This window comes from Microtus pennsylvanicus, chromosome 11, assembly GCF_037038515.1.
Source record: "Microtus pennsylvanicus isolate mMicPen1 chromosome 11, mMicPen1.hap1, whole genome shotgun sequence".
Taxonomy (NCBI): domain Eukaryota; kingdom Metazoa; phylum Chordata; class Mammalia; order Rodentia; family Cricetidae; genus Microtus; species Microtus pennsylvanicus.
The window spans coordinates 21,511,215-21,620,378 of NC_134589.1; the positions used below are offsets into that span (position 1 = coordinate 21,511,215).

The 109,164-nt window shown below is 48.0% G+C and overlaps 2 protein-coding genes across 4 annotated transcripts; one reads left to right on the forward strand and one right to left on the reverse strand.

Moving 5' to 3' along the window:
* Positions 1-1,083: 1,083 nt before the first annotated feature.
* Stat5a (signal transducer and activator of transcription 5A) lies at positions 1,084-23,605 on the reverse strand. The gene is made up of 19 exons (XM_075990724.1): positions 23,455-23,605; positions 22,558-22,695; positions 22,130-22,286; positions 20,863-20,952; positions 18,285-18,459; positions 12,029-12,159; positions 11,658-11,809; positions 11,125-11,280; positions 10,548-10,727; positions 9,274-9,361; positions 9,059-9,181; positions 7,387-7,479; positions 6,620-6,826; positions 6,037-6,131; positions 5,812-5,942; positions 5,224-5,379; positions 4,588-4,639; positions 4,253-4,357; positions 1,084-2,452 (listed from the first exon to the last, which is right to left on the reverse strand). The coding sequence occupies exons 2-19, from the start codon at positions 22,683-22,685 to the stop codon at positions 2,302-2,304; spliced, it is 2,370 nt and encodes a 789-aa protein (XP_075846839.1). The 5' UTR covers positions 22,686-22,695; positions 23,455-23,605; the 3' UTR covers positions 1,084-2,301.
* A 10,041-nt stretch (positions 23,606-33,646) lies between these two features.
* Positions 33,647-103,022, forward strand: LOC142860024 (signal transducer and activator of transcription 5B). Of its 3 annotated transcripts, none has more exons than XM_075990725.1 (19): positions 33,647-33,843; positions 74,389-74,526; positions 78,328-78,484; positions 80,337-80,426; positions 81,247-81,421; positions 83,308-83,438; positions 83,657-83,808; positions 84,186-84,341; positions 84,739-84,918; positions 85,283-85,370; positions 85,447-85,569; positions 87,123-87,215; positions 91,793-91,999; positions 93,588-93,682; positions 93,869-93,999; positions 95,173-95,343; positions 99,734-99,785; positions 100,043-100,147; positions 100,611-103,022. In XM_075990725.1, exons 2-19 carry the CDS (start codon positions 74,399-74,401, stop codon positions 100,735-100,737), a joined length of 2,361 nt encoding a protein of 786 aa, XP_075846840.1. In that variant the 5' UTR covers positions 33,647-33,843; positions 74,389-74,398; the 3' UTR covers positions 100,738-103,022. The 3 variants fall into 3 exon arrangements, with proteins under 3 accessions (XP_075846840.1, XP_075846842.1, XP_075846841.1); XM_075990727.1 differs by having other exon boundaries at positions 33,681-33,843; positions 78,356-78,484; XM_075990726.1 differs by lacking the exon at positions 33,647-33,843 and adding an exon at positions 60,504-60,981.
* Positions 103,023-109,164: the final 6,142 nt, after the last annotated feature.

The following is a 109,164-nucleotide window of genomic DNA, read 5'->3' on the forward strand; positions in this document are numbered from 1 at the left end:
GGCCTCCTCCCTCTGCCTCCCAAAGCTTCTGTGTTTGTTTTGGAGTCAGATAAGCTGCCTAATGGAGGGTGGGAGGGTTAGGGTGTAGACCCAGGCCTCTCGTTCCACAGTTGGCCCATTATCGCTTTCTCTTCAGTTCCATCAGTGGGGACAACTTGCAGACACTTCCCTGGCTGGTGGCTGCAGGGCCCCTGGGCAGTCAGCAGTGATAACTCAGAGAAAGGCCACAGACACGGTGCCTGCTCTCAGCATCTCCCCACCTACTCCACTCACTGCGCCTCTGTACCTTGGAGCCCAGCCCACAGTGCCTCTGTGAGAGAAACCAGCACTCCCCTACAGAGATGGAAGCTGAGATTAGCGTGCGGTGCGGGGGCAGACCCTGCTTCCCACCCCCAGCCTCCCTGGGGCCCTGGGCCTCACCAGGGCAGGCTGTGAACTGAGCTCCTGCACCCTGCCTCGCTTTGAGCTCTGAGGTAACCTGTCGTACAGCTCCTTGTGCCCCAACTCTTAACCCAAAGGAGTGTGCTCCTGAGTCCAAGGCCCCAACCACGGGCTCTGGACTAATTTGTACATGGGTGCTGAGATCCAGTTAGGGCTGTCGTGGTCAGCGTCCTTTATGCTCAGGCCACCACAGCAGTTGGAGGGTGCCACCTGCTGGACTCTGGGAAGAGGCCAGGGGAGGATGGGCTATTGTCCAGGCTCTTTACTGCCCCTGGCCGCAGGAAAGTGGGCGATCTCTTTGGCACTGTCCTCAGTGATCCTTTAGTGGCATCCTGAACTGTAGCCCTGCTCTTCCCATGCCTCCCTCCTCTAGTTATTCTTGCACCTTCTTTCCCCAAGTCCTTGAGCCCGTTTTCCTGGCATGCTTCCCTGAAAACACGCACGCACACACGCATACACACACACACGCATACACACACGTGTGCACACACAGTTCTTTAGCTTTCTGACACCGTTCTAAGGCAGCAGCACCCTTGAGATCACAGCAAAGGGAGTAGAGGGTACTCCAGGCTAAACTGGGAATGGACCGACTTCAAAGTCCATCACTCCATCACCCACTAAAACAGGAGGCAGACTGGTGAATCTACCAAAACAACAACAACAAAAACTTTATTCAAAAACACTGTTTACATAAATGTGAGGCCTATGTACAAAGTATAAAAAGAATCGCTCTGCTCATCCTCCGCTTCTTTCAGAGAACCTGAAACCAGGCTCCTAGTCAGCCAGCCCTGACTGCCTTGTCAGAGCCTCAGAGGGAGGAGCTGGTGAGAGGCCTTCTTAGACCACAGCCCATGATGCAACAGTGCAGGGCCTGTTCCGGGTTCTGCCTCCCATCAGAGGTACCCACCGAGTGCGCTTCTGCCTGACCTCGCAGATTGTGCTGCCTGCAGTGCGCAGTTGCTCTCTTGCTTTTCTGGCGCCACAGGTTTTTTTCCCCAGGTCTGCTGGTCCTCAACATTTAATATTCCCCTCCTTTCTGATAATAAGCAAGGTTGCAAACAGGAAATGAAAGGCTGAAATGTGGTCTTGCATGCCTGTAATCCTTGTCATTCTAAAAGCGGAGGCAGGAGGATCATTTATGGCCAGTCTGGGCTACATAGGCAGACCCTATCTCATAAAACAAATAAAACAAAAACCAACAGTGAGAAATTTGAGTCTATATGGAAGAATGAGGATATTAGATGGGGAAGAAAGGGATGTTGGGGATATGGACAAGGCCATTGAAGCCCATGTTCACCCTGGCTCAAAGATAAAGAGACCAAGAACCAACCTACTTAGCTCGGTAGCCCTGACTCAACCCAGGGCCGCTGTTTCCATGGTTGCGGCCTAAGCACACTGAGGACTCACAAAGTCTGTGTTACTAAGAGTGAAGCCCAGTCTCCCTAGGGAGGGAGAGCATCGGTTAGGCTGGCACATGTGCATGCCAGTTCCATACCAATACGGGTGAGGTTTCTCGCTCAGGACTGAAACTCCAGCTCGGTTGCCTAAACCTGCCTGCCTTCCTTCCTTTTCTAGAATTGCTTCACTTCAATAGCCACTGAACTGGTGAAAGACACAGGAGAAAGGTTTGTCTGGAATGAGAGGTCCAGCTCTTGGGACCTTAAGGCCTGAATGAAAAGGCCACCACTTCTTAGCCACAGACCCAGACCTGTGTGGGTAACACGGCATTGCCACTGCTATTGCACCAACACACACGCATGCGTGCAACGCCGTCGGTATATACAGAGATACTACAGTCACACTGACGTGGGCTCTTCACATTGAAGGTGGTTTTCCAGGAGAAGTGTGGCGTTCCAGGGTTCAGGACAGGGAGCCTCTGGCAGAGGTGAAGAGTCCAGCGGGTGGGGAGAGGCGGGCGTCGAGACTGTCTATGGGCCGGCGTAAGAGTTCTTCCACATGCCTGGCTACATCCATGGACTCATCCAGGTCAAATTCTCCATCTTGGTCGGAGCTGGCAAAGAGAGGGATGTTGGGGAAACTGGCCGGTCTCATGGCTCCAAGCCCCCATAGAGAGTCCTCCATCTGCTCCTCACAAAGACCAGAATCTCATAGAGACAGGACCAGTGGCACTCTGCTGGGACTCCCACCAGGCTGGACAGTAGTCACTGGCTCCTGGGAGACAGTCTAGTGCCACTCATATCTCTTGATATCACTTCATTTCATGATCCCAAGGAGTTCATTTTCCCTCACCTGGATTCTTCTGTAAGCCAAGGTGATTGGCCAGAGGGTTCTACCACTCACTCTGGGGTGTCCTTCCCTTACATGTACTACCACACCGTCCACCAAGTCACTCTGGTAGCTTTTGGTCACTTAACACTAATCCTCAGACCACCTTAAGGTGAGAATTAGGAATAAGGACGTTTGTTCTGGGCCACCTGCAGCTAGAATCAGAGTCTAGGTCTTGGCTGAGGGTGGAGGTGCAGGCTTACTTGTAAGGCAGAGACAGGTGGATCTCTGTGAGTTCCAGCCTGGACTACAGAGTGAGTTCTGGGCTAGCCAGGGCTACACAAACCCTGTCTTAAAGAATCAGAGCCCAGCTCCTGAGTGCTGAGGCCATTAACAAGATCTCTTTGTGTAAGGACTTAGAAAGGAGGCTCGCTCAGACAGTTAACGGACTCTTCGCAAGTGTGAGGACCTGAGTTAAGATCTGCAGCGCCCACATAAAAAACTGGGTGTGGCAGTGCCTGTCTGTAAGCCCAGCTCTGGGAGGTGGAGCGGGCAGAGGCAAGAGGATCTTTGGAACTCATTGGCCAGCCAGCTTAGACAAATGGATGAGCATCAGGTTCACTACAAGACAGAATCAGAAAATAAGGTGGAAAGTAATTGAGATGTCGACCGCTGGCCTCCACATGCGTGCACTCACACAAGCACATACGTATAGAGCCACGAAACACAGATATATACCATACATAAATAATAATAGCAACAAAAAAATCCCAGAAGCTGGTGACATGGCTCAGTGACACTTGGCAACAACAAATCAATCCTGGTGATTTGAGTTCAGTCCCGGAACCCACATGGTGGAGGGAGAGAACTAAGTCACACAAGTTACCATCCCCTCCCCCCGCACAGATATTTTTAAAAATTAAAAATACAAGCAGTTCATAATCACCTGTCATTCCAGCTGCAGGAATTCTGATGCCCTGTTCCAGCCTTCACAGGTCCTCATTCGCGCGCGCATGTGCGCGCGCGCGCACACACACACACACACACACAGTTTAAAACTTTTTAAAAAGACTCTCTGTGATTCCACATGTGTGGAGGTGCAATGTGCTGCCTCCCCAGTTCCAGCCATCCAGCCTAGGCTACCTTAGCTTAGAAAGGACCCCCATTCCCTTCTGCTCCCACTAACAACAGGACACTGTCTCAAGCCCTTCTGACAACTTAATACATAAAAATTTTACCTCACCATCTCATTAGTGTTTCTCATGCCAAGTCTGTGGGGGCAGAAACGCCTGTCACCTCTAGTTTATATGTGAGGGAACCACGCATCCAAGAAAATTTTCTCAGGCTCACATAGACTAAACCAGGATGAGGACGGGATCCTGGTTGTCTAGCTTCAAAAAGCTCTGTGTATTTTCCTGGTCGACTTACTTTCTTTCACTTGGGCCGGACTAGACCCTGGGCCTAGGCTGGATGGAGTCAAATCCCAGCAACCTTGATATTCCTCTGTCCCTCAGTCCCCCAGGAGTCCAGCCTGAGGCCAAACCCCAGTTCCTCTCCATGGACCCCCCATGAAAACAGGACCTACTTTTGTGGGTACATGTTGTAATGAGCCTGGGGGCACACTACTGGAGACGGGGCCTGGTCCATGTAGGTGGCGCTGGCTCCAGCATCTGCAGATGCATTGATAAACCTATGAAAGGAAGCGGAATACAGCCTCAGTGGCCAGAGAGACCAGTGACGCCAGGAGAGGGGCTTCTGGTCAAAGGGTCCCCATTGGTCTCCGGGGGCTCAGGCTGCCTATGGAGTCCTGGGTACTCTTTCCTTCTCAGGAGCTAAGCCACATTTCCCAGTGTTGGAGGAAGAGCAAGCAGAGGCTCAAGAGGCAATAGAAGACCCACAACTGGGCTCTGGACAACTTACTCAGGGACTACTTGTCTGATCTGCGGCTTCACGTATCCATCCACTGCTTTTGCTGCGGAGGTGGGGCAGGGGGAACACAGTGAGAAGGACTTGTCATCGGCCCCCTGCCCACACCACCCTGGAGCTTCCCCAGGGATGAAAGTTCCCAAGGATTTCCAATAAACCCCCAATGATGGATCCAGGCAGAGGGCCTCTGAGACCCTTGGCTGCTATGCCCACTCCTGGTTTCTTTCCTAGCTGCTTGCACGCCTGCAAAGCAAACAGCATCAAGAAGATGCAAACTCCAGCAATGGACCGAGCAGATAGAAAAGGAGAGCGAGTCATTTTGCTCCTCTATTTAACTTGGGGTGGTCTTCGGGGGCGTGGGAAGTGGTGAGAGCTGCCGACTAGAGGGCAGGAAAGTAACTATTGGTGGGAACGACCTCCTGCTTCTCTCTGGACAGTTTTGCCTCTTCTCTGTGTGCGGATGTAGAATTGAGAACTTAGCTTTCTACTCAGCAGAGAAATAAACTGGGGGGGGGGGGGGACAAGGTTCGCTTTTCTCTCCGCAGGTGTGAACGCTGAAACCCTCCATGCTGAGATCCAAAGCCCACAGAGGAGATGCCCTTGCTCGGCCCTCCTGGCAGCTGGACGCACCAAGTATAGGAGTGTAGTACTTGGCAAAGACCTCATCCTTGGGTCGGTCTGGGAACACATAGATGAGGTAGCTCAGGTCCCCCAGTCGGTCAGCCAGGGATCGTATGGAGAAATCTCTCGTGGTGAATGGCTTCAGATTCCAGAGGTTTCGGTCCGCTGTAAGAGGGACAAGCCATTTCAAACTGCCCTCACAAAAGGATCATGGTTGTGGGGTTGTGGGAAGGATTGCTGAAAGAACAGAGCCTTTCCCAGCATGCACTGCAACCCTAGCCTTCCTGCTCTGGCATGGGGGGCGGGGAGGCAGAGGGAGGGAGCTCATCTGGAATGTTAAGACTCAGCCAACTGGGCATGGAAGAGGTGTGGATGGCAAGAAGTTGCCGGGACTCACCAGGTGTGGAGTCAGTGGTTTTAAAAGTATTGGGAAGAGGCACCATCTTCCTTCCCATGCCTCCCATACCTTGAGCTGAGTTCCTGCCTCTCCTGAAAGAGGGTGACTACTAAGGACAGGGGGGCTCATGGATACGGGAGTGCGGCAATATAAGACAGGGCTCGTGGGGTTAGGTGTGAGACGAGGAGACGGGAACTCACGAGAGTCAAACTTCCAGGCAATAGTGATGCCTCCAATTTCTGAGTCGCTAAAGCGCAATAGGAAGGTCCCATCGGGCTTGTTGATGAGCAGGTCGTGGGCCTGCTGCTTGTTCACAAAGCCTAAGATGGCCCTGGAGGTGTGGTACATTTGGTGTCACGGCTGGGTAAGCAGACACCATTCCCAGAGTCCTCCAACCACCTGTGCCCCAGGGCCCTGCTCCTCACCCGTCATTCCAGTGAGGCTTATGATGTTTCTTCAGCACCTCCATCACCCCATCAAACCACTGCCAGAAGGTGTAGTTCCAACCTGGCAAGTTCTCCTGTGAGCCCCAGGACATCCCCAGTCACAGCAGCCCGGGAGTCGGTGCCCTTAGCTCCCGCCATGCCCGCTCCCAACTCTCCTCCGAGGGTCGGGTTCTGGCACCCCCACCCACTCACATTCTCATGCTTCTATACAAGGGCTAGTCCTGTGAGAGGGACAGAGGCTATGAGGACTTGTGTGGGCTGGAAAGACCCACCAAGGTCAAGGTCATTCTCTCATTCTCCCCTCATTCTTTCAGTGAAGCACAGAGAAAGTGACACGCCCACCAGCGGTCCCTGCTCTGGGGTTCTCTCCTCCTACTGTGGCTCACATGATGACCATGATACCCATGGTCTCTGTAGTCTGAGAGCCAACTTATCCTGGTCACAGGGAGTGTGGCTGGGGTAGAGGGTCACCCTCCGAGGGTGGTAGCCTGACTTCACGCTAAGAGAAAGTGTGACAGGACCCTGATGGTGTCCAGCAGATGGTTGGCAGCCGGCCGCTCACCCGGTTGAACTGGGACCAGGACACGGACATGTTGTTGTAGTCATCGAGGTGGCTGCTGCTGCTGTTGAACAGTTTCTGAGCCAGGAACACCAGGTTCTCCTTGGTCAGGCCCCGGTTACTCTGCACTTCGGCCTTGAATTTCATGTTGAGCGCTTCACACAGCTGCGGCCACAACACCTTGTCAGGCACGGCAAATGGCACCCTGCCCTGAGAGGGCGAGAAGAAAGGAGACGAAAAGGCAGACTAAGGGAGCTGGAAATGTCCACACATGAACACACACACACTCACGCATGTGTGAGATATACAGACACTGAGAGACAGACAGGGCTGAGAATCATCCAGAAAGAACACACAAACACAGAGGGGAATTGTCGGGGACCAGCCCTGACATAAATCATCTTTTACACCAGAGTGGAGGTGTGGGAATGAAAACACAACTTCCACGGCTGTGTCGGGAGGGAGGTTTTAGGGATCCTCTATGTGATGGGGAACGGAAGACCAAAGGGAGGAGGGAGGGAGATAGTAGAGTCCAGCAGAAGCAAAGGCCCAGACCGGGGGCTGAGGACAGTGGTCAGGAACCCCAGCAGAGGCAGAAACCAGCCCCGTTCCTTGGAGACGCTAGTCAATTCTGAGTCCTGAAACCTAGCCAGGGCCTTAGGCCAGGCAAGCAGACAGGTACCCACCTCACGCTGCCCACCTCACGCTGCCCAATCTCAGCTCCGGGGCCTACAGAGTTGGGCCAAGGTGGAGGGCCCAAGAGAACTCACCGGTTCAGCAAAGGCGTTGTCCCACAGCACGGTGGCAGTAGCATTGTGGTCCTGGCTGCCATGAACGATGACAACCACAGGGAGGGACAGAGTCTATGGAAGCCATAGAGTAAGAATTGAAGGGTTTCAACACAGTCTGAATAAGCAAGACTCCAAACCCAATATCTCACGCGCACTATTCAGCCACAAGCCCTTCCCAACAGTCCCGAGCTAGGCTCGCTGGCTTGGCTGGCTCACGTTTGAGGCAGGACTGAGAAGTCAAGGCTAGTCTAGGCTATATAACAAGTCTGCTCTAAAACAAAAACAAGACCCCCGAGGATATATTTCTTCTTAGTCTATTGCCCAAGTAATATGGTGATGGACGCAGCAAACAGTTCCCTGTAGAATCCAAGTGGGTTCTCAGGGCATTGCAGGGTAACTGGGCTGAGGCAAGAGCCCTGTGATGCTTTGTATTGTGTTATATTAGACATGTTTTTTGTTGTTGTGTTGTTTTGTAAACAGGGTTTCATATATCCCAGGCTGGCCTTGAACTCTCTGTGTAGCTGAGAATGACCTTGAACTTCTGATCTTCCTGAGTATACTTTTGGGTTATAGGCAAGCACCACTATTACTGGTTTTATACAGTGCTGGGGACCAAACGCAGGGCTTCCTTCATGCTAGGCAGACATTTTACCAACTGAGATAGATTCCTAGCCTGCTTCCTAAACTATTATAAGTGTGTGTGTGTGTGTGTGAGAGAGAGAGAGAAAGAGAGAGAGAGAGAGAGAGAGAGAGAGAGAGAGAGAGAGAGAGAGAGAGAGAGTGCTATAGCATGCGTAGGAATATCAAAGGACAACTATTTCAGGAGTCTATTTTCCCCATCTACTGTGGGTTCCAGGGTTCAAATTCAGGATGTTAGGCTTGTAGAGCAATAACTTGCACCTGCTAGGCCTTCTTGCAAGCTCCACATTTTTCTTTGTGTTTAAAAGGTGGTTGTGTAAGCCAGGCGGTGGTGGCGCACGCCTTTAATCCCAGCACTTGGGAGGCAGAGGCAGGCGGATCTCTGTGAGTTCAAGGCCAGCCTGGTCTACAAGAGCTAGTTCCAGGACAGGAACCAAAAAAGCTTCGGAGAAACCCTGTCTCGAAAATCAAAAAAAAAAAAAAAAAAGGTGGTTGTGAGCCGTCCTGTGTGGGTATTGAGAACAGAACCTGGGTCCTCTGAAAAGACAACAAATGCTCTTAAGTGCTCCTGAAATATCCAGCTCCTTTTTAAAATACGATTTTCTGTGTAAGGGTGTTTTGTCTACACACGTGTATGTGCCCCAAGTTCATGCATTGCCCATAGAGGTCAGAAGAGGGCACTGGATGCCCCTGGAATTGGAGTCACAGATGGTTGTGAGCTGCCATGTATGTGCTGGAAATTGAACTCAGGTCCTCTGGATGGGCAGCCTGTGCTCTTAACCACTAGCCATCTCTCCAGTCCTCCAGTCCCTGCTATTTTGCTTTTTGAGACATTATTTCAGGCTGGCCCTGAACTTGTGCTCCTCCAGTTTAGCTCCCAACTCCCGGGATTACAGGTGTACACCATCACACCCAGCTCAGTCTGCAGCTTTCCCGCAGGAGCCAGGTCACTTTGGGCAGGTCCCTTCACTCAGCCAGGGGGGCTTCACGGATGGAGCAGCGGGAGCCTCACCTTCACCTGGAACACCAGCTCATTGCTGCCGACACTGAACTGGGACTCAAACAAGACCGTGAACTTCTCCTCTGTCACAGACTCCGCGCCACGCCTGTCGGCTCGCTTGATTCTTTTCAGGGACTGAAGAGCGGAGAAACCAGTATGACAGGGAAAAATGGCCACCAGGCCCCTGCCCTGGGCAGACCTCCCCTCCACGGCAGACCCGGCCTCACCATGTTCCTGAAGTGGGCGCTGAGGGTGCCCGTGGCCTGGTGGTACTCCATGACACAGCAGTTGTTCAGGATCTCGCCGCTGCACTCACTGCAAAGAGAGGGAGCCCGGCTCCACAGTGTGATGCCAGGGTCTGCACCAGGGCTTTGTGCACACTAGGAGGCAAGGGTCAATGACTGACATCTCTGGGCCCGGGAGACATGTTGCTAATGGACCATCAGTGATGAGACAAGCCTCTTGTGTATCCCCGCTCACGTCAGTGCATCTGTGCACTACGTGGATAGCTTTTCAGGACCCGTTTCTCAGGTCTCACTCAACATGTGGGCTCTTCCTGAAAAACAAACAACCCCTCTCTTTCCAACCCCAGCACTAGCAAATCCCTATCCAACGGCTTCTCTGATAGGACTCTTCAGGGACTTTTGTTTGTTTGTTTAATTTATTTATTTATTATGTATACAATATTCTTTCTGTCTGTGTGTATGCCCGCAGGCCAGAAAAGGGCACCAGACCCCATTACAGATGGTTGTGAGCCACCATTTGGTTGCTGGGAATTGAACTCAGAACCTTTGGAAGAGCAGGCAATGCTCTTAACCTCTGAGCCATCTCTCCAGTCCCGGGACTTTTGTTTATTTTTTCAGACAGAGTCTGACTGCTTAGCCCTGGTTTTTCTGAAACTATGTAGACCAGGCTAGTCTTAAACTTACAGAGATCCACTTGCCTCTGACTCCTGAGACTGGTATCAAAGTATGCACCACCATGTCTGGCTGACTTTGTTTGTCTGGTTTAGTTTTTTTTAACAGAGTCTCTAGCTGTCCAAGCAGGCATTCAACTGACTATGGAACTTAGGCTGACTTTGAACTCTTGATTCTCCTGCCTCTGCCTCCCAAGGACCGGAAATATAAGGATGTGTTAACCCACACACTCTCCAGGCTCAAGCTAGCAACCACCAGCATCATGAGCCCCTGTACGTGTGTGTGCCTTATGTCATACGGCTGTGCCAGCAATCGTAGATCATTGAACGCCATCTGCTCTGCAGGCCAGTGGTCCGGTCAAGAGAGCGGCGAGTTCTCTTTGGATCATAGTGGTGTGCCCACTGCTCAGCACAAATAGTCGGACCACACAGCAGTTCAGTGTTGGCTGCCCTAAGTATTTGACACAGCCAAGGCTGGGGCAGCGCTCAGAGGGGCACAAGAATGCCTGGAAAGCCCCCATACAGGCCCCACCTGAGCAAGAGAAACAGCACCCAAACCCAGTACAGAGGGATAGGCACACTCACTTGCGGGTGCTCTCGTTCTTCAGCAGGGACTTGGCCTGCTGCTCGCTGATGATGGTCGCCTTCACCTGCGGGGGGTTCATGTGCACATTCAGCTTCCCGCCCACCAGCAGGCGCACGGTGGCTGCAAACTTGGTCTGGGTCTTCAGGACCTGAGGAGGTTGCTTCTCAATGATGAAAGTGCTGCAGGGGACACAAGGGACCAGACAGTTGACTGGATGCTGGCTCAGGGGAGATGGCTGAGAGGTCAGCTAGGAGGGGAGGACCTTCCTGTGGGGCCTGCTGGGAGAAGGAAGACAGGCAGAGGAGGAGGGGCCTGGCCTCTGTTTCCTGGAGGACATGGGGGGTTGGAGACAGGTGTGAGGGAGGCTGGACCCCACGGTGCTTCCTGCAGTGTCCCCAACACACACTGGGCCAGGACAGTCCCAGCAGCAGAGGAACGAGGGCCACAGTGGGTGGGGGAAGGTGGAGGAGCAGGACTGGGGCAGAGCTCTGGGTTTGGACAGCTCCTGGGTCTCAACATGCCCACCCCCCGGGAACTGCCATGTCCCTCTGAGCATGACCAGGAGGCAGCAGTCACCTGGTGACCAGGGCTGAGATGATGTCTGTGATGGTGGCATTGACCTCGGCTAGCATCTCCTCCACGGGGCCTGGGATGGGCAGCTGCTGGCAGAGGTGCTCAGCCCTGCGGATCTGCTGCCGGTTCTGCCAGATGATCTCAGCCAGCTTCTCACACCTGCAAGGAGCCCAGGACCCCTCAGTGACCTCTGCTCCAGCACAGGCCCAGGAGGAGACCACATGACACTGTTCCCCACAACAAAACTCCCCTCATCACCCCAAGGTGCTAGCACTGGTCACCACTGCCCTGCACAGGCACAGAGGCCCCAACTTGGAACCAGCGAGCTCAAGAGTATCCCTGTCCATACCAAGGCACCGCTGTCCCTTGGGGGAGGTGGCACGGGTCTGAAGAGCCAAGTCCATCAGGAGCCCAGACACTGATAAAGTGAGAGCTGTCCCAGACAGTGGGAACCTGCTGCTCGGGCCAACAGGGACAGAAGGCAGCTGGCACCATTGCCCTAGCCCCTGCCCACCCTGGCCACCTCCCGCCCTCACCAGGACTGCAGCACGTCCAGGCTGCCCTCAGGGGGACCCCCATTCCCGGCCAGCTGCTGCCGCCGCTTCCACTGGATCAGCTCGTCGTCCAGGATGATGGTCTGTTGCTTCCGCAGCAGCTGCAGGGTTTTCTGGTGCTTTTCAGCCAGCTCCTGCGTGAGGACACAGCGGCCTTCTGGCTCTGGGGAGCAGCCCATAGAGCCTGGCCTAGAACCCAGGGCTTGGCCCTGCCCTCTCCACCTGCTCCACCTCACGTGTACCCCAGGAAAGAGGGGATCTGTTCTCATCTTGGCTCTGTGCCCTACCTGGCGCCCTGAATCTCAGGTGACAGAGCCCCCTCCCAGGGGCAGAGGGATGCAGGATGCACTAACCACACGGTACTGCTGCAGTGTCTGTGCCTCCCGCTGCAGCCAGGCCTCCAGGGACACTTGCTTTTGCTGGAGGGCTGTCTCCTGGCTCATGCGCTCCTGGGGGTTCAGCTGGGCCAGCTGGGCAAACTGAGCTGGAGGAGGGGACAGGACACCCACCACCATCATCTCTTGTGTCTATCGGGAACCCTAGAGGGTTCACATGCTCTGGAGGGCTTCCCAGAGTCGGGCATCCCATCGATGACAAGTCAGGCTTCCTACCAGGCATGCGTGCCCAGTGATGTTCCCTCAGAATTGCTCACAAGCCTCCTGAGTGAATCTCCCCTGGGCAACAGAAGTGGGTGTCCAGAATGAAGCAGAACAGGGTTGGCCCCATGTGGTGACCCTTGCCTGCCCCACATGCCTGTTGGCAGGCCCTCCCGACGGGAGATGGGTACGAGTGGCCCTGCTGTTTAAAAGCTAGGTGAAGATGGGAAAATACCTTGTTTTCCTGTGCCTCAGTTTCCCCATTTGTGAAAAGGGGAAAATACTGACACTAGCTCAGTGGGCTATTATGGAGATTTAAAAAATGACCAGACTTTTTTCCCCCCCGAGAACTGCCTGTTTTATGTAAGGTATTTGCAGTTTGGTCCTAATTGGTGGACAGACAGCAGTCTGAAATGAGGGGTCGCAGAGACAAGACCTCCTCAGCCCCATCCCTGACATGGGAGCCCCATCCAGAGGCCCTGGCTCTTTCATCTCGTCCATTCATCCCTTCAGCTCAGCAGTTTTCTCAGGAGCAATGAATCTGGCTGGGACTGCATGGTGCCCGTGATGCCTGACTAGGGTGGGTAGCCATGAACTCAGCTGAGCACTCAACTAAGAAGGAGAGAGAGACAGACAGACAGACAGACATGAGTTTTTCCAAGGTCCCCTGGAATACCACCAGCAAGATTGTCATAAGGAACAAGGTGAGAGGTGACAGTGACTGAGAGGTGACATTGGGAAGTCCGTGGATGGCAGGAACAGGTGGTGAGTGAGGCCTTAACATCCTTATCCATGTGTGTGCATCTGTGTAGTGTGTACGCGCTTGTGTGGTATATGTGTGTGTGCTTGTATGAGTTGTGTCGGGGGTGGGTGTTGACACAGATCATAAAGCTGAGGATGGCCTCAAACTCACTGCATAGCTGGGGATAAACACTGAACATTTATTCTCCTGACTCTACCTTTGAAAGTGCGGGGACCACAGCCGTAGGCCACCACATCCAGCAGTATGTGGTACATGGAACTGAGCGACTTCCTGCATGTTAGGCAAGCGCTCCCCCAGCCGAGCCGCATCTGCAACCTTCAGCCCAGCACCTTTCTAACATTTGAGAAGAAATCTTAAGGCATGAGTGCGTCAGAGTCATGCAGGGAACAAACTCAGCAGCTCGGCTCAGCTCAGCATCAAACGCATTCAGGGTTGAAGCTGCCTGTATGTGCCCACTGCTGGCCACCCTCCCCTGTCCCACAGTTAAAGACCCTGGATGCTGGCATTTATCCCTATCTTTAGTGGCCCTTGGGCCTCCCTGAATCCTTACTCCGGTCTAGTCAAGAAATTGTGCACACTGGCATGTCTTATTCAAGTTCCTGGCTGGCCTCTGAGAACCATGTCACACTGACCTGGTCCTTGCCCCAGGGACACACAAGCTGGAGCAGACAAAAGCAGCACTAGACAGCTAGGACAAGCCCACATGTAGAATCTAGGAATATGGTTCCCATCTTCCTGTAATGTGGTGGGCCGGACGCGCACTGCCCAGATTCAGAACATCCTGCTGAACACAGGAAGGTCAACACCCTGGCCCAGATTCCCCCTCAAGGTTCCATTTAGGTCTCTCCTGTCCAATTGCACAGGTTTCTGGGATGGAGGCCAAAAGATCCACACCAACTATTGGCTCCACTGGAGGAACTGGGTCTTCCCGTCTGCAAACAGATCAGTACTTCGTGTTTTGTGTAGCGCTGGAGATCAAATCCAGGGCTCCGTGCATGCCAGCCCCGTGTTCTTTTACTGAACGACATCTCCAACCTTCTGTGTTTACAGTATTGAGCGGGATAAACAAAAGGCAAACCGACACCACACACACATGGATGCGAACCTCACCCAAAATCCAAAGCTAGACCTGTGCACAAGCAATGGGAACAGCTCGATTTAAAATGGATTGTCAGTAGCTGGCAGTACGTGCTGTAATCCCAGCACTTGGGAGGTCGAGGCAGGAGAACTGGGAGTTCAAGGTCATTGTCAGTTAAATAGTGAGGCTGAGGCCTGCCTGAGTTTAAAAATAGGAAAAATACGAAGCAAAACTCAACAGCATGCTGTCTACATTATAAAACCTTTTTATGTTACAACTGGTCTTGATACAGTATAAATTTTTTAAAAGCATGGTCAAGGGGCCAGGGAAATAGCTCAGCGAGTCAAGCGTTTACTTGCAAACGTAAGGACTTGAGTTTGCATCCCCAGCATCCACATAATAAAAGCCCAGAATGAGGGTGCTCATCTGAAACCCCAGTTTCATTGTAGGGGTGGGGGGTGCGGGAGGCAGAGAAGGAGGATCTCCGAGGCGCAGAGCTCCAAAATTTCAGTTGAGAAAAACCGAGAACAACGCTAGATCTCAGCCTCTGGCCTCCACATGTAGAAACGCGCTTGGGCGCCAATGCTCACGTGCGTACATGCACACAAGAGGAAAAGATGGAAAGAAGTATAAAAAGGAAATCTAAGAATGAACATGAGAGGTGGTGCGTGTCTTTAATCCCAGCACTTGGTAGGCAGAGTCAGGTGAATCTCTGAGTTCAAGCCAGCCTGGTCTGCAGAGTGAGTTCCAGGATAGTCAAGACTATATAATGAGATCCTGGTTTGTTTTATTTTGTTTCTTTTTCTTTTTTTAAGAAAGGCATAATAATAGATGCTCAGCAATTAAGAGCTCCTATTTTTCTTTCAGAGGACCCCGGTTTGATTCTCAGAACTCATGTCGTATCTCACAACTGCCTATACTTTTAGCTCATAGAGTTACATATATACATAAATAAAAATCAAATAAATACAAAAAGAAAGAAAGAAGAAATGGGCATGACAAAGCACATCTGTAATCCAGGCACTTGGAAGGCTAAGACAGGAGGATCGTGAGTTCAAAGTCAACCTAGGCTATAGAGCATAATCCTGTCTCAAAAGCCTAAAAAAAGAAAAAAGAAAAACACTTCAGAAAAGTCAGAATGATTGGCAATTGGCTAGAAAACCACACTAATCATAAATGTGTCTACCTACACCTACTACTAACAACTTCAAAATTTATAAAGGAAATACTACAAAAAAGCATTATAGACGTTGTCAATACCCCAATAGAAGTAGGGTATTTTGATGCCTCTCTTTTAGGAGCTGATCAGCTTTTTAAAAAAATTCTTTTTAAATAAACGGAATGACAATAACAAAAAAAGGTCAGCCTGGTGAGGTGGACCAACGGGTAAAGGTGCTTTCTGACAAGCACTAGGACCGGGTTCAATCCCAAGGTTTGAATCCCAACATTAGAAAGAGGAGAGCCAGCTCCCACAACCGGCAGTGACAGGCCTGTGTTCACACACCTGTATACATGCATGCATGAACACACACAATTAATAAGTAAATGCAAGTTTTTCTTTAAAAAAACTAAAGACCAAGACCAATGGTTCTCAGAGTCATCTTAAGGAACTCCTGGCAAGTGTCTGAGACCCTCAGAAAAGATCCACAAAGGAAAACAACATTTTTCATAAAGCCATAAGACCTTAATTGCCTTGCCATAGCTTTTGTTTGAAATTTTTTTTAACTTGTCAAATTGCATAGTATACACTGAAGATAAAACAATACAGCAAAAAAAGAATTTGTTCACAAAATTTTTGAGTTTTCTTACTGTACATTATCAACGTTACATGCCCCAAGGGCAAAAATCATTGCAAATAAATAAATCTTGGATTTTAACTGGTAACTTTGTAATTGGGAGTAATAATAACTTTTTAATTGCCTTGTTTTAAAATAATCTTGATTTTCTCTCTGAGAATTTTACACATGTGTATAGTGTATTTTGTTCATATTTACCCTGTCATGTTTTTTGAGTGGGGGATGTGGTTTCACTATGTAGCCCGGGCTGGCTCTAAACTCCCCATCCTCTTGCCTCAAGCCCTTCTCTGACCCCAGTGCTGAGATTATAGGTATGCACCACTAAGCCTGAGTCTTCTATCTTTCTGTTTTTGGAAACAAGACGTGATTAAGCCCAGGCTGGCCCTGAACTTCCTATGAAGACGACCGTGAACTTCTGGTCCTTCTGTCTCTACCATCCAATTACTGGAATTACAGACATGAACCACCATGTTTAATTTATACAAATCGAACCCAGGACCTCATCATACTGGGCAAACCCTCCACCAACTGAGCTACATCCCCAGCCCTGAGTCTCCACTCTTGCTCGCTAACAAGTGTGCAGTGGAATTTTCCAGAGGTTACAGGCCATCACCACAGACTGAAAGCAACACACAGCTATCTTTTATCAAGGCAAACACGAAAGACATTTGCAAATAGAGTCATGAGTCGCGTAAGGATGTGGACGCATTCTGAGAAACGCATCATTGGGGGTTGTCACTGGGTGGCTATCAGAACACTTCACGAGCTAGACGTCATGGCTCACTACATACTTAGACCATGTGGGCTGTAACATCAAACCCGTGTCTCCCTGTGGGCCAGCACACTGTTATGCTGTCCATGGCCGCTTTGTTCTACTCGCTAAATTTGGCTTTGGAAAATATATTATAGGGTATTTTTTTCCTTTGTTTTTCCTTTCATGTTAATATTCTCAAATTTGCTGTGTCTGTTTGAGGAGACAATCAAAGAAGACGCGTTCTTTTCAAGTACACAAGATCTAGCCACCAAGACAGAGCATGTGCTGGGCCCTAAAGTCCCAATAAATTTGTAAGCTCTGAGAACATACGGAACCCTGTCCTGTAGTCACGGTCGAGTCCAATGAAAAGATAACATCAAAGCCAGTAAAAGCGCAATATCTAAACAGAGTAGACAGAGGGAAATCAAACAATGCATTGCTAAACAAAACACAGGTAATGGATTAATCCCTATCGAGATGAGAGCAATTTCAAAGTGAACAGAAGGAACACACAGCAGCTTCAGAAGCCTGGGGTCCTATAAAGCACTTTGTAGGGGAAGATTTATATCTTTGGAAAAATATGTATAGAGAAAGCATAAAATTGACTCTTCCCATGCTTCTAATCTCAGCATTCGGCAGGCAGCGTCAGGTGATTCTCCTTGCTTTCGAGTCCAGCCTGGTCTACAGAGTGAGTTCTAGGTCTGTCAGGGCTACAGAACAAGTCCTTGTCTCAACAAAACAAAAATCCCTCTTTCCTACAGCTTCTGGGAAAGATATTTTACAGAGATAAGTAGATAGAAACCTATGTTGTTGGGTTTTGATTGTACATTTATATATCTCAATACATGCGAAAGGACTAAAATCGATACCTAAGTCTCTAAGAAACAAGGATAAAGGCACAGGAAAAGGCAGTACGCCCCTGCCTGTCCTCGCTGGAACAGTGGAATCAGCCTATCTCTAACATTAATCTCCAGACAACTCAAATTGTACCTGGAGCTAACTCCTTTTGAGATCATTTTTCTTTGCCCACACCCTTATTGAGGCAGCCACTGACAGACTACAGAGCTGGGAGCTAGCAGAAGTTTTACAGTCACCTTGCCTCCAGGACCAGATTCCCTTAGAGTTTCAACTAGAGGCAAATCTGGTTTTCTAGCTCTCCTCAGCCCGCTCAACCAGTGGACGCCATGCTTCTGGGTGGAGCATACTTGGTCCATGCTTTTTTAAAGCACTCACAATTCACTGACTGCCTACATTAGGGACAGTCTCTTGGTTAGGAAGATACAGGGGTCTTATAACCTATCTCTAGCAACGCATTGATTCTGCAGCTCACAGGCAACCTAGGCCAAGTTATTTGTCCTCTTTAAACTTTCCTTGTAAACAGGGACACCAAGCTATGCCCTCTGCAGGCTCCTTCTGAGGTTGCTTTGTATTATGCATGCAAAGAGCTTAGCCTAGAACCTAGACTACAGCAAAGGTTCAAAGGAAGCCTGACGATTCTTACAAAGCTTTGGGCAAAGTGCCCAAGGGATGGCGAGCTTCCTTTCCTGCTGAAAATCACAGAATTCTCCTCCCTTCCATCCTCAAGATGCTCGTGGCATCCTGGACCGTGATGCGGGCCTCACCTTGGATCCGCAGACTCTCCTGATACTGGATGATGAAGTACTCTTGGGTCTGCTGCAGCTTCTTCAGCTCGTTCTCCGTGTCCTGTGTGATGAGGCGCAGCTCCTCAAACGTCTGGTTGATCTGAAGGTGCTTCTGGGACATGGCGTCGACCAGGACACCAGCAGGGGAGCTGCACTGGGGACAGAATAGATTGAGTCGCAGTGACAGGAGCAGTGTGCCAGGCAGAAAAGAGGGGAGGAAACCTGGTGCTCTGGGGAGCACCAACACTAGACACCCCAAACTTCAAATCCAGGCTTAGAAGGAGGGTCAGAGGATTGTCGATGCCAGAATTGGAGTAGAAAGGGAAAAGGGAAAGGAAATCAGTGGCCTGGTAAATAATGGAGACTTTGGGGCAGAAATTTCTGGTTCAGATCTGGTTTTACAGAGGAGAGTGTTGAATGAGCCCATCACGTTTCCTTTAGAGAAACTAGAACCGAACACTGGCCAGGTGTCACGCGGATGATCTTCCTCCTAAGGATGAGGCCTGCGCCTCCTCGTTCCACAGTTATCTACTGGCCCAATGCCACCGATTGTGCTAAGTGCTAGGGACCCAGTAGGAGACAGGGCCCATGGGCCCACATATGTCCTCACTCACACCTGGAGGGAGGGGGCATCCCAGAGATATAAAATAAAGCGACAGGAGAGACATCAAGAATGCCTCTTTGAGTCCTGCCATTCCTAGAACATCTGGTTGAGAGGGGACCATGTGGTTGGGGACTTTCCAAGTTAGTGTTCTTAAAATAAAATCCAAACTCCTTTATTCGGCTTGGCAGGTGGCCTCTGACAGCGTCCTCCCAGCCTCCCCAGGGGCCAAGGCACAGCAGGTCTGTGTGCTTTCGGCATCTGTCCCTACAACACAGCATGTGCCTGCCTCAGGCCCCTTGCTCTAGGGGGTCAGTCAACCTGGGAGCATTCTGGCAGCACTCCAACCCCATATTGGGGATGTATGTGTGTTTCTCAACCCAGCTAGAGTCTTTTGTGAGAGCAGTTTCAACAAGACAGGGATGCGGAACTGGGCTGGAAGATACAGCGCCTGGCTCCCGGTTCTTGCGCATTGGTCCTCTGCTCTCCACCTGCAGGTCTCCAACTAGAAGGCATCACCACACCTTCCCGCCCCAACATATGCTGCTGTTACTTTGGGAGGTGGACGTCCTCCCTCCTTCTTTCCCCTCTGCCCCCTTAGGACACACCCCTGCCAGCTGCCCAGTGTCTTCACACTCAGCTCATTCAGTCCAGTCCTTCTAGGTGGAAGCTGCTCTGCTTTAATCTTTTATTGTATTTTTAAATCCTTCCCTCCCTCCCTCCCTCCCTCCCTCCCTTCCTCCCTCCTTCCTTTCTTTCCTTTTTTTGTTTTTTTGAGACAGCGTTTCTCTGTGTAGCTTTGAAGCCTGTCCTGGAACTGGCTCTGTAGACCAGGCTGGCCTCGAACTCACAGAGATCCACCTGCCTCTGCCTCCCGAGTGCTGGGATTAAAGGCGTGCGCCACCACTGCCTAATGCTTTCTCCCTCCCTCTCTCTCTCTCTCTCATATATATATATATATATATATATATATATATATATATATATATATGAAACAAGGTTTTTGTAGCCCTGGCTCTCTTGGAACTCTGTAGACCAGGCTGGCCTTGAACTCACAGATCCACCTGCCTTTGCCTCCCAAGTGCTAGGATTAAAGGTATATGATACAACCCCCTGGTAAAAATTTTATTTTTGTTTTTGTTGCTGTTGTTTGTTTTCCGAGACAGGGTTTCACTATATAGCATTCCTAGCTGTCCTAGTACTAGCTCTGTAGACCTGACTGGCCTTGAATTTACAAAGATCCGCTTGCCTCTGCCTCCCGACTGCTGGTATTAAAGGTGGGCACCACTACTGCCTGGCCCAAAACTTTTATTTAAACAATTTATTTGCATGTGCATGTGTGTGTGTTTAAAACTTCCTCCTCTTATCTGTCCATTCTTAGCCTGCATATAATTTCATTTGACACTCGTGATGATCTTATATTGCAAGTGCTATTACTATCCTTAGTCTACAACGGTGGGAGCTGGGGATGTAGCTTGAGACCACTTGCTTAGCATGTTCAGTGCCCTGGGTTTCACCATTAGAAGCCAGGAAAATGAAAGGAAGAGAGACTGGAGAGATGGCTCAGCAGTGTGCACTGAGCACATATACTGTTCCTGCAGAGGACCCGGATTCGGTTCCCAGCACCCATATCAGACATTCACAACTGCCTATAGTTCCAGGGGATCTGATGCCTCTGGTTTCCATGAGGCACACTTGCACACACACAGTTAAAATAAGGTAAGTCTTATTTTTAAGAAAGGAAGAGAAAGGGAAGGAAATGAAAGGAAAGAAGAAATAGCGGCTTGGAGAGCCAGGGACTGGCCCCAGCCTGCCATATACCGCCTCTCACACTTGTCTCTGTGATTTCTTTCTTTTGTGCTCGCCTCATAGCCGTGTTACATAAACAGGGTAGGATCTAGAGAGGGATTCACGTGGATGGCTCTCCAGCTTCTCTCCATGCCTACAGACACTCACGTTGTTGGCTTCTCGGACCAGCCTCTGTTCGTTGTACAGAATGTGCCGGATACAGCGAACCAGCTCCATGGGGCAGCGGTCATAGGTGTTCTGAAAGACGACAACAGGAACCACCAGTGGCCACCTGGTTCTGACCCTACCACCTTCCTTACCGCGCCCATCCCTCAGCCTCAGCTCTTCCCGGGAAGCCCTAAGATTATCAGACACCTCTAACTCTCCTTTGCCCTTCTTCCCCCCTCCCCAGCTTCTTACTAGGTTTACAGTAACTTAGAAACTAACAATCTAAACACAAAGCACGCCCGGCCTCCCACCAGCTTTGACTCTCTGAAGCATGGAACTCCTATGACAGAAACTCAAACTGTTCTCATGTCATGGATGAGAAAAATGATGTTCAGATACGCTAGGCGTATGTCCTGAGACAAATGTGTGTGTTGTGTTGTGTGTGTGTGTGTGAGAGAGAGAGAGAGAGAGAGAGAGAGACAGACAGACAGACAGACAGACAGACAGACTTGGGGCATCTGATACCAACATCAAGGTACTTCCCACTAGGCACCTGGTCCTGGGTTCCTATTTTGTTTCCCTTCAGGTTTCTGATGTTTCTTCCTTTTTCTAGGATGAGCTTTTATCCCTGCCCCCCCCCCAGCCCTGCATCCCGCCGTTTGGATGTAAGAGGGGCTCTCTAAGAAATACAAGTGAATTCTGATAAATGCTTGACATGAACGCCACCCACACCTCTTTCCTGCTTCCATAAACTCGCTGCCCCTCCATAGAAAGGGGAGGCTACTTTCTCATTCTAAGCCTTTAATTCAAAGCCTTTTATCCCACTCTTGCTTCGGGGCAATTCTACCTCTCTTCAGCCTCTCTTGCCTCTAAATGAACCCCAAGGGGAATGGCTGCTTGCCTTACCCCTCATTTCTAGACTCTACCAGTCTTCCTTTCTCCAGCAAAGGCTCCACCTGACACGGTTTCTTTCCTTCTCTACTGCTTGATCTGTCCAGAGTGCTGCTTCGCTCCCCCCTCCCCCCTCCCCCCCTGCTGGAATCACCCCCCTCCTCCCTCCCCACACACTCCCACCTCTTGCTTTGTAATATGTTAAAGGAATCTGACTTAGAAAGAGGGGGTGGGGGAAATTGAAGAAAAGTTGCCAGTAAGCTTTTGGTCACATGGTGACTCAGTGGCCAAGCCAGTGAAACTCCCAGGGGTTCTGATGTTGGAAGAGAAAGCTTAGGAGAGAGCCTTCCTGCAGAAGGCAGGCATTTACACCCACCTGGAGCTGTGTGGCATAGTGCCCCAGCTTGATCTTCAGCAAAAACCCATCTTCCCCCACCTGGTGTTCTGCCTTCTTCTGCAGCTCCTGCACCAGGCCCTCCAGGAGCTGGGTGGCCTGGCTCCGGTCCTGGGGATTGTCCAAGTCAATGGCATCCCTTGGGACATAACAAGGAGAGAAAAACTGTACCAAGAGTGATTTAGGGCACTCCAGACCCACAAGACTTGCTCCTGGCGGCCGTGCATCAAAGTCTAGAAAAGTCTCCCTTCAGTAGCTCCCGTTTCCCTGTTCCCCTTTCCTGGGGACACCACCCCTTCCGCACAAGGACAGATAGAATCGGAGTCACACCAAACCACAAAGAGGAGACCCTTGGCCTAGATAGCAGGGACTCGCACTTAAGGTGAAGGTTTAGGGCCCAGGACACCTACCATGGCTGACTCTCGATCCACTGGGCCAGGTAGTGCCGGACCTCGATGGGGAAGTGCTGTCCGTACAAGACTTGCATTTGGCGCAGCGCATCTCCCTGGAGCTGCTGGGCCTGAATCCAGCCCGCCATGGCTGTTCACCTAGGGAAGAAAGTCAGTCAATTGTTCCGCAGAACTTTCTGGCCTGCCTGCGCCTTGCAGTGCCACCAAAGGACCTAAGGACTGCGGTGAGGTCAGGCTCCTCCCCTCACCCCAGGCACGCTTTCCTGTGCGGGAAAGATGGTCACCCTTCCCTTCCAACAAGGAACCCTCGAGGCTGGGGGTGGAGACTTAGACAAGCAGATGCCCTCCTCTCTTCAGGTCCCCTCGCTCCGCTCCATCGAGTCATCCCCAGACTAAAGGAAAGGGGGGGGGGGTCTACAAACCGAAAGAGAAACTTAAGAGACGGAGGCACACAGTCCCCCGACTAGAAACGACTGCAAAAATTCTTCCCATCCAGCCTCGGACCCAGACTCTCAATGTTTGAGAAAGGAACTGTTCCAGTCCAAAAGTTAGGGCAATGCAGCGACCGCCACTTGAGGTTCAAGTCTCCTCAGGCACGTGTCTGGCACTGTCAGGGAGAGGTCAACTGTCTCTGGAGCAGCCCTGGATTGCACCCCAGTGTCTGCCCGCTCCAGGTGGAGCCTGACAGTGTCACTGTCCCTTGTGCGCGTCCACTACTGTCTAACCCTTGCACAGGTTCCTTGTCCCTGATTCCTCTGAAGCTCCCATTCGAAGCCCAGACGGATGCTTGTCTCGTGTCAGGCCAGGGAGACTCTAGTGTGCTGGGTCCCAGGGACGCTGCTGCAGCCTAGATCCCTTATCCACGCGCCAAGGGCGACGCCACGCCAATCCACCCACCTGGTGCTGCGGAACGCCTGCGGCTGTCGCTCCCGGCTCGGGCTCCTGTTGGTTCCTGACGGCTCTTGACGGCGGCGGCGGCGGCGGCTGTTACTACAGGAAGGAGCAGAGAGCAGCGATTTCCTCCTCAAAGGTCAGCTGCCTCCGATAGACCAAACACAGCGCGCGAGCTCGCGCCAGCACCCCTCCCAGCGGCGGTCGCTCCCTCCTTGCCTCCGCCCTCGTTCGCCAGCTCTCCGGCGAGTGCGCTGCCCCTACCGGAGAACCGACGGACCACCCGGCTGGGCGGCGCTGTGCAGAGGACCGCCCCGACGGTGGAGGTCCCCCCGGGAGTCCCGGTCTGAGCTCCCCCGCGGTTCCGAGGGTGGGGGTGAGAGGGGAACGTCCTAGGACAGCTGAGTTGGAGCGACTGAGGGTTCTGGGAAGTTCCGAACTCTGGAAATCCCAAACCAGCGCCTCAGTTTTATCATCTGTTAACTAGAAGGAAAAAAAAAGCGTGCGAGGAGGAAGAAAAAAAAGCTACCTGTTGATGCCACCTCTGTCGTCACCCTTTCTGTCTGTAGATTTACAAAGTATGGTGTGTGTGTGTGTGCGCGCGCGCGCATTCGTGTGTGTGTGTGTGTGTGTGTGTGTGTGTGTGTGTGTGTGTGTATGGGCGCGCGCGTGCCCGCGCAGGCTAACAGATAGGGTGTGAATGACTTCTATGACCCTGCAGAGCCAAAACTTTAGAAAGACTGGGGATTCCAGAAGAGCAAGCCCACCACTAAGGTCTCCCCACCTCTCTCCTGGCATGACCCCCACCATGTGACCTTCCCTCTTAAAGCAGGACCAAGGAAGACCTTGGCAATCATATACTTCAACCTTCCACCCCCTTCCCGACCTTTGCAGGTAAGAAATGTCAGTCCAGAGAAGAGAAGGGGCCTGCCCAGGACCTCACTGTGGTCACATCAGCAGATGGTGACCCATAAACTATTCATTCCCTCTGTTTACCTAGAAGGCGCTCATCTGGGGCTGGACATCTATCTTCTAAAAAGGCCCAGGAAGGGGTGTTTTTGCATTTTTCAACCTCACATCTGCCTGCAGACTTTGTCATGGCCGCCCGCCGACCTGCTCCCTGGAGCTTTGCCTAGATCAGAGTCCCCATCCCTAAGAGTTCCCCCTCAAGGCCCAAGGGTTGGATAAGGCCGAGCTGGAAGCCTGCCATCCCCTTTGCCCAGCTTCCCTCTCCTCTGGGCCTCCTCTCTGCCTGGCAGCTGGCATGGGCAGTAGCAAAGGAGGGGCTAGACTGGCTGCCTACTCACAGCCCATCCCGGCCAGGCCCCAGTCGCCTGGGGGGATCTTTCTCATTGGCTTCCTCCTCACTAATTTCTTCTTGTGTCTTTTCTCTCCATTCCTAGTTCCTGATCTCTCTTTCTGACCCATAAGACCTCCCTCCCCAGTTTTATTCTTTTTACTTTGCGGGAGGGAGGGGAACCCTGAAGTTTTTCTGCAGAAGTTGAAATGTCTGGGCTCTCCCCGCCCTCTGTGTGTGGTCACAATGACTTTACTTGGCAGGATCACGAGGAAAGGAATTGAAAACTGGGAGGGGGTGTAAAGGAGATGGGGGGACCTTGCTTTTCAGATGCTCCACAGGGACCAGATGGGGTAAGGGGTTCTGGAGAAGGAAATGTGATCCTTTCTCCCTCTGTACAGTGGAGTTGGATGGGAGCCCATCAGACCCACAGCTCCAGATGAACATCAAGGAGCAATACTGGCAGTGGCCATGAAGGTGATTTTACCAATGCAAATAAAAGGCCAGATAGGGGAAGTGACTTGACCAGAGTCTTGAAGCTTGCCAGTGGGATATCCAACCCATAGCCCCATGATAAAGGACCCCACTTGGCACCTGTGCCCACCGATCTCACTGCAGCCAAGCGTGGAAGTAAGTGACAGCAGGTTCCTCAGATCCCAAGTTGGGTTTCCCAAGTTCTCTGAACTAACTCTACAGGTATAGAATCATGCCAACTGTGTCCTCCATCTGGATCCCTGGGAGCTGGTAGTACGGAGCTGCCCACCTGCTTCCAGGCATCAGCTCCTCCAGATCCCTCTCCCAGGACCCCCAGAAGTCTGCTGCTCCCACCAAACACCTGGCCGGGTTGTGCTTGGCTTGCTGGGAAGGTGGCCAGGCCTGTGTTCTAAAAAGTTAGGATGGAGGTGCCAGCAAACACCTGGAATGGAGTAGAAAGTCTTCAGAGCCCACTTATATCCCCAGACCTAACGTGGGCCCATGGGTCGCTCCCTGAGCCTCTTTTTAAAAAAAATATTTATTTATTATGTATACAATATTCTGTCGTAGTATGCCTACAGGCCAGAAGAGGACACCAGACCTCATTACAGATGGTTGTGAGACACTATGTGGTTGCTGGGAATTGAACTCAGGACCTTTGGAAGAGCAGGCAATGCTCTTAACCACTGAGCCATCTCTCTAGCCCTCCCTGAGCCTCTTAATTCTCCTATCTTTAAACTTCTTCTTCTTCTTCGTCTTCTTCTTCTTCGTCTTCTTCTTCTTCATCTCCTCCTCCTCCTCCTCTTCCTCCTCCTTCTTCTTCTTCATCATCTTTTGCTTTTTGAGATAGGGTTTCTCTGTGTAGTACTGGCTGTCCTGGAACTCTCTCTGTAGACCAGGCTTGCCTCAAACTCACAGGAATCACCTGCCTCTGTCTCCCAAGTGCTGGGCCTAAGGCATGCGCTATCACCACCTGGCTCTTTGCTTCTTTCTTTCTTTTTTTCAAATTTTTTTAAGCATTTATTTATTTATGTATGTATGTATTTATTTATTTATTATGTATACAATATTCTGTCTGTGTGTATGCCTGCAGGCCAGAAGAGGGCACCAGACCCCATTACAGATGGTTGTGAGCCACCATGTGGTTGCTGGGAATTGAACTCAGGACCTTTGGAAGAGCAGGCAATGCTCTTAACCACTGAACCATCTCTCCAGCCCCTCTTTGCTTCTTTCTTATCACTATTGTGTGCACACATGCTGTGGCACTTGTGTGGAGGTTAGGGGACAGCAACCATGGAATAATGGCTCTCTGTTAACCTTATATGGGTTGCCAAGCTTGCTTGGCAAGAGACTTTACACACTGAGACATTTTGCCAGTTCAGCTTGCGCCGTTCACTGCTGGATTCTGCCTTTTCGTATGCGTTGTTATGTCAGTGAGATACGATGGGCAGTGGGGTGCGGGGCAGCTCTAGAACTTTCCCAAGATGGGTGCCAAGGAGGGAAGAGTGTTGGGTTGGGTTGGGGGCAGAGGTGGCTGTGGTTATAACTCCAGATAACACAACTACCCAGAAGTGTCAAATTTGGTTTTTGTTTTCTTTTTCTTTTTTTCTGCCTTTAGTCCCTTGGTTTGGTCTCTGCTATTTCCCACCACAAAGCACCTTGGTGGTTTTAGGGGACCAAGCTCTAGGGGAGAAAACTGAGGGCTAGGGGAAGGGGGTTAGAAAGATCAGAGACTGCCTGATATCTGGATGGACTGGAAGTAGAGGCTGCCCTCTTGCCTCTGACTGTGTTTCATCCCCAATTCTGGCTTGCAGTATTCAGTGGAGTAAGGGGGATTAACAGATTAACACACACACACACACACATACGCACACACACACGCTCAGTGATGTGGTGACAGGTGAGTCCCTGGAGCTCACTGTCTAGCCATCATGGTCAACTATCCCAAGTGCCAGTGAGAGATCCTGTCTCAACAAGCAAGGTGGACAGCTCCTGAGGATGACACTTGAGGATGACCTCTGGCCTTCATGTATGTGTGTGCATGCATGCATGTGCACACAAACACACATATGTACCCGTACACACATATGTAGCCACACGCATGTGTATACTCATACGCACGTGTGTCCATGCACATGTGCACATCGTACATGCATGTGCACCTGTGCACACATGTGTAACCAACCATATACATATGTGTACCCATACACATGCACACACACACACACACACACACACACACATCCAAATCCGGCAGAAACAAATCCCCCTCCATGCCATCTTGACCTGAATCATGGTACATTTGTGCTAACATGTTAGGCAGCTCCACCGATCCTGCCAACAACCTTGGAAGGAAGGCAGGGCTGGACTCACTCCAGTGATTCACCCACGAAAGAGACCTATCTGAAGTCCTATGTCTGGTATTGTGTGTAGTTGCCATCACCAACAGCCTGTGGGTAGGGTCTCAGTGACCATTCGTAGGTGTGCCACCTCCAAGCCACTCTACACATGTAGAGTGAAGAGGTCTCCTCTGGCTGGCCTGGCGCTGATGGTTCTATGATATTAACTATAGCCCCTGCATTGCCCTAAGCAGAGACCTGCTGTGCAGAATGACCCGGTGTGACCATGTGTTGTAAGAAGGTGAGTTTGGTTTAACAGAGAAGGGAAAAATAATACCAAGTGCTTATTTTTGTCCTCAGAGCCCAGGGGTAGTCTTCCAGACTTTCAGGCCTGCAATGTGCCTGTTACGGAGACTAGACGGAGGTAGCGGTCTCCCTTGGCCTCACTGTGCCCAGGGTAATCAGGTAGAACAGAATCATCATTGTTTTTCTGTTCAGTCTCCTCTTCAAGGAGAGTTTCTGTTACTTGGGAGCCAGAGGGGTGTTCCCAAGAAAATTAGGGTGTCCCAGGAAGTCCTTGTGTCCTATAGCTGGAAGGGGTGACCAGACACCCCTGAGGCTCTTAAACATCCTCCTTCGCACCATCTGAGCTCTGCTTGGACTGTCTACAACCATTTCAGCCCCCAGCCTTGGCCACAGACCAGAGCTCAGCACCTACCCATCCCTGTAGAAATGCTGTTCTGTTAATGGCCATGAAGTCAGAGCGGGAGTTGGGGAGTGTGTGTGTGTGTGTGTGTATGTGTGTGTGTGTGTTTTCTCTGTGAATGCTGAAAGGGAGAAATGGCCTTAGTATTGGGGTGAAGCCCCTTTCTACCCCTCTTTCCCCTGGTCTCTAACACTCTTCAGAGAAGTCAGTTTACAGAGAACTCACCAAGAGAACACAGGGCTGCCCTGCCTGAGGCATGGTGACTGTCCTTTGTTTCTGGGAACAGAGGGAAGGAGGGAGGGTGTGGGACTAGTCCGGGTGCTGCGGTGGAGGGTAGGAATCTTGCTCCCTTTGCCCAGCTGCCATGCCCCCTACTCAGAGGAGATGGTGACAGGTCTGGTACTCCAGATACAGAGAAGAGGGTATAGATACCGTACTGGGTGCCCATCTCCTCTCTGGTCAGGTGGGCAGGAAGAAACCTGTGCTTTTCATAGCCTGCTCACAGCAGACATAGGCCAGGGACGTGGTGGGAGAGACTGGGATGGGCAGGAGTGGGCTTGGCCACGGTTCTGAGCAGCCCAGACCGGCCTGGCTTTGCTGTCCTCTGTCTGATGACTATCGGCCCCTCTTCCCGCTGAGCTAGTTTGCCCTCCTTCCAGCCCAACAAGAACTCTTTTGTGCCTTGACCAGCCTGTAGCCAACCTCAAGTCTTCTGGGGGTATGCAGGGGAGGGCTGCTTCCCTGCCACCCCCAATGCTCTGTTACTTTCCTTTGTTATGACTGGTGGAGGGATTCTTTCTGACTGTTTCTCATTGTTCCCTGGTGTCTTAAGTCTCCAACCCACCCACATCGTCCTTGCCTGCTCCCTGTGCTCCAAGCTCCAAACTGTGGCTCCACCGTCCTAGAAGCAAATGGAGACCATAGCATCAAAAGAAGGTTGAGCCCAAAGCCAAAGCCTCCTTGTACCGGTGAGCTCAGTCCCAAGCATGGGTTTCCTCTTCACCTTGGACTTCAGCCACCCTAGTCCCCTTGCGTCCCCTTTGGCCCTTAGCTGAAACCCTATTTGTGCACAGTCTTGGTGATCTAGAAGAAAACACAAAGTCTTCAGATTCACGCGGGCCTAATACGAACCTTGACTCTGCCATGTGATCTTGTGCAACCACGTCTACCTCTGAGCTGAACAGCCTCTTTCGCAAAAGGAGGACGGCAAGACCCATCCGTCAGGATTTCTGTTAAGACTCAGCCACAGGGCCGGGAATGGTAGCATCGGGGAGACTGAGACAGAATTGCTTGGGCTGCACGGTGAATTCCAGGACCACCTGGGTTGACCCTGTCTCAACAAACCAGCAAATCAACCAGTCCAAGTTTGGTCATAGCACCCGGCGCTACGCGTATCATGTGTCCCTTCTTCCAGCTCCAATCTGTTTTTTCGAGGACTGTGTCCTACTGCTTATTTAGCATAAGGGCTTTATACATTCTTACTGGATAAGAAGGTTCCTAAAACAGCTCAGGGCTTTCTGAAGTTCCAAGTTCAGGGCATTTCCCAGGTCACTCTTTCTAAGCCAGAGGTCCCCAAGGGCTCTGCTTTCACAGTCCTGGCCTATGCCTGCTCACATCTTACTGATCTGCTTTCCAGCCCGCGGCAATAGCAGCAGTAGCAGCAGCAGCAACAGGAGCAGCAGTAGCAGCATCTTTGCCTGCTGCTGGCCTGACTTTGGAGTTTCCAACCTGCCCTGCAAGCCAGCAAGAGACTGGCTGTGCTGGCACTGTTCTTTCCTCTGCATCAGCCACACCCTCCCTTGGTTAATGCACCATTGCCCCAGGACTCTGGGTGTAGAGGGCATGGTGACCCTGTCCCAGGAGACACGGGGGCCCCTGAGCTTTCCAGAGAGCCAGCCCTTAACTATTCCTGGAAGGGTGCCCAGATAGGTGAGGTACACAGGTGCCAGATAGGAGTGCGTGAGAATCTCCAGGTGGTGAGTCCTGCCTGGATCTGCACCTCCATCACTCCACCCCCTCCCTACTCCTCCCCTCCCCTCAGCAAAAATATGCTCCCTCCTGACCCAGCAAGCTGGCTGGGACTAAGTTGAGAGAATGAAAGAAAGCATGCTTTTTATTGCATGCCGTCCTTAAAGCAGGCAGCATGCTTAGTTGATTTTGTATGCATGTTCATCTCCTTCCTTCCTTCCTTCCTTCCTTCCTTCCTTTCTTTCTTCCTTCCTTCCGTCTGTTTTTTTTTTTTTTTTGCTGGGCTCCTCCAGGCCCGGCTTCTCAAGTTCTGGGATCTCAGCACACCCTTGCACATTCCCTACCTTCCCCTTTAAAAACAAACACATCCGTTTAACTAACGTTTCTCATGGAATAAGAGGCACAAGGATAGACAGAGAAGAACTAGTTCTCTTTCCCTGCTCTTTGTGTCCTTTCTGGAGGGACGCCCACTGCTTTAGGGTCTTGCATGTACCCTGAAAGACTGTATCCACCTCACCCCTCCCCACTATGACTTAACACATGAGAGGATACTGAGGCTCTCAGAGATGTTAGGCAGTTTGAGCAAGGACACATACATGGTCGATGAGTTGACAAAGCTGCATGAAGATCTAACTGTTAATTTTGAACAGAAGCAATCTGAATCCCAGCAGAGCCCCCTCCCAAAGCAATGACTGTGACAGCTTCTACAAACCCAAGAACACTGGGGTCTCTGGTGTCCTGTCCTGTTAAGTGTCTGGCCTCCTCTCTGGCTCTACAGGCCTATTCTGACTTCTTCCCATACCAAAGAAGGGAAATTCCCATGAGTGCCCTTCACTAATGGGTGGCAGGTGGTTCCCCGGGGCCAGACTGATTCCTGGGATCCAGAGAAGTCTTTAGAGGGAAGCCACATAAACATGGGCCACTGACTAAAGGGGAGCATGGTTGTGGTTTCAATTACGTTTCAAGAAAACGGTCTCATGATCTCCCTGTGGCTATGAAGGAAGGATGTGAAATGAAGGCAGCCACATGGTCATCCATGAGCATGAAGGAAGGTGGCTCCAGTTAGTCCTGGCAGAGAATCTCAAGCCACAGGCCTTGATGCTCTTCCATGGGGTCTCTTGGTCAGACTGGAGTGGACTGAGAGCTTCCCCAAGTGGGCATCTCTGCACCTCCAGGTGTCTTTCTGGAATCTTCCAGGGTCCTACTGTTCTATTCTATTTCCTCCCAGCACTTCTGTGCTCTAAGACTGATGCCCTCACAATTTAGAGAAGCATGGTCCAATGACCCAATGAAGAGGTACCCTGGCTCATCTGAATTGCCCAGCGGGGAGGGAGTTGTTGGACATCGCTTGCTGTCCCAGAATGACAGTCTACTATTTTGCTGAGGCAGCCACCACAGAAGATCCCATCCTAAGTGGCTACCTAGCGAGTGGTCAGAGATGCGTCGTGATTTCCACGAACAGCGCGGTAGCTGAGTTGGTTCCTAGACCTTGTTCAGTCTTAGGAAAAGGACTTTCAATCTTAGCCCTTATTAATAACAATAATAGTTAACAGAAATATCGTGCTTGGCAGTGTTTGAAGTATCTCACGTCTCGTTGCTCACTTGATTCTCAGGATGCCACGAAATAGGCAGTATTGATATTACTGTGTAGTGAAAACAGACACCAAGGCAGAAAAATGTTCACAATGGTTTCTGGACCTTGTGCTCCTGGTATGTGCTTAGTCCTTGTAGCTTCCTTTCCCAAGGTACAGCGTATTTACTGGGTGTCTACACAGGGCTGGGTGTGGGTGGGGGGATTTAAAGGTGAACAGGATATTGTGTCTGCCCTTGGAGGAGACACATGCTAACAAGCAATCATTCTTCAACACAAGAAGTATAGCGATAAGGCACGGCATGAAGTGTGTGGTGAGAAACCGGAGAATAATAGTCATACTGCCTAGACTCTAGGCCCTAGAGCAGCAACCTGTGTGGGTCATGACCCTTTCACAGGGGTCGTCTAAGACCATCAGAAAATACAGATATTTACATTACGATTCGTAACAGTAGCAAAATTGCACTTACGAAGTAGCAACAAAAATAATCTTATGGTTGGGGCTCCTGAGGAACTAACTGTATTAAAGCGTCCGAGCAAGCATCACACAGAAGGGTAGGCACCGAGAGGCCAGAAGTGTGTTCCTGGAAGAGGGGCAGCAGGCATGCAGGTATGGTAACTTGAAAGGAGAAATGTACCCTGAAGTTTTAACATCTCATAAGCAGGCTGCGGTGGTGGGTGGGGGCCATTACACGGGACCCACGGACGCAGCTTCCATCCAGTTTCCTGCTCCAGTTCTGAGCTCCCTGCCTCTATTTTGTGCTGAGCACTGCGTCAAGTGTTGCTCAGCCTGTGGGGCAGGAGCAGAAGGGTTTTGTGATCAGTTTCAGACCCAAAAACCTTTATGGCCGGTGTTATTCTTAAGGTGAAGGAAGGCTGCTGGGAAGAGGAATATGGGAGCGCTTACCTCTTGTTCATGCCTGGCTAGGGAAAATTTCAGTTGAACAAATTGTTGAGAATGGGTGTTCTGTGTGTTTGTGCGGGGCTGGGAAGGGGTCCTCCCTCTTTTGCCCCTGCAACTGGGTTTCTGTACCTCCGATGTGCCTTGCTTCCGGGCTGGCCCGGCTGGCCCTTGGAGGGTTGCCAGGGAAACCACTGGCCAGCTCCGGAGATGGAGCGCTGAAGAGTGGGTGACTCAGGTTGTCTTCTCTCACACACAGCAACGCCTCCCCAACATCGGGGAAAGGATCATGGAGACCCTCTACCCCTGGAGTGAACACAGACCAGACGGTCCTGGATAAACCTGTCACTCCCATAACATTTACTAGTGGTAGCCAGCAAAAATTCCCAGGGAGAAAGGCGTCTCCCCTGTGCCCAATAAATTCACCTAAGGGCAGTCCACCGATCCAGTCAACCCGGTCCTGCCTGTGCCCGTCGGGGTGGTGCGACAGGGGCCCTAGTTTAAGCCGCCCTCCGGGGAACAAGCCCGGGATAATTATTGATCGGGGTTACTATGGACTTCTGCCCTCGGCCTGAGAGGACCGGGAACGCGGGCCTGGTTCCTGACCGGAGGGAGGTGGGCGGGCCGCAGAGGGGGGTCCAATCACCAAGACCACAGCCGCCCGCGCCGTTAAGCGGTGGTCGCCCCCACCCAAACAAAGCAGCATGTGCCGGGCGCCTGGGCACAGGCTCGGCGTGCAGCGGGAGCGCGCGGCGCAGGCCCGGCTGAGCGCGCCCCCGCGCCCCGCTGCGCGCAGATGGTTCCGGGGCCCCGCAGGGCGGCCGCGCAGGGGGGCGCGAAGGGACCTCGGGGCTGGGGAGCGCGCGCTGGGAGGAACCAGGAAGCAAGGCGCGCTCGGGGCGACGGGCGGGCGCGCGTCCCCGGAGCCTGAGCGCGAGAGCGGCGCGCGCGCCCCCGTGGGCCCCGGGCGGGAGAAGAGTCGTCGGCCCAAGCCGTCACCCCGGGCGGGGATCAAGCGCCGGCGACGAAGCGCGGAGGTCCTGCACGGGGAGGGAGCGAGTGGACGCGAGAGAGCGTGCGGGCCGGAGGAACCGCTGGCTCCCGTGGGGGCAGACCGAGGTAGGAGCTGCGCCCAGCGTGCGGCCGGGGGCCGGGGAGCCCGGGTGGGGCCCCCGTGCTTTTACTGCCTTGAAGCTGGGCAGGGCCGAGCCGCCGCCATCGCTCCGGGGCCGTGGGGAGGCCGCGGGGGCCGTGCGCTGGGCGGCCTCGCAGCGGCCCAGGGCGCTGTTGGGGGGGGCGCGAGGGGGGCGCGCGGAGGCCGCGGCGGGGGGCGCCGTAGAAGCCGTGGAAAGTGTTGGCGCGTGTGTGTCATGATGGGTGTGTGAGGGACACCCCCAGAGCCGATCCCCTGGGAGCCAGGGGACTGCTGTCGGCCGCCTCACACCTTCCTGTTGCAATTCTGAAGAGTCTCTGCTCTCTCCCAGTTTTTCCTCTTTTTATTATTACCTCCCCCTGTAAAGTGGGGCGCCGGAGAGTCTGGGGAGATAGATGAGCCGGAGGTGCCCAGTGAGGTGAGGGGGTTATTAGCAAAGCTTTAAGAAAAAGCACCTTATAAGGAGTCAAGACAACAAATAGCAACATTTTGATAAGGCTCTGGGCTACGGGATTCCGCGTCAGGACCTGCCAGGCCTGAGCTTGTACGTGTGGTAGTGGGATGCGGGCTGTCTCTCTCTCTCTCTCTCTCTCTCTCTCTCTCTCTCTCTCTCTCTCTCTCTCTCTCTCTCTCTCTCTCTCTCTCCTCGCTCTCCCCCCCCCCCCCCCAGCCAGGGTTGAAGACTGGAAAAAAAAGTGCTCCCGGTGTCGGGGGTAGATATGGGGAGTCGGAAGGAGAGCTGTCTTATCACCGAAGCTGGTCTGAGGCTAAAGGAATCTGGCAAGATGGTCAGAGCGATCAAAGAAGAAAAAAAACTTGTCCGGAGCAGAAGGCGTTTGCAAACACTTGTAGCCAGCAGTGATGGAAAAGGCAAAGAAGAAAAACAAACGCCAGCGCTTAGCAAGCTGGGATTAATAAAAGCCACAAGGCTTTCAAAGGCAAAAAGAGATACCGATTCTCTTTCTCCAAGGACCTATGCCCACTTTTTGTGCTTGTCTTGCTGTGGGTCATAATTTGCAAGAATAAATAGTGGCAAACTGGGTTATAGAATCTTAGATTTGGGAAGCCTCCACTCCCCCGGGGGGGCATTATACCTCTTTCCTTTATTGTAAAACAAAAACAAAACAAACAAACAAAACTGAGATTCAGATAGGTGGAATTAGTTGCCAGCTCAGGTCACTGTTTATTATTAGTTTTGGGATTCACACTTACCCTTATGGACCCATCCCTTGCATCTTTGCCTTCTGTAGGCTGTCCCCTGGAGTATCCTCAGAGAGTAGCCCTTGAGAGGGCTAGTGTCACTGGGCTGAGGACTTTGTGCAGTCTTGTAGTAGTGGCATTGTATCATCTGCTTGTGTCTTGGGTTTCCAAATCGGTTGGCTGGCTGCCTGGGCCCTAATAAGTTTTCAGCTGTTGAGTCCGCATCATCTCGTACAATTTTGTTACCGTTCAATTAGGATATAGGACTTGGCCTCCTATCTCAGTGTTCTGCTATTGTTCATTTGTTTTTGTTGTCTGATGTTCACTGCCTATAGGATGTATTTCATTTAGGTACCATTTGTTTCCCGTGACCCTGAATTGGTTTCAAATCTTTGCAGTTGGGGAAGCCGCTGCTGGGTGGCCCCGGCTAATGTTTACATGTTTGTTTGGTAGCAGTTTTTCCCCCTTGGGAAAGAATACAGCTGTTCACATTGACAGTGCCAAATGAGAAAGGGGCTGGTGGTTTGAAGAAAAAAAAAATTCGCCATGCAGCCCTTGGTGGTATCTGTCTGTCCAGTTAAAACACCACCTGTCCTCGGGCGGAGCGTCACTGGAGGGTGGCCTGTTTTCTGTAGGTTCAAGCACTAAACTGAAATACAGCAAAGGAATGGGAAGGTCTCCCCATCTCTTCTTCTCCTTGCCCCCCCCATCAGAAACAAAACAAAAACAAGAGTTGATTTCTGTCACCAACAGTTTGGTGATTGCATAACTCAGAGCTAAATTCCTCCAGAAATCTTTGTTGTAGACCCAGTGACCTCACCTTCTCCCTAATCCTCACCTTCCCTGTGTTCTTGTTTCTGCCGAGAAGCTGTTAATATATGCTGTGTTGAGTGTAAGAGGGGTATGTTTCTTAAGTGTGTTCTTCATAATGTATATAGGAGGAGGAGGAGGAAAAGGTGCTATTGATGCCTGAAGTATTACAACATAAATATTTGGCCAACACTTCCTATTGGTTCTGACTTCTCATTTCACCTCCATTTTCTTAGTCTCAACTGATTTCTCCTCTTCCTCCTCCTTACACACAAAGACCACGTCAAGATGAAAAGGATCACTTATTGTGTTTTGGTAGATGTTTAATGATGCTATGGTTAGTCTGTTTTTGTGTCGGGCTTCTACAGACGAATCTGCTTGCTGTAGTTCCTTTGGCTTGTTTATTATGTAGGCAGGTGACACACGTGGCCTCGTAGTGAAAGGAAGGTGATTTAAAAGAGGTAAATAGCAGTTTAAATCTGATGTTAGTTGGAAGTTGCCTCAATGTTCTAGTGCCCTACATACAAGGTGTGTGTGTGTCCGCAAAGTCGTGCTCAGATGTGTGGACTCTGTTGTTGGTGACACCCTCCTGCCTTTCTTTTGGAGTGCAGTTACCATAGAATTCCCATAGGCACCCCCAGTTGTTCTGTTGTTGTTGTTTAAGCATTTGAAATTATTTTTTTAACTACCTGAGGATAATTCCAAGTCATCTCCAGTGACTTCTTCTGAAGAATATTCTTGTACTATGTAATGAAATTTCAACGTCCTCTGACTTGGGAACTTCTGTTTTCATCTCCTCTCCTCCCCCTTTTCCTCCATTCACCTCCTCTGGTTTTTGGTTTTGGTTTTTGCCCTAAAATCTGGCACAGTAGTGCGTGCTTATAATTTTGGCTGCTTGGGAAACTGAGACAGGAGGGTTCAGAATTTGAGGCTAGCCTAGGCTGATAACCAAAACTCTGTCTCAACATAAAAATAAAGAATTTGGGGGAGGGGCGGTGTAGATCAGGGTATGTATGTGGTTCTGTATCCTATCCCCAGCGACAACAGTCTCAAAATACCACTGTTCCCAATTGTCTATTTAAAGGAATAGGTTTTTTTTTGTTTTTTTTTTGTTTTTTTTTTTTTTTTTTGGTTTTTCGAGACAGGGTTTCTCTGTGGCTTTGGAGCCTGTCCTGGAACTAGCTCTGTAGACCAGGCTGGTCTCGAACTCACAGAGATCCGCCTGCCTCTGCCTCCCGAGAAGGAATAGGTTTTTTAATCTTTTTATTTTTTTGAGACAAAATCTTACTCTGTAGTCCAATCTGGCCTTGAATTTGTAACATCCTCCTGCCTCAGCCTCCCAAGTGTTGGGATTAGAGGCCTGAGTCAACAGGTCTACCTCCATCTTTTTTTTTCTTTTTAATTTGAATTTTGTGAATAAAACTGTTCTAAAACCAGAAGAGGCCTTTTCCTCTAGCGTGATGTGAACTCAACAGTTCTGTGCTTTTTTTCTGGGAATAAGAAAGTCAGATTTAACAATCTAGTTTCCATTGATTAGGCAGGGGTTTTTTTTGTACATTTAAATTATAATTCTATTTTTATTTATTTATTTATTTATTTTTGTTTTTCGAGACAGGGTTTCTCTGTGGTTTTGGAGCCTGTCTTGGAACTAGCTCTTGTAGACTAGGCTGGTCTCGAACTCACAGAGATCCGCCTGCCTCTGCCTCCCAAGTGCTGGGATTAAAGGTGTACGCCACCACTGCCAGGCTTACATTTAAATTATAAACACAAGGTGAAATTAAAAAATTTTAGTTTATCCCCAATTATAATGGCTTTATTTGAAGCAAAAAAGTGACAATGGATATTTTATTAAGGATAACCCTTTACTACTTAAAAAAACAAACAACAACAAAAGCCAAGACATGTTGGAAATGACTTGGCGTATCAAGATCGATGCTATTTTTACTCATCCAGAGAAACACTGTAGGTATCAGATCTTAGGTTGACAGCATGAGACCCTCACTCTAGTGGTTGCGGTGTCTTACACGACATGTTATTACTTTTGTTAGTTTGTCACAACCATGACTTCCTTAGAATTTATCTTTGAGGTTTGCTTTTCATTTTTTTCTTTTAAATGGTAATATTGGGGTGGGGGTGCTTTCTGTTTATATTTTCAAAATTAGGTCCACACGTTACCCTTCTCGTCAGGTCATGGTTTTACTTTAAACACACACAGGCAAGCATCAGATGTCATGCACTTTGTCTGACTCGTCCTGCCTCATGGAGCAGCATCCCTGAGCTCAGTCCAAGACCCAGTTGGGAACACAAAGCATTCTTGAATCTTTTCCCATCTCTCTTCAAGGCGGAGCACTTTTGGAAGGAGCCCTAAAGCAGCCACAACAACAGAGGCACAGTTCCTGGAGAAATGAGACTGTTGCCAGCTCTTCCCTCCCAGGTGCCTGGAAGTCAGGGCATGAATTTAGAGTAGACATTGGTGCTCTACTATAGACCACTGGGCAGCCGCTGTACACAGTATCATGGAGGATGAACTCAGAGCCAAGGGAAGTGCAGCTCTAGGAGGCGATCTCTGAGGAGTCACCCTCAACTTAGTTTAGAGCTCTTCATTGTTCCTCTGGGATGGGTGTCGCCCTGCCCCTCCCTCTGGGTCAGTGGTTCTCAACCTGTGTAGGGGTCGCGACCCCTTTGGGGCAAACAATCCTTTCTAAGGGGTTACATATCCGATATTTACACTACAATTTGTAACAGTAGCAAAATTACAGTTATGAAGTATCAATGAAATAATTTTATGATTGGGGGTCACCGCAACATGAAGAACTGTATTAAAGAGTTGAAGCATTAGGAATATTGAGAACCGTTGCTCTAGGGCCTTGTGAAGCCTAGCCTGGCCTTGAACTCTGTAAGTATCACAGGATGGCCTTGAACTTCTGGATCTCCCCCCCACCCCCACCAGCACTAGAATAACAAACTTACACCACCAGACCTGGTTTGACTGTGCTGGAGGCCTTGAGGAATACTAAGTGAACACGCTGCCTATCAGGCTGCATCCCCAGACCCCCTCCGTGGTCACAGTGACTCTAAATGCTGGAGAGTTCTGTGGAGCCGTGGGGAGAAGTGGGGAGAAGGACAACACAGTGTTGTTTCTGTTTCCCCCTCTTCACTAACTTTCTTCTAAATAGCGTAATGACTAAATAGACTCGGAACCAACTCGGCTGCTGCCGTGTTTGCGGTTTCAAGGTAGTTTCTCTCTTCTGTATTTTCTTTTGGATCACAATTCCAAAAGAAATAGCACCCTGGCATGGAGCAGGGCTCTGCAGAGTGAAATTTGCCACGGAGTTAAGCCTCGTACCTTGACCTCCTGTTCCCTCCATAACAGTGTCCAAAGAAGAAGAGGCTTAACTTTGTCTCGCGGGGCATTTTCTTCTTTGGGTTTTAATTACAGTAATTACTCCCATTTCCCCTTGCATTGTACCGTGAAGATGAAAAATCCAGGGCCTGGTTGAGGGGCTGGTTGCTTCTTCCCACGTCCTCTTGCCAACCCTACTAGTGCTTCCCTCTCCATCAATGCTTCCATTGCCTCTGGCGCTCTGAAGAGCCCTTTAAGAATTCTTTGCACATTTCTATTATGAAGAGAAATAGCTGCATATTCTCCGCACTCCTAGTTTTTTTGAAGTACTTGTACTGACTCATTTTAAAAATTATACTAAGATAGAGAGCATGGTTTGAGAGTAGTAATGAGATTCTCAGAAAATATGAAAACTTTCCTTTCTGACTGCTTATAGAAAGGTTGGGGAAGACAAGGGGAAATACATCAATGAGCCAATCAATTATTGTTATTTGTTGGGATCAATTTGGTGACTAATATTTTCAATGCCCATTGGCTAGTCGATATGAATTTGGCTTTACTCTGTAGTGATTATAGGACAGACCTCAGGGTTTCTGACAGTGCTTGTTTTTCCCTGCCAGGGGATTTCTTTGCATATGGGGAACCAGGCCAAGGTTGCCAGTCATAGCCGCTTGTGTGATTTGTATTAAAATAATTGTTTGATCCGGGCAGTGGTGGCGCACGCCTTTAATCCCAACAGAGGTTGGCGGATCTCTGTGAGTTCGCAGCCAGCCTGTTCTACAGAGCTAGTTCCAGGAAAGGCTCCAAAGCTACAGAGAAACCCCGTCTTTAAAAAAAAAAAACTGTTGAAGTCCAGGTGTAATGGCACATCTTTAATCCTAGTGTTAGGGAGACAGAGCAAGGGGAGTCTGTGAGTTTGAATTCAGCCTGGTATACACTGTGAGTTCCAAGCAGCCAGAGCTACATAGTGAGATCCAGTCTCAAATGCTGTTGATAATAATAATAAATATTATTATTATTTAATACTGTAGGTTACAGTACTTTATAACATAGTATAACAAGTAGATACACTAATTATATAGTAATTATTTTGCCATCCTTCAAGAAATAAACAGAAAATTAATTTAAAAGTACTTATGTCTAAACCCAGAGCTGAATTAAATGTTCCAGTGCTGTAAATTCAGAGAAAGATTATGAGAATAATACCTAATGGTTACTGTTCACATTCAGTGTGTCAGACTAACACTGTTGCAGGTGTGTGTGTGTGCGTGCATGTGTGCATGCGTGTGTGTGTGTGTGTGCGTGCATGTGTGCATGCGTGTGTGTGTGTGCGTGCATGTGTGCATGCGTGTGTGTGTGTGTGTGTGTGTGTAGGCTAGACATCAATTTCAGGTGTTAGTTTTTGAGACAGCCTCTCACTGGGACCTGGGGCTTACTGACTGGCTTTGGTTGTCTGACCAATGGTCCCCACGGGTGGGGTCATCCCTTCCCCGCCGTCCCGAGGCTGGGGTTACAGATGAACACCACCATGTCCGCTCTTTTATGTAGGTTCTAGGAATTGAACTCAAGACCTCATGCCTATGTAGCAAGTGCTTTATATACTGAGTCACCCCAGCTCCCTGGTGCCTGTGTTTTATGGTCCTCGGAGGAATGGATATTATCTTGAGATAAAAGTGAAGAAATGACCACAGAGAAGTTAAGTAACTCATCCAAGGTCACACTGCCAGTAACCGCAGGACTCGGGCTAAACCCTGACCCACCCTGAACCACTGCGCTCAGGGACAGCAGACACCTGCAGCTTTGGAATGAGCTGCCCTTCTGTCTCTGCATACAGACAGAAGGATGATTAATGCTATGCTTACGGTAGTTTATGTACGGTAACCCTCCTTACAGAGAACAGAGTTCTGGCTCAATTTATTTTCAATTTTATTTTGAAGGGACTTAAGCTTCTATTCTTGTTTCACCGAAGCTTTTTAGAGTTTTCGATTACAATTTTTTGAAATACAGCAATTTAAAAATGTTACTTCTATGGAGTAACTTCTTTTTTTTTTTAAAAAAAAAGGATGTATATCTGTGTCTGTATATGCAGGTGAGCACAGGTGCCAAGGCAGAGAGGCCTTGGCTTCCCTGAGTCTGGAGCTGTGAGCCACCTCGTGTGGGTGCTGGGAACTGAACTAGAGTCCTCTGCAAGAGCAGTGTGTGCTCTCATTGCTGAGCCGTCTCTCCAGCCTTTTGGGACATCGATTGAGGGAGATGAATGAATTAATGTGTATTCAGACCAAAGGAAAGGTTGTGAGAAGTTCCCCAAGCTAGGAGCTGGGTGTGACATTAAATCTTAGGGACAGATTTCCTGCCCCTAAAGGATGTGACATACACTAGGGAGCTCAAGCCACAGTGGAGGACATCTGAATTCCCTAGGAATGTGGCTGCTCCTCCTCAAACAAACAGAGGGTGTCAGCACCTGCGATTGCCACTGTCACCTTTGACCGGGGCTGAATTTTCTTTGAATGTTGACAAAAATTACATTGTCAGTGGAAAAACCTTATGTGAGACGTGTGTAAGTCAGAGTTTCCTCAGGCTCTCTGCAGTGAGAGCCTGCAGCTCAAGCTGTTCTCTCTGTGTGTTTTCCCCTTTGTCTGATATGTCTGTAGAGCCTTCAAGCGGGGTTTTCCAACATTTTAGGTGAGAGTAAATGAGAAAGGCTATGAAACCTTATTCATGTCTAAACGCAAAGCCTCTAGACGGTAGAGCATGGTTTGGGGAAGTGTAGGATTTTAAAAGCTCGACCTAGGCCTCATGTCTTAAATCAACTACACTCATAGAATTTATTGGAGTACAGCAACGTGGTTGGAACAGAAGGGATCTTCAGGACACTTAATCTGTTAATACTAAACATTGGACTTTATCAGTCCTAAAATATGTGCAGGACAGCTACAGTTTTAAATAGAAGTGTTCTCTCAGAATTTTCTTTGGCTGCTTTTATTGTTATTTTTTGAGGGAAAGCCTCACTCTGTAGTCCAGGCTGACCATACACTCTCAGTGTAGCCTAGGCTAGCCTCCAGCTTGTTGGAGGCTCAGCCCTCTACGTAAGCCACTACACTTCTCTTAGAGTCAAGCCAGTTATATATTTTGGTTTTGTTTAATATATTTGTGTGTGTGCTGCTAGAAATTAAATCCAGAGACTTGTGCACATTAGACAAATTAAGTACTCCAACATTGAGTTACAGCCTCGGGCCCAGGTCGTGTTTAAGAACTGAGAAATGTGGCAAAGTAGAGAGTGAGCGGAATACACAGTTCTAACAGAATGAAGCTGTTTACCTTGGGGAGGGGTAGTGTTTTAGGACCTGTTTACAGTGAAAATCGGGCAGCATGAAAGCTTTCCATACAGGCATACGATGCAAATGTCCCCTTATTTGATGTTTTCTGTGACTGTTCTTTTAGTCTGTAACTAATGTATTTGGAAAATCTGAATGTGCTTGTATTGTCGAGATGAATTGATCGTGCAGTGAGTTTGAATAGCAGGTACTAATACTCATTGTGCTGTAGCTCATTTCAGTTGCCCCTCCTTCTAACTCTTGAAGACATTAAAACAAAATAGAAAATATCTGGCTTCCTGGTTGACATGGCTGTAATTCACAAGCTGAGCTGGTGATGAAGTGAGACCCTCTGATTTCGCAATACCAGGGCTGAACACGTAATGTTAACGGGATGGGCACTTAAGTAAGATAACCTACCACCACAGGGCTTTGTGTTTTGCCACAACAGTGTGCCACTTGTGGTTTTAAGTTTTATTTTATTTTTTAATATTTTGTGTGTGTGGTACTGATAATTGAACCCGTGGTTTCATGTATATAAGGCAAGCATTCCAGCAACTGTATTCCCAGCAATCAATTTCGCATGTATGTTACCCAGAGATGAGACACTTGAAGAAGACAAATGTAGATTTTATGAAATAATTTATTTTTTTTTTAATATGAAATAATTTATAAAAGGAAAAAATAAAGACAAATAGTAAAACAAAACAAAGCATTTATACTCCAAGTGTCAGAAATAAAAATGACAGTATAAGAAAAAAATGATGCCTTCATTATAGGGTTATAGATTAATATTCATGATGTCTATATCATATAAATAATAAGAAAGAGAAGGACTCTAAAGAGGAAGTGGAGCGAAATGTGACACTCAAATAAAACATGAGCAGTGTGTTGGGGGAGGCACTGGGGGTCGGGGGAAGGACTGAGACAAGAGGCGGGAGGGGAACCGCAGTCAGGATGTAAATAATTAATTCATTAAATTTAAAAAAATAAACTTTTTTGAGTTAGATTTACAAGAACTAATAATATTGCAAAAATACAGTGTTTCGGGATGAGGGGACATGGCACCCTTGGTGTTTTGTGTCAGAGAATTAGTGACCTAAATGGTCCCTCGCATCTCTGTTTACACAATGTAATGTCACTTGGCTGTTTCAAACTATGTCATAAAGCAAATTTAATGACTAAATAAAGTTCATAATACATTATTAAGTGAAAAAATCAAAATATAAAACGATTTTATACATACAATTTTACTTAGAAAAAAAACCACAAAAGTCCTGAAAGTGATTTCTGGGTTGCAGGACTCCAGAGCTAGACAGGGCATTTTCGAGTCTCTCCCATCCCTCGGTAACAGGGGGATGATAACAGTGTTTTCGTGTTGCTTGTTTTTACAAATGGCTTTTCTGTGTTGACTCATCTTAGAATATACCACTTGTTTTTGTTTTCAGTTCTGAGGAGCAGCAAAGCGAGTAGTGATGCCTCTGCTAAATGTTTGCCGGCTGCGGTGTGCACGGCGTTTTGTTGTTGTTGCCGTTGAAAGGCTCTATTTAAATCATCTTCGTTGTATTCGTTATTTTCAGAATTACAAGAACATGAGCTTGAGGACAGAGTTTGCTGCTATTCTTGGTGAAATGACCTGCGTTTTTAGGTAGGGACTGATGAATCATACTGGTTTGTAAATATAATAAATGATAGTGTTTTCTCCGTGCACGTGTCTTCCCAAGCCCGCATTCACTTAGTGCCGAGGACGTGTGTTCGTAGTCTCGCGTGATATTCCCGTTGTTTTGTATTCGCCCTCCTAGCGCCCTCCTGTCAGGTGGCCAACTGCGCGACTCTTCCCACCCTCTTGGCCGTTTGGCATTGCCAGTACCTGAGGCTTGTGCGCTCCCTTAATTAAACCCACACTGATTTCTTTGTGACATTGTGTATGAAGACAGTTTTTAACGTTTTGAAAAATCACAGAAGAGAACTAAAAATATGTCGCAAGGTGACGTTGTCGCAAGGGTTCCGGAGCACGGCTGTGTCGGGCCGGTCACCATGGAGCCAATACAGTGGCAACTGTATGGAAATGCCTTCAAACCCAGCCGGTCTCTTGATGTCACTCACAGTGACTAGAAGACGGCCCTCCCTTGGGTTATGCTTTATAATCTACTCTAATGGAATTTGCTATACTAGAATTTTATTTTAATCCAATTTGGGCAATAATGAAATAAATCATATTCATTCCTTTTAGTGCTTTTCAAATCTAAACCTATGATAATTAAAATACATGAAAACAAATATCCTTATGTGTTGAAGACTAAGATTGCCTTTTTCTAAAGGTAGGATCTTTCTATATAGCCCTGGTTGGCCTGAAATTTGCTGTGTAGACTAGACTGGCCCCCAACTTCACAGAGACATTTTTAAAATTCATATAAATTTGGGCTCTTAAACTTGACATCACATATTTTACTGGTTTTAAAACGTCTCTCACATTGTGAGAAATGAATCTGATACCTAAAGGGGAAAATTTGTTACCAGTAAATTGTAGATTATAATTTAAAATTAAGATAAAAATGACGTGTCTCTTTTGCCACTTAGAGCCAACTACTTGATTGTGGTCTAGTATTTATTTTAAACTTAAATGGCAAGACTTCTCCCCAAGTCTGTACATTTAATCTCCAATAAAGGAGCTCAAATCCACATAAGATTCAAAAGACAGTTAAAAAACAAAACCACAAACCTTAATTTGGAGGCAGGTCATGGTGGCGCACGCTATTAATCCCAGCACACTGGAGACAGAGGCAGGAAGATCAGTGTGAGTCCAAGTCCAACCTGGTGTGCATAGTGCACCCCAGGCTGAGTAAGGCTACATAGTGAAATCCCGTCTCAAAAAGATGAGATGGGGTGGGGAGGAAGACGGCACTGAAGATCTGGCTCAGCAGTGACCAGCCCTGGCTGCTCTTCTAAAGGACCCAAGTTTGGTTCCCAGCACCCACATGGCAGCTCACAAACTGGTCTATAACCCCAGTTCCAAGGGATCTGTTGCCCTCTTCTGGTCTCTGTGGTAATTGCATGCACTTAGCGTGTAGACATACATGTAGACAAAACACCCATACACAAAAAAATTAACAAATATATATACAATTTCTAAAAAACAAAGCCTAGTTTGGGAAGGTAATGATAAAATTTTCTTTAGACGTCTTAGTCCACTTTTTGTCTCTTAGTTGCTATGGACCTTTTGAGGGGCTCTATGTCTGCATATGTGTGTACAGTGCTTATAAAGTATGTAAAGAAATTTATCCCTAAAGTTTCTGTTAATTGTGTTGTCAGGCAAAGTACGACATAGTTGGAACCAAGTTAATGTTTGTGACCAGCGAATGAATGGGCTGTGCAGTCACATTTGCTTTTCAAGGTCAAGGTAGACAAGTTGACCCATTAAACTACACAACCCAAAGGTTTCGGCTGTTTGAGAACCAGGGAGGGGTTTCAAGATTCTAATGAAACGCTTAATTGCCTGTTCCAGTAAAATATACAGAAAAATTTAGCCTGCGGTTTAACGGGTTCGTAGACTCAGGTTAGGATCTAACGGACAGCTAACAGAGCTAAGGGAGTATAAGAAGCAGTGATGGTGGCCCAAATGTATGCTTAAAATAAACCTCCATTTTGGTATTACTTAAGAGATGTGTGTCCCTGAAAAAGCCTACAAATATCAGTCTTCAGCATTTTAGAGGTTTGTATTCCGTCGTGTATCTCTATCATGTTAATGTTTAACCCACTAATAAATGACACAATAAATAATTAATAGCTTGTTATGTTGTTTCTAGTTTTTTAATTTGATGACCGCTGAGGTGGAGACTTAGCTTAAGTAGATTTTATTTCCATCTCCATGGACTATTCTCTTACTGAAAGTTCTAGAATGGAGCTGCTGAGTCGTTTGCATAAATAGTGACAAATTTCTCGAGAAACTAGCCCACTCCATTAGCTGATACATTGCCAAGGAGTCTCCATCTCCGTGACTGAGCTCCGGTGCCTCCAAGGCTCTGCCGGGCTTCCGTACTTGCTTGGATCTGTATTGTTTGGTTTCCGGCAAAGCTGGACCTCGCTTCCCAGAGTCCACTGCCCACATTTTTCCTTCTTTGTGGTTTTCCTTTTTGTACTATCATCTAATGAAACTATTCCCGGTGTTCTTTTTATTTTATACTTTATGTATATCTCTTTTTTTAAAGTATTTATTTATTTATTAATTATGTATACATTATTCTGTGTGTATGCCTGCAGGCCAGAAGAGGGCACCAGACCTCATTACAGATGGTTGTGAGCCACCATGTGGTTGCTGGGAATTGAACTCAGGACCTTTGGAAGAGCAGGCAGTGCTCTTAACCTCTGAGCCATCTCTCCAGCCCTATGTATATCTCTTACAGCTTTCTTTTTGGGCATTTAACTTTGTGTAAGATGCTAAAATATTATATAGTCTAGCTAAATTCTTCCAGCCTGGTTGTGAAGAAATACTTTTAAAATTCCCTGCCAAATATTATAAAACTTTATATTTGCATTAAAAATATTTGGAGGGGGTGAGATGTCAGGTAAAAGTGACTGTCACAAAATCCTGTATATCTGAGTTCCATCCCACGTGAAGGTAGAAAGAGGGAGTAGACTCCGAGGGCTGACTTCCACTCGCAGATGGTTGTGAGCCACCATGTGGTTGCTGGGAATTGAACTCAGGACCTTTGGAAGAGCAGGCACTGCTCTTAACCTCTGAGCCATCTCTCCAGCCCCCAACATATTCCTTCTTTATGAGGGTCTGGAGAGATCGTCGATGAACAGATGGGACTGCTCTTGCAGAGGACCTGAGTTCAGTTCCCAGCTCCAGCTCCCAGGGGACCACTGCCAGTTTGAAGCCAGCAAGCACAACAGAGTGAGATGGTTTCTCAAAACACACACACACACACACACACACACACACACACACACACACTAGTGTGTAACCAAAAAAATAAAAAAATGTTCAACATGTAATCAATATGAAAATTATTGTGAGATATTTTACATTCCACTTTTTGTACTTAGTTTAGAAATTGTGTTTTATCCTTAAACATCTCAATTAAGATATAAATTTTTTTGAGACAGGGTTTCTCTGTAGCTTTGGAGCCTGTTCTGGACCTAGCTCTGTAGACCAGGCTGGCCTCAAACTCACAGAGATCTGCCTACCTCTGCCTCCCAAGTGCTGGAATTAAAGGTGTGCACCACCACTACCCGGTCTGGGTTATTTATTTATTTATTAGTTTATTAGTTTATTGTGGTGGAAATGGGAGAATGTTACCCTAAGGTAGAACTCCCTATGTAGCTAAGGATGACTTTGAACTCTTGATCTTCTTACCTTTTGAGCAGTAGGATCACACACATAGTTTCCTAATTAAAATGAAATTTAAAAATTAGTTCCTCAGGTTTAAGTGCTCAGTGGGCACATGTGGCTCGGGACTGCCACCGTGGACAGGGCGGTTGTAAAGCCTGCTGAAGAAGTACAGCAGCCCCTTTGCCTGAGGTTCCACTCTCCTGAGGTTTCTGTTCCCCCAGTCACCTGTCGTCTATCTTCAGACATCTTGAACTTCACACCATCCTCAAGATCACGAGGTCTCACACCAGGCTGTTGTGTCCACCTGGACCTGACTCATCCTGCATCCAGAGTATCTATGGCAACATGCCACCTGCAGGCTAGTCACTGTTAACCAGTATCCACCATGAAATCAAGTCTGAAAGTATCTCATCTCCATGCTTGCATTTAGCAAGCCATTCACAGCAGCTTCATGTGTCTCCTGTGCCTACACTGGTCACATCATCTCGTCCCATGGGCGACCTTACATGAGATGGTGAGCACAGGAGCTCAGAGAGGACTCATCTAATTTTCATAACTGCATTGTTACAGTTATTCTAGCTCATTAGTTATTAATGGTTTCTATTGGCACGATAGAACCCCATGACCAGAAGCCCCTCGGCGAGGAAAGGATTTATTTTGGCTTATAGCTCTACATGGAGGCAGGAGCTGACGCAGAGGCTGTGGAGAACACTGCACACTGACTTGCTCTCCATGATTTACTCAACCTGCTTTCATACACAACCCAGGACCACCTGCCCAGGGGTGGCACCACCCACAGTGGGCAGGGCCCCCCACAGCAATCTCTAATTAAGAAATGCCCCCACAGGCTTGCCTACAAGCTTTTTTATTTTTTTATTTTTTGAGACCGGATTTCTTTGTGTAGCCCAAGCTGTAACTCACTTTGTAGACCAGGTTGGCCTTGATCTGAAAGAGATCCTCCTGCCTCTTCATCCTGTGTGTTGGTATTAAAGGCACGCACCTGGCTTGCGTACAAGCTATTATGGATGTAACTTGACCTTATGTCAGTTTGACAATAAACTAGTGAGGACAATTGATGATTTCTTATTGTGCCTAATATATAAATTAAATGTAGCCATAGGGGTGTGTGTATAGTGAAAATACCCAATAGGATGTGTGCATTGTAGGGTGTGGGCCTGAGAGCTTAGTCATCCCCTGGAGTCTTGGAGTGCATCTCCCAAGGATAAGGGATTTCTGACTGTAAGATGAAATACAGATTGCCTCCTGCCTCGTGGCATCTGGCTCACAAATAGTAGGTGCATAAAAGAACTCTTGCCCTTTGGGACTGGAGCATCAACTCTCACCCCAAAACACATGGACACCCCCAGCTAAACTCTGGTTTGGAAGCTGTTGTCCCCATTGCGTGGAAGCCCTGTGCCCATCCTTCAGGCTACTGCTATCAGCCCCCTTCTGCATATGTAGGTGAGCATACGTGTATGTGAGTGTGTGTGTGCATGTTTGTTAGTATGTGTGTGTGTATGTAGGTCAGAGTCAATGTCAGGTGTCCTCATTGCTCTCTGTCTTATTTTTTGAGACAGGGTCTCTCCTGAACCTGGAGCTCGCCGATCTTGTTGGACTGGCAGGCCAACGAACCCCAGTGATCCTCCTGCCTCTGCCTCTCCAGGGCAGGGACTGATGATAGGCATGTGCCTCCATGTCCAGCTTTTCCCGTGGATGCTGGGGACGGACCTCAGCTTCATGTGTCTGCACAGTGTTTCCCCAGCTCTGGGTCCCTCCCCTTTCTTAGGAGCAGAGAAGCTGAGTTAGTGTGGGGAAGGGGCACACACTGGTATGGGTGGTCCTCCCCTATTTCCAATATTCATGTCTACATGGCCTAGTGCCTCGTCCTCTAGAAGTAAAACTCTTGGGCATGATGGCACCCACCTCTTCTCCCGGCTCTGGGAGACAGACGAGAGAATCACGAGTTACGGCTAGCCACATGGGATAATGTGAGTTACGTGCGAAAGCCTGTCTATAAACAAACAAACAAGGGGCAGGCAAGAGGGCTCAGCAAGTAAGTCCATCACCATCAAGCCGGCCAAGCTGAGCTTGATGCCCAGAGCCCAATAGTGGAAGGAGTGAACCTAGTCCTAAAATTAACCACTGACCCCCACACACGTGCCATGGGACAGATGCAGCCCTTCCTGGAGAGATTTTTAAAATGTAAAATAAAATAAAAAGCGTCAAGGGTAAATGGGGCTTTGCCAGTTTGTGAGCAACGGCGGTTCACCGGGCTTTCCTCTAGGAATCCCCCGTCTTCTGTTTATAACATGTCGGTGGGGGAAACGCTCCGTGTTTCAGAGAGCATATGTGTGGATGAATGTGGAGTGTGGTTCCATCTGTAAGGAGACTGATGGGGGAGGGGAGCAGGGCAACACAGGGGACAGGTGATTCTATTGAAGTGCTGAGCAGGGTGTGTCTCTAGCCAGCTACAAGCCTTCACACACTCTTGAGACCGAAACAGCCATCCTGTTTCAGGTGTACCCCGATCTCAAATCGCCTTTAAGCAGCTGGGGTTTTGCTATTTTTGTTTCATTACAGGATGTGTATCGTACATTGTTTTGGTTTGGTTTCTTGCTTGTGTTTGTGAAACTGAGTTTGCCGAGAAAAACAACATCGTCTTCGTGTTTTGAACTCAGCTTCGATTCATGAGAGACACAAAGTTGATGCTTAAAGGGCTGGCGAGATGGCTCAGCCAGTAAAAGGCACTCGCTGATGAAGTGTGGAGACCCGAGTTCCATCCCTGAAACCCATGTGAAGGTGGAAGGAGAGGGCTAACTCCCACAGTTGTCCTCTGACGGCCACAAGTGTGCTGTGGCCCAAGCATCCTCACACCACCCATCACGTATATACCCAGTAAGAAAAACAATGCCGTAAAAGCTCATGTCTGAAACTTGACATCTAGTTACAGATGAAGAATTGCTTCTCTCTAGTTATCTCGCCCATGGTTGCTTTAGTCTGGGGAGCAGATAGTTGCTCTCTCCAGGCAGGTATGAGGACCCAATCAGAGAGCTTCAGGGCCCACTGCAGACATGCTGGTGCCCGAGCCCTGCCTTCTCCATCTCTCAGCCCCCCTCCTGCTTGGCATAGTTGTTTTAATTTTGATTTTGAGATTGAGTCTCACTATACAACTCAAGCTTACCCTGAACCTGTGAACTTTTTTTCTGCCTCTGTCTCCCAAGTCCTGGGGTTGCAGGCATGTGCCTCCAATCTGTACCTACGTTGTTTGTCCTAACTGGTTTTTTTTTTAGATTCCCTCAGTCTGAAAGGATCCTCTGAAGAAATGTATAGAACTTATGTGTCATTTGAATGAGGCCTCATATCTAAGCCAAATTTGTCGACCATTATAATGTCAAATAAAATTCTCATTAGCTTTTACTACAAGGTAAGATTTAAGCTGCTGTTTATTTTAATATGGTGCCAAATTAAGTCATCATAATATTGAAAATCTCTTGATGCAACGTAGTAAATGTGATTTATTTCTCCATAAGAAATGAGGGATGGGCAGGGTGGTGATGGAGCACTCCTTTAATCCCAGCACACGGGAGGCAGACGCAGGTGGATCTCTGAGTTTCAGGATAGCCAGGGCTACACAAAGAAACTCTATCTTGAAAAAAAAAAAGAAGAAAAAATGAGGGGTATAACTGGAGAGATGGCTCAGCTGGCAAAGGCGCCTGCTTCCAAGCTTCTCTCCCTGAGTTCAAGCCCCAGAACCCACATCAGGTAGAAAGGCAGCCAACTCTCTCTAGTTTTCTGCAGACTTCACATGGGTGCTGTGGCATGTACACTCCCCAGACACAAACAAAAGAATAAAATAGTACTAAATAACGAGGGATGATTTCCACAAATGGGAAAAGCACCTTCTAAAACTATCATCACAGCATAATGTAGATTGTAAACTTCCTGAAAGGTGGGAATGTAGAAGCCTGTGAAAGTTGTCATGGCCCGAGGCAGCGGTTTATTGTGGTGATTCCACAGCAGCACTGAATTAGGAAGCAAGTCGTTGTTTGCAAATAGCCCGAGTATTTTTGTTACATGCATGCTTTCATCGTGATGACGCTTGTGTGTTAGTGTACTAGCGTTTGACCTGCATCTTATTCTGTGAGGAGAAGAAACTGCCTGCCACCTTGTACTGATTCCATTGCGTGGAGGACCTTCAGTCCCGTGGGTTTAACTCCATGCTTAGTACTTCTGTGCTTTGTGGAGATTAACCCGAAGATCCTCTTTGAAAGAGGATTTGGTTTGATTGTGACAAATTCCCCCGTTAGGAAAACTGCATCATAGAAAAGGACTGGACACATTCTCCCCCGTGCTGTCCTTGCCTGACCCCATTTTGTTTGGCACAGAAAGATGATCATCTTTTGGCATTGGTGGGCAGATGTCCTGATTTTATCGGAAATTGCTTTCACACATTTGAGGCTTCCCAAAAGTCAGGAATCCCCATTGATCTGATGTTTATGACAGACTTTTGAAACTATTTTTCAAATATTGGTTTGGATACACACATTATATTGCTCACCTATAAAATTTTACAATCAGGTCATATATTCCCCCCCCCCATAGAAACAGAAGAAAATGGAAAACAAAACCAGTAAATATAGCAGAGGCACAATTGATGTATATGTAACAACTTCCAAGCATTTAATATGGGATTCTGGAGTCCAGGTTTGGGGAATGGCCATCACTGTGTTGGTATCTAGAACTGAGCCCACTGGCATGTCATGGGAGCCCAGCTAATGCTTGCTTTTCCTGTGAGAGGTTCGCTGCAGTCCTGATGGCATGCAGATGCTCTTCTGGGATGGGTCACCACTGATTGATGGTGGGACACCTTGATTCCCTTTATTCCCCGTTAATCTCAGCATAGCTGGGATATCCAGAGAGCATCAACTCTGAGGAAGACTCGCCCTTTTCTGTGGAAGAAAGGAAAGAGACAGAAATGCAACTTGGCTTACTTTATGTTTCAGTGTTAAAGCTGGGAGGAGTGTGTGTTTATTAAATAAACGTTGCCTTGATTTCAAAATTGTAAAAACACTTAATAAAACATGCTATTAATTTTTTTGGCCGACCCAAGGAGACTGCTCTGTACTGGGCACGGGACCCAAGGCCTCCCATGTGCGAGGCTAGCGGTCACCAAGCTTCCCCACCCCCACCCCTGACTTTAATCATTTTTCAAGTGTATAGTTCAGTGGCACTAAGGACACACACGTTGTGCAATCGCCCTGTCATCTAAAGCAAAAACTGTTCGTTAAAGAATAACTCTCCATCTGCCCCCACCCCCGCCGCCACCAGTCTACCGTCTGCATGAATTGGACTCTTGCGTGTACCTCACAGGAGTGGACTCAAACAGTAATTGTCTCTGTCACTGCCACCCTCTCCTCCCCTCTCTGGGGACCTGGCAGTCCTGTCCTCCCTGGGAATCTGCCCAGACCTAGGCAGTGATGCATACACAGTAAGGACCCAGAGACAAGTTAAGGCGACAGTTTGTGGTATACCACTAGGGGGGTATTAAGCCTTTGAAGATGGGATTCCTAATCAGGATGTCTGCAGGCTTATCTCCTTCAAGTCTTGCTGATAAGCCTGCACTGACAGTAATGTGGGAGATTAATCTTTCTCCATGTTTCATAAAACAAATTGTTCTTCTTTAAACTTGATTATGGACTGGAAAATTACTGGTACATTGATGTAATTGCTCATACAGATATTTAGACATTCTCCACACAGGGGGTCTCAGCCACAGGAGAGGCTTTGATGGCGGCTCCACTCTGAAGTCACATGGCTATGCTTGTTGTCTCCCCCATTTTTATCCTATGTTCCTTCCTCCCTTCCCTCCCCTTTTCTGTCCCTCTCTTTCCCTCCCTTCTTTCCTTTCCCTTTTCTTTCTCCATCATTCCCATTTTGAAGTAGTTGGTACAGAGACAATCTGACCCTATGGGTTCAAATAGAAATGAACTTGGTCATAGCTCTCTGCAGCCCACCTGAAAAGAGAGAGAAGTGGAGCATTCCGAACATGAAAACAAAGGCAGGAATATCTATAATGGTTTCAAAAGACAGGAAGTACTTGCTGAAATAAGAGATACGTATATTGACGTGGATGGTAGGAACACAGAGAGAAGGAGAGATGGCCTCAGAAAATGATCTGAAAAGCTAGCTGTGTGCCAAATATAACCCCTGCACTCAGGAATGGAGGTAGGAGGGTCAGGAGTTCAAGACCAGCCTTCAGTACATAGCACGTTATACGCCACCCTGTGCTACATGAGACCCTGACTCAGGAAAGAAAGAACAATAGCTTTCAGAGAGAATCTTGTTTTCTCTGGGAATGGAGCTCAGAGCCTTGTGCCTGATAGGCTGGTCCTCCACCACTGGGAATCAGAATCAGCTTCTGGTCCTGAACTCGTGTGTGTGTGTGTGCATACATGCTTATGTACAGGTGCATGTGTTTGGGTACAGGCGTGTGTGTGCTCTCGAGTGCATGTGTGGAGGTCAGAGGTCAATCGCAGCTGTTTCCTCGGGAGCTATCCACCTTTTTCCCTTCTTCCCGTGTTCCTGCATGTGTGTGCATGTGTATGTATGTGTATGCATTTATATATGTATGTTTATATTATGTGTATATAAGACCTGAGGTTAATGTCAAGAATCATCCTTGATTGTTCTTCCATCTTAACCACTGAGACAGGATCTCTCAGTTAAACCCAGAGCTTGCATATACAGCTTGTCTCGCTGACCAGCTCCCAGGGATAGAACGACAGGTGACTCTTATGCCCACTGGACTAAATGTGCTAAATACTAATTTATGTAGGTTCTGGGGATTTGAACTCAGGTTCTCACTGTTGTGTGGCAAACACTAACCACTGAGTCAGCTCCCAGTTCCCATCTTGTTTATTGAGACAGAGTCTCTTAGTGGCACCGATCAGGCTAGGCTGGCTGACCACAAAGCCTCAGGGGTCCACCTTTGTCCACTCGAGGTCCCGTGACTGGCATTCTAAGCATGGCTTTTTACATGGATGCTGGGAATCAAACTCGGGTCCTTGTGCTTGTGCAGTGAAGACTTTTGAGCAGGAAGCTATCTCCTCAGCCTGGGGCTCTGGACTCTTTTTCTTCAGATCTATTTAACTGTATGTGAACACATGGTTTTTACCCAAACATTTGTATGTGTACCTGGTGTCCATGGAGGTCAGAAGGGGGCATGGGATCCCTGGAACTGGAGTTAAGATGGTTGTGAGCCAGAATGTAGATGCTGAGAATTGAACCCAGGTCCTCTGCAAGAGCAATGAGTGCTCTGGACCCCTGGCTCTACAATCTTAAAGCGCTGAGCATTGGCTGTGCCCTGGTGCTTTCTTCCCCGTGCCCTTGGCTCATTTGCATCAGGTGGATCCCTACTGCTTCCCTTGACTCCTTTTCTCAACCTGTAAAACATGAGGTCAGCAGGTCAGCCCAGAGCCATCAATGTTTAAACTGAAGCCAATAGAATGTGAAAAGCACTTTTAGAATTCCATATTGATGGCGTGTACAGACACAGATGCTAATGTACCAGAGACGGAGAACCCATAGGTGAAGACTTACCCCGAGCTCAGGTCATCCTGGAAAGGTGACAGCAGTGCTGAGCTCAATGGTACCGGTACCCTGGGAGCATGCTCCCACCCTTCCTGCTTAAAGAGGAACTGGCATCGATAGCCGTTATTGCCCTACCCCCACTTCTCCCAGATTTAGATTGGCTGTGTGTATAAAGTTTACCAGCCACAGTAGGTTCTGTTTCCATCCTTGTTATGGGGCCTCCTTTCAGTTCAATATGCTTTTATTGGCACTTCCTTTGGTGTTCTTTACAGCAGCAGCTAATTGGTGACAGCTTTTGAGCAAGCAGCTTGTCATTTTTGGCAGGGACAGGGGACATCCATAGCTAAGTTTATCATGCTCCATGAAAATACATCTCACATTTGGAAAGCGTCTGTAGTCAAAGGTGGCTGTTTCTACTGAAATATCATCTTGAGCTGGCATTGTGTCCTACAGTTGAAGAACTCTGGGGAGATAAAGAGTAGCATAGGTTCTGTGTGTGTTGCTGACGTTGGGAGCCCTGAGTCACCCTCCGAACCTTACCCTGCCTTGGGGATGTCAGACCGCATCATGTTGTTCTGACATAGTGATAAATCTTTCTAGGTGGCATTTAGTGGCAAGCATGGCAGCTGAAGGAGTGCCCTGGTGCTGTTGGTGAGCGCTGTCCCTTCCATTTATGCTCAGCCTTCTTCCTGCAATGTCCTTCGCGTGGAAATGAAGGGTTTGTTTTTTTTGAACTTCAAGCTCAGATCAGGGTTGTCACAGCCCTTTGTCATTCTTCTCTTTGGAGTCACTGTAGTGAGGACCGAGCTCTATTTTACAAGCTTGTCACGATATTTATGGATGGCTCAGCTGTTGATTAACACCATCCATGAGTCAAAACCTCCGTCATGGTTTCTATAAAACGTGATTCACTCCTGTTACTCCTGTAATAAGGATTCGAATAATGTGTTAAAAATAACGCATTGACTGAAATAATTGGCCCACCATCTATTTCTCCCAATTTGGTTCCCTTTGTGACATGGAGATCCACTGAAATTATATGTAATACTTGATTACCAAATACCTACTGTGTACCAAGCAGAGCACAAGTTAAGTTGTAACTCTAGAGAGCTAATGCAGTCTGTCCTTTAATAACAAGATGATCGAACTGATGAAAGACACAGCACACAGGTATTGCCGTGTTTCTGTTTCTCACTAAGGTGTGAAAGTATAAAGGGGGCCTTCTTAGGAGCTTTGGGATTGCCAGGCGTCCTTGTCCTTGATGTCCCCCTTGACATGTCACGCATATGGTAAAATGGAAGTTCTCTTCCATTGCCTACTTCTTTGTAGCATAGCTTGGTGAACCCAGAGGATTCCTGGCACTCGACTAACATTTAAAGCACACTGATGTAGCAACACAGTTATTTCTGCATCTTCCAATTAGTATTTCCGAGCACAGGAACTTACTCACTCCAGTAAATGAATGCTGTTGTGACCAGCCTCCCTGGTGACACCCAACTTCAGCCTCCTCCACCAGCCCTCCTATTCTGCCCCCTGGGGTGGTTGATGGCTTGTTTTCCCATTGGCGTGAGTGACATTATTCCTTCAAAAAAGCCAAGTTTAGCACGACCATGATTAGTGTTGCTGCTGACGAAACAGCACAGCTGGCGTCCTAATTGCTTTGAATGATTGGCTGATTTTTATGTTTTGTCTGTATGTATATCTGTGTGACGGTGTCAAATCCCCTGGAATTGGAGTTACAGACAGTTGTGAGCTTCCATGTGGACTCTGGGAATTGAATCTGGCTTCTCTGGAAGAGCAGAAGCGCTCTTAACCGCTGAGCCATCTCTCCTGCCCCCCCTAATTGCTTCTCACAAGACACACCTCATTGGGCGGCGGTGGCGCACGCCTTTAATCCCAGCACTCGGGGGCAGAGGCAGGCGGGTCTGTGAGTTCGAGGCCAGCCTGGTCTATAAGAGCTAGTTCCAGGACAGGATCCAAAGCTACAGAAAAACCCTGTCTCGAATAACCAAAAAAAAAAGCACACCACACTGCCCATTCCAACCATGAGTGTCAGGATTGAGGCTCCAGCCTTAAAGGAAAGCGCCCACTCCCAGGATGGTTCTCCTCTTGCTCCTCTTTCCAACCTCAGGCTTTTAACTAACTTCTGATTGGTTCAGAATGATGAAGATAACCACCAAGCCCTCCTGTGGCTTCTTCTGCTTGTGCTTGAAGGCTTCCAGAAGGACTCTGATTTAAAGCTTTCTTTTAAGCCGTGAGGTGACAGAGGCAGGCAGATCCCTGAGTTCGAGGCCAGCCTGGTCTCCAGAGCGAGTTCCAGGACAGCCAGGACTACACAGAGAAACCCAGTATGAAGGAAAGGTGTAGGTGGGGGGATGGAGGGACCTTACTTTGGGGTTGTGTCTGTTTGGAAGTTGCACTCTGTAATGGTTTCTTCTGTAGCTTCTAGTCTAAGGCAGCCGCAGAACAGAGGTGTGCTTCAGAAAGAGCTACTTTGGCTAAATGAAGATTTTTAACTTAAAAAATCCTTTGTGTATGTGTGTCCATGCACAGCGTAGGTGTGAATGTCAAAGAACTCCCGCAAGAACAAACTGTTCCCTGTTCCCACCATTTGGGTGCCAGGAATCAAACTCAGGTTGTCAGGATTGACGGCGAGTGCCTTTACCCACCGACTCATCTCAGTGGTCATTAATTAAGCGAAGATTTTTAATAAGCAAGGTGGTATGGCTGGGCTCTTTGAAAATGAGAAGCCTCTTTGGGTCCTTGAGAGTCCCCAACTCTTAAGCCTGTTGCCTCATCTGTAACACAGTGACACCGCTAGAGAGACCCAGGTGTCCTTGTGAGACTTATCCAGGGCACATGCGGAGTGTGCAGGTGTGCATGGTGTGTGTGACAGCTTTGTTATCATTCCTTCTGCCTCTCCGACCACTGTTGCTCCTGGATCCCCTTCTCCACTGCCCGCCAGCCCCCGCTGTGAAGCAGACAAGGAGAGGAAATTAAGTAGCTTACTTTGTGTCAACATGAAATAGTTTCCAGCATGTAGCTTAATTTAGCCTATGTAACAAGTTTTTTACCCCAGGAGCCCTCAGTTGTCTTCATCTCCTGCCCGGTGTTCTGAGGCTTGGGTTGAGCTCGCTGGATCATCAAAGCCAGGCTTCTGTAGAAGAGCGCCTCCCACGAAGAGGCTGCTGTCTCTGTTGCCACCACAACCTGAAAGAGAGTAGTTAGAAACCACACGGAGCCGATGGTATGCTGTGAGCCTGTCAGAGGGACTCATCACGTCTTTTCTCTTTTCCTGTGTGTGTGTGTGTGTGTGTGTGTGTGTGTGTGTGTGTGTGTGTGTTTATGTGTGTGGAAGTCAGAAGACAGTTTCATGTGTCGTTCCTCAGACACCTTCCCTGTTTGTCAGGGTCTCTCACTGGCCTGAAATCAAAGTAGGCTATATTATCTGGCCAGCAACCCTGTGTCTGCCATCTTGCCATTGCAAGAATTAGAAACATTCACAACTGTGGGTTCTAGGAATTTGAACTCAGGTCTAGCCAAGTTCTTTACCAACTGAGCTATCTCCCCAGTCTAGCCCATCACATTTTCTCGGAAGACATATGTAGATAGTTAAGGGCAGGAACTGATCTGCTTGAGCAAACCTTTAAAACCTTCATTTTCTTCCTTCTCCTCTCTCGTACTTGAAAGGATGTCGTGTTGCAGCCTGGAGAGAACTGAGTGCAGATCTCCTGAAGTCTGGTGCTCTTGTTCCGTACAGAAGTCTGTGCCAGAATATAATGCAGTGCGGGGGGCTCTAAAATCTTCAGTGTCATTTTAAGCATTTGGAATTACAATCTGAAGAAGATTTTAAACCTCTCTTGCTCATCAGTTTCCTGGTCTTTTCTCCTTGTCTACTCTCAGAAGCGGTGTGTCATTCTCTGTGGCCTCTGGGCTTTTAGCATTGAGCGCATGCTGGGCATAGGGATGGCTGGATTTTTGTTTGTTTCATTTTAATTTTTAAATGGTTTATTATTTTTATTTTACATACATTGGTGTTTGCCTGCATCTGTGTCTGTATGAGGGTGTCAGACCTCCTGGAACTGGAGTTACAGGCTGTTATGAGCTGGGTGCTGGGAATTGAAACCAGGTCCTCTGGAAGGGCGACCAGTGCTGTTATCCACTGAGCCATCTCTCCAGTCCCACCACTGTTCTGACTTTAGTTTGAGAAAAGACTGACATTTTATTTTTGTTGTTGTTGTCGTTATTGTTGTTTTTGATTTGTTTTGTTTTTCGAGACAGGGTTTCTCTGTGTAGCCCTGAATGTCCTAGAACTCACTTTGTAGACCAGGCTGTCCTCGAACTCACTGGGAGCCACCTGCCTCTGCCTCCCTAGTGCTGGGATTAAAGACGTGTACCACAACCGCCCAGCCTTGACATTTTATTTTGGTTAATCAGTTAGAGAGCTTAAATGTCACTGTAACTCTTATCACCAGATTACTATCATATTTTTAGATAGAGACTTCTGGAATATTCATGTAAAATATGGGAATGAGGAGGCCAGCATGATGACTCAGTGGGTAAAGGCATTTGCCACCGAGCCTGAGGATCCAAGTCTGACTGCCAGGACCCAAATGGTGGATGGAGAGAACAGACTCTGCCCTCTGACTGCCACACATATGCCATGGCACGCATGTGCCACACATATAACGTACAAAATATACAAACAATTAAAATCTAAGATGGTTCCTGACCTTCCCCCACCTCCTCCCAAGTATGATCTCACTTTGAAGCTGGCGGTTCTTAACGGTTCCCTTGCTGTTTAGAAAGCACGGGGCCTCATGTTCTTCCTGCCTTTGACGCAGGCAGCCAAGACCCTTCAGTGGCAGAGATTCTGGGTCTCCAGTTGCTTGTTTTTCTTGGGAGCTTTACTGGAAACAAAATGTGATTGCGTACTAGCTTCAGAGGGGAAGTTGGCGAGAACTTACAGCTTTCTGTTTGGTCTGTCTGAAGCAGCTGACCTTTTGGAAGGAAATCGCTGCTCTTTGCTTCTTCCTGTACCATCGCACCCGGTGAGCAGTGAACAAGCGTAGACGGAGTTCTGCCTCCAGCCCGGCTGCCGAAGGCACAAGCCGTTAGGAGCAGGGGCCCCTGCACAGCCCTTGTTCACGGTGCTGAGCTATGTTTAGATGTGTTAGTCGCTGCATAGTGAGAGAAGATCTGTTTCCAGAAAAGTGGTTGTAGCAAAAGTGATTCCGTTCGGTGGCAGAGTCCCAACGCTAGCGAGGTAGTGAAAGTGGACAACTTACAATTTCAGCTCGGCTCATCATTCCGCGCCTGAGAGCGGCACTGAGTCTTCTACCTGGATAACCACTTTTTCCTGTAACCATTTGTTTCCTGGCAGGAAACATTTTAATTTTCTAAGCAAGACGCTCTAATTCAAATGTCATGTCTGTGACCCAGAATAAAAATGGATGATAATTCGTGTAAATGTGCGCAACACAGCAACCCGAACCTGCATTTGGCTCAGTAGGTAGGTGCGCTTTTCCAGTGTCTTCTCAGTCTGTTTCCTAGATGGACTGTTGGGGCCGAAATAATTGAGTGGGGTCAACATTGAAGTGGGGTGCACTCTTGCAATACTGACACTTAGGAGGCTGAGGCAGGGGGTTTGTTTCTGTCCAGGCTGGGCTACGTATAGGTTCCTGGTGCAAACCAAGTCGATGGCAGCCCAGCAGGCAGGTTTCTCCCAGTTCTGACAGCTTCTGGGGAGGCGCTAACAGCTGAGGTTTTCTTGCGCCTCATATCATCCCAGCAGCTTTCCAGGGGCCTCGAGTCGTTCCTCTGCACTATCCAGGGCCATCACACGGGGCAGCTGTGGGCAGGTGTGGGATTCACGTGATAGAAGGAATTTTGGTACGGTTGTGCATGGTTTTCTGCGGCTTTCGTTCTGGCTACAGTTGCTGTAAGTTTTTTGGTTATGCAAAGGTGAAAAGGGAGCCGACGGTACATATAAATAGACGTCAGTTTCACATTAATCTTAGCCATTAATAGTCTTGACCCACTGCTTGAAAACATATTAAGTTGCTAAGTATCTGAAAGTGATAGTATTGCATTCCTCTAAAGAAATATTCTATGACTAAAGTTCTACTGTTTCATGTCCTACTTAAATCAAGGCTATCTCATTTGTAAGACAGTGCCATAACCTGGACACTCACATGTCAGGAAATGTTCTCTTCCTATGTCTTTAAAAAAAACTAATTCATTAAGAGCCGGGGGTGGTGGTGCACGCCTCTAATCCCAGCACTCAAGTGGCAGGGGCAGGCGGATCTCTGTGAATTCGAGGCCAGCTTGGTCTACAAAGTGAGTTCCAGGAACAACCAGGGCTGTTACAAAGAAAAACGCTGTCTCAAAAAACCAAAAACCAACAAATAAAAACCCAAACAAACAATTAGCAAAAAGCTAATTAATTAATATGTGTGTATGCATATGTGTGTATGTACATAGTTTTATGTGCTTTTGTCAAGTTTGTTGCATGGGTACTGAGATCTGAGCTCCGGTCTCACTATTTCACAGAAGGCCCTTCTAACCACGGAACCCCTTTCTCTAGCCCCCTCCCTGTGTCTGTGTGTCTGTGTGTGTGTGTTTGTTTGTCATAGGGACCCACTGTGCAATTCAGGCTGGACTTGAAATTCCCACCTCAGACGTCCAAGGGCTGGTACCACTGCATGTGCTGTCCAGCCTGGCTGTCTTTGCTATCCCCACCTGACTTCCAAGGGCTGGTACCACTGTGTGTGCTGTCCAGCCTGGCCGTCTTTGCGTACCCTTTTAAATTTGGTTTCCATGGGATGGTCATTAGTGATTGTCTAATGTTACTAATTTTATATTTTACATGTTATATTTTGAAAACTCGTTTAGTTTGTGACATGGGGATGGGAATCAAACCTATGGCCTCTGTCATGGTAGAACACACTCCCAAGTTCTCACGTTTTAAACACCATGTAGTAACTACAGAAAAGGATGAGAACACCTTGCCTAAGAGTAAAGGCGTACATTCCTTGAGACCGTTCTCTAGTGGGTCTCAGCATACCTTCTGCACACACTTTTACCACGTTTTTGTCTCAATCCCCAGAGATGTGTTGACACGGTGCTTGTGTTTCAGCATGGTTGCCTGTATCCGTGGTTCAGATGAACGTGTGTCATTCCATCAGGCGAATGCGCTATGGCTTTCCCAGTCCCTCGGTCTGTGTTATTTCCAGTTTCTCCCGTCATAGCTTGTACTCTTTAACTCGTGGCTGTCCTCAAGAGCTGGCCTAGAACAAAACACTCTTCAAAGAAAGATTTTGCTAAGTGGAAACAGTACTGCAATTCTCAGTGGGAAGAGAGAGGCTATGAATTTTAATGTAGAAAATATTGGGAACATGTTTCTTATTTTCTGTAATGCAGATGTCATTATTTATGGGCTCCAGCAAATGCTTGCAGTCATCTGGAAAATGGTACAGTGGTAATTCTTCTATAATGGTAATTCTTTTATAATAACAAGTTGCTTGTTAGATTTTGGACTGGAGATAGTAATCCATAGGCAAGGATGCTGGCATCCTACCGCCCACAACACACAGCCTGAAAAGTCCAGACCTTCAGTACCGCTCAGGACCTGTGCCAGAGGAGACACCAGTTAGTAGACTATTGCTTTGTTTCTCTCTTGATTTTTTTTTGCCCTTAATTTTGATTTTGAAAGTATTTACAAAGTTACAGTCCTAGGATGTTGAAAAAACAGAACAGTGAGCAACAGCTGTGTCGGCACGCCTGTGTTTTTACCCCCCACACCACGCTTCCCTTCTCTGATGGCTAAGACACCGACTTCATGACCCCTTAGCCTTAGAGGCTGAAGAACATGCTACTGAGAACTAGGGCACCTTCTAGCACAACCTCAACACTGCGTCACTCTCAAAACATTTACCCCTGACTCAAAGGCCGGGATGTGCTCAGACAGTCAAGCACCTGCCTAGCATGACAAGACCCTAGGTTGGGTCCTCGCCAATGCATAAACCAGGTGTGGTGACCCATGCCTGTATTCCCAGCATTCAGGAGGCAGAGGTAAGAGAATCAGAAGTTCAAGGTTATCCTCTGCTGTACAGCCAAGGCCACACAAGACACAATAATATCCAATATATAGGCAGTATGTAACTTTCCGTAATTGTCTCAATAATGTCTTTTAAAGCCATGTTTCTGCTTAAAAAGCAAACAAACAAAAGCCTTACACCTGTACATCTAATCTATCTATCTGTCTGTGTGTGCGCGTGTGTATGTGTGTAAGGGAGTTCACATACAGAGATCAAAGAACAAACCTGCTGGAGTTGGTGCTTTTGCCGTGTGGGTCATGGGACTTGAACTCAGGTCATCAAGCTTGGCCATAAGCATGTTACCTGCTGGGCCATCTCTCCACCCTATGTCTGCTTTTAATGAGCTCTTGGCTGTCATGTCTCTAAAACCAATTCTGCTCTGTTGCTCCCCGCCCCCCCTTCCTTAGAGTTTACAGTTTGGATTTGGGGGGAATTTGTCTGGATCTTGATTGTGTATTTTTCCTTAAGGTGTATAGTTTAGTTGCGGTTACCATTCACATCTCTCCAGCAGAGCAGCCCCCAGTGCTGCACTCTGTTTCCCATCTGGGAAGTCCTGGGAAACACAGCCGTGCTTCCTGTGCGTTCTGTCATCTTTGTGCATGGGCCACGCCAGTCATCCCTGTTGGCCCAGTGTATGTGTCCAGCAGAGGCAAGCACTGTTGATTGTTTCTTCCAGATTCTTTTTAATTTAGGTTTTGTTTTCTTCTCAACGTGCCAAACCTGTCCATATATATATATCTCCAGATGTATAGTGCCATTTGGCCTGATAATTGTGATTGTTAGTGCACTATCCACCAGATTCACCTGCTGATTTTTTTTTTGTTTTGTTTTTTGGGTTTTGTTTGTTTGTTTTATTTATTTATTTTTTTGTAACTCTTTGTTTTTGGAAGTTCAGAAAATTGATTGCAGGGTTTTGTGAATTCTAGGCCAGAGTGCTCACTACCTAGCTGTGCTGTGTCTCCAGCTTCCTTTTCATTTTGTGAATAGTGAGAAGCATGCAACTGCGTGAACATCCTGTTTTCAGAGACTTGGCAGCACCCGTGGCCTAAGCAGCGACGATGCTCCTTGTCTGGGTCTGCCCTGTGTGTGCACATGGATGGTGGTCAGAGGTCAATGCTGGGTGTCTTCCTCAATTGCTCTCCAGTCTATCTTTTTGAGACAGGGAATCTCAGTGAACCAGAAGCTCACCAACTGGGCTAGACTAGCCAGCCAGCTCCAGAGACCCTACTAACCTTCTTCCCAGACCTGGGATTACAAGCACGGCCAAATTTTTTCTTGGTTCCTGGAGATTGAACTCACACCCTAGTGACAGCAAAGTAAGGGCTTTACCAACTGAGCCGTCTCCCCAGCCCAGCCCACTCTATTCTTGAGGTTATGCATGTTGCAATATAAACACAAGGTGTATCTAGGTGAGAAGTTTAAAGATAGAAGAACCCGCCTATGTGGGCTAACCTTCTGCCCTTAGCAAGTAGCTCCCTCCGCCTTTCCCTTCCTGTCCCTTCCCTGCACTACCTCTCTTCTTCCCAAAGTGACATGTGCTAACTGGGCTGCGATGTGAAGATTTGTGACTGGTTGTCTGCCCAGAATGTTATTATCTGTATTGCCTGGGTAAAGTATTTCTTGTTTCTTTGTGGGCCAAACACATTTACTCCTGTTCCCTTACCGTCTGCGTAATGATTTTTTTTTTCTAAAAGAGAATTACCTTTCTGGTTGCTTATAAACCAGCGTTTAGTTTTTGTTTTGTTTTTTAAAGGGCAGTGGGTCTGGTATTGACCTACTTTTGGATGTCATTTTACTCTAACTTTGCTTGATGTCAGGCCAGTATGAACACAATCTCAACCCTCTACCGCTGCATTTAATAATCTCTGTCTCTCATCACCACCTAACGCAGTAATAATGTTGATATTGACAGTGAGGTCATCAACGTGACCAGGGACCTGGCCCTTTATACTCCTCCAAGGGTCCCTCAGTTATCAGTGGGTGCTGGGAGGTTAGCAGTTTGCAATGCTGGCTTCTTGCCTTGAACTTTTCAGATCAGAAACAATGTTTATACACCTAGTTCATCTGCCAACTGGCCCTAGCCTTTGCCAAAATCAGTCTCCCGATATTAGGTTTCTCGTTCTGTTTTCTTCTTTCTCTTTAAATTTTGAAGTGTGACAACATGTGGAAAAGAACAAAAAGTAGCATGACCACTCACTACAGTCCTGAGGACACAGGCACTGTGGGGCCGTGGTGGCAGGACACATCTGTCCTACTTCTGTCTCTACTTTATTTTGTCTTTTAATAGAGTCTTATATGTAGCCCAGGCTGGCCTAGAGCTTGCTATGTAGATCAGGCTGGCCTCTAACTGAAAAAGATCTGCCTGCCTCTGCATCTTGGTGCTGGGATTAGAGGTGTGTGCCACCATGCCTGGTTTTTGCCTCTTTTTCAATAACAGCCTTATTGAAATAGAATACATATCATAAAATTCACCTTTTTTGTTTTATGTGTGTGATTGTGTGTGTATGTGTATTTGATATGTGTTTGTAAATGTGCATGTATGATGTGATGTTTTGTGAATGTTAATGTTTGTGTGTGTGTATTTGATGTGATGATGTGTGTGTGTGTATTTGTATGTGTGTGTGTGTGTGTGTGTGTGTGCTTGATGTGATGTGTTTGTGGACATGTCATGCCGTGGCATGCTTGTGGAGGTCAGAGGACAGCTTTTGGGTATTTGCTCTTCATCCTGCTATGGGTTCTAGGGGTCAGACTCAGGTCATCAGATTTGTATGACAATGCTCGTACCTGCAAGGCTTCTCACTTGCCCTATTGCCCTTCTAAGAGGCCCAGGATTCACTGTCCTGTAGGTGTTGTACCACCAGAACCAATGTCCAACCCTAATGCATTTCATCACTCCCAACAGTATGACCTTACTAGTTTCTGTCTCTTTGGGTTTGCCTACAGCAGACATTCCATGGAATCTGTGTGTGTGTGTGTGTGTGTGTGTGCATGTATGTGCACATAAGCCTTCTCATGTCACCTTTGTCCTCCATGGACAGAATCGTGTGTGTGTGTTTGTGTGTATGTGTGTGTGCGCGCATGCGTGCACTTAGGAATATCTATTCTTATGTCACCTTTGACCTCCGTGGATGGAATCGTGTGTGTGTGTTTGTGTGTGTGTGTGTATGTGTGTGTGTGTGTGTGTGTGTATGTGTGCGTGCGCGCATGCGTGCACTTAGGAATATCTATTCTTATGTCACCTTTGACCTCCGCAGTTTTCAGTGCTCTCCTCCAATTTGGAAGAACAAGATTCACAGTTCCTCTCCTCGGCCCTTCCAGAGGTTCTTGTCTGTAGAAGTCCTGTGTCAATGAAATTGACTAAGAAATCAAAGTATCAGGGCCAGCAAAATGGCTCAGTAAATAATGGTGAATGCCACCAAGCCTGACAACCTGAGTTCGATCCCCAGAACTCACATAGTAGGAGAAAAGAACAAACCCCTACAAGTTATTCTCTGATCTCCAAAGGCATGGTGAGGCATGTGCACACACACACACAAATGCAGTAAAAATTAAAACAAGAATACTTTATTTTTAATGGAAAGTAAATTTCATCCTCTGGAATATTGGTTACACAGTAGGACAGCACGGCTGGTCATCAGGCAGAGGATTGACTTTGGAATAGATGGAGGTGGGGAAGAAAGCTCTGTGTGTAAGTGCAGAAGAGTCATTGGCCCGTCCAGGGCTGGCCATACTCAGGCGCTGTGTTAAGTATTTACACACAATAATTCATGCTCGTTGCAACCTCCCTCCAAAGACCCGCGTGTTCTTCTCACTCAGTAAGTCTGAGGCACAGAGACATTAGAGGCAGATCTTCTAAAGCACTGTGAGTAGCCAAGTTTGGCATCATCTCGGGGAACATTAATCTCGCTTTAGAGGTTTTAGCTGGGTGGTGGAGCCCATCGGGATGGGACTGGTGTGGAAAGTAGAAACTATAGGATGCACGGGGTAATGGAGCTTCGTGGCAGAGAGCTCACTGCGTGCACGAGGCCCTAGGTTTGAGCTCTAGTCCCACACAAGAAGAAAAACTCAGTAATTACAAAATACTCCAAATTATAGAAGCTAGTCCAGCAAGCCAAGTCTCTCTACATGTGTTTTAAACCCTCATCTCTCTTCAACTTTTTTTTTTTTTTTTTTTTTTTTTTTTTTGGTTTTTCGAGACAGGGTTTCTCTGTGGCTTTGGAGCCTGTCCTGGAACTAGCTCTGTAGACCAGGCTGGTCTCGAACTCACAGAGATCCGCCTGCCTCTGCCTCCCGAGTGCTGGGATTAAAGGCGTGCGCCACCACCGCCCGGCCCTCATCTCTCTTCAAGCCAAGTCTCTCTACATGTGTTTTAAACCCTCATCTCTCTTTAAGCCAGGATCTCGTCAATCCATTGGCAAAGTTGCACCGGGAACTTCCAGCGGGAAAGCCTTCCTTCTGTCCCAGGTAGTTACAGCCAAACACAAGCCCAGTGTTCTGAGACCCTTCAAAGAGTCATGGTTTTCTTTGTAAAAGCTAAATTTTGAACTGGGAGTGTATTTCAGTTGGTAGAGTTCTTGTTTCATGGACACAAAGTCCTGTTTGATCCCCAGCACAGGAGTAAAAGAACACCTATAATTCCAGTATGCAGGAAGGGGAACAGGGTCTGGCATTAAACTACCTAGAGAGTTCAGTGGCAGAGGCAAGCCTGGAGCTGATCTATATATATATATATATTTGCTAAAGGGAGAAATTCTAATAGTGATAAAAGAATATTTATTGCCGGGTGGTAATGGCGGTGGAGGTGGTGGTAGCCTTTAATCCTAGCACTCAGGAGGCAGAAACAGGCGGATCTCTGTGAGTTAAAGGCCAGGTTTTTATAAACAGGCACCTCTGGCCTGTGTTTAACCTTCCCCACCCTTGGATGGGACCAGGTGTTGAGGCCCACACAGGTGCTGGGTGTGTCTACCGGGAGTAGCATTGTGTCCAGACTCTGGAAAGCTGTGAACACTTGTGGCTGCACAAGAGCTCGGCCAGTTGTCAACCCTGTCCTAAAAATACGATGGTGAATCCATTTCCCAGTGTTTAGAGTGGCCCCGTGATGACCCGCCAGAGATACAAACCACTTCCCTTGTCAGGATGTCACGCACCAAAGACTGAGCTGCCTGTCAGTAAGCAGAGGAGAGCATGCGAGTGGTGGGCTGTGTCCATGCAGGTGGGGTGGCAGCTGGTGCCTGGCTAGACAGCAGGTATGGGGGACAGGGCCCCTGCCTACACCTGTGCGCACGTTGCTTCCTAACGGGTGGGAAGTGTTCTGACAGACATGGGGAAAAGCACTCACCAGACTCTAGAACCTACGCATTTACAGCGGAGAGGGGCGGGAGCAGCGGTTTTTGTCTGCAGTGAGCGTTTAGCCTTTGGGAAGTGGAGGCAAGAGGGTCAGAGGCTATAATGGGAACATGATAATATCTGTAAGCCTCTCATAGTCCGTGTGGATAAAAGTCACAGCTTAAAAGTAAAATGAACATGACTGTACTATTTACTGTAGTTTTTATTTCATAATTTTTTTAACACTTTAACTGACACAAACTTTTCGTATTTGGAGAAGGACATGCTACGTCATACATACAATGTGTAATGACCGGATCATCTTAATTGTCAAATCTGTCTCTCAGCACCGACTTACCTGCCCTGGGAGCATTCAGGCTCCTTCCTACTGCCTGTACCCTTTACATCCTTGATGGGCAGTGAGCCGTCGTGCTCTGGGCCCCGCTTTCCATCCCCGTCAGAGCGCTTTTGTGTTGAGACACTATACTGCGTTTACCAAAACAAGGCAATTACTGCTTTGCATTTACCAGCTATTACCCTTCAAGTAGCATGCTATTAAAAATAATAACCAGCATGGCACGCTCAGAATTGGAATCGGAAAAATATTCTGACAAATTCTCAGAGCTCAGCGCTCTGTTCCTTAATAAAAACCAAGCACGGGTGTAAAACCTAAATATGTGTTGCTCGCGTGCAGCCCTGCTGTTACGTACGTATGTCTCCGCAGTACTGCTGTCTTTATGGGTTTGTTTTGCCTCTTTTTGAAGCTGGGCACACCTTTAATACCAACACTCGGGAGGCAGAGGTCGGTGGATCTCTGTGAATTTAAGGTTAGCTGGTCTGCGAGTTAAGTTCCAGACCACCAAGGGCTACATAGTGAGACTCTTTGAAAAAACATACAAAGGTGTTTGATTTTGTAAGAGACAAAGTATTTTATGTAAGCCCTGGATGGCCTTAAACTCACAGCCTCCTGCCTCAGTTTACCAAGTGCTGGGATTACAGGTGCATACCACCACACTGAGCCGTGTTTTTCTCTTAAAACAGTAATAGACTCCTGTTATATGTAATATGACTGGCTAACTGGACACGTGAAATATTTATGTATTTGTTAATTTAGCACAGTAGCCCTCAACCTGTGAGTCACTACCCCTTAGGGGTCAATTGACCCTTTACCAAGGGTCGCCTCAGAAAACGTCGGGAAACACAAATTTTACATTATGATTCATAACAGTAGCAAAATTTCAGTTATGAAATAGGAACAAAAATAATTTTGTGGTTGGGGTCACCACAGCATGGGGAACTGTATTAAAGGGTCGCAGCCTTGGAGAGGCTGAGAGCCACTGATTTAGCAATGCTTGCTCACCTCTTCTGCTGAGCCACCATACATATACTTTACGGAGAGGACAGTAAGACATGTAAAGAGGTTTACTTCTGTTGGAGTTCAGTGGGGCAAATACAAAACAAAGAAAACTAGACAGAAAAATGACAGGCACGTGTGACCGTCACCCACATAGATCTGTCAAGTATTCATTTGTAGTTGATGAGCTCAGTTGAGCTGTTCCTTTCGACACCTTAGAATTCCATGCTGATGTTATGTTCCATAATAACTTTTTAAAAAGCCTGGAGAGATAGCCCGGCTGTTGAGAGCACTGTCCGCCTTTCCAGAAGACCTGGGTTCAGTTCCCAGCACTCACATGGCGGCTCACAGCCACTGTAACTCCAGCTCCAGAGGACCTGAAACTTTCTTCTGGCATGTTAGGACACTGCACACATGTGATGCACAGACATACATGCAGGCAAAACACCCACACACATTAAACAAACAAACAAATAAGAAATGTATATCTTAAAAAAGAAAATAGCTGATATGGTCAGCTTTGTTTTTTGTACTTGTTTGTTTAAGCAACAAAAAAAGGAATGATACTTCTGTGCCGGCACTGTTTTAAATAAGTCCTTCTCCTTCGTTAGTGGATAGATATATGCTGCATGCCAGACAGTGGTAACTGACGGGAAGGAAAACGGAGAGGAGCAGAGAGTGAGCACGGTGCTGTTTGATTTGAGTGGACTGGGAAGAGGGCTTGGGCCTTCATACCACTTTCCTTCTTTTGTCTTGGGGCAGTTCAGCACGGGAATTTGCAAACACGAGATTTTTTTTATCTGTTGGAATCATTCACATGTTCATTAAGGAGCTACAGTGAGTTCCTACTTCTACCTCGTTCTAGGGGTGAGTGTATGGGTGTGCTTATGTGTGTCCAAGTGTGTGTGAGCACATGGACGTGTGTGTGTGTGTGTGTGTGTGTGTGTGTGTGTGTGTGTGTGTGGTGACACTCATGGAGGTTTGAAGTTAACCTCAGGAGGCTAGTCAGTCTTTCTTTCTTTCTTTCTTTCTTTCTTTCTTTCTTTCTTTCTTTCTTTCTTTCTTTCTTTCTTTCTGACAAGGTCTTACTATGTAGTCCTGGCTGGCCTGAAACTCTGAAACTTGCTATATAGACCAGGCTGGCCTCAAACTCACAGACATCCTCCTATCCTCATGCCTCTGCCTTGTGATCATGATGCCATGACCAGCCTCTTTTTTTTTAATTGTTTTATTATTTTATGTGTATTGGTATTTGGCCTGCACGACTGTCTGGATCCCCTGGAAGTGGAGTTACAGACAGTTGTGAGCTGGCATGTGGGTGCTGGGAATTGAACCTGGGTCCTCTAGAAAAATAGCTAGCACTATTAACCACTGATGCATCTCTCCAGCCCCGCCCCCTTTATAAGACATTTCTCATTGGTCTGAAGCTGGACAGTTAGGTCAGGCTGACTGGCCAGTGAGCCTTGGGTATCTTCCTGTCTCCCCCTCTCCAGCACTGAGATTGCAAATGTGCACCACGCCTGCCCAGATTTTCACCTGGATTCTCAGATTCAGTCTTGGGTCCTCATGTCTATAAGGCAAGCACTTTACTGGCTGAGCCATCTCCCTGGCCTGGTCCTTGTTTGTTTGTTTGTTGTGTTTTTTTAAAGATGTGTTTATATGTATGAGTGTTCTTTAAGTTTGAATGTTTGTGCACTACTTGTGTGCAGTGCCCTTGGAGGCCAGAAGAGGGCATCAGATACTTTAGAACTATAAGTACAGCTGGTTGTGAGTCATCGTGTGGGTGCCGAGACCCAAGCCCAGGTCCTCTGGAAGAGCAACGAGTGCTCTCAGCCACTTAGCCATTTCTCCAGCCTGGTCCTGTTCCTCTCTGAGAAAGATTGCTGCCCAAACCCTGCCCTTCACTCCTCTGTTTGGCTTCCATATGCGTACGGCATCCTTTCCCACCATCCCTTTGCCCTTCTTCCAAAATCATAAGCTGATATTGTTCTGATCGGGAGACAGTCCTAAAAAAAAAAATACACAGCTGTCATCCAGATGTTTGACAAGGAAGTAGAATTGCTCTTCTGTCCCAGTTTTCTTCTGGTAAACTCACACCCACTGAAATCTGTTGTCTTGGGAAATCTCACCATTGTCCCAGCACTAAAGGCCGAAAACCCCAAATTAAACCATGTGTCGTTCAAGTGTTCTATAGCAGCACACTCTAAAATAGATAACCAGCACCCACCCCACTCCTCATTGCTGGCTGACTGACTTGTCCCATAAATAGCTCAGTGTTACTTGACCAGACCGCCACTGATCTCAGAGAGGGATCCTTGTTTCCTGGCACATGTGTGCACTCTGGTAGTCAACAAAACCCAGGTCCAGAGCCCTGGGCCATGGCTGTAACGCAGTCCTGAGGAGAATTGTGAAAATCAGTAGCTAAACCGTTTTTAGGTGGGATTCAAGATGCCTGGTCCCACATTACCAAAAGCAGCATTAGAAGAAGATCTGGTTTTCATGTCTTCTTCATATAACGTAGCTTCTTCAGTCTGGGGAATCCCAGAAGGTCTCTGCCAAGTGTGTTCAGTCCTTCGGTTTGTCTGAAAAGGGTTCTAGTAGTTTCATAAATCCATTTCCTGAAGCTTATTTTCATTGGTGATATTTGTTCTGGTTTTGGTGTTGTTACTTTAAAACAGTCTCAGGAAGCCCAAGTTGGCCTTGAACTCTTGATCCTCCTGCCTTCACCTCCTAAATTCCAGGATTATACGCACGCGCCACCACAAGAACAAGTTTAAAACAAAAACTTACTATTGCTGAAACTAGTGGCAGGTGAAACTTGAGTTCGAGGCCAGCCTGGTCTATAATCCAGGACAGCCATGGCTGTTACACAGAGAAACCCCATCTCATAAAATCAAAAATAAAAAAGGAAGCTGTCAAGTTTAAGTCCTACCCCGACTACAGAGTGAGTACATAGTCAGCCTAGACAGTGGAGTGAGACACTGTCTCCAAATAAAGTACAAAGAGGTCTGGGCCGTAGATCAACTGTGGAGCACTTGCCTGGCGTGGTCAAGGTCTGAGCTTCAATCTCCACTGCAAAAGTAACGACAAACCCCACCAAAAGCCTACCTACTCCTCGCCAGTAGACTACAACAGTCCATTCTTACTGCTCTTAGTTGACGTATATTGTTTTTGTGTTGGACTGTACATGCTGTAATTTAACAGAACATTGTTCTACAAGTCCCATAGCAATAACTCCAAGGGTGAACGTTAGGGAGCTTGGCAAGATAAGCCTGTGCTCTGAGGGGCATGGCTGCAGAACTGACGGAGATAACACTCGGCCTCAGTCTACTGTCCATATTTCCCCCCTCTTCCAGCTCCTTTGCACGTGGTAGCCTCTTCTTCCATCTCATAAAGCCCAAATCGGAAGCCCCGTTTCTGATCACTCTGCTAATCATTCATGATAGCTGTGGGAACCCTCCCTAGCACCCGTGGCAGTTTCCAACAAAAGTAAAGACCGGGGCTAGGATATCAAAGCTGTTGGCCCCGCCGTGCCTAAAACTGATTTTACCGTGTTGTCTTTTGCGCCACAGAAGTCAACGTTTCGTAGACCCATCTAGGGCCCCTTCCCATGGCCGCGCTGAGTGAGTGGCTGCATTTTTACAACAGTATAAAGCTCAAAGTCAGTTAGAGAATATCGTCCTGGGCGGGTGAGACGATGGTTTAGTGGGAAAAGGCAATTGCTGAGCAACCTGGCAACCCAGATTTGATCCCCAGAACCCACACAGAGGTGCAAGGACAGAACCGTCTCCATGAAGTTGTCCTCTGGCCTCTGCACATTCACCCTGGCACGTGCGCACCCACGCATGTCCCAGACAGTGGTGCAGAAGACAGGTTTTTTTTTGGTTTTTCGAGACAGGGTTTCTCTGGAGCTTTGGTGCCCGTTTTGGAACTAGCTCTTGTAGACCAGGCTGGCCTCGAACTCCCAGAGATCCGCCTGCCTCTACCTCCCGAGTGCTGGGATTAAAGGCATGCGCCACCACCGCCCGGCTCAGAAGACAGTTTTAAAGGGAGAAAGAACCCTGTACATATTTACTCCATTGGCTTTAATTTGGGGGGGGGACTGGAAACAAACAAACAAATCAAGGTCTTTGTTTAACAGGTGGTGAACCATGGCGATGTGGATACAAGCTCAGCAGCTCCAGGGCGACGCCCTCCATCAGATGCAGGCCCTGTATGGCCAGCATTTCCCCATCGAGGTGCGGCACTATTTATCCCAGTGGATTGAAAGTCAAGCCTGGTAGGTGAACAGCGTTTCTACATCACGTTTCAAGCACAAGGATACTGAACTTTGGTTAGAAAAATGTTATAACTGACCGGTTATATGTGTAACGCGGGCTTAGTGGTCCACACCTGTAACCCCGTGATCCTAACACCTTGAAGACTAGGACAGAGGGATTGCAAGATTCAGGCAAGCCTGAATAGCAGAGTGAGACCCTATCTGTGTGTGTTGGGCTGCGTATGTAGCTCAGTGGTGGCAAGCATGCATGAGACTCTGGGTTCGGTCCTTGGACCCGTCTCCCAGAAAAATGGTTTGAAAACTGTTTATGTAACTCAAGGAAAGGTGTTTAGCCTTCTCTTAGGTTTAGGGAGATAAAATACCTCTTGAATTTTAATCTCGGTTGTGTTTTAATTCTGTGTATATTCATGTGTCTGTATGTGGGTATATGTACACTTGAGGGCAGGTACATGGAGAGGTCAGAAAACAGCGTCAGATCCCAGATAACCTGGGCTTACAGGTGATTGTGAGCCCCCCAGTGTGAGTTCTGGAGTCTGATCTCAGGTCTGCTGGAAAAACAAGAAGCCCTCTTAAGCACACAGCCATACAGTCATACAGCCATACAACCATCTCTCCAGCCCCTGAACTTGCTTTTTTTTTTTTTTTTTGGACGGGGAGGTACGTTGAGATAATGTTTCTCTAAGAAACCCGGCTGTTTTGGAACTCATTATGTAGTCCAGGCTGACCTGGAACTCTCACCTGCCTCTGCCTTCCAAGTGCTGGAACAAAAGACATGCACCATGCCAACTTTTTTCCCCCCAAGGTAAGTTTTCACTGTGTAGTTCTGGGTAGCCTGCATTCATTATATAGACCCAACTAATCTTAGGCTCAAGATCAGCCCACCCTGGCTTCCCACACGCTAAGATTTATTTACTATGTAGACCAGGCTCTGATGCGAACTCACAGCGATCCACCTGCCTCTGCCTCCTGAATTCTGGGATTATTAAAGGCATGTGTCACTATACCTGGCTTGAAACATTCATGCCTTTAATTTATATGTACATATACAGACAAAATATTCTAAAATATTAGCAATGGGGCAAGATGACTCAGTGAGTAAAGGAACTTGCCATCAAGCCTGCTGTCCTGAATTTCGTCCTTAGAACCCTCTGGAGAAGAAAACTGAGCCCTGAAAGTTGTCCCCTGACCCCCTTGCTATTCTGTGGCATGCATGTTGTCACACACACAGTTTAAAAAAAAATACAAACAATGATTACATTTCAGTGTTGACTTAGCCCACATTTTTATCTTTACTTCTCAAATCATGCACTGCGTACTTGAGTTTTAAACTTGTTAGCTCGGTGTAACACATTCAGGGGCAAGGCATCTTACTTTGCAGTCCTGAGGCCAAGCTTCCCGCACAGAAGACGGCCTGTCTACCACCGAGCTGCCCCTCTGCCCTGCAGTACCCTCACTAACAACATTGAACACTAGCAGCCAGCTGCGCCTGGCAGCGCTCAGGGCAGGGAGCTTGCTGGTTGGCCCCAGGCTGTCAGTCAGTCTGATGTGTTCATCAGGCTAGCTGGGCTTTCACCAGGGTGTGCTCCTCTTTGACAGCTCCTAGAAGAGACCAATCCTAGTGCTGGTGGGAGAAAGTTGTCCATACCCACCGGTGATGTTGCCTTAGAGTAATTGCAACAGCTTGTTAGCAGAGTTCCGTTCAGAAACAAGCGTGCTGAAGGAAAGCAGTTTTCTAGGCAATTAAAAAAAATCCCAGCTTCATGTAATTAAGAGGGAAAACCTGACTAAATATGAGAACAGCAAACACAAATAGGTTAGTGTTTTTCCTCTTCTTTTCTGTTGTAATGATTTGGAGGATTTAAGAAAACATTAGTAGGAAATTTCTGTTCCTTTAATATCTCATTTAGACCCTGGAGATGGGATGTAGGACAGTGGTAGAGCATTTGTCCAACAAACACCAGGACCTGACCCAACACGACAAGAAAACAAAACAAAGCTTTCATTTATTTGAGTACATAGTGCATGTCTGTAATCCCAGCCACTCAGGAGGCTGAGGCAGAGGAATTACTCAAGCCCAGAGAGTCCCAGCAGTCCTAGGCAAATCACTTCCCTCTAGCAGACCTCCCGGGTAGTCCTCTTACTGAGGAAGCTTTGAAAGGTTTGTGTTGTTGTTAAGGAAAACCTGGATTTTAGATAGTTTTTGTTTTTCATAAGAAAATGAAGATATGTTCCAGGCGGTGGTGGCACATACCTTAATCCCAGCACTCGGGAGGCAGAGGCAGGTGGATCTCTGTGAGTTCACAGCCAGCCTGGTCTACAGAGTGAATTCCAGGACAGCCAAGGCTACACAGAGAAACTCTGTCTTGAAAAACCAAAAAATAGCCGGGCGATGGTGGTGCATGCCTTTAATCCCAGCACTCGGGAGGCAGAGGCAGGTGGATCTCTGTGAGTTCGAGACCAGCCTGGTCTACAGAGCTAGTTCCAGAACAGGCTCCAAAGCCACAGAGAAACCCTGTCTCGAAAAAAAAAAAAAAGAAAGAAAGAAAGACCAAAAAATAAAAGAAAGATATCAATGAAGAGTTTCTACCTTTGCGTATTGAAGCTGTCGTGAAGTCTTGTCATAGGTCATAGGTTATAGGTCACAGTTGAGTTCAAATTGAGGGCCAGACTACTGAATTCTGCTCAGAGACTGGACCCTAGGTTTCCAGTCCAAACGGAAGTGTAAGACTGACCCTTCAATCCTTCTAGACTTTCATTTACTACCTGTCTTATTCAACACATAGAGCATACATATCTAAAATCGGCTTTTGTCACTGCCTCTCCAGACGGGTGGTCTCTGCTGACACTGTCTCAGGCTCCTGTGCACCCGTGCACAGCTCTGCCTGCCATCAGCCACTCATTAACTGCAGGGATTTGCGGGTGGCCGTCTCTTAGCTGCCACTGGCCCTCTTCCCTGGCTCTGGACCTGGTCAACAGTAATTAGATACTGTTTCAACGTGACAGCTGTTTGGTTTCTCAGGTGCTAAGTCACTTGAGTATTGCCCAGTAGCAATTGTTGCCTAACATGTAGACAAAAATTTTAAAAGGAAAAAAAAAACAGATAAGGAGGAAGTGAGCCCAGCCCTTGTCACCAGTTGAATAGCCAGGCGCTGGACTGGCTTCTCACCTTCGCTGGACGCGCTAGCATTGCTTCCGAGCCCCACGTGCGCTGCGATGACAGATATTTCTCATGGGTGCGAATGCTTGTAGGCACCTTCTGCCTTGATGCCTCCTTTCCAGAGTCCCTTACAGAGGGTGGTAATTAGGGGCCTGGAACCAGCTGAGGCTGGAAAGGACACGCAGACCCTGACCTTGTGCCCCTAACACCCCGGAGCTGGAACTATAAACCAGAAGTTAACAGACCCCTTATTCCCTTCAGAGTGCAGAAAGAAACCTTTCCCCTTCGTTCCTAGGAGGCAAGTGGGTTAATGCCAGAATGAAGGGAAGGAGAAAGGGGACTATTGGTTTTTTATTTGTTTATTAAAGGGAGGTCGTCAGAGTAGAGCAATGTAGACATGTAGCTAATGTGTCCTGGCATGTTTCTTAACACAGCTGAACAGTAGGAAGAAATCATGTTTCAGGCTCACGCCTATAGTTCCAGAACTCGGGAGGTTGAGGCAGGACACTTTTGAGTCCCTGGCCCAAAAGGAAAAAAAAAAGAAGAAGAAGCAGCCCCAGAAAACAAATGTAGTATGTAGAGACTGCATGTGTGCAGGCTCCTGTGCATGTATGTATACAGATTGTGTAATTTTTTTCCCCTAGGGACTCAATAGATCTTGATAATCCACAGGAGAACATTAAGGCCACCCAGCTCCTGGAGGGCCTGGTGCAGGAGCTGCAGAAGAAGGCAGAACACCAGGTGGGGGAAGATGGGTTTTTGCTGAAGATCAAGCTGGGGCACTATGCCACGCAGCTCCAGGTGGGTGCAAATGCCGACAACACTTGGGCCCTGTCCCTTTGAGGACTTCTCCCTTCCTTCTGTAGACATGTATGTTCTGATCTCCAACCCAGCACCATACAATTATGTGTTCCCTGCTTACGGTTCTGATTGGTTTTGTGGTCATGGCGTTACCTTCTGAGAAAGGAGTCTCACTGTGAGGCTGGAGAGTTGGTTCTGTGGTTAAGAGCACTTCCTGCCTGTCATAGGGTTATTATCGCTGTGATGAAACACGGTGAACGAAAGCAGTTTGGGGAGGAAAGGGTTTCTTTGGCTTACACTTCCACATCAGTGTTCATCATTGGAGGAAGTCTGGACAGGGATTCAAACAAGGCGGGAACCTGGAGGGGAGCTGATGCAGAGGCCATGGCAGAATGCTGCTTACTGACTTGCTCATCATGGCTGCTCAGCCTGCTGTCTTATAGCTCCCAGGACCCCCAGCCTAGGGATGGCCCCACCCACAATGGGCTGGGCCCTCGCACATCAATAACTAATTAAGAAAATGCCCTACAAACTTGCCTACAACCCAGGCCTATGGAGGCATTTTCTAAATTGAGGCTCACTCCTCTTTGATGACTCTAACTAGTGTCAAGTTGTCACAGAACCAGCCAGCACACTGCTCTTCCAGAAGATCTGAGTTCAGTTCTCAGCACCCACATCAGGGGACTCACAGTTACCTGTAACTCCAGCTCCAGGGGCTTAGATACCCTCTTCTGATGGCTTTAGAAGGTCATGCACCCACCAACATGTGACATACAGATACACATAAATAAAACAGAAAATAAAATCTTTATTTAAAAAAAAAAAGCCTCACTATTTAGCTCAAGTTGGCCACCAACTGGAATCTTCCTGCATCAGTCCTGGCTCCAGCCCCAGTGTGGGTTCCAGGTGTGTGCCACTCCCAGCCAGGAGTTTACTCCCTCCTTTAACTTTTTTTTAAAAATAATTTTGAATATACAAAAAGTTGCAGCAGTCGTACAAAGAGTCCTCTGCATAGATGAGCTCAGATGCACCTGTTGCCAGCATTTGCATTAACCATCTCTCTCTCTCACGTCCCTGTCTCTCTTCATTTCCCTCCCTCCCTCTCCCTCTCCCTCTCCCTCTCCCCTTCCCTCTCCCCCTCTCTCTATCTCTCACACACACACACTATTTTTAGTTGACAGTAAATTACATGCATTATGACCACTGCCCTGAGCATTTCAGTGTGTGTGTTCTAAGAACATGAACCTTCCCTTACATGGTCACCATGCAGCTTTAGTGTGTTTACCATTCTCATATACTTTGACTTAATATTCTGACTCTGTGTCCATTTTGTCAGCTGGCTCAGAAATGTCCTTTAGGGTATTTTCCACTCTGCCGTCCAGGACCCCGTCCAAGATCACATATTATACCTAGTTGTCACATCTATTTAAGGTTTTGTTTGGTTTGGTTGTGACTTGTTTTTGAGACAGGATCACCCATTGTAGTTCATGCTAGTCTTAAACTTGAAGCAACCCATCTTCCCCTCACTGTGATAGCAATTCTGATTATAACTGACAGGAAGTTTCAGTGTCCTGTCTCTTGTCTGCTGCAGCCTTTTAAAAACTTGCCCATTTCCAAGAACATCGCAGTAGTGCTTTAGGCATTAAGATTCGGAACATAAAACAGCCTTACCTTTTCTCTGTAATTGCATTTTCCATGATGTCTTTTTCTCATTCCTGCCCATATGGGAGGAACAGCAACTGCCATGGCTCCAGCGTCACCACATCTCCGTCATGAGTGCTCCCTGTCCTGAGTCGGGTTAACTCATAGCACAGAGTGGAACAAAGTGATGTCTGCTGTTGTCTTCTTTCAGAACACGTACGACCGCTGCCCCATGGAGCTGGTTCGCTGTATCCGGCACATTCTGTACAACGAACAGAGACTGGTTCGAGAAGCCAACAATGTGAGTTCCCATAGGTGTGGGGGCTGGGGAGCCCTTTTTGTTCCGTTCCCCTTTGGACCCCACTTAGTCGAGTTGACCCAGGGTGCACTCGTGTCTCTTTAGGGAGCTGATCTTAGATCTGTAATTCAATAAGAATACAGCCATAACTCAGGGTGAACCTGGTGCAAAATAATTTAACCCCAAGGAAATCATTTTTGTGTTGAAGCATGCTCACATTCAGGTGCAGATCCTTAGGAGAAATTTCTCCACTCCCTCTGGGCCAGCGGCTGAAGGGGTGGGTCATCCCTAGTCACTTACACAGCCAGATCCACAGAGGCCTTGTGAGCGCCTCCCCCATAACTTCATCTGAGGGGCTTCAGGGTACCTTTGAGAAGTGTGGCTTCATGCACGGTGGAAGCAAATGACCGCATCGCCAGCAAGTCCTGAAATAGACGCAGACCATGTGTTTTCATCTTAGCCACAGTCATGGCATTGAGTCAGTGAATGAATAAGGAATTAGGGGTCACAATCGCCAGTAAGAAGACCTGGGTGACGTGTGGAGTTCCAGTCTCTCAAGGAGTCAGGAGCATCCTGTGTGGGATGTATGTATGTATGTATGTATGTATGTATACTCCGGTGGAGGCCAAAGCTGAAGCATGTTTTTACCATGAAGGTATCTTGCAAGTCACCTGTCTCCCCACACTTTCCATTCGACCCCAGCTCTCACACATGGCATTTGTGATTTCTTCTGACCTCAGATTTAATTTTGGCAGTCTTAACCTCACCTAAGGATTAAGACCGAAGACTCCCTTACACCCTAAATCTCCCCATCTTTCCCTAGGGGAGCTCTCCAGCTGGAAGTCTTGCTGACGCCATGTCCCAGAAGCACCTTCAGATCAACCAGACGTTTGAGGAGCTGCGCCTCATCACACAGGACACGGAGAACGAGCTGAAGAAGCTGCAGCAGACCCAAGAGTACTTCATCATCCAGTATCAGGAGAGTCTGCGGATCCAAGGTGAGGCCCGCATCACAGTCCACATTGCTCTGGGGATGGGAGGGAGGTCTAGGAGCACGCTCTGAGGAAGCAGAAGAGAACCTGGTTCCATCCTGAGCCTTGCCTGTGTCTGAGTGAAATGGGGCCATTCACACAGAAGAACTGGAAGGGTGAGGTTTGAGGAGGGAGGGCACACGGCCCCTGACGGGGAGAGTGGGAGGTTTCACTCAGGCTTCCTGTACTCAGGAATTTGGGGTGGCCATAGAAGGTGTTTCCTTGGAAGAAGGCATTCACAGTTTAATAAATAGTATATAGAGGGCATAATGCATTGGAGGGGGTAAGCATTTTATAAATGCAGCCTTGCCGAGCCCCATTTAGGGGCTCAGAGTGCAGCTCAGCAATAGAGGGTTTGCCAAGCGTGTGTGCGGCCCTGACCTCCATCCCAACACTGAAGGAGCTCTATTTGGGGTGCCCACCGTGCAGTGTTCTCTGAGGTTCTTCAGGCCCTCCTGTGCCCCATATGCCCTACGGACAGTGTTCCCTAGCCTTTGTTCTGGGGCTAGCAGAAACTGAGAGTTCTCCTAGGGGTATGGAGTCTCTTCTTCTTGACCCCATAGGGAACATTAACACTTTCTTCTCCTTGCCTGAATGTGTGTTTCAGACTCTCAGAGGGGGCGGGAGTGATGGCTCATGTGGTTAAGAGCACTGCTGCTCTCACAGAGGACCAGGGTTTGATTCCCAGAATCCACTTGGTGTCTCAAAACCATCTGTAACTCTAGTTCCTCTGTGGGCACCAGATATGCACATGAGACACGGACTTACATGTAGGCCAAACATTAATACACATAAAATAAAATAAATCCAAGAACAATTTTGAAAAGTAAGAACCTCAGAAGACTTTTTGTCCCCATGCCGCCAGGCACATAGCCTGTGTCTCCTAAGGACGTGTGTGAGGACCACAGCATGTCACTGTGTTGACATTATTTACTGACTCCCAGGCTTTCCAGATTGTAGTCGTTGAGAAAGAACCACGTCTTTTAGTTCTGTACCCCGAGGCCAGCATAAATTATAGTTGTGGGTTTGCCCTAGCTGTCTAATGTTGCTTTTGTCCGTCCCAGCTTGTGTGTCCCTAGAGCAAGGACCAGGTCAGTGTGACATGGTTCTCAAAGGCCAACCAGGAACTTAAATGAGGCCTGTCAGTGTGTACAAATTCTTAGCAAGACCCGAGGAAGGATGCTGAGCTGCTCAAGGGTCAAAGGAGGAAACAGTAATGCCAGCATTCGGGGTCCTTTCTGGACATGGAGTGGGGAAAGGAAGGGTTGCGAGCAGTGGTAACCGGCCCTGGACAGACGCTCTTTCTGTGACTCTGTACCCTGCTGTGTCTCGGGATCTGTCCATATCTATTGAGAGGTGAGGATGTAGCTCAGTAGGGAGAGGGCTTGCCTGGCATTCGCCAAGTCCTGGGTTCGATCCCCAACATACATAAAAGAAGGCATGGGAGCATTAGTCTCACAGCAGCCCCTTGAGCTGTTGTCAGGGTTCTTCCTTTCTAGATGGGGGACGAGGGCACAGGAGAGAAAAGAATCAGCCTAAGTTCATGCAGCTGGTAAACCATGGGGCCACTCGAACACAACGCCCTGTGAGATGCCCTGTTTGTGGTGAACGGGAGGCAGGCACAACCGAGGACTTGCTTCCCTATCGAGCACCTGTTTCCAGCCCGGGCGAGGGTATCTGATCAGAGAGGCTAGAGACTGTCTTCTGAGAGAGCCCCTTCATCATGAGTCTCCCCAGGTTAATTGGAACGGACTTACTGTCATGGGGTGTCTGACCCTGAGCATGGGAAATCCTCCAGACTTCCCACCAGACACAAGAGATGATGGTGGTGGGTGTCCTGTCCCCTCCTCCAGCTCAGTTTGCCCAGCTGGCCCAGCTGAACCCCCAGGAGCGCATGAGCCGGGAGACAGCCCTCCAGCAGAAGCAAGTGTCCCTGGAGGCCTGGCTGCAGCGGGAGGCACAGACACTGCAGCAGTACCGTGTGGTTAGTGCATCCTGCATCCCTCTGCCCCCGGGAGGGAGCTCTGTCACCTGAGATTCAGGGTGCCTGGTAGGGCGCAGAGCCAAGATGAGAACAATCCCCTTTTTCCTGGGGTACACGTGAGGTGGAGCAGGTGGAGAGGGCAGGGTCAAGCCCTGGGTTCTAGGCCAGGCTCTATGGGCTGCTCCCCAGAGCCAGAAGGCCGCTGTGTCCTCACGCAGGAGCTGGCTGAAAAGCACCAGAAAACCCTGCAGCTGCTGCGGAAGCAACAGACCATCATCCTGGACGACGAGCTGATCCAGTGGAAGCGGCGGCAGCAGCTGGCCGGGAACGGGGGTCCCCCTGAGGGCAGCCTGGATGTGCTGCAGTCCTGGTGAGGGCGGGAGGTGGCCAGGGTGGGCAGGGGCTAGGGCAATGGTGCCAGCTGCCTTCTGTCCCTGTTGGCCCGAGCAGCAGGTTCCCACTGTCTGGGGCAGCTCTCACTTTATCAGTGTCTGGGCTCCTGATGGACTTGGCTCCTCAGACCTGTGCCACCTCCCCCAAGGGACAGCGCTGCCTTGGTATGGACAGGGCTACTCTTGAGCTCGCTGGTTCCAAGTTGGGGCCTCTGTGCCTGTGCAGGGCAGTGGTGACCAGTGCTAGCACCTTGGGGTGATGAGGGGAGTTTTGTTGTGGGGAACAGTGTCATGTGGTCTCCTCCTGGGCCTGTGCTGGAGCAGAGGTCACTGAGGGGTCCTGGGCTCCTTGCAGGTGTGAGAAGCTGGCTGAGATCATCTGGCAGAACCGGCAGCAGATCCGCAGGGCTGAGCACCTCTGCCAGCAGCTGCCCATCCCAGGCCCCGTGGAGGAGATGCTAGCCGAGGTCAATGCCACCATCACAGACATCATCTCAGCCCTTGTCACCAGGTGATTGCTGCCTCCTGGTCATGCTCAAAGGGACATGGCAGTTCCCAGGGGGTGGGCATGTTGAGACCCAGGAGCTGTCCAAACCCAGAGCTCTGCCCCAGTCCTGCTCCTCCACCTTCCCCCACCCACTGTGGCCCTCGTTCCTCTGCTGCTGTGACTGTCCTGGCCCAGTGTGTGTTGGGGACACTGCAGGAAGCACCGTGGGGTCCAGCCTCCCTCACACCTGTCTCCAATCTCCCATGTCCTCCAGGAAACAGAGGCCAGGCCCCTCCTCCTCTGCCTGTCTTCCTTCTCCCAGCAGGCCCCACAGGAAGGTCCTCCCCTCCTAGCTGACCTCCCAGCCATCTCCCCTGAGCCAGCATCCAGTCAACTGTCTGGTCCCTTGTGTCCCCTGCAGCACTTTCATCATCGAGAAGCAACCTCCTCAGGTCCTGAAGACCCAGACCAAGTTTGCAGCCACCGTGCGCCTGCTGGTGGGCGGGAAGCTGAATGTGCACATGAACCCCCCGCAGGTGAAGGCGACCATCATCAGCGAGCAGCAGGCCAAGTCCCTGCTCAAGAACGAGAGCACCCGCAAGTGAGTGTGCCTCAGTGTCCCCTCTTTGCACTCTACTCGGTCCTTGAGACGGAAGATAAAAATCTCCTTAATGTCTCATTCCTGTTTTCCCTCTTGCTCTTCTGTACCGTGTGTGTGTGAATATATATAATCTTATATGTGTGTTTTAATATATATATATATATATCATCTATATAATTAGATAGATGGATGGATGGTGTTGTTTCATTAGATAGGGACCTGTTGCTGAAAGTCACTTCCGTGCCTTGTTTCAGGAGCTCCGCTCCTCCTGCTGGCAGCTGCTCCTAGCAGCCCTCTTTGTTCCCAGCTCCAGCTTGCTCTCTGGACCTATGTCATCTGCAGCTTATTTTTATCTGATTTGCAGTGACTACAGCGGAGAGATCCTGAACAATTGCTGCGTCATGGAGTACCACCAAGCCACAGGCACCCTCAGCGCCCACTTCAGGAACATGGTGAGGACTTGAGAGAGGCACAGTGGACTGTCCCTCGGTGTCTTAGGCCTCTTCATCTCCTGCTTCTCCTTTGCAGTCCCTAAAACGAATCAAGAGGTCCGATCGCCGTGGCGCAGAGTCGGTGACAGAAGAGAAGTTCACAATCCTGTTTGACTCACAGTTTAGTGTCGGTGGAAATGAACTGGTCTTTCAAGTCAAGGTAAAGCCCTCTCTCCCTGTCAGCCTGTATGTGAGTGTGTGTGCAGTATGTATGCACTGCATGTAGTGTGTGTACACAGTATGCGTACATACGTACAACATCTGTGTGATGTGTATGTGCAGTGTGTATATAATGTGTATAGTATGTGAGTATACATAGTGTGTGTACAGTGTGTATATATATATATATCTTGTGCATGTTTATATAATGTGTATACAGTATTGTGCAATGTGTATATACCATGTATATATTCAATGTATGTACATGTATATATTGTGCATGTATATATAGTGTTTATAGCATATGCACAGTATATTGCAGTGTGTGTATGTACAGTGTACAATGTGTACAGTGTATGAGTATCCTATACACTGTGTTTTCATATAGTGTATGTTCACAATGTGCGCACATATTTGCAGGGTGGGTCTACAGTGTGTGTACCATGTGTGCAGTGTGTGAGATTGTATCTATGTATGCACTGTGTAGATTGTGTGCAGTGTGTGTATGCAGTATTTATGAGGTGTATATGTGCAATATGTGTGTGTATATAGTATATCTGTAGTGTGCAATGTGTGTTTGTGCAGTATATATACCACATATCTTTGCATGCTATTTATATGCCAAAAGAATTATGACCTCATAGTAGCTTCCTTTTTATTGTTGATAAGTGGGAAATGGAGAGACCCTTATCCTTAGAGCTATTATGTTCTCATTCTCTTTAGGCTCAAACAATATCAAACTATAATAGATAGGAAGACGCCTGAAAAATGATCACAGGAAACCACTCAGTGTGAATTTAAGAAAAGATCAGAGTTGGAGTTTTTGTGGTTGTAGTTTTATATTTGCTTATTTAGTGGGTTGGGTTTTGTTTGTTTGTTTGAAATATGGTCTTACTGTGTAGCTCAGACTAGCCTAAAACTTACCGGGTAGCCTAGGCTTGCCTCGAGCTTAAAGTCCTGCCTCAGTGTCCAGACCTGGAATTGCAAGTGTGTAGAAATATCTCCTTACCCTTTCTCTGTGAGTAAATTGTCCCGTCATTCAGAATATCTAAAAACTTCATTTATAAAATACCTACAATTCCAGCTAGGTACTGTGGTACATACTTGTAATCCTAGCCTTTGCCTGGCTAAGGCAGAATCAAGAGTTTAAAATCAAGCTGGGCAGTGGCAGATGCAGACAGATCTCTGTGAGTTCCAGGACAGCCAGAGCTATAGAGCAAGTTCCAGGACAGCCAGAGCTACACAGAGAAATTCTGTCTTGAAAAACTAAAGAAAAAAAAAGAGTTTGAAATCATAGCTGAGCACGGCAGCAGTATAGCCTGAGAGTTGAAGCCAGCCTGGCCTGTATGACTTGAAGGAGTCCGCTGGCGGGTTAGAGAGACAGATGACTAGATTAACTAGCTTAGCCTCTGAAACGTGGGCCCCAGCTGTGCTAGCACCGTTCCAGGGCTTCAGTGCAGCACTGAGACTTGAAGGAAGGCACTGATCATGAAACCAGATAGAACAGGACGGGGCGAAAGTGACCAATGATGTGCCCAATCCTCTGTCTTCCAGACCTTGTCGCTCCCAGTGGTGGTGATTGTTCACGGCAGCCAGGACAACAATGCGACAGCCACTGTCCTCTGGGACAACGCCTTTGCAGAGCCTGTGAGTGGGTTCCTTGGTCCGAGGGTCTTCAGGTTCTCTCTCTCCCTCTGTGTCTGGCGGGCGGGGCATTTTCCTCAGGAAACAGAACAGGAAATGTGGAATGAGGAAGGACTTGATGTCCAGTCAGAGTTTAAATTCAGGCTCAACCCCGTTCTGTAGTGACCAAGGGAAACTGATTTGGCCTAGAAAGGCTCAGCGGAGCTGCAGTTTGCATGCAGCTTGTACTTGCAGCTGCACCCCAGACTGCATTGTGCTCCACAGCGCTGTCTTAAGGCTAAGCTCAATAACACAGGCGATGCTTAGCAAATACTTCAGTCCTCAGAGCAAGCCTGGATGGTTTGGAGACCCCTAGGCCCTTCCTAGAGTTTACTTTAGCCGGGAACTTGTCTCAGTCATTTGCCGGTAAGTGAGGATGACATTCAACACTCCTCCCAGGTCTCATGTTCTATGTTCATCCCAGGTTTCATGAAGAACGACATGCTTTGTCTGAGGGACAGATTGCTGTGGACTTAAGCACCCCCAAAACACAGAATTTCACTAGCATGCTAACAAGGATTTGTGCTCTCTCTGTCTCCCCCTCCTTCCCCCACTGCCTTCCTCCCTCTCCCCTTCTCTCTCTCTCCCTCACCCCTCCTTTCTTTTTTTCTTGAGACTCTGTCTCATGTAGTATCCCAGGCTGGTGTTAAATTCACTATACAGCAAAGAACCCCTGACCTTGTCTCTTCCTGAGCCAGGATCACCCGCATTCACCAACCACACCCCCCCCTTTTTTTATGAAGTACTGGGAATAGAACCCAGAGCTTCGTGCTTGCAAGGCAAACACTATCAACTGAGCTATCCCTAGCCCATGATGAACATTTTCAAAACATTTCCATGAGCAGAGATCTGTATTGCATTTCTCCTGTAGAAGTGAATTTACAGAAGCATGATAAAAGGATTGTTGTTGCCGGGCGGTTGTGGCATACGCCTTTAATCCCAGCACTTGGGAGGCAGAGGCAGGCGTATCTCTGTGAGTTCGAGACCAGCCTGGACAGCTTCCAGGACAGGCTCCAAAGCTACAGAGAAGCCCTGTCTCGAAAAATAAAAATAAAAAAAATTTAAAAAAGGATTGGTGTTATTCCCCACATCAAAGTTTGTTCTTCTCCAGTGTGTTATGCGAGACTCTTGACTCTCCAGCTGTTGTCTTTAGAGAACCATGCTTTATTGCAATAGCAGGGTTTTTATGAGATTCTTCTCTGTGTGTGCTGCAAACCCAGAGTTTAGCCTCTTGAAAAAGGCCGCTGCACAGTGCCTTCATAAACCTTCTGGGTTAGATTGCTTCATTTCTGTCCCTGCTGTCCACAGAGCTCTCTGTAACCTTGACATGCCCTGCAGTGTGTTAGGGTATCTTGCCCAAATAATATGAATTTTTCCATTTCTAGTTAAAATAATGACTAAGGTATCTTAAAACTAGCTATTTAAAAATAAATGCTTAACGCTTGACATGGTGGTACACCTTTAATCTCAGCTTAGCACTTGGAAGGCAGAGGCCAGCCTGGTCTACGTAATGAGTCCCAGGCAATTCGGTTTACATAATGAGACCCTGTCTCAAAATAAATAATAATAAATAATGAATACAGAGATTTGAAGAATGGCTCAGTCAGGAAAGTGCTTGTTTCACAAGCATGAAAACTAAGTTCGTGTTTCCTAGAAGCTATGTAAAAACCCAGTGTGGCTGCTCTTGGTTGTAATCCCAACTCTGGGCAGGCAGGGACAGGAGGCTCTCTATAACTCACCGGCCAGATAGTCTCACCATATGATATCTGAGCTCCAGACTCCGAGAGAAATAAGGAAGGCACTGTATGCCAACCTCTGGCCTCCACGTAAATGTGTATGCACACACAGGAGCACCTACATACAATAAAATACATATGCTCTCCCAGGTGGTGGTGGCACACGCCTTTAATCCTAGCACTCAGGAGGCAGGGACAGGTGGATCTCTGTGAGTTCGAGGCCAGCCTGGATCTATAGAGCAAGTTCCAGAATAGGCTCCAAAGCTACAGAGAAACCCTGTCTCAAAAAAAACAAAAGCAAAAAAATACATATATGCTACTGGGATTTTATTCTGCACAAATATTATGGGTGTGTTATGTAACAAGAGCAGTATGGCCTTGTTTGTCATAGCTGAGGATGGGAGGCTGATAGATGCCCATCCGTGGGACTTGGCAAATATTGGTCTTCTCTGTTGAAGAATATTTAGCAACCATAGAAGAAAGTGAAGAATTTTCCAGGCAGTGGTGCATCCCTATATTCTCAGCACCTGGGAGGCCCAGATAGGAGGACAGATGAACTCCAGGCCTGCCTGGGATACATAGCAAGACCCTCTCTTCAAAAAGCAGGAAAAGGAAAGGAAGATAAAAGATTTCTTTTTAATGCTTAATTGTCACATTAAGACTGTACATATTGCCGGGCGGTGGTAGCACACGCCTTTAATCCCAGCACTCTGGAGGCAGAGGCAGGCAGATCTCTGTGAGTTCGAGGTCAGCCTGGTCTACAAGAGCTAGTTCCAGGACAGGAACCAAAAGCTACGGAGAAACTCTGTCTCAAAAATCCAAAAAAAAAAAAAAAGACTGTACATATTTATGGCATACACGGTTACATTTTGATTTACACATACATCGTGTAATAATCGGGGTAAATAGCATATCCATCTCCTGAACATATATCATTTTCCTGTGCTAAGAACGTTGAGGGGCTAGAGAGACAGCTCACATGTTAAGAACAGTTACTGCTCTTGCAGAGTACCAGAGTTCAGTTTCCAGTACCCATGTCAGGCGGCTCACAACCCTCTTTAACTCCAGCTCCAGAGACTCTGAAACCCTCTTCTGGCCTCCATGATCACCTACATACACATACATATACATGCGCACACACAGACAAAAAAGGAAAAAACATAAAAGAAAAAAGCATTGGCGGTCCCCTAACCGGGCGTGGTAACTCACTTCTGTAATCCTGAATCCAGAAGGATCCGAAGTTGAAGGTCACCCTCAGCTATATAATTAATATCAAGTTCAAAGGGGAACTGGGAGATGGCTTAGTAAAATGCTTGCCATGTAAGTTGGAGACTTGAGTTGTTATATTTTATATGTATGAGTGTTTTGTCTGCGTGTACATACGTGCACCATGTTGTGCCTATATGGAGGCCAGAAGAGGGCATCAGATCCCCTGGAATTACAGATGATTATGAGCTGCCATGTGGGTGCTAGGAATCAAACTCAGGTCCTCTGCAAGAACAGTCAGTGTTCTTAATCACTTGAGCTATCTCTCCAGCCCCAGTAATGAATTAAAAAAAAGAAAGTAGAAATCTCCTGAGGAATGTCACCTGAGACTGACCTCTGGCCTCCACATGTGTGCTCCACCCCCACTCCCTCAGAAAGGGAAAGTAGAGCCGGGCAGTGGTGGCCTTTAATCCCAGCACTCGGGAGGCAGAGGCAGGTGGATCTCTGTGAGTTTGAGACCAGCCTGGTCTACAAGAGCTAGTTCCAGGACAGGCACCAAAGATACAGAGAAACCCTGTTTCAAAAAACCAAAAAGAGAGAGAGAGACAGAGAGAGAGAGAGAGAGAGAGAGAGACAGAGAGAGAGAGAGAGAGAGAGAGAGAGAGGAAGAAGGAGGAGGAGGAGGAGGAGGAGGAGGAGGAGGAGGAGAGGAAGGCAAGAAGGAAAGAAAGGAAGGGAGGAAGGGAGGGAGGGAGGGAGGGAGGGAGGGAGGGAGGGAGGGAGGGAGGGAGGGAGGGAAAGAGAGTCCCCTCTTCTGACTTTTTAGAAACAGTAACTGCAGTCACGTGCTGTGTGACGTGAGCACCTGACCACATTCCTCAGGCCTAATTGCACCTTTGTAACCCATTGACCAGTTGACTGGCTGGAATGAGAAGCAATTTATTAAAAGTTCATATGCTAACCTATTTATCAATAAAGTTGCCAACTGGAAAATTTCCACTCTTCCATGCCAAGTTGCTTCACTTGGAGCTAGAGTTCTTGGCAGGTGTCAAGGGCAAGAGTTACCCTTGCAGCCATGCATGTTGTGTGTGCCCATTCCTTCTGTGCTCACTTAGAAAACCAGTCTTGTTCTGCTTCTTTCTCTTTCTTTCTTTTTTTTTTTTTTTGGTATGGTGTCTCATGTAGCCCAGGCTGACCTCAAACTCTGTGTAGCAGAAAATGACCTTGAGCTCCTGACCTTCCTGGGTGCTGGGATCACGGGCAAAAGCCACCACTACTGTTTTCAATATCTAAACTTCCCATGAATCTAGACCATGAGCCACAACTTGGCAATGCTTTGTTCTGACGATGCTCATTAGGATCAGAGTCAGACTGCAGGGCTGGCAGCTCGCAAGCCAGCCCACAACACGGGGTGGCCTCTAGCTGTGTTGTATATGAGGACAACAAAGCAGAACCTTGTGTGTCTCTCGGAACTGGACATCCCACAAAAGTCTGACTGTGCTCAGGTCTAAGTCTTTCCAGCCATTGCTGCCTTTCTCCTGCTGCTTGAGAGAATCCGTCATGCAACTGTTCTCTCATGCTGGCTTCTCGCCCTCTCAGGGCAGGGTGCCATTTGCCGTGCCTGACAAGGTGCTGTGGCCACAGCTGTGTGAAGCGCTCAACATGAAATTCAAGGCCGAAGTGCAGAGTAACCGGGGCCTGACCAAGGAGAACCTGGTGTTCCTGGCTCAGAAACTGTTCAACAGCAGCAGCAGCCACCTCGATGACTACAACAACATGTCCGTGTCCTGGTCCCAGTTCAACCGGGTGAGCGGCCGGCCGCCAGTTGCTCTTACTTTAATCTTTCCACATGTTGGCCTGCTGGAGTTTCCCTGCCCTGGGCCCCTGTTCTTCATACCTTCTCACAAACTTTACCCCGAGTCATAGATGCATCTGTGCAGATGGATAGTTTGAGAGGCAGTGGGGCTCACACAGAGTCACACCTTTTCATGGTATAAGCCAGACCTTCCTTTATGAAGGAAACGGTGTAGCAAGCACTAGCCAAGCTCCTTCCCCAGCTCTGTACCAGCAGATGTGGAATGCCAGCTCAGGCTTCCAGGGGACCCGCAATCCCCTAGAAAAGGGTATGGACAGAGGATCCATTTCCTCTGGCATCTGTCAAATCTGTGATTGTATCTGGATCTTTGATTTTTCAGTTAAATTTCTCCCTCCACCCCCATATGTCCTCACCCCAGAGTTTCAGAGGCCCTTAATTCAGAGACTTTGTGGCTCCTGAGTCTTTTGAGTTGTTCTGTGCTCACAGCTACTCACATCAGAAGCAGGCCTCAGTGGCCTGTCTTTGCCATTGTGGTGAAGCCCCTGCCTCTCACAGAACCTGGTTACTGTACTTGGCTGATAACTACTGGGAGTGTGTGTGTGTGTGTGTGTGAAGAGAGAGAGAGAGAGACAGACAGACAGACAGACAGACAGATATGTCTTCATCTCTGTGGCTTTGTGTGATCTAATTCAGGTCAGATCTACAAGCCCACCCTGCATCTTGTTAAAGTATTGGCTGTGATTCATAGCAGGTCTGAGGTGGACCTGGGAAAATGTGCATTTCTCAGAATCTCCCGGGGGATGCTGGTGGTGTTTGTCACAGGCCACACGTCAGAAGGAGCACAAAGCAAGTCCACCAAATCTAGCTGGGGGTATAGCAGGGTTCCTGGGGGGTTGGTACCAGCACTGTGACTTTTACCTCTTGCTTCTTCCTTTCCTCTGTGGTCTGTCTTTGGAGCAGACCAAGAGGTGACCAGCTGGTGAAAGGCAGGCAGGTCTGGACGTTTGCATGCCTCTGACAGTGGAGATGTCTGTAAGCAGCCTGTGCTGCCTGTCTATAAGCACAAGCCAGGATCGGACAATCTGGGAAGTCGGAGCCACATCTGCCTTCCCCATCTCTTCCACGCACATTTTTATAGAGAATCTGAACAAAGGCAATAAACCAAGTCAAAGTTGAGCTTTCTTCTTGTGGTAGCAGGGTTCCCCAGGATTCAGTCTTGTCCTCTAGGCAGCTAGGTCCTCAGATCTCCGTCCTATCCTTCTGACAGTTGGTCCTCAGAGTCCAGCCTTATGCTTCCAAGATTCCTGTTCCTCCTCCTTGCCCTCTTGCTCTGTGTAACAGAGGGTGGGTTCACATACGCCAAGGCCACTGAGTCTTCTATACTTTCTAGATGGTGTCTAAATTTAACGTTAATTCAGAACAAGCCAATCTGTAGCAGGCTGTGTGTGGAGGATCTTTCTACAGAATACAGGGCCAGTATCTTTACAGCAAACTGTAAAGTGCCTCTGTCATCCATGCAACTGATCTTCCAGGGCTCACTCTGGTTTTCTTCCTGTTCACTGTTTTGTCTCCAACCAGGAGAATTTGCCAGGACGGAATTATACTTTCTGGCAGTGGTTTGACGGTGTGATGGAAGTGTTAAAAAAACATCTCAAGCCTCACTGGAATGACGGGTGAGCATCCCCATTTATTGCTTATTTTACGTATTTATTTTTATTATATGTTGTCAAGGTTGGTCTTGAGCTCAAGCAATCCTCCTGCCTCAGTGCCCCAAGAAGCTTGGGCTGCAATCATCTGTTAGTCAGTACTAGACTACAAGTTTTCTCTCTGGCATTGTTACCTCTGACTCTTTGATCCAGGGCCATCTTGGGTTTCGTGAACAAGCAGCAAGCCCACGACCTGCTCATCAACAAGCCCGATGGGACCTTCCTGCTGAGATTCAGCGATTCTGAAATCGGAGGCATCACCATTGCCTGGAAGTTTGACTCTCGTGAGTGTCTCTCCCTTTTGGCGACACACTTTGGCTTTATGTCCCAAGTTAGCTGCTTTTGTCAAAGAATGATTTTAATCCATCCTGTCGAGAGCATAGTTTTCTGGGGCCAGTCCTCATTACAGGAATCGCTAACAACCATGACACAGCTGCTCGGAAGGCGGGCTGTGAGCAGTCTTATTATGGGAAATGCTGAAGCGCGGCTTAGAATGGGCAGCGGGCAGAGTCGCGGCCACTTCCCTTTTGAGATGTCTGCCTCATTGTTACTCAGCCTGGAGTTCCTTCCAGTCATCTGAACAGTAATAATACGATAGCTCCATGATTCCCTCATTAATGAAGGTGTTGCCACAGAACATTGCCACCCAGGAATGTCCCTTCTTCAGTCCGACCCTCACGACAAAGCACAGTAGCTTGTGTTTTGTGGCTTGAAGAGTCTCCCAGCTTGACCAGCTCCTAGGCTCTCTTGGCTGCAGCTGTGCCTCCTAGAGAAGAAGACTGGAGTCCCTAGGAGCTACTTTTCTCTATTTTTTTATTTTGTATGTGGGTGTTTTGCCTGCATGTTTGCCTGTCCACCTCGTGTGTAGTTCCCAGAGGCCTAAAAAGGCCTTAGGATCCCCTGGAAGTGGAGTTATGGATGATTGTAAGCCATCATGTGGATGCTGGGAGTCAAACCCCAGTCCTCTGCAAGAACAACAAGCTCTATTAACTGCTAAGCTGTCTCTCCAGCCCCAAAGCTATTTCTCTTAGACGGGGAGGACTCTACTTGATCTTGAGCCCTCTGGGCTCTCTGGATTTCTGAGGAAGTGACATATGCATCTGCTTATGTACCAAGACTTTCAAGAGATCCCCATCTGCCGGGCGGTGGTGGCGCACGCCTTTAATCCCAGCACTCGGGAGGCAGAGGCAGGCGGATCTCTGTGAGTTCGAGACCAGCCTGGTCTACAAGAGCTAGTTCCAGGACAGGCTCCAAAACCACAGAGAAACCCCGTCTCGAAAAACCAAAAAAAAAGAGAGAGAGAGAGAGAGATCCCCTTCTATACCTGTGGCTGTTTGGGCATGAATATTTCTGTTGGTGTGATTTTAGTAAGGGGCTTGAATTTTAAGTCTGTGGATTTTAAAATCTCGCATTCAGAAATCATGGTTAGAATGTGATTGTTCTGTTTATTGATTTAGAGGAAAGAATGTTTTGGAATCTGATGCCTTTTACCACTAGAGACTTCTCCATCCGGTCCTTGGCTGACCGCTTGGGGGACTTGAATTACCTCATATACGTGTTTCCTGACCGGCCAAAGGATGAAGTATATTCTAAGTACTACACACCAGTCCCATGCGAGCCTGCCACCGGTGAGTGTCCGTCTGCGGTGGCTTCTGACCGACTTTAGTTTTGGTTTTGAGTTGTTGCTAGTATGTGTGTGTACATACATGTGTATATATGTGTACATGGATGGGCAAATCTCTTTCCTGAATGAGAGCCAAACAGCACCCCACTGGTGTTCAAGAAATACCCAGGGCAGATGTGAACCCTATGCAGTGTTTGTCAGTGACAATGCCTCTGCCTCCTGGATGCCAGAGATTAAAGTCATACAACACCACTCCTGGCCAAAATATTCCATGTTATTGTAAAAATTGTAGGAAATAACACAAATTTGTCAGCAAGAAAGGCATCACACACATCTGGAAGTAGGCCCCTGTTGACAGCTCGGCAGCATCCTTCAACATTCTGTAGGTGTGCGTTCTGTTCTCCCCCGGGAACTTGGGAGCTTCTTTTGTGGAGGCTGCAGCCTGGTCAGAGAAAGAAAACAGCAAGTGAGTCAACAATGCTGTGTGTTTACTTAGCAATGGATACCCTAAAGGGCAATAGAGCAAAAGCGAAGGGATGGAGAAGTGCGGGGCATCATTTCTCTAGCGTGGCCAGGGGAGGCTTGTGAGGAAGTGACATGTGAACAGACCTGAACAAAGTAAGGAAGCTGGCTTTGCAAAGACAGAGAGCAACATCTTAGGCGGGAAGAGCAAGTACAGCTGGGGTGGCTGAAAAGCTCCCCAGAGCCAAGGAGGCTGTTTCCAGCCAAGCAGGAAGTTGGTGGTGGGAGCTGAGGCCAGGGTGAAAGGTCAAGCCGTGCATGATCCTTTGTGCCTTGATTTCATACACATGCATGCATACACACACACACACACACACACACACACACACACATGCATGGAGTTACAGGTCAGAGCTGGGTGTTGGTGGTGGTGCACTCCTTCAATCCCAGCATACAGGAGGCAGAGCCAGGCAGATCTCTGTGAGTTTGAGGCCACCTGGTCTACAGAATGAGTTCCAGGACAGCCAGGGCTACACAGTGAAACCCTGTCTCTAGGAGGGAAGGGGGTGGGAGGGTGAAGAGTTACAGGTCAGTAATTCATTCATGCCGTGTCATCTTCACGATTGCACAGGATTCCATTCCATAGACTCTGTACTGTATTCAAGGGTAGCTAATTAAAATTACTTATTTCATTTTCACTTATGACTGACATTGAAATAACCTAGCACAAGTATTTTGCTCAGTTATTTCCTTAGGATAAATTCCTAAGCAGAATTAGATAAAAGGGCATATGTATTTAAGCTTTTAGACTCACCTTTCCAAAACTGCCTTCAAAAGGCCAATTTCCCTTTCCTCACAGATATCTGTCAGACATCTGCTTCCTTGTCCTCTTGCCAACCACAGATTAGCCATCCATTTCATATCTGCCATTCTGGTATAAAAAGTATACCTTATAGATGGGCAGTGGTGGCGCACGCCTTTAATCCCAGCACTCGGGAGGTAGAGGCAGGCGGATCTGCGGCTCTCCATGAGTTCGAGTCCAGCCTGGTCTACAGGGAGAGTTCAGGACAGCCAGAGTTACACAAAGAAACCCTGTCTCAAAAAACAAAAATCAGACAAATAGAAACTACCTTATAAGTCTCCCATGTATTTCTCTGATTCTAAGTAACCTTTACATATGATGATAATTTCAGAATAATACATAGTAGCAGCAGCTAGCATTTGCTGAATGCCTCTTTGTGCCAGGATTTTCCTAAACATATTTCCTATAGCATCTGTCTTAGTCACTACTCTACTGCTGTGAAGAGACACTATGACCAAGGCAACTCTTTTTTTTTAATATTTATTTATTATGTATACAATATTCTGTCTGTGTGTATGCTCGAAGGCCAGAAGAGGGCACCAGACCCCATTACAGATGGTTGGTTGTGAGCCACCATGTGGTTGCTGGGAATTGAACTCAGGACCTTTGGAAGAGCAGGCAATGCTCTTAACCTCTGAGCCATCTCTCGAGCCCAAGGCAACTCTTATAAACGAAAGCGTTTAACTAGGGGCTTGCTTACAATGTCAGGGGCTTAGTCCATTGCCATCATGGCAAGGAACGTAGCGGCATGAGTGGACCTAGAGCAGTAGCTGGGAGCTATATCCTGATCTACGGGCAGAGAGAGACTGGGTCTGGCATGGAATTTTGAAACCTCAAAGCCCACACCTCCTGTCTAAGGGTTTCTATTGCTGTGAAGAGACACTGTGACCACCACGGCAGCTCATATACAGGAAAGTATTTAATTGGGTGGCTCGGCTCACAGTTCAGATGTTTAGTCCATTATCATCATGGTGAGACATGGCAGCCCACAGGCAGACAAGGTGCTGGAGAAGGAGCTGAGAGTTCTACATCTGGATCCTCAGGCAGCAGGAAGAGACTGCCACACTGGACCTCACTTGAACATGTGAGACCTCAAAGCCCTCCACCAGAGACACTTCCTCCTACAGGGACACACCTACTCAACAAGGACACACCTCCTAATAGTCTGCTCCCTATGAGCCTATGGGGCCATTTTTATTAAAACCACCACACCTCCTAATCTTTCACATTCTAATATATGTGGGGAGAGCATTCTATTCAAACCACCGCAGTATCTCATTTAAATCCTTGAATCATTCTATGAGGTGTGACTGTTAGTTACTCCTGTTGTACATAAAAGGAAACTGAAGCACAGAGAAATAAAATAATTCGCCAAAGGTCACATGGCTGGGGTGTGGCCAAGCCAAGATTTCAGCTTACCTTAGCTCCTGAACCTAGATTCTTCAGTCACCATTTGTAAAGTTTGTGTTCCTTCCTTAGTTTCCTCTTGAGGCTACAGTTTTACAGAGAAAATAGGCTTACCTGAGGCTGAGGAGATTATTCAGTCAGTAGATACATGCTGTGAGTTTGATACCTGGAGCCCACGCTTTAAAAAAAAAAAAGACGCCAAGCAGCGACACACATTTGTGATCCTGGCATGGAGGAGGCAGAGACAGGTGGATCCCTGAGGCTTGTTGGCCAGCCAGCCTAACCTACTCACTGGGCTCCAGGCCAAAGAGACACCCTGTCTCAAAAATTAAAAGAAAAAAAGGTGAGTGAGTGGTGCCTGAGAAGAGATGCCCAAGGTGTCCTCTGTCCCCAGCATGCTCAGGCACATACACCCATTCTCACACGTATGCACATTCATATGCACACACATGAACATGTGTATATATATACACACACACACAAGAAAATTTGTAATCCTCTATTCATATATTTATATAGAAAGTATTTTCTGTTATTTAAGTTTCATTTCCTCAGGTGATTTCCAATCTATCTGCCTTTTGCCTCTGTGTGTGTGTGTATGTGTGTGTGCATGTGTGTGTGTGTGTGTGTGTGTGTGTGTGATGCACACCTATGCCATGGTGCAAATGTGGAAGTCAGGACAATTCTCCTTCTGCAGTGTGGGTCCTGGAGATGGAACTTGGGTTATCGAGCTTGGTGACAAGAGCCTTTACCCACAGAGCTATCTTACCAGTTCCAACTACGATTTATTTATTTATTTATTTATTTATTTATTTATTTATTTATTTATTTTTATTTATGTGCATTGGTGTTTTGTCTGCGTGTAGTCTGTGTGGGAGTGTCAGAACTTGGAGTTACAGACCGTTGTTAGCTGTCATGTGGGTGTTGTGAATTGAACCTGGGTCCTCTCAGTGCTCTTAACCACTGAGCCATCTCTCCAGCCCCTGACTATGAATTTCTTTTTTTTTTCCTGACTATAAATTTCTAAAGCTTATCTTTTTTGATCAGGCCTGTAGGCCCAGGCATATAATCTCTGTTGGGAGGCTGAGGCAGGAGGACCCAAAGTATAGCACCTGCTTGGGGTAGAGAGTGAGTTCAAAGCCATCCTGTTCAATTTAGTGAGACACTGTTTCAAAACCAAGAGTGAAACGAGGGCTGGGTGCACAGCTTAGTGGTAGAGCTTTTGCCTGGTATGAGTGATGCCCTAGGTTCAGAAAAAGAGTCAGATATAGTCACAAACTCCTAAGGTAGAGACAGGCAGATTTCTGAGTTTGAAGCCGGCCTCAACTACGTGGGGAGTTCCCCACCAGCCTTGCCTTGTGAGATCCTGTCACAAATGGAGAAAAAAAAAAAAGGAAAAGAAAAGAAAAACCTTATTTTCACAAATATTTAGCACTAGCAGTTGACTAGATGCTCATGGAAGTGTCTGTCTTCTCTGTGTGGGCTTTCTGGATCACATCCACCCACCTGGAAGGCGACTGATTTGTCCAGCAGGCAGAAATGTTACATGCCTTGTCATGTCCTGAGTTAAGATTAGGTGGCTTTGTCCTAATCCAAGAGAAGATGGGTTCCTGAGGGAGGTGTCCCCAAGGACTCCGGTTTACATTGCTCTTCTCCCCGGCAGCAAAAGCAGCTGATGGATACGTGAAGCCGCAGATCAAGCAAGTGGTCCCTGAGTAAGTTGTCCAGGGCCCAGCTCTGTTCTCCTGGTACCACTTCCCCCAGCACCCACCACTCTCTGCTGCTGAGTCCAGCCAGCATCCCTAATCCCTCTGGTAAACCCAGTTCAACCTTTGAGAAGGAACCGAGTTCCATTGCACCGCATCCAGCCCCCTGGGGTCCAACCTTCTATGTCCTGAAAAAGACGCAAAGATGTCCTCAATCCCCTCCTCTAGTCCTCGTGGCTGAGACTGTGTTCTGCTTCCTTCTACAGGTTTGCTAATGCATCTACAGATGCGGGAAGTGGCGCTACCTACATGGACCAGGCTCCCTCCCCAGTAGTGTGCCCCCAAGCTCACTACAACATGTACTCACAGAAGTAGGTCACACTCTTGGGGTCATATGGGGAGGTACTGGGGCATTGGACTCAGGCTGGACTTCCTAAGGCTGGAAATGGGGGGGGGGGCGTCAAGGGAATTTGAAGATTCTCTGGATCTGACCCAGCCTAGGCCCAGACCATGGTCTGTGGGAGGGGGAGATTCCATCCGATAGCATCAGTGGCCATGAGCAATGCCTCGGCTTGTCTTCTCTGAAGATAGAGATTTACCACTCTGTTTAAGGATGGGGTGGACTTCGAATGTGGGCAGCTAGGATCAGTACTGAGAACTGGGTCTCTGCAGACCTAGCCATCAGAGGCCTCTGACTGTATGGGGGGTGGGGGTCTCTCCAGTGAGGGCCTAGGAGGAAGGGACAACCCGGATCTCTCCCCTGATGGCTTATGGGGTTTCAGGTGACCTCTGATAACCTTTGGTCCTCCACTTCATCTGTCTTTCCCTCTGAAGCCCCGACCCTGTCCTCGACACCGATGGGGACTTTGATCTAGAAGACACGATGGACGTGGCGCGGCGCGTGGAGGAACTCTTGGGCCGGCCCATGGACAGTCAGTGGATCCCTCACGCACAGTCATGACCAGACCTCGCCTCCTGCAGCTTCATCGTCCTCTTGGAGGAACTTCTCGTGGATGTTTTAATTCCATGAATCGCTTCTCTTTGGAAACAATACTCATAATGTGAAGTGTTAATACTAGTTGTGACTTTAGTATTTCTGTGCATAGTGGCACCAGTGAAGGGAGCGTGCGTGAGTGTGAGTGTGTGAGTTTGCACGTTGTGTTTTTCCCGTCCCTTGCTGTCCAGTCTAAGCCGCAGTTACCAGGGCAGGAGCCAGGCTTGTTTTTACCTTGTGCAAAAGGCAGCCGGTTCCTGAACCCTGGAACCTGGCCATGTGTCTTAAGGGTGGCTGAACTTTGACACGTGACTGTTCAAGTAAGAGAAGGACAAAGAGAGGAAAAAGCACCTCCTCTCTGGGGAGCCTTCGTCCCTCTGCCAGGCAGTCCATAGTCCAAGCAAGCTATCATCGTCTGCACCTGTCTTCTGAAATGTAGATGACTGTTCTTGAGGAAGAAAGCCAGTGCCTCACCGTCCCCTTTGCACAGACGATGGAACGGGAAGCTGTGTAAAGAGTGTTGGGGCAAGGGTGGCACAATTTCTGGATGGGTGGTGGCTGTTTCCACCACTTAACCCATCTTAACATTGGCTCCTTGTCCTCTGCTTCCTCGATCTCCGTTTCTAGAGTCACCGCTCAGCTTCTGTGTGTACTCATGTGGATATGTTTAACAAGAGTGGAAAGGAAGGAGGGCCACCCAGCTCGGAGCTTACAAGTGCCTGCTCTCCCGCGTGGGGTGGTGTGCGTAGTCCTGGCTCCAGACACTGGGCGTAGCCCCTCAGTGCTACCCTCCCCCACTGTGTTGTGGCAAGGCCGCGCCTGCATTACCCAAGGCTTTTCTAGAAGCTTGTTGATAATGGCTTTCTGCAAATGTCCAATGGTGTTTTTGTCTCTAAACCGGGTCTTTTTATGTTTTTCCCATTTGCACCCTAATTTGACATCAAATTTCTCTCTTCCGGTATCGAGTCCTGGGTCCTCTGTACCCAGGTCACCTCTTTTCCCTTCAGTGTCACATGGTAGGGACTGTGACCTGCACCTGGGGCAGCCTGCCAAGCAAGCAGCCGCCCCTCCAGGGTGCTGGGTGCTGTTGGGAGTTAGGGAAGCGCAGTCAGCAGGTGTGCTAGGAAGTCTGGTAAGCTGTAGAAACAGAACCAAAGCCTCCCAGTGGTTTTCTTCCACTCTCCTCTGTGGTGTCCCCAGAAGGAAGGAAGGGACTGCAGTGGGCAGGCAGGTCGAGAGGCAAGCAGAGACAGTTACCACCTAGGCCTGCAAAGAGCCCTCCTTGGCCTCCTCTCCAAACAAGGGCAAAGCCACACCCAGGAGAGGAGGACCCCAAAACCTTATTTTTATACATGCAAGTAAATAAACATATTTTTTTTACAAAAAATAACTTCTGAATTTATCAGTGTTTTACTGCTAAGGAAGATACTCCTGTGTCGTGCATTATTTATTGGAAGAAGACTTTTTAAAAGCTGCTGCTTGCCTTGGCTTGGTTTTTACACTGATTTTTCTATGCCTGGTGGTAGCCTCTTGCCTCAGGTGCTCGCTGGGGATGGAGGAGGTGTGAGGCCCCTCCCTGCCCCCTCAGGAGAAAGCTGGAGCTGCTTGGAGGACTCCAGGCCTAAGGGACTCTCCCCCGCCTGTCACCTGGCCTGTTTGTCCCAGTAACCCTCACATGGGTGTGGACTTGACACACTTCTAGACTTATAGTGGGCATGGCCCCAGGGCGTGGGGATAGCAGAGCAGCCTGGAACCCCTGAAAGGTTCCACACTTACTCTCAAGTTGGGTTGGAGAAGAAGGTGCCAAAAAGTAAGACTTCCACACGGTTGCTTCGCTCCCCTGGCTTTTCCTGGGGCTGTGCCTGGAGATGGGAGAGGCTTTTAACTGGAAGCTGTGTTCCCTGTCTGCATGCTGGGCTCTCCCTTTGCCCCACTCCTGCATACAGAGACCAGGCAAGGACCGGTCTCCGCCCACCTCTTGCCTGCTCACAGACACACAGGTGAGTCCTGAAAGGTCTCAGCTTGGGGTGTGGCGTGTGTGGGGCTTTGTAGGGGAGGAAGGAGATTCAAAGTGGCTGTCCCTTACAACAAAAATGCTCTTTTATAATTTTCTTTTTAACATTGTATTTCAGATACATATTTTAGTGTCCAGGCAGATTAGTATATAGCCACCAAAAAGTATTGTGTATAAATTGGGGCAGCCACAAAATTGTGTATTTTATGTTACAATAAAGGCGTCTTCTGAAGGGCAATATTGAGTCCTGTTTGCTTTCCATCACGTGACAAGGGAGGGCGGCTTTAACAGGAAAAGGCTTTTGATCCTCAGCGTGACCCTAAGAAGGGGAGCTAGTGGGGGAGCCTGCTTTGATGGCAGACGGGGGAGTTGCTCACCTTGCTGCTGGGAAATGTATGGGACACTGGGCCGATATCCATCTCAGACCCTCCACAAACTCTTCCTGATTGGCAACCAGCCCTAATTGAACATGTTCTGATTGCTCCCCTGAGCCTGGCCGGAGAACTGTGATGGCAGGATGCTGGTTCCTGCCACCCCAGGTCATTATGAAATACAAAAGAACATGAAGGAAGAGCCGTGGAAAGCCCTATTGGCCTTCCCTCCCCCCTTGTTTGTGGCATTGGGCCTTGAGCATGCTAAGGAAGCTCTCTACCACTTAGCTGGACCCCTCGTGCCCAGCCCTCTTTTTCTTTTGAGACAAGGTCTCAAGCTGTCATGGAACTCACTCTCTGCCTGTCTCAGTCTCCAGAGTTGTGAGCCTGCATCACCAGCCCAGTGTCGGGGCCAACTCAGGGCAGGCAGGAATTTAGGAAGGAAGAGGCATTCAGCCTGAGGGAGCAGCGAGTGTAGACTTGGGGAAAGCATGAGAGAGCGGGAGCCAAGGCCTCATGTGTGGACTTTGAAACTTCAGTGTGTGGTAGAATTTCCTGTTTGGTGCAGTTTAGGCCGAAACTTCTGCCTGCTCCTCACAAGTTCTCCGGAGATCTTGGGCCAGGGGCCATGCTGTGAGAAGTCTCTTAGATGGGGGATGAGGCTATAAGGCGGGGGACGTCAGAGGCCTGGCTGAGTTTGACCCTTGCCTGAATAAGATACTTGGGGATGAAATCTCAGCAAGTTGGAATGACTAGATTTCCATTTTAAGAAACCCTGTCTTGGCCTGGAGAGATAGCTCAGAGGTTAAGAGCACCGGTTGCTCTTCCAGAGGTCCTGAGTTCAATTACCAGCAACCATATGGTGGCTCACAACCATCTGCAATGAGATCTGGCGCCCTCTTCTGGCATGCGGGCATACATGGAGGCAGAATGTTGTCTACATAAAAAATAAATAAAATTTGAAAAAAAAAAAGAAAAAAAGCTGGGCGGTGGTGGTGCACACCTTTAATCCCAGCACTTGGGAGGCAGAGACAGGTGGATTTCTGCGAGTTAGAGGCTAGCCTTGTCTACAAGAGCTAGTTCCAGGACAGGCTCCAAAAGCTACAGAGAAAACCTGTCTCAAAAAAAAAAAAAAAGAAAAGAAAAAGAAAAAAGAAAGAAAAAAAGAAAGCAAGCAAGCCTGTCTTAGTCAGGGGTCTTAGTCAGGGTTACTATTGGAAACAACATGAACAAAAAGTAAATTGGGGCCGGGCGGTGGTGGCGCACGCCTTTAATCCCAGCACTTGGGAGGCAGAGGCAGGCGGATCTCTGTGAGTTCGAGACCAGCCTGGTCTACAAGAGCTAGTTCCAGGACAGGCTCCAAAGCTACAGAGAAACCCTGTCTCGAAAAACCAAAAAAAAAAAAAAAGTAAATTGGGGAGGAACGGGTTTATTTAACTTAGACCTCCACAGCACTGTTCATTATCAAAGAAAGTCAGGACAGGAACTCAAACAGGTCAGGAACCTGGAGCCAGTAGCTATAGAGGGGTCCTGCTTACTGGCTTGCTGTCAATGGCTTGGTCAGCCTACATTCTTATAGAACCCAGAACCATGAGCCAAGGAATGGTCCCAACCACAATGGACTGGGCCCTCCAATATCAATTGAAAATTAAGAAAATACACTACAAGCCTGCCTATAGCCTGATCGTACTGAGGCATTGTCTCAATTGAGACTCTCTCCTCTCCAGTGACTCCAGTTTGTGTCAAATTGGCATAAAACTAGCCAGCACACCCTGCTATAAGCTAGGCATGGTGGTACCTACCCACAATTCCAGCACTCGGGAGGTGGAGGCAGGAAGAGCAGAAGTTCAAGGCCACTCTTGACTAACAAGGCCAACCAGGCAGCGCGTGACCTTATCTCAAAAGAATGTGGTGTACGCCTTTAATTCCAGCACTTGGAAGGCAGAGACGGGTGGATCTCTGAGTCTGAAGCCAGTATGGTCTACAGAGCGAGTTTCAGGACAGCCAAGGCTACACAGAGAAACCCTATCTCAAAAAGCCAAAAAAGAGAAGAAGAAAAGAAAAGAGTACTTACTCTCCCGCAGAAGATCTGGATTCAGCCCCGGGCACCCACATGGCACCTTACAAGCATCTATGACCCTGTTCCAGGAGAGTCAATACCTTCTTCTAGCCTCCACGGGCACCAGGCACACACATGGTGCATGTACATCCATGTAGGCAAACATTCATACACAAAACATAAAACAAATGCTTTTTGAAAAAAGAAAGAAAGATCCGACTGCGGCTCCAGCGTATGTAGCTTGAAGGGAGGCAGAACAAGTGGTGAGGGGAAGCGGGGAGACCATTTCAGTAGTTCAAGCAAGAGAAGGTGGTGTCATCTGGGGACCCACAGCCGTGGGTCTGAAGCGTAGTCATAAACTTAATAACCAACATTGGAGGATGATTGGAACCTAGACTCATTCCAAGATTGAAGCTTGGGAAATGATAATAGAGTTCTATGCTCCTCAAAGGGCTGGGAATTCAGTGGTAGAACCCTTGCTTCTTGCGCAAAGGCTCCTGGTTCGATCCCCAGCACAAGAAGTATGTATCTTTTTGTCTGAGACCGATGCTTCTCATGGGGTGATGAGGAACATGGCAGGGAAGAAAGGGAACAGATGGCCAGAAAGGCTCAGAGGGCAGACCTGGGTACATTTTGAAAACACTGTGCTGAGGATGTAGCTCAGATAACTGAGTGCTTGCCTCGTGTGCACAAGGCTCTGTGTTCGAATCCCAGCAGTACACAAACAGGTGTGGTGATAGATGCTCCTAATGCCAGCATTTGGAAGATGGAAGCAGGAGGATCAGAAGGACCGAGTTTGAGTCCATCCTGGGACAGAGACCCTGTGTTCTGTACTATCCACCTACAACAGCCATACTTGGGGGTTCGAACAGGCTTAAGTTATAGCAAGCAAAAGTAAATGAATGAATAACAAGTAACAGATACATAGCAAACATCGAATCAGGAGTTTTTAGCATCTAGGAGAGATGACATGAGTAACCTGATTGAGAGAGCACAAAGAGGGAATATCCTCAAACTGGAGGCTTAAAACAATCCTGCAGAGATGGAGCGGGGAGGCTGAGGCTGTCAAATGGAGTTCCTGATTGACTGTATTCTCCGTCAGTGAACTTCTGCTTTAAAATGTAGTCTGTGGGGGGTTTTTTGTTTTGTTTTGTTTTTTATTTATTTATTTTTTCTTACCATGGGATGACTATTGGAAATGGTTTCTCCCTGTAGCTATTCTCAAGGATATGATGTTTCTAGTTTGGGGCTGTTTTGCTCTTCTTCAGTCTCTCCATCCCAGAGCCAGGGAACCAGCCTGCCCAGCACAAGGTCACACGTACACTCACCCTACGAAAATGCTAAGTTCTCTAAATATGTATTTCATTTTATGTGTGCGGGTGTTTTGCCTGCATGTGTTTAAGTGCACTCTGTGTGCTTCATGCCTGTAGCAACCAGGAGGCGGCCTTGGATTCCCTGGAACCAAAAAAGAAACTGAACCTGGGTCCTCTGCAAGAGCAGCAAGTGCTCTTAACTGCTGAGTCATCCCTCCATCCCCCACAAACTTTTTAGAAGTGTAAGCATGGACACTTTCTAGATTGTGCCATGGAACCAGTATTGTCCTAATGCCAAAACCAGACTAAGACATCACAAGACCAACATGACTCATGAATATGGACGCAAACATCCGGAACACATGCTAGCAGATGGAACTCATCAACGAATTAAAGGAACCAAGCATCACCAACCACAAAGTCAGAGTTATCTTTGTAAGTGATTTGGGATGAGCTTAGCGTATGAGAGTCTATTTGAGTATCAATAGAATTAAAAATAAAAAAGACAGAGAGGTGAGTCAGTTGGCAACATGTTTACGGCAGAAGCATAAGGACCAGAGTCTGAACCCAGCACCCATGTCATGTCAAAAGCCAGGTGTGGCGGCACATGGCTATTCTTCCAGGGTTGGCAAGGTAGAGACGGGGTCTATGGGGCTGCCTGGCCAGACAGTCTAGCCCAATCTGTGGGCTCCAGGTTCAGTGACTATCTTCTAAAAAAAAAATGGAGATGGAGACTAATGGGTGAATGCCCAACACTGGTCTCTGGCCACTACACACATGTGACTCACATACTCATGTACACACACATACACACACTTGGACCATTTTGGTGGTACACACCTGTAATCCCAAAGGGAGACAGGAAGAAAGGAAGAAAAGAGGAAAGGAAGGAGCAAACAGACAAACGAAGGTAGGAAGAGTTGACTATGATGGCGCATGCCTGTAATCCTAGCATTCAGGAGACTGAGACAAAAGGATTGTGAAGCCGGGCGGTGGTGGCGCACGCCTTTAATCCCAGCACTCGGGAGGGAGGCAGAGGCAGGCGGATCTCTGTGAGTTCGAGGCCAGCTTGGTCTACAAGAGCTAGTTCCAGGACAGGCACCAAAGCTACAGAGAAACCCTGTCTCAAAAAACCAAAAAAAAAAAAAAAGAAAAAAAGAAAAAGAAAACAAAAAACAAAAACAAACAAAAAAACAACAACAAAAAACAAACAAGCAAAAGGATTGTGAGTTCAAGGTTAATATGAGCTGTGTAGCAAGACACTGTCTCGAATACTTCCCCTTAAAAAAGAAAAAAGGAGAGACAACGGACTGAAGAGATGGCTCAGTTGTACTGGCTGCTATTCCAGAGGTCCTGAGCTCAGTTCCCAACAATCACACGGTGGCTCACAACCATCTGTAATGAGATCTGGTGCCTTCTTCTAACTTGCAGGTATACATGCAGACAGAACACTGTATACATAATAAATATTTTTTTTTAAAAAAGGAGCCAGGCGGCCGGGCGGTGGTGGCGCACGCCTTTAATCCCAGCACTCGGGAGGCAGAGGCAGGCGGATCTCTGTGAGTTTGAGACCAGCCTGGTCTACAGAGCTAGTTCCAGGACAGGCTCCAAAACCACAGAGAAACCCTGTCTCGAAAAACCAAAAAAAAAAAAAGGAGCCAGGCGGTGGTGGCACATGCCTTTAATCCCAGCACTCAGGAGGCAGAGGCAGGCGGATCTCTGTGAGTTTGAGACCAGCCTGGTCTACAAGAGCTAGTTCCAGGATAGGCTCCAAAAGCTACAGAGAAGCCCTGTCTTGAAAAACAGAGGAGGAGGAGGAGGAGGATCTTTGAGTTAGAGGACAGTTCCAGGTCAAGGCTACGCTGAGAAACCAAAGAGAGAGAGAGAGAGAGAGAGAGAGAGAGAGAGAGAGAGAGAGAGAGAGAGATGCAAAACCCTGACAGTTCCCATCACCCTTCATGCCCTCACTAAGATCAAGGAAGCAGCAATCGTGATGCTCCAGGTGGGAAAGCATCATGCTGGCAAGCCTACTCCATCACTGGTACTAGAGCCTTTTCTGTGGGATTCCAGTGTATACTGAAGACCAGCAGAGACATCCAGCCTCATGGACTGAACAGCTACTGGCTTCTTGGGCCTTCTGTTGATAGACAGCCATTCCTGGACAAGCTGGACCACAGCCTATACGCAACTCTAAATCCCCTTTCTCTCTCTCCCAGGACTCTGGAGGTAGTGGCAGGAGGATCAAGAGTTCAAAGTCATTCTTTGCTACCTATCAAGTTCAAAGTCAGCCTGGGCTACATGAGACTCTGTTTTGAAAGAGGGTGTTGGGGAGGGGTTGAAGAGCTGGCCCAATAGTCAAGAGAACTTAACTTCTACCATTTCAGAAGACCTGAACCTGTCACCCCTGTTGGGTGACTTCAGCTCCAGCAGATCTAAAGCCTTCTTCTGGATTTCACAAGCACCTGTACACATGGTGACATACAGAAACACATAATAAAAATAAGTATTTCAGGACTGGAAGGATGGCTTAGTGATTAAGAGTGCTGGCTGCTCTTCCAAAGGACCAGGGTTCGCTCTGTCCCTAGCTGGCCCCTAGAGTCCTGGCCCTTTTTGCCCCTCTGAGCCACTGCCCCTCAG

Excerpts from the sequence above, each read along its gene's own strand:
- Stat5a (XM_075990724.1), bottom strand. The coding sequence starts at position 22,685 with ATGGCGGGCTGGATTCAGGCCCAGCAGCTCCAGGGAGATGCGCTGCGC. Across the intron at positions 6,827-7,386 it reads ACAACGCCTTTGCTGAACCG|GGCAGGGTGCCATTTGCCGT; the intron begins GTGAGTTCTCTT and ends TCGCCCTCTCAG. Across the intron at positions 5,943-6,036 it reads AAGCCTCACTGGAATGACGG|GGCCATCTTAGGCTTTGTGA; the intron begins GTGAGGAGCAGG and ends CCACACCTCCAG.
- LOC142860024 (XM_075990725.1), top strand. The coding sequence starts at position 74,399 with ATGGCGATGTGGATACAAGCTCAGCAGCTCCAGGGCGACGCCCTCCAT. Across the intron at positions 78,485-80,336 it reads ACTATGCCACGCAGCTCCAG|AACACGTACGACCGCTGCCC; the intron begins GTGGGTGCAAAT and ends GTCTTCTTTCAG. Across the intron at positions 94,000-95,172 it reads TGCCTGGAAGTTTGACTCTC|AGGAAAGAATGTTTTGGAAT; the intron begins GTGAGTGTCTCT and ends TTATTGATTTAG.